We start from the raw sequence: 142,406 nt of genomic DNA, 5'->3' as shown, positions 1-142,406 counted from the left end.
GAGGTTAGTGCTCTCACTGCCACAGCTGTTTTTTCTCATGTCACTGTCGCTCGTGGGTTACCGTTGGGACTCCTGTTACCTCAGCTGTTACTGTTGTTCTGTTTCATATATATATATCAGCCGATAACGGGACCGGTAACAGAGATTTCCACCAGTGCTTAAGACAGATCATGGACATTTAAGACATTGAGATAGGAGGTTTTCCCCCAACACCCGACACCTCCAAATCCGAAGACTCCAACCTCAAAACCCTGCAGAATCCCTCCCCTCCAAAAAAAAAAAAAGACTCCCCACTCCAAAAGAGACTCCTCAAACCCCCCTAAAAAGACTTCCCCCCCCTGAAAAGACCCCCCCAACCCCTGAAAGACCATGTCCCTCCAAAAAATAATATACTCACGCCCTTTTAAAGGATTTCTCCCACCCCCTGAAACCTCCCCCCCTCCTCCTCCCTCCCGGCCTCTCCCCTCTCCCCTCCCCTCCCTCCCAACCTTGCCGTCCAGCTGAGTAAGCTAACCCGACCATCATCAGAGGCGTGTTAGCTCTCTGGCGACCGAACCCCCTCCCCCCAGAGAGAGAGAGAGAGAGAGAGAGCAGCGTCAGGCACGTCAGCGGCGTCCTACGTCAGCCGGTTACGAAGTATGAGTCACACAGAGAGAGAGAGAGAGAGAGAGAGAGAGAGAGAGAGAGAGAGAGAGAGAGAGAGAGCCGGACTCAAAGTGTGGTGCAGTGTGAGTCATGGGTTCTGTGAGTCGGACGAGGGTCCTCCGTGACCCGGAAGTGTGGCTTTCTGGATGTTGGGGAGGAGGGGGAGGGGGGGAGGGGAGGAGGGGGAGATGAGTGGGGGGTAGGGGTCGCCACGGTGGGGAGGGGAAGAGAAGAGTGGGTGGGGAGGGGGAGTGTGTGTGGCGACTGGACTTTAAACTCTCTCTCTCTCTCTCTCTCTCTCTCTCTCTCTCTCTCTCTCTCTCTCTCTCTCTCTCTCTCTCTCTCTGTGGAGTCTACTCCAGGGGTCGTTCTCTAGATACGAAGGAGGGGGGGGGAGGTCGTCGTCCGGCCCACCCCGGCGCCCACGTCACCCCGGCCCACACTACCTCGTGTGAGTGGCACGTCCGTGGGTTGCTGGAGTGGGCGTGGTGGGTTGTTGCTGGAGTGGGCGTGGTAGGTTGTTGCTGGAGTGGGCGTGGTGGGTTTGCTGGAGTGGGCGTGGTGGGTTGCTGGAGTGGGCGTGGTGGGTTGTTGCTGGAGTGGGCGTGGTGGGTTGTTGCTGGAGTGGGCGTGGTGGGTTTGCTGGACTGGGCGTGGTGGGTTGCTGGAGTGGGCGTGGTTGGTTGCTGGAGTGGGCGTGGTTGGTTGCTGGGGGGGGTGTAGGGGCGTGGGCTGAAGCTGGGGGTCGTCTGAGAGGAGGCGTGACTTAGCGTAGTCACGGAGTCGTCCACTTGGAGGTGCCAGCTGGTCGTGGCCATGTCGTTGGACTGGTCGTGGTCGTGGTGTGTGGTCGTCCCAGCAGGTCGTACTGAGTGTATGGTCGTTGTTCAGTCGCGCGGTTCGTTGACTGATGTGGGGGGGTCGTCGTCTTGACACAGGTCGTCGTGAGTGTATCTAGTCGTTCCTCCGCCATCGACGACTTATAGCTCATGGTTACTCTCCCGCCAACGACTGAATTGGTCGTTAACTGGCACGTCATTGACGTGGTCGTTCCCTACCAACCCCCCCCTTCTTCATCGTTGGGTGGTCGGTGGTCGTGTTGGTTGGTGGTCGTGTCGCCTGGTCGTCGCCAGCAGCACCAGGATCTTGCAACAGCCGGATGCGTCGTCGTCCACCTTGGCTGAGGGCAAGAGGGATTTAATAGCCTTTGCACGTGCGAATACCATGGGTCGGTCGGCCCACGTGACCCGCAAATCAATCGAAAAAAAAAAAAAATGCTTTAGTGTACCTCTCCCAGCAAGGTCACCCAGCCTCTCTTCCCCATCTTATTTACTTATTAATTAATTCTTCTATGTCATCTACTCACCTGGAGGCCGTGTGAGAGACGTGGATGATTTAGAGAGACATTTAAAGAGAAATTGGTTATCGTGAATTTCGATAGGGAGTGGATGGCTCAATTAAGCGTCGGCATCTGTGGTTGTTGTGCGCATCCCGGCGGCCGAAGGCTTACGACACTAGCAGGCGGGTGCCGGGAATCGTGGCAGGTAGTGACGATAATGCCCATTCCTGTGGTTTTGGGCGGAAGGTTGTAGATAGGAAAAAAAAAAAAAAAAGCCTCCTGGGTCACACCGACTAGTCCATTCATCGAAAACTGGGCTTGACTCATGCCCGAGTGCCCGACGCTTACTTTTACGGTCATGACCTTTTCTCGTTTCACGCTGCTCTCTGTTGCACTCCAGACCTAGAGTCAGATATCTCTATGTATTTTTTGTCATATATATTTCATTTGAAGGATTTTGTAGCACATTTTATAACTTAGAAGTGACCAATAGTTGAGGTGTATGTCGGTGTTTGGCAGGTGCGCGCACGGGGCAGCGGGCGACGTTGCCACGTCGTCGGGGTCGGATCCTGGCCGGGGTCGCACCTCAGGAACGAAGGTAACAATCGTGCCCAGACCCTTCCCCGTGGATTTGTAGCATTTTCACCAATTTTCCTCTAAGTGATGATCGTTCGTTTATCACTCCTTGTTCGCATCATATGTTTGTACCTCCTTATTGATATAAGAATGAGTATAGATAAATGAACAGTGTTCTATCTAACAGTTTCTGTTCAATCTTGTAAGTCATCATAGCTCTCTCGTATCCCAACTGAACGCTGGTTGTGGAGCTGAAGCCGTCCTGGCGTAGGTTCCTCACCCTCCACGCGCCAGGCAGGAGAGGCGGCACCAGCGCGGGCGACAGGTGAGGCGGCGGCGGCGGAGGCGGGCGGCGGTGGCGGCAGCCTTGGCTCGCCCCAACCGAACGCTCTAGGCAAGGAAAGTTATCATTATCTACGGCTGTGTATTATCTTTTTTCTCTCTCTCTCCACTACTCACTCACTCACTCACTCACTCACTCACTCCGTCTGCTGCTCTGTCGCCTTAGTCTGCCTGGCGGGTTGTCGACAACACAATGGCGCTGATCGGAATTAAAGTAAGTTTGTTTCCGTCATGTGCGATGTATTGGGTCAGTAATTTGTCTCTGATGTGTATTGATGACAACACACACACACACACACACACACACACACACACAATACACACAGACACACACACGTACCTGAGGACAAGGGCATGTGCACATTTTTACGTATATATATATATATATATATATATATATATATATATATATATATATATATATATATGTGTGTGTGTGTGTGTGTGTGTGTGTGTGTGTGTTACCGGACTCCGTTTCCTTGTGGTTCCATGGTCATTGAACGAAAAGAAGTCTTGTCGAGAGCCTACTTGTTTCCAAAGGAGTCCATGATTACCCTGCTCCTGCTTGGAGTGCAGCCTCGTAGCTGCAGAAGCTCCATATATGGCGTGTGTGGGGGAGGGGGGGACCTCCGTGGTCGCATATAAATCAACGACCCGTGGATACGTCTATGTCATATTTGGTACCGCGCCCTCTGTGTGACACGCCTTCCAAGACGGCCCGGCGCGCCCTCTGTGTGACACGCGTTACAAGACGGCCCGGCGCGCCCTCTGTGTGACACGCCTTCCAAGACGGCCCGGTGCGCCCTCTGTGTGACACGCGTTACAAGACGGCCTGGCGCGCCCTTTGTGTGACACGCCTTCCAAAACGGCCCGGCGCGCCCTCTGTATGACACGCCTTCCAAGACGGCCCGGCGAGCCCTTTGTGTGACACGCCTTCCAAAACGGCCCGGCGCGCCCTCTGTATGACACACCTTCCAAGACGGCCCGGCGCGCCCTTTGTGTGACACGTCTTCCAAGACGGCCCGGTGCGCCCTCTGTGTGACACGCCTTCCAAGACGGCCCGGCGCGCCCTCTGTGTGACACGCGTTCCAAGACGGCCCGGCGCGCCCTCTGTATGACACGCCTTCCAAGACGGCCCGGCGCGCCCTCTGTGTGACACGCGTTCCAAGATGGCCCGGCGCGCCGTCTGTATGACACGCCTTCCAAGACGGCCCGGCGCGCCCTCTGTGTGACATGCGTTCCAAGACGACCCGGCGTGCCCTCTGTATGACACGCCTTCCAAGACGGCCCGGCGCGCCCTCTGTGTGACACTCCTTCCAAGACGGCCCGGCGCGCCCTCTGTATGACACGCCTTCCAAGACGGCCCGGTGCGCCCTCTGTGTGACACTCCTTCCAAGACGGCCCGGCTCGCCCTCTGTGTGACACGCCTTCAAACATGGCTAGAGTCTAACAAGGCCTGTGTTGTATTAGAGAGAGAGAGAGAGAGAGAGGGGGGGGGGGGGATTTACCGGACTTTGCCTGCTTGAAGTTACACCGCGAGTGAAAAGTCGCACTCTTCTTATTCCAAAGGCGTATACCCTGTCCCTGCTCCTGAGCGTAGCGCAACCTTGGAGCTGCAGGACCTCCCGTGACTTATAGATATATATTCTGGGATTATATATATATATATATATATATATATATATATATATGATACGATGTTATGGTAATCTTGACCAGTCACCTACGGCAGTATTCTAAGCCAATCAGCAAGCAGATCAGCGAGGCCCTGGCGTCAACAGCCAATCACTATGCAGCCCGGGAGCTCCCCGTCGCCAGGAACCAGTCACCCTGCAAATCGGTAACGTCGTCGCGTCGGGAGCCAATCACCAATGCGCCCCGGCGACGTCCTGGCGTCAAGAGCCAATCAGGATGCAGATCAGGGTCGCCCGTGTCATGCATGGCGGAACTCACGTGTATGGTGGTGGCGGGAAGCTGGAGGAGGAGGAGGAGGAGGAGGAGGAGAGCTCCTGCGGCAGGCATTATCATGCACCGCCACTATTGGTCTGTCATGCATGACGTCACACTGTGCTCGGGGCCCCTGCAGCTGGGCAGCCACGCGTGACCCGAGACCTTGCGAGGTCGCCCCGCACGCACGCACGCACGCACGCTCCCCACCCCCCAACTCCTCCCCAACCCCCAACATCACTATCTCCCCCCTCGCCCTACCTCTTCCTCCTCCTCCACCTCCACCACTCCCACACAACGGCAGATCAAATCCCGCTTTAATTTTCTAATTTCTTTATGCAATGATATTATCAAAAAGCTACAAAATTAATTCTAATTTTCTTAACGATTTATATTCTATATTTGCGATATTTTGATATACTAAAATAAATGAAAGTTTATTAGTCTTCATCCTATCTAAAGATTAGAAAATAAAAAATCTCGTGTATGATCCCTCGCCCTTCGTAATGGCTTGGTGATGGCGCTGCGTTTGGGTTGGGGTTGTGCTTATAACAACCTAAACTCAGTGGCGTCCGGGTTGTAGTTGGTGTTGGCTGGCCCGACACAACCCCACTCCCTGCCTGCCAACAGGTCTTAGTGGTGATGACGTCAGCACCATCCTTTTTTCAGAACACACAAAAAATATTTTTTTTTGAATTGTGGTTTGATTTAAAGAAAACGGGAAGAATTATGGAGAAACTCTTCTCTTACAATTATTATTATTATTATTGGAGGTGGAAAGATGGAGTGAAAAAGATTTTGTGTGATCGGGGCCTGAACATGCAGGAGGGTGAAAGGAGGGCAAGGAATAGAGTGATTGGAGCGATGTGGTATACCGGGGTTGACGTGCTGTCAGTGGATTGAATCAAGGCATGTGAAGCGTCTGGGGTAAACCATGGAAAGCTGTGTAGGTGTGTATATTTGCGTGTGTGGACGTATGTATATACATGTGTATGGGGGGGGGGGGTGGGCATTTCTTTCGTCTGTTTCCTTGCGCTACCTCGCAAACGCGGGAGACAGCGACAAAGTATAATAAAAAAAAATTATTATTATTATTATTATTATTATTGTTGTTGTTATTACTATTATCATTATTATTATCATCATTATTATTAATATATATATATATATATATATATATATATATATATATTTGTGTGTGTGTGTGTTATACTTTATCGCTGTCTCCCGCGTTAGCGAGGTAGCTCAAGGAAACAGGCGAAAGAGTGGCCCAACCCACCCACATATACATATGAATACATACACGCCCATACATGCGCATATACATACCTATACATTTCAACGTATACATACATATACATACGCAGACATATACATATATACACATGTACATATTCATACATGCTGCCTTTATCCATTCCGTCGCCACCCCGCCACACATGAAATGGCACCCCCCTCCCCCGCACGCGCGCGAGGTGCTAGCGCTAGGAAAAGACAACAAAGGCCACATTCGTTCACACTCAGTCTCTAGCTGCCATGTGTAATGCACCGAAACCACAGCTCCCTTTCCACATCCAGGCCCCACAAAACTTTCCATGGTTTACCCCAGACGCTTCACGTGCCATTTAACGCCCTTTCTGTCTCATTCATCGTCCAGATAGATGACCTGTCTTCTGTCATCCCTCTCTGACGCTGCCGTCCGTCTTCCTGTTCTACAGCTATTGTTTTGATTCCCCATCCCCCCTTCCCCCCACCCTCTCTCTCTCTCTCTCTCTCTCTCTCTCTGCGACGCCCAAAGTTTGGATCCGTGACACGCGCCTGGCTTATTTTTTTTTTCTTTTTTTTATCGCTTCCTGTAGTTGCTATGTGGAGACCCGTCACACGAGGATTAGCCGTTTTGATGCTCTCTCTCTCTCTCTCTCTCTCTCTCTCTCTCTCTCTCTCTCTCTCTCTCTCTCTCTCTCTCTCTCTCTCTCTCTCCCACAACTTTCGCGCGCGCCTTTCAGAGCCAGGCACAAGCGCTCGAAGAGTTCTGTTCAGTGGCGTTGTATTTGTTCGCCAGCTTCCCTCGTTTGACCCGGTCTTGCCCGCGCCAACACTCCTGCCTGAACCTGTGGTGTCGAACCCTCCCTGACGTGAACTTCAGTCCTACGCCCACACGCCTACGAGGAGCAACCTCGATAATCCGGGAGTTTACGGATTACGTCGGTTAACGCCCAGTTACTTCGATAATCCGGGAGTTTACAGATTATATCGGTTAACGCCCAGTTACTTCGATAATCCGGGAGTTTACAGATTATATCGGTTAACGCCCGGTGACCTCGATAATCCGGTAGTTTCCGGATGATAATATCGGTTAACGCCCGGTGTGCGTCGTGGGATTCGTGAGGTAACGTTGTGGTGGAGGAAGAGCTGGAGGAGAGGCCCATTCGTCATGTACTGAAGGCCTTCTTCCCCAAAGATCTTTACGTCGCGCAGATTTGGTCGCTGGCATGGTTGGTCGCTGGTATGGTTGGTCGTCAGCCTCGGATGGCGGTGGTAGACGAGGTAGTAGTAACAGTTCATCTACCTGTCAATATACGTGTGGACTTATGTGACTATCTGGGATTTTGGAGGCGTGGCCTTAGATGTATACACATGTACGCTGGACGTACATAGGCGTCTGTGTGTGCGTGTATGTATGTGTGTGTGTGTGTGTGTCTATCGTATACCCTGGCTGGTATAGATATAGGCACGTGAGAGAGCTATCTGAGCGAGACGGACTTCCCAAACAGCCGACACCCGTCGTCTGTCTCCCTCCCTCTGACCCACCCACCCCGCCTCTCTCTCTCTCTCTCTCTCTCTCTCTCTCTCTCTCTCTCTCTCTCTCTCTCTCTCTCTCTCTCTCTCTCTCTCTCTCTCTCTCTCTCCCCCCACCCCGAGAGCCCCCACCAGTACACTGACGGGGACCCCCCCCCCCCCCCCCGCTTTATACGCCTTGCGTTCCCCTTTGGTTTTCGTTCGCGTCTGCCTGCGCTTCGACCCATCCTCGTCTACCTCGTCTACCTCGTCTACCTCGTCTACGTAAAGCTCCTCAAGACCCTAAGGGCAACAGGTCATCAGCTCATATAAACGACCACATCTCCCGTTAACACTGTATCTCGATTAGCTTTTTATTTCTCTTCCCTTCTCCTCCCCAGTTGGTGGTGGAGTGTGGTGGAGGTGGATTGGTGGAGCGAAAGCGAACGATGGGTATGGAAGACGTCGCTGGCTTGTGGGTTCCAAAGGCGTTGGGTTGGGAGATAGCAGGAAGGCTCGCTGTGTCGACCGGGGTGTGTGTGTGTGTGTGTGTGTGTGTGTGTGTGTGTGTGTGTGTGTGTGTGTGTGTGTGTGTGTGCCTCCCAGGCCTACAACTCCCCCCCCCGACTTCACAGCCGTCTGTGGTCTTCTCCTCCTCCACCTCGTCCACCTGGATAGGCTCTTGTGTGTGTGTGTGTGTGCGTGTGTGTGTGTGTGTGTGTGTGTGTGTGTGTGTGTGTGTGTGTGTGTGTGTGTGTCCCTTTCCCTGGAAGGTGATTGGGGATGGTGAAGAGACCGGGCGAAGGAAATGGGGACTGTGATGGTGTGTCTCGTGTGGTGTGGGTGATGGGGGGGAAGGGAGAGGGGGTGATGGGGGTGTTGATGGTGACTGTGGTGGTGTGTGGTGGTGATGGTGGTGATTGTGGTGGTGGTGATGATGGTGATGGTGGTGATGGTGGTAATGGTGGTGATGGTGGTAATGGTGGTGATGGTGGTAATGGTGGTGATGGTGGTAATGGTGGTGATGGTGGTGATGGTGGTGATGGTGGTAATGGTGGTGATGGTGGTGATGGTGGTGATGGTGGTGATGGAGGTGTGTGGTATCTGCGATGGTTTGAGATAGTATATTGTTGATGCTATTATCAACGTGGGTGTAAGGGGGTCTCTCTGGGGGGAATAGATACAGGAGGCGACTGTGGTGTCTGGGGAAGTTTTGGATGTCGTGGTTGTATGGGTGGTGGTAAGGGGGTCAGAGGTGGTGTGTGTAGTCAGGGGACGTGTCTGGGGTGATCTGGTTCTTAGGGGTGCTAATGGGTTGTACTCTGGGGGTTCTGGTGGTGTTGGTGGCTTTGTATTAGATGTGATGATTGTATCTGAAACGGCGTGAGTGAATGTAGTTATATTCGGGGGTTATATGGTTATGTCTGGGGTGAATATGGTTATATCTGGGGTAATATGGTTATATCTGGGGTGATATGGTTATATCTGGGGTAATAGGGTTATATCTGGAGGTTATACAGTCATGTCTGGCGGTGATATGGCAGTCTCTGGGGGTGAGAGGGTTTTCTCTGGGGTCATTTGGTGATATCTCTGGGTGATATGTTGTACCTGGGGGGAAATAATTCTCTTATCACTGTATTGCCTCTTGAGTACCCGAGTGGGCGTCATTCCCCATTCCTAGAGGGGTAAATTCATCCTTATGGCGTGTCTGGCCTTGGAGATTTCAACGCACTCCAAGGAAGTGATCTTGGTAGGGGGTCGTCTTGGGTGGGGGGTGGGGGGATGTGGTAGAGTGTGTGGAGGTATAGCGAGGAGTGTGTGGTGTAGAGTGCGGTGGGGGTGTTAGGATGGGACGTTAGCTCAGCATGGGAGGGGAGGCGTTAGCTGAGCATGGGAGGGGAGGCGTTAGCTGAGCATGGGAGGGGAGGCGTTAGCTGAGCATGGGAGGGGAGGCGTTAGCTGAGCATGGGAGGGGAGGCGTTAGCTTAGCATGGGAGGGGAGGCGTTAGCTGAGCATGGGAGGGGAGGCGTTAGCTGAGCATGGGAGGGGAGGCGTTAGCTCAGCATGGGAGGGGAGACGTTAGCTCAGCATGGGAGGGGAGGCGTTAGCTGAGCATGGGAGGGGAGGCGTTGTGTTTCAGCATGGGAAGGGGAGGGATGGGAAGGGATGGGTGGGTGTGGTGGGGACAAGATGGGCACGTTGCTGGTCAACATAAATCGTGGGCCACGTCAGATCTACCACCCAGCCACTTGTCCAGGTGTCACGCCCTCGCCAGCCATCTTCCCCTCCCGCCCACTCCCTCCGTCCCTCACACTCCCTCCATCCCTCACACTCCCTCCATCCCTCACACTCCTTCCATCCCTCACACTCCCTCCATCCCTCTTCCCTCACACTCCCTCCATTCCTCTTCCCTCACACTCCCTCCATCCCTCTTCCCTCACACTCCCTCCATCCCTCTTCCCTCACACTCCCTCCATCCCTCTTCCCTCACACTTACATGTGACTCTGGCCAGTAAACGCGCATCCTCCAGGTGCCAGTGTAAACACTTATTTACACTATTTACGCCAATAGTGACGTCATTTCAGACGGTGCCAGTAAAAAGAACTGTATTATTTGGTCATAATTCCACTCTTAAAGACACCTTGATGTCAATATAATGCTAGACTCCCGCTAATTAAGTACAAAGAGGTGAATTCTCGTAAGTGTTTTTACGTGTATTAAGCTTTAAGAGTCTTTTAAAATTCTATGAATTTTAAGTACTGCCCCTAAAGTACAGAAAGGACTTCAGAGTTTTAGGTCTAGTCCCTAAATAGTGTCATAACTTACCCTTTTTAAGGTCGAGCCTTCAAATATATGGCCAGTATGAGGGCTTTGAACAGCCAGGTCTCCAAAATATATCATTCCTTCATCTCTCGCCTCCAAAAACACAAAACTCTCAGCTCGTAAGCCAAGTGATTATACCTCCAAGGACCTGACGCCAAGAGGTCTGGCCTCCAAAAAGTTTTTACTCACCTCCTCGACTTTTGGAGTGTGGCTGTGTTATTGGAAGACACACGTAGTAGTGGCTGTGTTATTGGAAGACACACGTAGTAGTGGCTGTGTTATTGGAAGACCTACTAAGGGCATACAACGGGGTAGAGAATCCTATGTTAGGAGGGCGCAGTAGAGTTACAGATATCAACAGAAGCAAAAACTCATTTATAACATAGCACAACGTCCCAATATAGTCATGTAGCACAGGAGAGCACCTGGGCTGTGTTCAAAGTCATCCCAAAACCCTGTTTTATAACAGAGGAGAATAGAGTTCCTATTTCAAATTGTAGAAAAGTCCCTTTGTTATAATACAGTATTGCTAGAGTCGCCATGCTATAAGGCACTACAGAATATACCTATATTATAGTCTAAGTTCCTATATCATATGACAGAAAAATCCCCAGTTCCTATGTTATAAACTAGTGAAGTTAATTTTTAGCTCTGAATATGCCTACGATATATATAACAGAGCTAATAATCAAGATATATGATGAAAGAAATAACTTTCACCTTTCCGGCATCGTTACAGAAGGGTGATAATGGCACGGCGGAAAAAAACAAGTTAACAAAGAGAGGTTTCGTAAAATCGCCTCAATACAAGGGGGAACTTAGGGTCATAATCGTATGGAGAAGGAGACTTCTCATTTTTGACATTATCAAGTTCCGTTTTTATATAATTTCTAATTAGAATTAATGTTTTGTTAAATTACATATCATATGATGTAATAATTGACTTAAAATATACGTTTTGTTAAATCATACATCATATAATGTTATATTAACTGAAATGTATCAGACATTGTTATATTGATATTATATATTATATATCATACGATGTTATAAATCATAAAGTGTTAGATTAAATGAGTTATATATATCATACTTTCTTATATTAGCGTATATGTCAATAATGGTATATTATATACCATACAGTATTATATTAACTTACATAACTCTGTCAGATTATATAATATATAATTTAACTTAGATATCTTAAATGATAAAAGTGATAATCAAATGAGGATATATTATATAATTATGAATACGTAAATTACTATTTAAAACACGTCTCGTGGATTTCGTAGCGTCATATGTTTTTTCATAAAACTTACAAATATGTTTTTTCTTTCATTTTTTTTCATACTGCTCGCCATTTCCCGCGTTAGTGAGGTAGCGTTAGGAACAGAGGGCTGAGCCTTTGAGGGAACATCCTCACTTGGCCCCTTCACTGTTCCTTCTTTTGGAAAATTCAAAACGAGAGGGGAGGATTTCCAGCCCCCCGCTCCCTCCCCTTTTAGTCGCCTTCTACGACACGCAGGGAATACGTGGGAAGTATTCTTTCTCCCCTATCCCCAGGGATAATGTATATATATATATATATATATATATATATATATATATATATATATATATATATATATATATATTTATTTATTTATTTATTATGAAATTCTCCCCTGGTAACACACAAACAGTATTCATACTATTTAATTTCATCAGTACAGTACTCTGGATTCGTGACTTTATTTCACAATTTACAGCGTTTGTGAGTACGAGCCACATTAACCTTGCACCTGCTCCCTCAGTGTGATACAGTGTTTACTGTTCTGTGTAACATTCTCTTCTTAGTGTAAGCAAAACAGGAAATTGATGCACTTTTGCCCCTTAAGAACCGTCTTTTCCCTGCCTGGGTAGGACGAATTAGACGTAAATAAAAGCTTAAACCTACAATAAACAATTTGCTTACAAAGGAGGAATGTTAGTTCACTGTAAATTGTTCGTAGTAAATCGTGTATTGATATCTGCGACGCGAGGGGGGAAGACGTTGGTAGCCCTGCAAGAAGCATACACAGAGGGGCGTCAGCTGTGTGGTGGCGGCGGTGCCCCGGAAGGAGCATATACACACGTCGGCCACGATGTAAACAAAGCTGATGATTGCACTGCGCTGGGATCTGGCTACCAAGTGCTGACCCAAGCTGGCTCATTAAGTATACTGTTGACTAATTTGTGGTTCTTTTCGGTGGAAGATGTGGCTAAGAACGTTGTAAATCACTTGGAGAGAATGAATTTCCTCAGCCAATGTGAGTTTCACGACGCCAGTTAGTGGCGCTTCGTAGGCGTTTATAATCTTGGCTTTGGAATGAGATGAGGATAACATGTCATTCTTTTTTGTGTATGTTTATTGAGATAAGCGTTCCCCGACATCTAGGGAGCAAGATATGCATCCCACGACATTTTCATTTTTGCTTAAGAGGAATAGTGTTGTTTCACAATGTTTACAGCAAATAAACATACGTAGAGTGCATTGTTATCCGTGGCAGATGTTTGCTGTCGATTGAACTCACCTGAGTTGCTTACATACCCTCCTGGTGTCAGAAAATCGACACAGATGACATTGGGTTTTCACCTCTTGACCTCGAAGTCATATACCACACCTTGGTTCGGTTGTGGTCAGCCCTTACGCGGGGACTTGTCCAGCTGACACCATGCCTGGCAGAATTACCGTCCTGTTGATAAAGCAGTTGACTGCAGGAACCCAAGCACACACCTTGCCTTGGTTGAGCTGAGGCCTGCAAGAGTTGCTGGGAGTCGAAGGTGGAAGAAATTGGTGTCATTCGTTGACGAAAATCAGAGCTTGACCTTGAGAGTTTATATGTTATATTGTATTACGTAACACAGTCTTATACTTTCCTTAAACTTCATGTCAATTACTTTGTCTTATCTCCAAACTTCCTCATTTTTTTCGGCTTTCCTCCCTCACTCTGTCCTCTCATGTCTATCTCCTTCCCAGGCTAATGTATTTCCTTGATGATGAATCAACCTGTTCCTGCTTCCCTTATCACCAGCGGTGTCCCCCTAGGATTCTATCCTGTCTCCTACGTTCTTCTTCCGTTTCATCAATGATTACTTTTTTTTCCTCTCGTCAACAGGAATAGCCAGGTGCACTCATGACTCAGAACTACATTCCTCTACTCCCTTGCTCGATCTGCTTCCCTTCCCGTCATAACTTCCTCAATCAACTCAGACAAGATCTTCCAGTGGGGCAGACGCAACCCTCATACGTTTAATGCCACTAACACCCAGTTTCCGCCCTTTTGTATAGAATCCTCCCCAACTTTCCCATCTCTTCTGACGGATCTGTAATTCCACCATTCAACGTAATAGACCTGTTTTATATCACTGTATCCCCTAACCTGTCAGAGAAACCCCATGTGACACAGATCGTGATGTCTGTCTCTACGAAACTGGGAGTCCTGTTGTAACGCCGTAGATTCTTTTCTCAGATTATACAAAGGATTGATCCTTCCTTGTTTGGAGTGTTGATCCACACCAGGTGAGGTTCTGATTCTATATACCACTCGAAGTCGAGTCCAAAGCAATCCGACTTATATGCTTTCCCAACCTAACCTTGAAATTCATGCCACTTGCCCAAAGCCACAGTGTTAGTTCACTTTCTGTGTTTTCTGTGGGTATTAATTTGGTTTTTGAACCCGAGAACTGTCTGCTTGTGTTCCCCCCCCCCTCGCCGTTAGTTAGACCCAGTAGTCTACTGTGTCACTTAATTACCATGTGGACGTTGGTAAGTCGAGGATGGGCCGTTGTGACATCTGTTTCTCATGTAGGTCTTCCTCCACTCATGTTTTTCTTGACAAACTCTAGCCTGTTCCCCTTCGCGCAAGTTCCTCTTCTCCAAACGTCTTGGAATATTTCTCATTCTCCTTTTCTTTCTAACCCTTTTTATGCACTTAATGCCTGGCCATGATGTGGGGTTTTTCTCCGTAACGAGAGCCTCCAACTGCTGCCAAGGCGTAGGAAAGAAAAGACTCCCCTTACCTTTACCTGAAGGTTCCCTAACTCGACCCGTAAACAGAACCTCTGAAAGTGCCAGAGGTTAATGATTTATTTTCCAGCCTTAAATCGTGATCCTCTCTTTCTTGTTTTGTCTCACAGATGTGTATGAACTTATCCTTTCCTCACCAATGTGTTTTGTGGATACAGTTCTTGATTTGATTTCGTTGAAGTCTTCCTGATTCGTGCCTCTCCTTTTACAGTTCCTTATTCCTTTTCATCTGTTGGTCCTTCGTTTTAATGTGCTTCGTTATATTTCCATACTTGTTTCAGTCCCAGTTCTTGAGCGTTTCACCTCGTTTGTTTCATCTTTAGTTTCTCTCTTCTGTTTCAGCCAATTTTCATGTCTTTCTTTTTTCCCATCATCCTTACTTCCCAATTCTGTTGTAAACCCGTTCCGTTTTCATTCCACCAACTGGCCTCTGTATATCTATACTGACTCCTGTATCATGTATATGTCACTTCATTTCTCTTCCCAGTTTTTCACTTCCCCGCATTTCTTCTCAATTACACCAGGTAACCTTTCCCTATTTCATCTCCCCTATTTCGTCACCTTAACCCCTATTTGATTCCCAGTTTCATTTTCAGTTCGTCTTCCTTTTTTCTGCCCCCCCCCCCTGCCCCCTCCCCCCCCCACTTTTTCTTGTTTCACTTTCGTTGCATGTAATATCCCCCCCCACCCCCACCCCACCCCCGTGGGGCGTGACGTCAGGGGTTGTAAGCTAGGAATAGTTCAGGTATGGGAAGGGTGTGAGTCATACCAACCCTTGCCTCCTACCCAGCCACTTGCCCTCTCTGTGTATCTCTCGCCCTTCCTCCTGCCCCCTTTGCTCCCCCCCCCCCCCCTTGCACCTCTCTCCCATCCTTGTCCTTGTTTGGCTCTTCTTTCTCTTTCATTACTCACTCCCTCGTTCTTTTCCTACGTTTCTCGAGGTTTGCTGCCATCTCCTGCCCTTTCTCTGCTCTGTGCTTGCCCCGTTCACTCCTCTCTTGCCCTCTGATACCCATTCTTATCTTCTGATACATCAGCCTATCCACCATGTGTTCTATATCATCATTCCTATCAACATTTATCTTGGTATTTGAACTGTATTGCCAGTCGTCTTTGCCCCTCCCTTGTCACTCTTGCCCTTTTCCATATTCTGTACCTATTCTTTTTTCCTTCATGTCTTGACCTACTTAGCCATTTTCTTGTCTCCTTCATTCCCCTGTCCAAGGCTTTTCATATATATATATATATATATATATATATATATATATATATATATATATATATATATATATATATATATATATATATATACTAGAATTGAACCCCATCCTGCTTATTTTATATTCCCCTACACTCTAGACTTCTTTTTTCACTTGTGAAGGTTAATTAGGACATGATTCGTGTATATGTGCCGATACTTGTGAGGCTGGTAAACAAGGGAACAAGGGATCGTGTTGTTGATGGTTGAGGCATCGATCGCCACATTATTAATGTCTACCCTTAAAGATATTACTCGTGAGCTCGTTTTCTAAAAATATAGGAAGGGGTTACTTTCTTATTTCCATCCCCCCCTCCTTTCAAGGATTTCCATTTGAACACGGCAAACTGCCATAGCTGGCGTAGTCTCTTGATGTGGTAAATTATGGCTTGTCCGCATTCATTATTTCATTATTAGATTAATCCCATTGATCAACGAGCCTGATGCCACAAAAGTACTTTTTTAACGTTTTTAAGATTCTTGTTTAATTTCATGTTGTGGCCTCTGGTCGTTCTGTCCTTGCATCCCTCAAAGATTTCTTCACCTTTCGTCAGATTTAGTTTGAAAACTTAAAAGTTGTTCTTCTTTTTAACACGTCTGACGTGGTATACAATATCAAGGCCTCTAACTTTAACCTATTACTCAATTTATTTTAATATCATCTTTGTTGCCCATCTCTGGACCTCTCTATTCGTTATTTGTGTTTTCTTGAATGTGATGACCAAACGTGAGAAGCGTACTCTTGTTTTGGCTTAATTTAGAGTGTAAAGAGCTTTCTGAATATTTTGTAATCCATGTACTTGAATGCTACTTTGATATTTGCTTCCTTCATTAGTCTCCTAACGCCAGACTCTGGCAACAGGGTAGGGAAGATGTCTGTCCCCAAGTCCCTAGCATACAGATTCCTGCATCTTATTTCCCGCTAAATGATACATATTTAAAGACCTACTTTCACTGTATTCCAACCTAATACCTCTCTGTCCACTGGGGTTGAGTGTGATCAACCATCCAACGGATCAACTTTGAAGTTTGTCTAGGTCCCCTTGTAAGCTGAAGATGCAATCCATCTCGTTTTCCTATCCTCTCCCTCGTGACCCTGGCATCATCCGCAAACGTGGATAGTAGGAATCCAACCCTTTTTCAAGAAGACTAGTGGTCCCAGAACACAAACCTTGCAACACTCCATTGTTGACACTTAAAGAGATGGAAGTATATAGACTGTGATATGCGACTAATGTTCGCTTTACTGTAAGAAAAATGTCCGCATATCGAAGCAGCATGTGTGTGTGTGTGTGTGTGTGAGGAAAACAGTCTTGATAAGGGCGCCCTGGGCAAACTATAGACCGTCGTTAATTAGGCGGTTAAGAGAGAAAACTCTTGGTAATGTTTACGTGTGGAGCACGGGGTGCAGGCGATGACGGGCGAGCGGGAAGGGGAAGGGGGGCTGAGGAGGTAAGGTGAAGATGAAGCCAAGGATCCCCCCATACAATGGAGGGGGGCACGTAAAGAAAATGGAAGTATATAGGCTATCTAGAACATGGGAATTATATAGATAAGTTGAAAGAACAGAAGATTATAAGGTAACATGTAAGAATATGGAGTAGGTTAGGCGTAAGATTAGAGAAAAAAGGATTAACTTATAGGTGAGGGGAGAACACGAGATAAGGTGGAAGAACATGGAAGAATATTATTAGGAAAGGTGTTACAAAATAGGAGGGTTACGGGTTAGTTAAGAAGACATGCTATGGGAAAGATTAAAGATAAGTTGGAAATACACATGAAATACAAAAGGCTAAGGAAGGAAAACCACAAGGAAATACTTTGAGCAAGGTTGAAGAACACTGAAGAACATAAGGTATAACACGAAGGAAAAAAAAATCTGGTGTTATCATTCGTAGCAGAAATAATTCATAGACTAGGATACCGGCTAGGCTAAGGTAGGCGCTATATTAGGTTAGGATCGGCTAGGTTTCTCGCTTTAGATCTATTTTCTTCGTAAGATATGAAAGAGAAGCGACGATAACATCTCCAAGACACTTTCAACCTTATATGATTTAACATTCTGCAGTGTAATCACTGTCGGTAGATATATTTTTTCTTTGTCTTTTTTTGATATAACGAATCGATATGATAGTCATTGATATGGGAACTTAACTACTGCCTTTCTAATAGTTTTCTTCTCTCTCTTCTTATTCTTATTCTTTTTCCCACACAAAATCGTTTCGCCACATGTAAAGATTTTTTTTTTCTTTCACAAGACGTTAGAGTGGCGTACCCCATTATCATAACATCCACCCGCAACCAACCCAACCCTCAGCTTCTTGACGTCAGTAAGGCCTACAGCGACCTTGAGCCAAGATTCTCGAAAAAAAAACCCTGTCTGATTATATATATATATATATATATATATATATATATATATATATATATATATATATATATATATATATATATATATTCATACTATTCGCCATTTCCCGCGTTAGCGAGGTAGCTTTAGGAACAGAGGACTGAGCCTTTGAGGGAAATCCCCACTTGGCCCCCTTCTCTGTTCTTTCCTTTGGAAAATCAAAAATGAGAGGGGAGGATTTCCAGCCCCCCGCTCCCTCCCCTTTTAGTCGCCTTTTACGACACGCAGAGAATACGTGGGAAGTATTCTTTCTCCCCTATCCCCAGGGATATACTCCTGTAAGTCCACGGGGAATTATGAAACACAATAAGTTCCCAAGTGCACTTTCGTGTGATAATCACATCAGGGGAGATAAAAGAAAGAAATATAAGTCAGCTGATATACAACGAAGAGACGTAGCTAGGACGCCATTTGGTAAACACGTGATTGCCCAATATATATATATATATATATATATATATATATATATATATATATATATATATATATATATATATATATATATTCTTTTTTTTTTTTTTTTTTTTTTTTTTCATACTATTCGCCATTTCCCGCGATAGCGAGGTAGCGTTAAGAACAGAGGACTGGGCCTTTGAGGGAATATCCTCACCTGGCCCTCTTCTCTGTTCCTTCTTTTGGAAAAAAAAAAAAAAAAAAAAAAAAAACGAGAGGGGAGGATCTCCAGCCCCCCGCTCCCTTCCCTTTTAGTCGCCTTCTACGACACGCAGGGAATACGTGGGAAATATTCTTTCTCCCCTATCCCCAGGGAATATATATATATATATATATATATATATATATATATATATATATATATATATATATATATATATATATATATATAAGACGCCTAGTGCGTTGCCACGCGCGGCCACCACCTACGTAATAAAAATGGCCAACATTCCCCAGGACCCAGTGCGCGCGAGGGGCCTCCCTCCTCGTTTTCATCGTGGCCGCAGACTGCTTGATAAATTAGCGAGTGACGGGTTACAGCCAGGGGCCTGAGTCACCTTTACCTACCTACCTACCTGCCCCAGACGTGGGGCCTCCCTTACCTACCTGCCCCAGACGTGGGGCCTCCCTTACCCAGCTTCTTGCACCCGCAACTTGCCTCACCTCCATGCAATAATACTCGATTTAATGATCTAGTTTGATATACCGTTCCTTTTTATTGATAAAAGGAAGAAATAAAGGCTTTATTGCAAGCTTAACATATCTGATATCTACTGAGATGACGGCTAGAAAACTAATGTCTAATTTGAGGAAAATGTGTATCTCTAAGATGGCCGCTTGAGATGGAAGAAGTCTTGACGAAATAATTGTTGTGGAGTGACTGCGTCGCCGTCAGGAGCGGCGTTGCGAACCGACCACCATCGCTCCTCCAGCTACTGAAGGCGTAGTAGGGGAGCAAGTGTTTAAACGCGACCTGACTCTATTCCAAACATTTACCACAGCTGGGGCGAGGCAGGTACAGCCAGGAGTTTACCAGCCACCTCCATGGTGGCGAGAGATGATGCCGTCATTGCATTAATGGCAGGTTACAGCCTGTAACTTACAGGAAAAAATATATTTGTAACCCATAAACTAATGGAAGACGAAGTGTATGTCATCTGAAACAATATATGTACACGAAAATTTGGCTGGAAAGTGCGAATAATTTGTGGCAGAGATTTTTAATCAAATTAAATATAGGTGATTAAGTTTGTGATTTTTTTGCATGTATTTGATACAGAGTTGAATATCAAGATGAGAGTTTAGTCTTTTTCTATGTAAATCTTGCCAGAATATAAGACATGACATTTGACACTCGACAAAGGTAAAACATGTAACACTTAAAGGAATTCAGGACTAATAAGACGGCAAAGTATATGTAGAAAAAACTGAAATACTTGGATGGTCCTGATTGCCTGATTTGGAAAGGAGTTACACGTCTTATTATTATTATCATTATTATTATTATTATTATTATTATTATTATTATTATTTTTATTATTATTATTATTATTATTATTATTATTATTATTATTATTATTATTATTATTATCATTATTATTATTATCATTATCATTATTATTATTATTATTATTATTGTTATTATTATTATTATTATTATTACTATTATTATTATTATTACATTTATTATTATTATACTGCCAGCGAGAATGATCAGGTTCGTCAGTCGAACCACAAATATAATGCTCCCGTTCGTCGTAATTCCTCATGGACGTGAGAGATTCTTCAATAGCTATGAAAATATGATTTTTTTTCCCCCAAACATCTCGCAGAAGACTAGTGGACTGTGGGCCCTTGTGGTATGAAATCTCAGCACTGGGAACACATTAACAGACGCTGTTGGCAAAGCAAGATTGCTGGAAGGAAAAGACAGGTTTATGTACATAAAGTTGACCTTGAAATGGAATGGGAATCGTATTTCTGATTCTGATAATGATGGAGAACTTTTGTAATGGACCAAGATTCTGTATGCACAGTGTAACAGAAGAATGCGAAAGAAAAGAAAAAAGTGTACCTAATTGAATGTGTATACCTCTTTACAAGGCAGCTTGTTCATATATATATATATATATATATATATATATATATATATATATATATATATATATATATATATATATATATATATATATATATGCAAAATACTTGAATAGCCTCGTATTTGATCTAAAAAGCAGGAGTTACCCATGAAATGTATGAAAGAAGAAAAACGAGGCTTCATTTATAGGAGATACCTTATTATTAATCAACTTTTTACCAATGGGACTATAGACTACGCCTAGGGTCATATAAGTGAAAGATAGCAAATGGTATATAAAGCATTGTCTTTATATTCTCTTATATGATTCATTGCTGGAAGACTGCCATATAGTGGAGGAGAAAGTCAAATATCCGGAAGGGTCACAGGTACTTAATTTTTAAATTTTCCTGTTGAGATTTACAGAGACGTAGATAGACCTATGATTTAGGGAGCTGGAAAATAAAGGAATATGGCAACATATTGTGAAATTCAATATTATAACCACTGGTGTAGCCTGAGAAGAGAGATCGGAGCCAAGCATGAACTTCATTTGCTTTGGTTCAGTCCATTGGTACTTCGCTCCATGTATACCATATCGATCCAATTCGCTGTATTCTGTGGACGCTTTATACCTTCCTCCATATTGAGGCCCTGAATACTCGATCTAACTTCCACCTCCTTGGCTTACCTGTTCTTATCCCCTCCGACCTATCTGTATACCCTCTTCGTCATCTTCTCCCTATGTCCAAACCATTTCATTACACCCACTTCAGCTTTCTCACGCACACTTCTAACTAACTCACCTTTTCTCTTACTGTCATGCCTTAATTGATTAGCTCTCCTCACAGCCACATATCGTCCTCAAGCATTTCATTTCCAGTACATCCACCCTCTAATGTATTTTGTAATCTATGGCTTGCGCCTTGCAAATCACTGTTGGGACAACTGCACCATCAGACGTAGATATTTTTGGCCCTCGTAGACAGTGAACTTATCTACACACTCCTCAATGTGCCCAGGACCTTAGCCCCATCACCCACCATATGGTTTAATTTAAGCTCCCAACACTTAATCCCTTGCCATGTTCACTCTCATGTATCTAAGATACTCCACTTCTTCGAGGTTCTCCTCATTCATACTCACTCCTATTAGCCTCTGTCACTCCCTTTCTAAACTTCATAACCTTACTTTACGTAGGCTCTCAAAATCTTGGAGCTACCTTTGGCCTTATGCAGTGTAGAAACATTATCATCGGTGTACAAGGTGTTATTGCGATGTTGTAAAACTTGGGAACATCTTAGAAATAGTAGGTATTTTCTTGTGTTCTCTAATTGCATATGTATATCGTACTGTTATTGCTGCCAGCTGAAACATTATTGTTTTAATTAAAGATTTATAATCATTGAAGAAAATTTTGTTTGGGATCACTGTTAATCATATACAGAGGAAAAAGTTTGCTATAAGTAAGAGAAATATTGTTACCTATATCTGATATTGCAGAAAAAAAGTTTATGGTTAGGGTTACGCTGAAAAACGTTCAATGCAAGTGATAAGGCTTGATAACAACATATGGTACATGTCTTTATTTTATTCTTCTTGTTTCATTAGGTTCTAGTGACTTGTATTAGGTTTGGCATTCATGTTCTAAGTCCTTATCACTCTGACTTCCTATCCCTCTTCTCATTGGAAATTCTCATTATCATCCATGTAATACCCTCCTCCTTATCATTCAGTCCCAGTCTTAAAGGGAAAAGGAAAGGGGTGATCATATCACTCCTTTCCTTAAATATCTATTGGCTTATGCAGTGTATTTGCGAACAGAAAATTACATAAGCCGAGATCACAGAGAAGTTAATGGGGCTTGGCTTTGGTTTCCACAAATCATACATCTCTTCTGGACTCTTGTATGTATGCAAATGACACTTATGATCCTCCCACCCAACAAGCCTCCTCGCACAAAGTGGGGATATAAGCAAGTAAAAGGAAAACAGATATAATGGAAGAAACCTTAGAAAAAGGAGTGGTCACCCTCATCGTAACAGAAAACGGCGGTCCGTTCTCTGTGATGATGTCACCAGCCAATGGCCGAGATCCAGCGCGACGTAAACACAAGCGGGCCAGCTGATGTCTGTGTCTTAGTGGCGCCGGTGTGTGCATGTGAGACTCCCTCTCTGCTTCCAAGGGCGACATGAAGAGCGTTTTAGCCTTCTCTTTATTCTGTGTGGTGTCTGGGGCGGTGGTCAGGGCGGCCGAGGTGCTCAGACCACGAGGGGTGGTGCTATCCAGTGAGTTATGGCACCTTTTTCATTTTTTAAGGGTACACCTTCGTCTCAGGGTTTGACGGATGTCACCTGTCCCCATGATCTTCATGTGGGTTAGGCATCGTCTGTCATGTGCATGGTTCATTTAGAGACAGTCCTGGTTACAGTGGGATGATGACCTAGTCACTGAGAGTGATTCAGCGGCAGATTGTTGCCACGTGTAATTAGGACGAGGTAATTCTTGCCCGTTATCTTTCATGGAGGAGGAGGAGGAAGTGGTGAATTACATTACTGTCTTGTGAGACTTCGAATTACCTTTTATTTAAGTATTTTCTATAATAAGATTATGTGTCCTTGTCCTCTATGCAAGTGTAAATGCATGATTAACCCGTGCCAATTGTATCTAAACTATTGATAATGGTATTATACAAATTTACAGTTAGAACCATAATTTTAGACAGTCCTTTAGTATTATAGATTGATTTTTTCCATATTTCATTACGTAAATGGGCAGAGCTTTTAAGGAGTAATTACATAATGTTAAACAGAAGTAAAAGATATAGAGCACTTGTGTAAACCAAACGTTTTGTTCTCTGTAGGACATAATATACTCCTTTTTCAGTGTTTTAGTGCAGGTTTGTTTATGTTGTCATGGTCTCCTTAGTACAGTTAAACTTGTAAAGATGTGTTAGGTGGAACTTAGCACATTAAAGACTTTTCCCGACTTGTTAGGGGCATCTGATTTCTAGACATGTTTTACATTTGCATAATTGATCCCCACATTTTCCTTGATCTTCCTAGCCCTCCCCACTGCAGTATTTTTTTTTTTTTTTTGTAGGATTAGAATAACATGACATTCTTTGGGTTTAGCTATCTGTTGGAAGTTGATGATCTAATACAAGTTTGCCCCAACTCACCATAACCTTGATTGCTTAATATCATGAAGATGATTTACACATTAAACTGTAGGTGCTAATTAAGGTTGCCCATTTGTATTGAACACATGTCACGCTCATGAATCATAGATTTTTTTCCGATTTTCCTGCAATTATTTTTAGACAAATGGATGTCACATGAAGATTACCATTTCAGAGGCATCATTTTATGATCCAACACGAGACTTTAATTGCCTTGATGGTTCTGGGACTATTCCATTCTCCTATGTAAACGATGATTATTGTGACTGTCAAGATGGTAGTGATGAACCTGGAACTGCTGCATGCCCTAATGGTAAGATTTTGAAGGTGTTGTATTCCAATTTGATTTGCATATATGCATGCTTCTTTCTCCAGCATGTCCATGCAAAGTTTAATGAAGATTTTCAGGCAGTACATTTTTATACGATAAAAATTTTCATGATATCTAATTTGCTAAATTTTAATATGCTCTTCCTATTTTTCTTTAAGTATTATTTATGGTCTGGGCATTAAAGAAATATTTTAATGTCAGGGTTCTTCCACTGTACCAATGCTGGCCACGTTCCTCTGAACATTCCGTCCTCAAGAGTCAACGATGGTGTATGTGATTGTTGTGATGCTTCAGATGAATATGCTTCTAGCTCCAACTGTGTTGATACCTGTCGTGAGTTAGGTCGGGCAGCACGAGAAGAAGCAGCCAAACAGCGAGAAGAAAGAATGAAAGGATATCACCTGCGACAGTCAATGATTGAAGATGGGCGTAAAATAAAAAAGGAGGCTGAGGTTGGTGTTCATAAATAAACCTGCCACAATCAGATACAGTGATGTAGCTTAAGTAATTGTTAGTTTAGCTACCTGCTGTTTTCATTCGCACTCTTTAGGAACTCAGTTCTCGTGACTTTAGAAGTCGGGAAATTCATGTTTGTTAGCCAGTGTGATGGGATATCATGTAAGAAGAGATTTAAAAAGGTAGGAGAATTAAGTATGACCTATGAAGTTTCATTGTGGATCTTGAGGATTTTGGAGATGAATCCATTTAGAATAACCATGGCTTGGCAGACAGCAGTGAAGTTTGATAACAATTTTTTATTACTGAAAGATGGCCTCAGAAATCTGGTTTTGTGAGGATGGCGTCAGTTACTTTGATAATATTTATTGCTACCAGTACTGTGTTGGATTGGGGGTGTGATTGGTTGAGGCCATCTAGGAAGCGTTATGTAAGGTATGTGTGCACTGCTCTAGGGATTGACTGGGTCTATAGATTTGCTCTTTGGGTGAAAGTGGGTATTTTGGTTGATTTTGTTATGGATCAATTTTTCAGGGATTTTGCATTCTGATGACTGCAGCTATATAGGGTGATGGGAGATTGGGGAGTTGGGTGGTTTTGAGGATTTCAGGACAGTTACACCATTAGTTAGTGTCTACTTCTTTGAGATTTTATTCTGTAACCCAGATTGGTTAAGGTATCTGTAAGTGTTTGTAATCACATTTGGACCGGAGAGTTTATAATTATAGAGAATTTTGATATGTTATCAGTTCCAGTTGACAGATATTGTAAAGGTTTGAACTGAGGTTGTCATTGGGATTGAAAAAATGGGTGTGGAATGTTTTAGTGTTGATCTATAGGATTTTCATAGCTGTCCTGTGTAGGGATATGGTTTGTGGTGGCTTATTTTTCAGTGGCACTTCATGAGGAAGTTTAGGGTTATTTGGTAAAAGTACTGTATGTCATTATTTTGGGTTAGAAGTACTTCATGTGTTAGGGCTACTGTGGTAAATCAGCTCTGGCAGACAATGAAGAAACTGTACCCCTTAAGGTACAAAGTTTCTTCATTCTTTGCCAGAGATAGATATTTTCACATAATGCTTATGCATAATTAATGTAAATAACAGTGGCTGTTAAGTTGCACAGTATGATTTGAGCTTTGAAACAGATTGAGTGAAATTAAAGTTGAGGAAGAAGTGTGGCTTTATGAATTTGTACGGCTAGAATCACATGAAGAAGATAAGGGAATTAGGATTCATGACAAATGAAGATTTATAATAGTATGGTAGGGAGTATGAGAGATAGAGAGGGAGAGAACCCACTGTGGTGAGGATAGACTCAGCAATCAAGTTGCTGAGATTTGAGGGCATTTAGGAAAATGATGCTTGAAAAATTAGGCTTAATCTTGTACTACAGTGGAAGTTTATGCATCTGTGGTTAATCTTTGTATGCATAATTGGTACGTTTATTGTCAATCCTCATAGGAATATGTATTGATTTTTATGGAGCTGTAATGTGCTTCATCGGGTTATTTTATGGGAGTTGAATAGATAGTTTTACTAGTTTTACTCTGAAGGTTTGATGATTGTGAACAAAATGAGCAAAATATAGTTTGAAAAAGCATTAAAAAGATTAATATTTACATAATCACTTACTTGATGTTAAGACTTGAATCTGTTTTTAGGGTAAGATAGAAGAATTAAAGAAGGAGAAGGAGGAAGCAGAAGCTGTTCGCAATGAAAAAGAAGAGGTCAAGAAGACTGCAGAAGAACCAGAAAAAATAGCATTGGAGAAATACCAAGCCGTTGAAGAAGAGAGGAAGGCAAAAATTGATGCCGATAAGAAGGCAAAGGATGAGGCTGAGGCTAGGGAAGCTTTTGCTCACATTGATAATAATGGTGATGGAGTCCTAACAGTTGAAGAACTGCAGTCTCGCCAGACATTTGACACAAATAGGGATGGGCAGGTTTCTGAGGAAGAAGCAAGGGTAAGTTTATGAATCTTCCCCGTGTTGTATATAACTGGTCTTTACAATTTAATTTTTCTCCCACTCAACCAGAGCCCTAAGAGTACATGGGGAACACTTGCATGTGAGGGCTTAAAACATGTTTTACCCACTGAAATGGGTAAATCTTCAATTTACCTTCAATGAACATAAAGCATATTAGGTCAATGATTGCTTATTCACATTGACTAAATTAACATTAGAGGAGCCTGCCAAGCTCTGTTTTGTCACAGCATAAGTGACATAGCAGAAGACATCAAGGCCCCAGCCATTTCACTTATTTGACTGGCTGTGACCTGATGTATTGCTTGTTATCTCCGTGGTACCTGTTCCTCTCAGTGTTTGATCTGTCACATTTTTATTTCGTGTAAATATAAAAGATGCCTGTTTTACATACTTTATTCTGTTTATTCTTAGGAATGCTATGGATCTAGACATAGCTGACATCAGCTATCCATAGTGATGTTACTTGCCACAACAAAGCAGTGATGAGTCTTGTTTTGGTTTGCTAAGCCAATATGTTCTGTTTTGGGTGCGTTTTTCCTTTTGACATGATTTAGACATTTTGATGTTTAATGGAGGTATATCACCTTTAGTGGAAATATTACTCGAAAGTACCTGCAGTATTCCAGAGGAAATATATGAACCTTAAATGTGGAGGGATGATTAGCAAGCACAGGTGCTGCCATGGTTACATTTGTTGTTTTTCTTGGCTGAGGCTCACTGTTTTACTCTCATGGTGCTGTTGGCCTCTAGTGACCATGGCTGTTGATGCAGCAGATGACTTAAGATAGGCCAGTGGTGCTAACCCCTACTTTTACTATTTTTGTGATAAACTCACTGTACTTTCTTTTGGGGACTGCTTTCACTGTGTTCCTCCTTATGACATATAACTGTGGTTTGATATATTGTTCTTAAATGTGTGCAAGTGTTTTAAACGGTGACAGCTCTCAGGTATGCAGGTATGATGTTTGACCTGTGGCTGTTACTGCATTTTAGGCTCTCAAAGAATTGAGTAATTGTTATGAATTTGCTCAAATTAAAAAATAAAGAAGAATTAGATGCCTTGATATCAGGTACAAAGTACTCTGCTTAAATATATATGGTAAGCAGTTATTCAGCTGAACCTGCAGTTTTGTCATGTCTTGGGCAATATTCCCAGAGATGTTAAGTCTTAGGCCCCAAGTTCACAGGTTGGTGTAAAGAGCAGGGACACCTTCGTCCACTGGGTAGATATGCTACGCTGCTCAGGTTCTTGCTAAAGAAAGATATCTGTTATGTGATTTCCCATGAGACTTTTCCAAAGCTCTAGAGTGGAAGGCAATTCAGCAGTAAGGTTGAACTCTTTATTTTGTTTCTTGTCTCTCCTTTTATATGATGGTGCTCTTAGGGCTCTTGTCTGTATGTGCAGTATGTAGGTTTTGAAGATTAAAAATCAATTTGTCAACTGAAGGCTGAACCATTTGAGCATCCATTTACTTTTCCTTTCCGTCCTTCCCGTTTTTCTTTTTGAAGAGCCATTTCATGATTCTGAACAATGACAGTCCTGAAGCAGATGCCAGTGATCAGTAGATGATTTGTGTAGTCCACTACATCACCTGCAGTGTGATATCTTAGGCCTGAGAGATTTTCCGTATGGTTGCTTGAGCCACTGTAAACAAGCATTCAACTCATTTTTAGGCTTAAATTTACTATTTTAACCCCCACATGCAAGTGACCTTTCAAATGCTCATAAGGCTCAGCCTTCAGTTAGGAAATGGTTTTACATTCTTAAAAACCTACATTCTTTCATTCATACAGTTAATGAATTTGTTTTTTCAGGCTATATGGAAAGAGTTCCAAAGATCCCAGAAGGTATTAGAAAGAATGAGAAACTGTAATGTAGTAAGAGATTAAGAACTGAGATTTACATATAGACTTAAGGTAAGGTGGTAGGATAGAGTAAGGGGATACTGGAGACTTGATTGATGGAGAAGAATCTCCACACTCATGCCAAGATTGTGACATAAAGCAGAAGTCCAGCGTGAATCACTGTGCTGTAATATTGATGTGTTTGTTGGAAGTTAAAGTGGTGAGATTTATTAATGTCTTCCATTAAGAACTATTTGTAAAGGAAAAAAAGTATGTCCTAAGAAGCCATCCATAAAACAGGTTTTTACTTTCCCTCAACAGTTCTACCTGAAACAGGAAGATAGCATGTCATTGGAAACCTTCATTACATCAGGATGGCTAATGATGCGACCGGTGTATCTTATGGACAAAAGAATGTTCACCCCTCCTACAACTACCCCTGCCCCACTAGAGGAAGGTCTCACTCCACCTCCACCTGTATTTGATGATGAGGTAACTTTACAAAATGAATGTAACGGAGGATGTGGTTCTGCAAGGCTGTAGCTCTGTATATTTGGGATGTTCATAATATTTGATAGCATTTAAGCTATCACAGATATTGGCTGGAAAATTTTGGACCCTGAGTAGAAACTGTACAATAATAATCACTGGTATTTGTCAATCCATAGTCCATATCATTTCAGTAACTAAGTTTTGAAATTATGGATGAGGTTTGATGGGTCATTTGCAGATAGATTTTCTTAGTCTCGTGGTTTAGCATTAGATATTGCAAGGTCTTATGAGAACTCTCCAGCTTCATGTGGGCAAGACATATGGTCCTCGATGTCATAATTCCTCAAGCTCTAAGGGAGCACCTATGAGCTAGCGCTCATCACTGCTTGCCTCTTTCATCTCTTTGTAAAAACCTTGACTTCTCTTTGGAAGCTTGCCTAAGTGCAGCCCATCCTTGAGAAAGACAGTGATTTTAACCCTTACAACTATGGCTCTTTACTGATATTTCCAAAGATTTTGATACCCTCCTTATCTCCCACCTTCTCAGACACTCAGAATCTCATTTCCTTCTTTCTGGTCATCAATATGTCTTCAGCAGTGCAACATATTTTGGTGGTATCTCCAGTGGGACTCGCCTCTTTTCATCCTCTTTCATAGATTTTAGTAAATCTTTTAACAAGGCCCTTGACACATTCAAAATTTTTGACATGGCGTGTCATTAGGTTTTGCTTGCTGAACTTCATTTTCTTTGGCTCTTCGGCTTAGCTCAAGTCTTTGATACATTGCCTTTATCTTGTCAATCCTTGTCATTCCTCTCAGCAGTGGTGTCCTTTATCTTGTCAATCCTTGTCATTCCTCTCAGCAGTGGTGTCCCACAGCATTCTGTCCTATCACTTACTCTCTCTTCTTTTCTTGAATGACCCTTCATCAACTTTTAACCCTGGTCGCTCTTATACTGATGGTTCTACTCTAGACACTTCAGCTCACTTTTTCTCCCCTCTCCATTTCATTCTGATACACATTTACCCTCTTGCCCTTGGATAAACCTCATCTTGTAATTTGGACTTGTGCAGCATCTCTATTAGATTCATTTTGTGTTAAACAACATTCCAACTCATCACATACTAATTGTCACTTGCTTCCTTCAGTTCAGTTTTGAAACACTACAGTTCAACCCTGCAATTACATAAAACATGTTGGGCATAACCAAAGCATCCAGTCTTTCCGGAAACCCTACATAGTCAATATCCCAAAGTTTACTTCTCAACAGCTGGGGTTGTTGTATGGGTGATGTAATTATTTTTCTGTTAACAGTCATTTCATGTTTAGTTGCTTGGGTAAGGAGGTTCTTCTATTCCTTTCTTAGTAAGAGTTGAACTGAAAGCTTTGTTTTATTAATTCTCTAGGTGTCACTTTTCACCAACCATCCCTTTGAAGTTCACTGTGATGTTACTGCTCGCTCTCTGTTTTATGGGTATTATTTTGGACCCATGGCATGTGTTTGGAAGCTGCATTCCATAGTTTTTGTGTGGAGACTGGCTACTTCTTTCTTTTATCTTTCCTGCTTCATGTAACCTTTCTGCCTGTAAAAGTCATGTCTGCAGACACCAGAGAAACTCCAATTAATTTCTTCATTCATTTTCTCATACCCTATTTTCTTTTCACCAAAGATGGCCATGATTGGAGCATGGTTTGCCTGTGCTGTATCATTCAATATAAGAAAAATGGTGTGCTTTTTTTGTTGTGTACTATTAAACATTGTATACCTAATTAGTTATGATGAGCATATTTTATTTACTTCTGGTTCCTGTTACATTTTGTATCAAGCTGCATATAAAGCAAAAAAGATTGTTTTAAGGATAGAATCCAGTTTAACCTAGAGATTAGTATCAGATCTTAAGTAGAATCAACAAAACCTGACCTTTGATGTAGCACTGAATTAGAAAAGCTGCAAATTTTGGCTTTTATAGCTTTGCAAGATCAGGTACCATTAGACTAAGATATAGTTATCATGAACACCCCAATGTTGACAGCCATTGATAAGGTAGAGACAAGCATTTATAAATTTTGCTTCCATTAGGGGCATATCAGTATTTATATTCCACTTGTCATTTGTGCACTTGTTTGTGATCTCTGTGTATTTACAGAATTTTGCATTTAAAACATTAACTGTACTTGGGACACAATAGTTAGTTGTAGTTTTCTGCCATGATGACTGTTTTTCCCGAAAATTTTCATTTTTGTCAAGACTATATAAACTATTTCAACTTTTCATATCTGTACTAGATATTTTCATAAACAACCTGCAGTGAAGAGATTGAAGCACTTATGTTAGTAATCACATATCAGTAACTATGACGTTTGAAATTTAATTAGAAAACATTATTTACCTCTTTTTCCTTGTGTTGGTAGGGAATAATGCCTGAGCATCTTTCCCTGACATGAGATGGGTTGTTGCAGATGAATCGATGGTGCAGAGGGCTGCCACTTACAGTTTAGTCTTTTTGTTCACGCAGCACTAGCCTATGGTCTCATTTTTATATGGAATTAGCTACAGCTTAGCAGGTTGATGAGTGTGGCTTGGCAAGTTCAGAGGGTGAATTACATTTCAACAGCATTTGCAGTGTGACATATTCTCTCACTTTCTACATCTTATAGGCAGAACCCATTTTTAGAATTTGATGAATCCTATCTTGATAGATTACTCAGGGATTGCATAAACCTGTTATGCTTATTAAATGCACCAAAAAGAAATTCCTCACATGTAAATGCTGCATCATTTAGATTTTAGTAATGGTTGTTTGTAAGTTAAGGCTGTATGTACTGATCCATTTTGTTAATGGAATTGACAGTAAACATTATAGCTAAAGTTGGTTTTGATAATTTAATATTATTATTTAGAAACTCATTATTAATATAAGTGGATTCTTTTATTGTTTTTTCCTTTACAAAGAGCTGAAAGATGTGACAGTTTTAGTAAATGCAGTGCTGCAAGAAAATTAGAATTTTGAAGAATCATCATCCAGTTAGGCGACTTAGAAAAGAACAGAAAAAAGTTTAGGGGCATTGATGATACACCCAGAAGAAATTAGACTTGGAGTTTATTAATAAGAATAGTAAACATTTAGGCTGGGGTACAGAGAACAGATAAAGAATATTTCTCATATCAAGCCTTTCGTTGAATATAGCATCCCAGCCCTTTGATACCTCTGAGATCTGGCGTTATGGACCTAATTCTGCAAATGGTTTTATGGACTTGATAGTTGATCTTACAGATTGATAGATGGAGAATAAAATCATTGCTTTTGAATGTGACTTTCAAAATTGGGCACCAGGTACTCATGAGATTATTTCTGGATTGCAAAAAAATCCGACCATAATTATTTGCCAGTTACTCAAATAGACAATAGAAACTCTCACTTCATTCTCTCACTGTAAGTGGGAACAGGCTTGTATAAATAAGTATTTTAATGCTTTCAGATCAAAATGTTGAATTTTCTTCATTTTTAGTAAGTTAGTTTGTATTAACCCATGCATCTTCAGCATCTTACTTAGTTTATGCAGATTCATTATTAGTTTTGCACAAAACGTCCTGTTTCTTTGAGTTTTCATTTCAGAAAAGTTTGTCTTCTGCCTTTTTTTTTTTTTTTTTTGAATTATACTTTCCATAGCTATTTGTTTTATGTTTGATTTTTTCTAAAAAGTTATCATGCTTTTACTTCTGTTTGGTGTCCGTCTGTTTAGGAAGCTGTCACTCCTGGCTAAAATTCCCATTACAGAAAAGTAGTTTTGATAGAAAGAAACTTCCTTCTGTCATGGTATGCGTAAGGTAGAAAGATAAAGGTATTTAACTCACCTACTTTCTCATTTGTTTGCATTTTCCATTACTTAGAAGTAAAAGCAGTGAAATAACAATGTGGGTGAGCTTAGCTTGTTGATACTACCAGCAAGGGTTGAACTCTGCTTTTGACTGATCAGGGCCCAGTGGAAAGTAGTGGGTTGGATACTATGTGTTTAGTGAATATTTCAAATGGAATTACTGGTTAAGTGAACCTTATACAGTGAACTGAGCTTGATACTTTTTGACATTTGAATTTTATTTTTTGTTGCAGCTTATGGTGTATTTTCCCCATATTTCCTAGTTCTCTAGTAAAAACATTTGTACTTTAATTTTTATTATTATTATTATTATTATTATTATTATTATTATTATTATTATTATTATTACATTGTGATTGTATGATTATGTTTAAAGCCAATATTCTGATCTGAAAATATATTATTACCCAACAATGTGAGCCATCTTCCAAGACTTTTCTTCAGGGTATTGGCAATTAATCAATCAGAGGAATCCCTGTTCAAAGCACCATGTTCAAGAAACTTTGTGATTCATGTGGTATAGTACAATTCACAACAGTCGTATATTGGTTTGATATTGTAGTAGCACTTAATTGTCCTTTGTAACCTACTTGTAAGTCATTATCAATCAGCCTCAGAAGCCCTTTTTTAATGTAGTTCACTACATTGCATGGTAGATTGTCCTAGCCATATTGACTTGTTTTGTTATGATAGTAACCTGCTAAATCCATCTTGCTAGATTTGAACTGATACTACATGTTCCATTAATATCCTTGATATCACATTGAATAATGGCAAATTCCAATAGAATAATTTTTGATGAATGCCTGCATTCATTTGGCACTGTGTTTTGCCAAATGTAGCATCTGCTTGATGAGGTATTTCCTCACAGGACACCTATGAAGCAGAAGAGGAAGAGGAGCTAGAAGATTTTGACTCAAACTTGGACCCTGAGGTACATGTTTGATTGCATGGTTTATCTTTTCTTGCTTGATCATATCTCATTTCCTTGCTTTGCTTTGGGGTTCTATTATGCTTTGCTTGTACAGTACTGGCTTTCTGCACAAAATGTGTAGATTTCTGATATTTTGATTATCTTTGATTTGAATCTGCAAAGATGTGCTCTTGCAAAAGAAATATGCACAGTAACTTAAGATAAAGTAAGGAAGAGGTTATTCAGTAAAGTTTCAGGTATTTATTGATTTGAATTTGCATTTCTTTTCTTCCCAAGGAGTGGAAGGTAACTCATCCATATTTAATGTGCAATATTGTCCAACGTTATTGAAAGATTTTAGGATACAGAAATAAGGAGAAACTTTCTTCTGACTTAGAGTGGTAAACTAAGTGATGCTGTGGTTATTTTTGATGGTGAGCTTTGTATACTTTTTTTACTTGTCGAACTTTGGACTGTAACTTAAACATGGTAATTTTTATGCACACTTTTGTCATTTTATAGTGTTTTCTGACCAAGTAATGCAGTAGGAATGCTTTTATCTCATGGATTATATCATTTCAATTTTCTTTAGGCATGAAGTGTTTTCCAGGCATATGAAGGTACATGTGCATTTTTTGAGCATGTGATGTAGCGGTAGCATGGTTAATAGTTAATAATCTTCTTGGGCCTTACCTGAACATAATTTTTCTCATCTTACATCATTTTTACATTAAGAGTAATTTGAATGACTCTGTATCATCAGAAAAAAAATTAGAATGACCCAGAGAGGATTAACTCAAGTTTTTTTTATGGTACCAGGAATGGCATGGCCCACTGAATGCTGTAAGCATAAAAGAATTGGGGGGCATGGGTATTCAGTATTATGAATGGAAATGATGAACAGCTTTTGATGATGTTTGCTGAAAAAACTGTTGATTGGATATACCTACTTAAAAGGGAGGAACATAAGCAAGTATGCGTATGTCATTAGGAGAGATGGTCAGTGGGCATAATTGCATTACATATGAATTGATAGGCTTGTGAAGGAGAGACTTTTAGATACAAATGTGCTGAGGGGTGCAGTTAGTGGGATGTCTGATCACTGTCTGGTCGAGGTAAGGATAAAGATTAGAGTTTTTCGGGAAAGAGGAATCAATATTGGTGAGAGTAAGTGAGCTTGGAAAAGAGACTTGTATGAAGAAACACCTGGAGCGATTGAGATTAGACTGACAAATTGTGAGAGTAAATGAAGCAGGGAGAGTAGGTTAGGAATGGGAGGAATTTAAAGAAGCAGTGCTGGCATGTGTGAGAGATGCATGTGACATGCAGAATGTGGGAGATGAGCAGATTAGAAAGAGTAGTGAAAGGTGAGATGAAGAAGTAGAGTTGCTTGGGAAAGGAAATAGAGTGGTGTATGGGCTGTACTAAATGGGGAAGGAGTGCAAATGTTTGGAGAATGTATAAGAGAAAGCAGCAGGAGGTCAGAGGAAGGTACAGGGGTTAAAAAAGAGTGCAAATGAGATTTGGGGTGAGCGAGTATCAGTAAACTTTAGGAAGAGTAAGATATTTTGGAAGGAGGTAAAAATGTTTGGAAAACAACTTAACAAATAGGAGCATGGGTGAAGGGGGCAAAAGGGGAATTAGCACAGGTAGTGATGAAATGAGGAAGAGATGGAGTTAGTATTCTGAAGGACTATTGAATGTGTATAATGATAAGAGTGGCAGATGTAGGGCGTTTTGGTGAGGGTGGTATGCAATGTGAGTCATGGAAAGTGGTTTCGTAAAGACAGAAGAGGTGATGAAAGCCTTCCATAAAATGAAATGTGGCAAGGAGACTAGAATGGATGGTATTTCAGTTGAATTCCTTAAGAAAGGTGATGACTGTGTTGTTGATTAGTTAATTAGGATTTTCATTGTATGTATAGATCATGATGAGGTGCCTGAGGATTGGCAGAATCCAGGTTTAGTCCTATTGCTTCAAGTCAAGGGGGATAAAGGTGAGTGTTAAACTACAGAGGTATAAGTTCATTTAGTGTACCAGGTAGGTTGTTTGGGAGGGTATTGATTGTCAGGCTGAAGGCATTTACAGAGTATTAGACTGGGTTGGAGTAGTGTGGTTTCAATAGTGGTATAGGATATATGGATCAGGTGTTTATTTTAAAGAATATGTGTTAGAAATACTCAGAGAAACAGATGGATTTGTATGTGGCATTTATGGACCTGGAGAAAACATGATAGGGTTGACAGAGATTCCTTGTGGTGGACTTGAGAATATATAATTTGTGGGAAGAAAACTGCTAGAGCCAGTGAGATGTTTTTATCAGTGGTGTAGGGCATGTGTATGAGTAGGAAGAAATGAGAGTGAATATTTCCAAGAGAAGATTGGTCTGTGGCAGTTGCATGTGACATCACCATGGTTGTATAATTTGTTTATGGATGGGGTGGTTAGGGAGGTAAATGCAAAGGTTTTGGAGAGAGGGGTGAGTATGTGGTCTGTTGGGGATGAAAGGACCTGGGAAGTGAGTCAGTTGTTGTTTGCCAATGATACAGCACTGTTGGCTGATTCGAGTGAGAAACTGCAGAAGTTAGTTATTGAGTTTGGAAAAGTGTGTGAAAGGAGAAAGTTGTGAGTAATTGTGAATAAGAGCAATGTTATTAGGTTCAGCAGGGTTGAAGGACAAGTTAGTTAGGATGTGAGTTTGAATAGAGAAAAACTGGAGGAAGTGAAGTGGTTTAGATATCTGGGAGTGGACTTAGCAGCAAATGGAACCATGGAAGCAGAAGTAAATCTCAGAGAGCAAAAATGGATATGTTTGAAGGAATAGCAGTTCCAACAATATAATATGTTTGCTAGTCATGGGCAATAGATAGGGTTGTACAGAGGAGGGTAGATGTGTTGGAAATGAAGTGTTTAATGACAATATGTTGTGTAAGGTGGTTTGATCCAGTAAGTAATGAAAGAGTAAGAGATATGTATGATGATAAAAAGAGTGTGGTTGAGAGAGCAGAAGAGAGTGTGTTGAAATGATTTGGACACATGGAGAGAATGAGTGAGGAAAGGTTGACAAAAAGGATATGTGTGTTAGAGATGGAAGGAACAAGGAGAAGCAGGAGACCAAATTGGAGGTTGAAGGATGGAGTGAGAAAGATTTTGAGTGATGATTGGGGGCTGAACATACTGGAGGGTGAGAGGTATGCATGGAATAGGGTGAATTAGAACAATGTGGTATACCAGGGCCAATGTGCTGAAAATGAACTGAACCAGAGTATGTGAAACATTTGGAGTAAACCATGGAAAGGTCTGTGAGGCCTGAATGTGGATAGGGAGCTGTGGTTTTGGTGTATTACTCACAACAGCTAGAGACTGAGTGTGAACGAATGTGACCTTTGTTTGTGTTCCTGGTGCTGCTTTGCTGAAACAGGGGACAGTGATGCTGTTTCCTCGTGGGGCAGGGTGGCACAGGTAATGGATTGAAGGCAAGCAAGTATGAATATGTACATGTGTATGTAAGTATATGTCTGTATGTGTATGTATATGTTGATATGTATATGTGTGTGGATGAGCCAGTCTTCATCTGTATCCCTGGGGATAGGAGAGAAAGAATTCTTCCCACGTATTCCTTGCGTGTCGTAGAAGGCGACTAAAGGGATGGGAGGAGGGGGCTGGAAATCCATCCTTCCAGTTTTTTCTTTTCCAAAACAAGGAACAGATAGCCAAATGAGGATTTTTCCCTCAAAGGCTCAGTCTTCTGTTCTTAACACTACCTTGCTAACTTTGAAAATGGCAAATATGTATGAAAAAGAAAAGATATATATACAGGTACACCACTGATTTTCCGGCACTCTTGGTTCCAAAGCCTGGCCGGATTAACCATTTCACCGGACCAAACATGGTCGTGTTGTACCCTTTAACCCACTTATTATACATCTCCTATGTGTTTAAAGTATACCATGGACTGCTAGAAATTTAAATTAAACAAATGTTACATGTAAACTGAATGAATAAATGAAATACATTATACACCTGATTAGGACTGAGATGCTTGTCACCTACGAGTTTCGCAAGTTAATCCATGTACTTGGCAGGTCCTTCCTGGTTAGCAGACCGCTTTTCTCTGCACACTTTATTCATGGAAATTCCATGACGCTTCTTGTATCTGTGAAGTCGTCCTTCACTATAGTTACGCTCATGTTGTAATTTAAGTTCTTCATGGAACAGCTTATCCTGGTTCATTATCATGCTACCTGACAAGCCCACTCCATCACTCTGACACTCTCAAAATCATTCCATCATCACTCGATCGTGCTTAGTGCTCTTACCATCTTTCATAGTTTTTCTAATTGTCATTTGCTTCTTGGAATTGCTCTCAGCATAGAATTTCAATATTTTCTCCCTTTGCTTCTTTATATCATAAACAGTTGATGAACCAATACTGTAGATGTCACACAGCCTATGCACCAAAACACCACCGTCCATTTTTTTTTTCAACAGTTCTACTTTATCTTGGATTGATCTGGACTGGTGTTTACATTTGACAACACGACTGACACTTTCATATGTCTTAGAAGCCATAGCTAGGGTTAAATTTAAACAAAATAAGCTCACAGAATTGCAGCATCACCACCAACGAGTGCAGTGTAAAGAATGTAAATAAGCGCGCCCTACACACAACGCCGTCTGTGTTCGCCTAGTAAACTAGTCTGGTGGCTGCAGTAATTTCAAGTTCCCTCATGTAATTTTGTCCAGACTAAAGGAGTTACCAAACCATCAGTTGCCAGAAATTCGTTAGTGTACCTGTATATATATATATATAATCCCATTCTAAGTCAGGTACCCATTTATCAAATCTTCCCTGACGGGAGGATGACCATTTTGGCTGATATTGGGCTGTATGCCCTAGTATAAGTCAGGTACCCATTAAATGATTAGCCCAGAGTTGAAGATGAGCAGTTTGGTTGTAGTCTGACTAGCTTGCCCAGGATTCACATTTGGGTGGATTGGTGCATAAATCATAGGTGGCATCACTTACCACTTACACCATAGAAGCCCATGTTCTTTATTGTAGAATAATTCTGTAAAAATGCAAGAAACAGAATGTTAAACATGTCTCAAGGAATATTTTTGAAAAATTGCCTGGTCTCTTGAGAGTATTATCTTCAAATTAATTGGTTCCTCTAGGTGTTTTTCTGATATTTTGTTTTTAGATCATTCTATTTACCCTGGGTCAGCTAGAGGAACAGTTTCATGTGGTGTATGAATGAGGTTCCAAGGAAATGATTGTTATCTTCCTGTACCATTTGATTGCAAAGGCTCTGCTGCCCCATGACAGAGATTTACCATTGCATGTAGGCCCCTGACAGACAGTGACTGTTAGAGAAAAAGTTTTAATAGAAGATATGCCTGTGTGGTTCATCAGACTGAGGTATTGCTCCGAACCACCTCGGCTTTCTGTTATCTTAGTATTCAATAAATGAGATGGTGGCAAATGGATTTGATGTAGGACAGAGCTGCACATTTGTATTTGAGTTACTGACATGTTACATGCATTTTGGATGACCTTTTAGTCCTTAGCCATTAGGGTATGTATTTACCACAGAGTGCATTGGACATGCATAAGTTGTTGAATAATAGACTCACACACCGGAGTGTAAGTCTCTGCACACTGTTTTCTCTCTCAGGGTCTTAAAAGTTGATTTATGACCTTTTTTATGGAAGAATATAATACCATAATTTGTTCCTGTATGGTTACTGAGTAGAGAGATATATCATTTTTGTCACTAAAGTAAGCAGTATTTTATAAGGGTTGCATATTTATGCATTAAGAAAGTAAATTGAAAAATAAAAAACTAATCTGATGAAACTTTCTCATTGTCACTGCAAACCAGATATCACGCTACGTTAACTCCAGGGCTAACTGGGAGCTCATGTCGGTGAGGGGTGCTAATGCTTAGTGCATGATTGATGTCTTGAAAAATCTTAACTTTTTTACATATATATATATATATATATATATATATATATATATATATGTATTAAGATAAATTTTCATTTTGGGAAATATGGCTTTTTTGCATTTGCTATACATGCATGACTTCAAACAATCAAAGCACATTCACCTTGGTCTTACTGGTTCATAAAGCAAGGCTTCTTGTGCATGACATAAAAATATACATTTAAGCTGTGGAAAGCTGTGATGGTTATAAGAAATCATCACACTGTTGGAGCAACACTGTAGATCATGGTAATTGTTTGTCCTGTCACCTTTGACAAATATGATTGTATTCCTTTGAGAGCAAAAAAATTATGAAAGTGATGCCTTTTCACATTCCCAGCTGGAATGTGAGACACTATCTAATTGATATATGAGGACTTAATTTTCCTGCAAATGAATTGGCGTGTTAAAGTCCTTTCAAATCTAAGTATTACTTTCTGCTGTTAGGGAATCTTTTTAACAAGATTGCAAATCATGGGATTCAATTTTTGTTTGTATGTTTTAAGTGTCTTAAGTAAAAAATACCTTCAGGAAGCATTTAGAAGCACCAGCTTGTATAGTAAGACACACAGTTGTTTATACATTGATATGTCATTTCCTGTCACCCTTCAAATGTATTTCATTACGTTTTACTCAAATATTTTCTTTTGCTCTTCAGACATTTAATAAGCTTTTTGCATATATTGTTATTATTAATATTATTTTTTTGTATTTGTTTACTGTTTCCTGTGTTAGCAAGATAGCTCCAGGAACAGACACGGAAAGGCCATAATTGCTCACATTCATATTCTAGCTCTCATGTGTAGTACATCAAAACCACAGCCCCTTATTCTTAACCAGACCCCACAGACCTTTCCATGGTTTCCTCCAGCTGCTTCAAATGCCCTGGTTCATTCCCTTGACAGCATGTCCCCTGTCAACCTATCCTCACTCATTCTATCCATATGTCCAAACCATTTCAGCACACCCAATTCAGCTCTTTCAGTCATACTCTCCTTATTACCACACCTCTCTCTTACCCTTTTATTACTTACACAATCCTGTTTTTAATTTTCCAAAAGAAGGAGCAGAGAAGGTGGCCAAGTGAGGATATTCCCTATAAGGCTCAGTCCTCTGTTCTTAACGCTACCTTACTAATGTGGGAAATGGCAAATATGTGTCAAAAAATATTATTATAATTATATTTTGTCGCAGTCTCACGCGTTTGCAAGGAAGTGCAAGGAAACAGACGAAGAATGGCCCAACCCACCCACATACACATGTATATACATACACGTCCACACACGCGCATATACATACCTGTACATTTTAACGTATACATATATTGTATATACATACACACATACACAGACATATACATATATACGCATGTACATAATTCATACTTGCTGCCTTTATTCATTCCCGTCGCCACCCTGCCACACATGAAATGACAACCCCCTCCCCCGCACGTACGCGAGGTAGCGCTAGGAAAAGACAACAAAGGCCACATTCGTTCACACTCAGTCTCTAGCTGTCATGTGTAATGCACCGAAACCACAGCTCCCTTTCCACATCCAGGCTCCACAATACTTTTCGTGCTTTACCCTAGATGCTTCACATGGCCTGGTTCAATCCGTTGACAGCACCTCCAGTTGGGTCTCTCACTTCTTCTCGTTCCCTCCAACCCTGACACGTATATCCTCTTTCTCTTTGTCAATCTTTCCTCACTCATTCTCTCCATGTGACCATACCATTTCAATGCACCCTCTTCTGCTCTCTCAACCACACTCTTTTTATTACCACATATCTCTCTTACCCTTTCATTACTTACTCTATCAAACCACCTCACACCACATATTGTCCTCAAACATATCATTTCCAACACATCCACCCTCCTCCGCACAACCCTATCTATAGCCCATGCCTTGGAACCATATAACATCGTTGGAACTCTTCCTTCAAACATACCCATTTTTGCTCTCCTAGATAATGTTCTCGCCTTTCACACATTCTTCAATGCTCCCAGAACCTTCACCCCCTCCCCCACCCTGTGACTCACTTCCGCTTCTGTGGTTCCGTCTGCTGCTAAATCCACTCCCAGATATCTAAGACACTTCACTTCCTCCAGTTTTTCTCCATTCAAACTTACCTCCCAATTAACTTGTCCCTCAACCTTACTAAACCTAATAATCTTGCTCTTATTCACATTTACTCTTAGCTTTCTTCTTTCACACACTTTACCAGACTCAGTCACCAGCTTCTGCAGTTTCATACCCGAATCAGCCACCAGTGCTGCATCATCAGTGAACAACAGCTGACTCACTTCCCAAGCCCTCTCATCTACAACAGACTGCATACTTGCCCCTCTCTCCAAAACTCTTGCATTCACCTCCCTAACAACCCCATCCATAAACAAATTGAACAACCACGGAGACATCATGCACCTCTGCCGCAAACCAACATTCACTGGGAACCAATCACTTTCTTCTCTTGCTACTCGTACACATGCTTTACATCAATAAAAACTTTTCACTGCTTCTAGCAACTTACCTCCCACACCATATACTCTCAATACCTTCCACAGAGCATCTCTGTCAGCCATATCATATGCCTTCTCCAGATCCATAAATGCTACAAACAAATCCATCTGTTTTTTAGGTATTTCTCACATACATTCTTCAAAGCATACATCTGATCCTCTCATCCTCTATATATGGAGGCCCATAACACTTTGAACCTCTTTCACCTCCTCCTTTTACCTCCTTATTTTACACCTCTTCCTTTTTCCATCCATTCCCTCTTAATCATTCTTTCCATGTGTCTCAACCATTTCAGCACACCATGTCCAACCACCTCATATGTACTTTTACTAACCCTCCTCACATCACATGTTGTCTTCAACCATTTCATTTCCAGCATTTTCACCATCTTCCATACTTTGTCATTTATGGCCCTAGCCTGACATCCATACAACATAAATGGGACTACTGTACCCTCAGACATAGCCATCTTTGACCTCTCCACACATTCCTTAGTGCACTCAGAACCACACCCCTCAAACACCCCTCAACCACCTTATAGCTCACTTCAGCTTCTATGGTCCCATTTGCTTCCTTTTCAAATCTCAGCTATCCAAAACAGTCCATATCCTCCAACAGTCCACTTCCTCCTTGTTCTCTTCATTCAGACTCACACTTTAAATAACCTCTTTCTCTTCACCTTTCTTTTAGTCACATTTACTCTCAACTTTCTCCTTTCCCACTCTCTCCCAAACTCAAAAACCATCTGCTGCAGTTTCTCACCCAAAACTGCCGCTAGTGTAGTGTCATCTGCAAATAGTAAGTGACTCACTTCCCATGTATCCCAACCCCTTACAGATTGCAGACCTGGCCCTCCCTCTGAAACTCTTGCATCCACTTTCAGTACCTCAACCACAGACCTTGTTGATATCACCCACCCCTACCATAGACCTTATATACATATGATTCAGCATACTTATTTATTAGTGAATGATGTGTTTAACTTTAAATTATACTTTGTTCTTATGCTTAAATATATCAGGATGACACTGATGAGGATGAAGAGGACTATGAATTACATGATGAGGACCATGAGGATATTTTAAAGGAAGATGAGCAAAAGGAGGAGGAGGAAGAGCCAAAATATGATGAAGATACCCAAAAACTTGTTGATAGTAAGTCTGTTAGGTTTATACTTATGATAGTTCAGTAATTAATGTGAAAGATTGTATTAAATTTTTTTTCATGATTAGTGCTGCAGTATTGTGTAACATCACTTCTTAATTTTATCACATGTCTTTATACATTATGTCCTTATACATTATGCTTGAATATTACCGGAATTTCCATAATCAGAAATATCTTGTAAAATACATTCATGATATGTCTCTTTGTTTTTTACTTCTCTGTCTATTCAAACAAATAGTTGCCAATGAAGCTCGTGAACAGTTTGATGAAGCTGACAGGCGTGTTCGAGACTTGGTAAGGGAACTTCGATCTCTTGAAGAATCTCAAGAGAAGGATTATGGCCCAGAAGAAGAATTCAGGGTCTTAGAAGGAAACTGTTATGAGTATACAGATAGAGAATACACCTACCGCTTATGTCCGTTTGATAAGGTGGGTTCATTATTAGTTCATAACTTTGACAGCTATAATGAACATTCTTTAAAGATACTTTTTTTAGATAGATCATTCATAACTTACCAAAGGGCCAGAGGCATTAATTTCTTTTTTCTTTTTTACACCCAGCCCATAGCATTTTTCTGTTACCTAAGAAACATTGAAGATTTTAATGAATTATTTTTTTTTTCTCATTTCTTTTGAATGATTGAATATATATATTTTTTATGTATACAGAATGAATTTGTTTGAATACTTTATGTTTGGTATTCTGATTGATGGGAAACAAGGTTAAAAGCCCAGAATAAGGCATATTTATAATGAAACTGGTATGACAGAAGTTTTATTGTGATTCAAGATGTTTACTCCAGAATGAACCTATTGTACAGAACATGTAGTACATTTAACCATTCTAAAGCCAGTATGTTATACTTCCTATGCAAAATAGAGGACTTTATGCAGAATCCACTCAAAAACACCACAATTATTCGTTGTGTTTGGAAAATCATGCTTTCAGTTAATTGTCCATACATTGTTGCAGGCTATTCAGAAGCCCAAATCAGGTCATGGTGAAACACGACTGGGTCAGTGGGGTGAGTGGAGTGGACCTGAAGAAAACAGATACAGTAGAATGCTTTATTCCAATGGTCAAGCTTGTTGGAATGGGCCCACAAGATCAGCAGATGTAAGTTACTTGTAGTAGATTAACCACCTCTGACTGGTAGATGCTTTCTTAATATTAATGAACCATACTTCTGGTTGTAGTTAAATGTGCTCTTTAACCCAATGACTTTGGCTCTGTAGATATTTTGTGTGCCAATTTTGGTAGATTTGAGAATCTGCTATTTACTTGTCTTACCAAGTATGTTTAAGGAAAGAATCCTGGATATTCTGGCTCTGAGTGAAATGAAGCTCAAGGGTAAAGGGGAAGAATAATTTGGAAACATCTTGGGAGTAGTCAGGGTTTGATAAGAGGACAAGAGCTAAGGAAGGAGTAGCACTACTCCTGAAGCAGGGGTTGTGGGAGTGTGTGATACTGTGTAAGGAAGTAAATTCTAGATTAATGTGGGTAAAACTGAAAGTGGATGGTGAGAGATGGGTGATTATTGGTGCTTATGCTCCTGTTCGGGAGAAGAAAGACCTTGAGAGGGAAGTGTTTTGGGAGCAGCTGAGTGAGTGTGTCAGCAGTTTTGGTGCACAAGGCTGGGTATTAGTGATGGGTGATTTAAATGTGAAGGTGAGTAATGTGGCAGTTGAGGGTATGATTGGTGTACATGGGGTACTTACTGTTGTGAATAGAAATGGTGAAGAGCTTATGGATTTGTATGCTTGAAATAGACTGATGATTGGGAATACTTGGTTTAAAAAGAGAGCTATACACAAGTATATGTGTGAATAGGAGAGATGATCAAAGTGCATTATTAGATTACCTGTTAATTGATAGGCATGTAAAAGAGAGACTTTTGGATGTTTATGTGCTGAGAGGGGCAGCTGGTGGGATGTCTGATCACTGTCTTGTGAAGTTGAAGATTTGTAAGAGGTATTCATAAAAGAAGAGAGTGGTGAGAGTAAGTGAGCTTAGAAAAGAGACTTGTGTAAGGAAGTATCTGGAGAGATTGAGTGTAGAGTGGCAAAAGGTGAAAGCAAATGATGCTTGGGGAGTGGGTGAGGAATGGGATGTATTTAGGTTACATCCACAACCATTCACACACCCCAATATGAACCTTTGAGGGGGATGAGCACACCCTGCTTGACTCCTGTTTCCTCCTTTTGATATGTATTTTCATTTATTTATTCTTATTTATTATACTTTGTCGCTGTCTCCCGCATTAGCGGGTAGCGCAAGGAAACAGATGAAAGAATGGCCCAACCCACCCACATACACATGTATATACATACACGTTCACACACGCACATATACATACCTATACATCTCAACGTATACATATATATACACATACAGACATATACATATATACACATGTACATAATTCATACTGTCTACCCTTATTCATTCCTGTCGCCACCCCGCCACACATGAAATGACTACCCCCTCCCCCCGTATGTGCGCAAGGTAGCGCTAGGAAAAGACAACAAAGGCCTCATTCGTTCACACTCAATCTAGCTGTCATGTATAATGCACAGCTCCCTTTCCACATCCAGGCCACACAAAACTTTCCATGGTTTACCCCAGATGCTTCACATGCCCTGGTTCAATCCATTGACAGCACTTCAACCCCGGTAAACCACATCGTTCCAGTTCACTCTATTTCTTGCATGCCTTTCACCCTCCTGCATGTTCAGGCCCTGATCACTCAAAATCTTTTTCACTCCATCTTTCCACCTCTGATTTGGTCTCCTACTTCTCCTCGTTCCCTCCACTTCTGACACATATATCCTCTTGGTCAATCTTTCCTCACTCATTCTCTCCATGTGACCAAACCGTTTCAAAACACCCTCTTCTGCTCTCTCAACCACACACTTTTTATTACCACACATCTCTCTTACCCTTTCATTACTTACTTGATCAAACCACTTCACACCACATATTGTCCTCAAACATCTCATTTCCAGCACATCCACCCTCCTGCACACAACTATCTATAGCCCATGCCTTGCAACCATATAACATTGTTGGAACCACTATTCCTTCAAACATACCCATTTTTGCTTTCCAAGATAACGTTCTCGACTTCCACACATTTTTCGACGCTCCCAGAACTTTTGCCCCCTCTCCCACCCTATGATTCACTTCTGCTTCCATGGTTCCCTCTGCTGCCAAATCCACTACCAGATATCTAAAACAATTCACTTCCTCCAGTTTTTCTCCATTCAAACTTTTCTCCTGATTGACTTGTCCCTCAACCTTACTGTACCTAATAACCTTGCTCTTATTCACATTTACTCTCAGCTTTCTTCTTTCACACACTTTAGCAAGCTCAGTCACCAGCTTCTACAGTTTCTCACCCGAATCAGCCACCAGCGCTGTATCATCAGCGAACAACAACTGACTCACTTCCCAAGCTCTCTCATCCACAACAGACTGCATACTTGCCCCTCTTTTCAAGACTCTTGCATTCACCTCCCTAACGACCTCATCCATAAACAAATTAAACAACCATGGAGACATCACGCACCCCTGCCACAAACCAACATTCACTGAGAACCAATCACTTTCCTCTCTTCCTACACGTAGACATGTTTTAGTAGTTTTAGGAACTTATGAATTAGAACCATTTATGATTTTTTCCGTGTTACACGTATTTCTGTGGAAGACTCTAAGTCAGCTTAGAGACTGTGTTCATTGCAGTAATTACCCAATTAAGTAATGCTGAAGTTATTACTGTATTTTGACATTCAAACTTTAAATTTTTTAAACTATTTACATTCAGTTAATGATTCTTAGAAGTGGCTGTTCAGTGAATAGGTAACTTCAAATCCTATATTTAGTTTGTTTGAATTTTGTAAATAACTGTATTCAGACAGAAAATATTCCTGAAACTTTTGTCTGTTTATCCATCTATATCTCTGATGCCTGTTCCCTCCTAGAAAGCCCTTAAAGGGGTCTCCATAACTATTGAACTCCAATGCTGTTTCTAAGCCTTTAGTGCCTCATCATTTAAAGGCCAATGGCAGAGGGTAAATGTAGCTCAAGTGTTTGCAGAGGCTCCTGCCTAATGTTTCTACTGACTGCTACTACCTGATGTTCCTTTTTAGTGTTCCTTCCTACTATTTCTACCTAATACTCCTGCCTAAATATGTCTACCTACTACTTCTGTCTATTGCTCTTACCATTTTTCTAAAAGGCAGGGATAGTGCATACTGCTCACTGCAGGAAAATTTAGTTATAAAGAATGAGCTGTGTGAGATGAGTATTGTCAAGGGTTATATGTGACAAAGAGAGATTGCATGTTTGTGTGAGGCAGAAAGAAAAGATATCTACCTGGGTAAGAAGAGTGCAGCTTGATAACCACTGAAGTGCTGGTTCTCTACACAGCCATCACTAACCCTCCTGATACCCAGATGGGTAGTGCTGGTAATATACCTCCTTGGTCATTGGCTGCCCACTAGTTACTACCTACAAAGATGATTAGATATTTGCTAATAATGCTGTGGGACACTAGAAAATAAGTTTTACCATGAAAGTGATAGGTCACTTGTTTGAATAAAGTTTAAATGCTAAATGGTATTGGATGTAAGTGTTCATGGAAAAGTTTATCAATTTTACAACTTTTGGTTCAGTTGAATTTTTTCTATATACATAATTCATGCTTATTATTGCAGGTTAAGATATACTGTGGGACTGAAACAAAGCTTACAGGAGTCACAGAACCAAACAGATGTGAATATTTGTTCTTTTTAAGAACCCCAGCAGTATGTACCAAACCAGAAGAAATAAATGAAGATGAGAGCTCGGAATACACTCATACGGAATTGTAGGGACCCGTGTAATTTATCATAAACATTTTGTACAATATTATTCTTTTTGTAGAATAATGATTATTCATGAATTTTAAAAATTCATGTATTTTACTTTCTGATCATATTTGACATCAGTTTTGTTATCTTGTGTTATGACGTCCACCAAGACATCATATTGTGTGTCAGTTTTTTAACGCAAGGTCCATATTAGCTCAAGACCTATTTTGTTACAATTTTTTTGTCCTACATCTTTGGGATTGCGTTTTATCCTTCTGTAAGTTTAGCATTGTATTTTTTATACTTATTTACTTTGAATACATAAAAGGCTCAAAAACATATTACACCAATTTGGTAATGTCATAATTATGTTGATTTTACTAAGTAATCCTTAACATAATTTTTCTGATTTGTTTGAGTTGGCTTGATATACAAACACAGTCATGACACAGTATAGTTTCATAGTGCTCATAATTTATTTTATAATAAACAAATTGAAAGTATTATCTGTTGTGTGGCTCAGGTTGTATGTCAAAAATGTGATTTTAAAGAGAATGTTAGATTTCATTATAAGAAACTTCAGGTCACTTGTCCAAGCTCGTAAGTTTTTGTTCTTAAGATTAAAGCAAAAGAAAAAAGTAAGGGCTTAGTTGCATTTATTGTTTCACCTGGCACCTGTGATGATTACATTCCTTAAAGACCATCATGAATAATATTTGTGAAAGTTTATTAATAAACTTTAGTAGAAAAGTCAAATGTCTTCTTAGATTCTCCTTTTCTTAAATTACAAATCTTATTTGATTCAGTCTGGTGCAATCTGTTATGAGTCTTACATTTTTTATGTGCTTTTCTTGACCCTAATTTTGTGATGAGAACTACTAAAGGAATAGTTCAGAAATTGTTATAGGTTAATTTACCTCTGTGAACATGCACATATCAGTGTCTTGCTTTAGGTAATGCTGAAAGTACACCAAGAACAGATAAAAGATATCTTCTCAAGTGATGTAGCATCAAGAACAAATAAAAAATGGCTTCATTTTAACACATTCATACTTAATTGTCATTTATAATGTACTGAAACTAGATTCTAGCATTCAAGTCAAGCGCCTGAAATTGTTTCTTGGTTTACTTCTTACCTAAACTTCTCAAATGAGCCCATATATTATGAAAGTAATACACAGAAAAGCATAAACTTCTACCAAGTTATCTTGCACAGTAGCCATTAGTTCCTCATACAGCATTACTTTATAGGGAATGTCAAAGATGATCATAGATATTGATTGAGAATTTTTTAACAGAGTACTTGAATATCATATACTCTTACAGTAATCCAAGCTAGTAAGTACCCTGGGATACTGAGGTAACATTTTCCTGTGGGAATGAACTAGATCAGAAGAACCTTGTTATACTCATACAAAGTTAAGTGAATACGCTTACAGTTCACCTTGTTGATATGTACATATTATTTTGGATGAGCAGGTTGCCTGAGACCTAGAAATGCTTGAGAATGTTCCTTTCAGAAGTTTGTAAGTTACATATTCAACAATATAGATAATCTTTAGAGTCAAGACACATATAACGGAAAAGGAATGTTCCCTGGTTTGTGTGCATGTTACTGAGGTTGGAATGTGAAATGGTAATCAAAAGAGTTAGGGCTTTCATGTGTGGGTACTAATCACATTTTGACACATTGCTTCATAGTGGTTAAAAGATACGGAGTGTAAATACATGACTGCCACATTACCTAGGTAGTCCAGAAGGTGGCATTATTTCATTGTGTCTGTGCTTGTCCACAATTTAGTTTCTCTAAAGGTTCTGATGCTCAATGTGTAAGGTGTCTTCTTCAAGCAGCAATAACAGATTGTTATGGATTTTAACAGCAAATGAATGTCCCTAGTCTGTGCAGTAGTTGCATAATTAGGAATATAACACAAGCAAGTGTAGGGCCATTATGTATGGTTGCTGTCAATTTTAGTACTTTTTGCATCATAGTTCATTAAGTAAAAGAAGACATGTAAACAATGACCATTATAGACTAGGCTAGCTCTCAGATAGGACACGCTTGCATTGTGTCCAGCTATCCGTCATCTGACAACAGCTTGAATTGCATCCATGCTTAACAAACATTAGAATGCAGTATTAATTTTTTTTACACCATAGAGGGTTCCTTAGTCAAGCAATCAAAAAGAAAAATAGTATTACTTTAGTGCAGATTACAAACTTTCTTTCTTATTGACCCTGTAATGTTGGTTTCTTATTGTTTGGTAAAAATGTGTCTCCTGACTTCAGAAGAACATTATGTTAGTGTCATAAAACTGACAGGGTATTGACAGGAGACAAGAGCGAAGGAAAATTATATAACTCAGCCATGAACAATGCAGTATGACCAGTTTCAGCACTTGACTCCCAGCTAAGAAACTCATTACTGGAAGCTTATGCAGCTTTCAATAATGTATGAAGTCATTGTGTTATTGAATCTGATACAGGACATTGATAAGTTTGCTAGTGCTTAGTGCTTTATCACTTTTCTAGCCTTGGTGTAAATATGATGATTAACAAGGTAAGTACTTTTTTTTTTTCATACATATTCGCCATTTCCCGCATTAGCGAGGTAGCATCAAGAACAGAGGAAAGAGCCTTAGAGGTACTATGTACTATAAATTAGTGTTCTGCTGTTTTTCTAATTTAGGACCACCCCAGCTACAGCAGTTCCTTGTGGGTGTGTGTGTAAAGGTATGACGAGTTATTTGACAAAGTCTGATAGTCACTGATCCTTCATTGGTTGGTGCTGGCTGTTGTATGGGATTGATACTGTCAGTACTTGGTTGCTTAAGATTATTTCAGGAGGTAAGTTTTCTTGAGGTACTAACCCAAGTATCTGATACTGACAGCACTCTTATTGTTTATATACTTCTTTTTTGTTTATGTTAGGTAAGTTAACTGAAATGCTACCGGAATTGTAAAATTGTCAGAGGAGAGTTCATGTGTGTTCCATAGGTGGTTCTTGTGTGTATTACTGGTATGCTAAAGGAAATATTTAATGAGGATGGATGCAGGGGGCAGTGGGTTGGTAGTTTGGTTGATGGTTGAAGTTGAAGATTTTGAACTGAAATATTTGGTTTGGAAGAGGTTCACCATAGGGACCTTGGTTGTGTATGTTGAGCCGTCCAGTATGATGGTTAGTGAAATCACGAATGTAGGTGTTAGGTGTGTTGGTCAATTTCTTTGATTGGGCAGTGTACCAGCGAGGGGAGGTAAATGTTGATTATGTTGCAGTAAGTGTTGTGTATTTTTGTTTTTATGATAGGTTTACTCAGTGAGTGACGTCAGTGAATAGGATGTTGTGGATTATGTGTTATAAGTAATCTCCTTGTCATTACAGAATGAGAGAGTATGGATCCGAGTGCAAATCTGGTTTCTGGATGAGAGCTATGTGTATGTAGTGTTTGTGGAGTAAGCTGAGTACACGTGTGTTTGTTTTTATGCCTTTTGTGTAGAGTTTTACCATCTTTAATGTTGTATTAGTTGTATTAGCTTGTGGATAGAGGGCTCTAGTTTTAGTACACTAAACATGATGATTAGAGTGTGGATGTGAAAAAATGAAGTCATTCTTTGTCTGTTCCTGGTGTTAGCATGAGAAACGGTGAACATATGTGAAAAAAAGTCTTGACACAAAGCTAAAGCTGTAGGACTATATTTGCAAACAGACAAGCAGGACTTGGAAAGTTTGTAATGATCTTAGAGCTATACATCATTTAATGAACACCACAACACCTATGTTCTCTATTGCTGATTTCCAGTTAGTAACAGAAAGATGACATTCTTGACTTGAAACTAGCATTTTGACCACAGCCTTATGAACCATCATCTCTTGATTATCATGCAATCAAAGCTACTCTTATATACCTAATAATTAGTCACTTTGACATGCAAACCATCATTTAAAGAAATTGTGGTCTTTCTTAGTTGCAACCAAGCTTGGTAGCAGGTCTAGGTGGAATGCCACCTAAAATAATGACAAGTCAATAGAAAAGTTGATCCAACACTGGAAAGCCCTTTGCAACTTTCTGGGGATTAAGATCTATCAAATAACTTGAAACATACAAACATTTTACACATTATGTGATAACCAGAAAGATCTTATTTCTCAGCATCACATGGAATATACCAAGCTAACCCAAATCATCCAAAGTACATCTTAAATGACAACATGCTCAAAATACAGCTTGGTTTGCACAATAATTGAAACCCTAGACATCAGACTCAGGAACGATTCGGGGAAGAACTTTTGACTAAGGCACTTGTAGAATTAGAACAGGATCATGGGCAAATCTGTCTTATCTCATATACCCTGAAAAATATGGCAGCATTATCATCTTATGAGAATATATATGATGACTGCCGTCATTACCACTGCCATCCACACCAATCCCGTTCCAGTAACTAATGATGTGGTACAAGAGCGCTTTCTGGCACTACACTTGTAATTCTTTTCTAGGTAAAGCTTATGTAAATGTTGCAGTTTACCAATGAAGGCATCAGTATCAACTATTGTATTGATGGACATATATTTAACCCACAGCATTTCAAATTTAGGACCAAAGTTGTACAAATCTTGGTGTGTTACTTATCCTACTCGCTGACTGGCCACCAACACCAAGAAACACCACATGATTTCCCAAGTGCTTCACATGTCTCCAAAAAGTTTGGTCTCAAAATCAGTGTAAAAAGAGTTAAAGTTATATACCTAGAATCATTATATTGTCAATGTTAGAAGAGTTAAAGCCATGTACCTTGCAACATCTACTATTAGTGTTAGAAGAGTTAAAACCATGTACCTAGCAACATCTACAAAGCCGTACGTTAAACCAGACGTAATCAATAACATAACGTGTTTTGTATAGAAAAATATCCAGCTTCATTGCTGAAATAGAGCTTCATGTGGCTTGCTGGATACATGACTTTGGAATGATAGTCCTCGCCACCCTACAAAGATAGCTTTATGATGGTCTCTGGTGCTTCTATTCCCTCTTTATGGTTATCAGACATAAAATAAAAACTATGTATACAGTCTTTGACATAGATTATTCCCAGGGCATCTAATACCATTATATCTCATTTGAGATACCTCAGCAAAATCTTTGGCATAAAGTGGCAAGAAAGAGTACCCGCAGGCATGAGAGAGCACCTGCCCAAATCCTCCATACTGCTGATATATTCTAGGCTAGGAGGAAGACAATGGTTCACGAACATCATGAGAAAGGCTGACTGCCTCCTTAAACTGATTGGAGGTTTAGTAACGTTATGAAGACATTATCACACGAGTCGGCCGATAATCACGCTGCCACTTTCCCTAAACTATTACCAGCACTCAAACTGACACGTTTGCAATAGCGATTCCCCCTTGAACGGTAACTTAATTACTCAACCACTGATAACTGATAAAGTGGTAGAAGAATACAGGATATTATCACCTTTTGTATTTACATTATTAATCCTTTGTAGGCCTGTATTATTACATCTTTGTGGGTAGTAACTGTTAGGCAGTCAAGTTGCACTCTGACCTAGGTAGCTGTCTTTACCCTCTGCCTCACCCACATGTGGACTGCTGGCATTCTGTCCACAAACATACAATCTCTCTTTGTCACAACACAACAACACTTAACTCACACAGGTCATTCTTCGTAATGATAGATAGATAGCAGTAGTAAGATAGCAGTAGTAGAATGTAGGAACATTTAGACAGAAGCATTAGGCAGAAATAGAAGTTGTCAGTAGGAACATTGGAGCAGTGTTTGCAGAGGCACCTACCTAGAGTTGCCCTCTGCCAGTGGCCTGTTAAGGGTGAGGCACTAAAGGTTAAGAAGTTGCACTGGAGTTCAGCAGTTATGGAGACTTAGCGTGGCCACCCCTTTGAGGGATTGATAAATATAGATGAATATATAGATAAAGATATAGATAAATATATTTTTGTATAAACGGAGAGAACTGGAGTTCATCAGTATATTTTCGACTTTAGAACCGTATGTTTTGAAATGTGAGGAACTCCACTGGATGATGTTCAAACCCCACCATCAGTGAATGCTTTCGAGTGATATAGAGACATGCCAACTGGAACAACGACTCGTCTTGTGGCCTAATACTTTACAAGAATTTGATTAGAGTCGGTTAGATTATGATTGGTAATTACCGCGTCGGTGGAGTATACTGTGCACGAGAAAGTTGGACAATGTGCATGGTTAAAAGAAAGGCTTCAGAAGTTTTAATATTCATGATTCTACTGAGAAGGCGAGAGCAAACATTTTCCTCATATAGTTGTATGATACAATACTCAGAATAATGATGGGGAAACATCAAGGTATTGGCAAATGTTAGCATTCTCGTAGAACATACGTTCAATACCAGTGCGATTAACAAATATAAGGAATAATGTAGATCTTTTCACGACGGGACATTGAATCAAGAAAGTAGCGGTATGAGAAATCTATGAAGTCGGAGATATGACTTATTAAAAAAACTTCCATTTCGAAAAATAAGGAGTGTAAAGGCTTTACTTTTGTACATAAAACAATAAAAGCTGAAAGAATAACGAATTGTGTAATTAGATAAGGTCAGTTGATCAGCACAAACGATGGTGGATGATAACGGTGAGTTTTTCTCCGTTATACATTTCATGTTTGTGTATACAGATCCACTGAACAGGCAATGAAATATCATATAGTGCATAAACCACTAGAGATCTTTAAATATCGCGCCGTACATATATTGATCGAGAAATGACGTGCGTCTGGCAGCGATCCCGTAAATATATATGATGTATGACACTTTCAAGTTTTTCAAAGATGATTTCTCATAATGTATTCGTCGATCTATTACAGTGGAAATATGTGAGTTGTATTAGTTTCAAAAACACTTTTTAAGTTATGAAATAATGAACATCCCTTAATGAAAGCTGAAAATGTCTCTGGTAAATGTATTTAGTCTTCCCAAAATTTGTATTATCATACATCTGTCAGGTACACTCCAAGTCAAGCGAAAAGTAAACCTGTATAAAATCCTTTGTAATTCACTAAAAACTTTATGTATTTCCGATATATATTCTTCTTAATATGTAACTCTTTAAGACAATAAGATAAGATTTTGTATTTTCAGTTGATATTTTTTTCGTATTAGATTTTGTTTTGAGTTGGTAGTGGTATTTTGTTTACATGGACACAGGTCGTCTGCAGCATCCTGTACCTGACAACAGTCAAATTCTGTAGACGATCATACAGTAGAGGTATGACAGAATTTTGCGCTTATTAACATGGATGCTGTAGCTGATTCTTTGTGCGTTTGTCGAAGATTCTTTGTTTGAAAAAGATTATTACGCCATATACGCCCCAAGAGCGTATAAGAGAATCGCCTCTTCTTGATCAACAAGGATTCAATTGATATTTTACAAGAATTACATTTTAACGTTGGCAGATTTTCATTGGACTTGTGATAAGACTCGAGCATTTTCATTAACTTGTGGAAGGCTTTTGACCAGTGCAATGTGATGATCTTGTCTGTAGAGACGAAAGTAAACCTAACAAGCATTTGATGATTAACTCCCAGAAGGTCGGGTTGTCACCAGCCCTCTGACCATCGGTGCCCAATATCAGTGCTGGTCTGATGTAGAAGATGTAAGTATAACTACAGTTTTATAGTGCTCTTCTCATGTAGATGTAAGTAGAACTACAGGTTTATGGTGTAGACGTAAGTACAACTACAGGTTTTTATCGCTAGTCTACGTAATGTAGACGTAAGTATAACTACCTTTTTATAGTGATGTCCTAATGTAGATGTATTTATAACTACAGTTATGAATTTTAGGGAGAATAAAAAGATGTTTTGGAAGGAGGTAAATAAAGTGCGTAAGACAAGGGAACAAATGGGAACTTCAGTGAAGAGGGCTAATGGGGAGGTGATAACAAGTAGTGGTGATGTGAGAAGGAGATGGAGTGAGTATTTTGAAGGTTTGTTGAATGTGTTTGATGATAGAGTGGCAGATATAGGGTGTTTGGGTCGAGGTGGTGTGCAAAGTGAGAGGATTAGGGAAAATGATTTGGTAAACACAGAAGAGGTAGTAAAAGCTTTGCGGAAGATGAAAGCCGGCAAGGCAGCGGGTTTGGATGGTATTGCAGTGGAATTTATTAAAAAAGGGGATGACTGTATTGTTGACTGGTTGGTAAGGTTAATGTATGTATGATTCATGGTGAGGTGCCTGAGGATTGGCAAAATGCATGCATAGTGCCATTGTACAAAGGCAAAGGGGACAAAGGTGAGTGTTCAAATTACAGAGGTATAAGTTTGTTGAGTATTCCTGGGAAATTATATGGGAGGGTATTGATTGAGAGGGTGAAGGCATGTACAGAGCATCAGATTGGGGAAGAGCAGTGCGGTTTCAGAAGTGGTAGAGGATGTGTGGATCAGGTGTTTACTTTGAAGAATGTATGTGAGAAATACTTAGAAAAGCAAATGGATTTGTATGTAGCATTTATGGATCTGGAGAAGGCATATGATAGAGTTGATAGAGATGCTCTGTGAAAGGTATTAAGAATATATGGTGTGGGAGGCAAGTTGTTAGAAGCAGTGAAAAGTTTTTATCGAGGATGTAAGGCATGTGTACGTGTAGGAAGGGAGGGAAGTGATTGGTTCTCAGTGAATGTAGGTTTGCAGCAGGGGGGGGTGATGTCTCCATGGTTGTTTAATTTGTTTATGGATGGGGTTGTTAGGGAGGTGAATGCAAGAGTTTTGGAAAGAGGGGCAAGTATGCAGTCTGTTGTGGATGAGAGAGCTTGGGAAGTGAGTCAGTTGTTGTTTGCTGATGATACAGTGCTGGTGGCTGATTTAGTGAGAAACTGCAGAAGCTGGAGACTGAGTTTGGTAAAGTGTGTGAAAGAAGAAAGTTGAGAGTAATTGTGAATAAGAGCAAGGTTATTAGGTACAGTAGGGTTGAGGGTCAAGTCAATTGGGAGGTAAGTTTGAATGGAGAAAAACTGGAGGAAGTGAAGTGTTTTAGATATCTGGGAGTGGATTTGGCAGCGGATGGAACCATGGAAGCAGAAGTGAATCATAGGGTGGGGGAGGGTGCGAAAATTCTGGGAGCCTTGAAGAATGTGTGGAAGTCAAGAACATTATCTCGGAAAGCAAAAATGGGTATGTTTGAAGGAATAGTGGTTCCAACAATGTTATATTGTTGCGAGGCGTGGGCTATGGATAGAGTTGTGCGGAGGAGGGTGGATGTGTTGGAAATGAGATGTTTGAGGACAATATGTGGTGTGAGGTGGTTTGATTGAGTAATTGATAATAGGGTAAGAGAGATATGTGGTAATAAAAAGAGTGTGGTTGAGAGAGTAGAAGAGGGTGTTTTGAAATGGTTTGGTCACATGGAGAGAATGAGTGAGGAAAGATTGAGCAAGAGGATATATGTGTCAGAGGTGGAGGGAACGAGAAGTGGGAGACCAAATTGGAGGTGGAAAGATGGAGTGAAAAAGATTTTGAGTGATCGGGGCCTGAACATGCAGGAGGGTGAAAGGCGTGCAAGGAATAGAGTGAATTGGAACGATGTGGTATACCGGGGTCGACGTGCTGTCAATGGATTGAACCAGGGCATTTGAAGCGTCTGGGGTAAACCATGGAAAGTTGTGTGGGGCCTGGATGTGGAAATGGAGCTGTGGTTTTGATGCATTATTACATGACAGCTAGAGACTGAGTGTGAACGAATGGGGCCTTTGTTGTCTTCCTAGTGCTACCTCGCACACATGAGGGGGGAGGGGGTTGTTATTCCATGTGTGGCGAGGTGGTGATGGGAATGAATAAAGGCAGACTATGAATTATGTACATGTGTATATATGTATATGTCTGTGAGTGTATACATATGTATATGTTGAGATTTATAGGTATGTTTATTTGCGTGTTTGGACGTGTATGTATATACATGTGTATATGGGTGGGTTGGGCCATTCTTTCGTCTGTTTCCTTGCGCTACCTCGCTAATGCGGGAGACAGCGACAAAGCAAAATAAATAAATAAATAATAGTTTTATAGTGTAGACATTAGTATAACTACAGTTTTATAATTCTGGTCTAATGTAGATGCTGCAAGTATAACTACTGTTTTATAGTGTAGACATAAGTGTAACTGCAGTTTTATAGTGCTGGTCTGATTTAGATGTAAGTGTAACTAGAGTTTTGTAACACTGGTCTAATGTAGAAGATGTAAGTTTTACTACAGTTTTATAGTGCTGGTCTGATGTAGATGTAAGTATAACTACAGTTTTGTAGTGCTGGTCTAATGTAGAATATATAAGTATAACTATAGTTTTGTAGTGCTGGTCTAATATAGATGAAAGTATAACTACAGGTTTACTTGAATAATCATCTTTTATGTGAAATAGATTGTTGTTTTACATATGGAGAGTGTTGAGGTGTTGGGAAACAAGGTAAACAAGATGTTCACTATTTCATTTATTGAGAAAAAATTAATTTTATGTTTGTAGTTGCTGTGTAGAACAAAAGAGAGGGATTGCATAATTAAGTCATCATTAAGAGTAAGCCTGTAAGACCTTAGTGGGAGATGGTAGGAGTCAAAATTAGGATAAAGAACATTGTTTTATTGTATAGAAAAATTATAATGTTGTTGCTACATAAGAGAATGAATACAGGTTTTGTAATTACTCTTAAGTTATACATAATAATGTCCTAACATTAACCCAGACAGAGAAGGATTATGTTATTAAGGAAAATTATGTGTAAGAAATATATATATTATGTTTAAAACCCTATTAACATCCGAACATCCGGTTATATACAATAGAAAGTATTAGGAACCATAAGAGAATTCATACAAGGAAAGTACTAAAACTAGTTATATACCTGTTTTCTGTTCTAAGAACATCTATTCTCTGTTTTTCATAGGAAAATGTAAAAGGAAATGGTGTTGTGTAGCAAATGCAAAATGGTACATTTAGGTCTTCTTTTGCGATGACTTTCTTTTCAAGATTGAATTTTTATCATTGTCTCCATAACGTTATAAATGTTGAGACTGCACAAAAGCATACCAGTACATACATTTAGTGTGACATTCATTATGGAAGAAGGTAAATGTGATGTGATTTAAGTACAAGGACTTCTGTCAGTGTTTGATAACCCATACACTCAATTTAAAGTGTCTAGACTATGAATAAGTATAGAACTCTGTGGTGAACATGAATGATGACAAGTATCACATGTACTAAGTGTGTGCTTGAATAGACGCTGCCTGCACTTTATAAAGTACGGGCAGCCCAACGTAATCTTTAACAATGATTGCAGAGGTATATCCTCCCAGATAATGAAAAGTTATTCATTGTTGTAAAGACTCATTTATCTTTGACGTGACTTATGATTAGGTTTCGGTTAGTTTCTGTGGCTAACTCGAATTTGCTTAGTCTCTCCAAAGCTGGGCTGATTTTATATTCTTTGCATGTTCATTCCCAAAATTTCACTCATCTTCAAAGCCCGCTCCATCATATTTGGGTCTTCATATTTGACAAAACAGATATCAAATATTACAACAAATGTCCTGTGCATTATCTTTAATCCAATTACATGGCTTAAGAATTTAGGACATTTTTTTGCAATGGTAAAATGTGCCCATCTTAACCTTTACAGTTATTGTATTTTGATTAGTCTGTGTTTCATGAACATGTAATTCACAGTCCTAATGTCTTTCATAAGCAAGAGGAGTCATACATGTGGTGCAGATAGTTTTGGAAGAAATGAAATGAAATTAGTTTGTGATTAAGGAGTAACATATGAACATCGTATTAATTATATATATTACTGTACCATGGTGTAGTGGTTAGTGTTCCTGACCATGACGCATTCACAGGCCACCCAGGGTCGAGCATATAAGTTCAAATCCTGGTTGTGGCAGTTGGTTCACAGTCAACCCAGCAGTTCATCCACCTCTGGGGATTGGTACGCTGATGATACAGCGCTGATGGCTGATTCATATGAGAAACTGCAGAAGCTGGTGACTGAGTTTGGTAAAGTGTGTGAAAGAAGAAAGTTAAGAGTAAATGTGAATAAGAGCAAGGTTATTAGGTACAGTAGGGTTGAGGGTCAAGTCAGTTGGGAGGTAAGTTTGAATGGAGAAAAACTGGAGGAAGTAAAGTGTTTTAGATATCTGGGAGTGGATCTGGCAGCGGATGGAACCATGGAAGCGGAAGTGGATCATAGGGTGGGGGAGGGGGCGAAAATCCTGGGAGCCTTGAAGAATGTGTGGAAGTTGAGAACATTATCTCGGAAAGCAAAAATGGGTATGTTTGAAGGAATAGTGGTTCCAACAATGTTGTATGGTTGCGAGGCGTAGGCTATGGATAGAGGTGTGCGCAGGAGGGTGGATGTGCTGGAAATGAGATGTTTGAGGACAGTGTGTGGTGTGAGGTGGTTTGATCGAGTAGGTAAGGTGAGGGTAAGAGAGAGGTGTGGAAGTAAAAAGAGCGTGGTTGAGAGAGCAGAAGAGGGTGTTTTGAGGTGGTTTGGGCACATGGAGGGAATGAGTGGGGAGGGGTTGACCAAGAGGATGTGTGTGTCGGAGGTGGGGGGAACGAGGAGAAGTGGGAGACCAAATTGGAGGTGGAGAGATGGAGTGAAAAAGATTTTGTGTGATCGGGGCCTGAACATGCAGGAGGGTGAAAGGAGGGCAAGGAATAGAGTGAATTGGATCGATGTGGTATACCGGGGTTGACGTGCTGTCAGTGGATTGAATCAGAGCATGTGAAGCGTCTGGGGTAAACCATGGAAAGCTGTGTAGGTATGTATATTTGCGTGTGTGGATGTGTATGTATATACATGTGTATGGGGGTGGGTTGGGCCATTTCTTTCGTCTGTTTCCTTGCGCTACCTTGCAAACGCGGGAGACAGCGACAAAGCAAAAAAAAAATATATATATATATATTTATATATATATATATATATATATATATATATATATATATATATATATATATATATATATATATATATATACACAACCATACAACATTGTTGGAACCACTATTCCTTCAAACATACCCATTTTTGCTTTCCGAGATAATGTTCTCGACTTCCACACATTATTCAAGGCTCCCAGGATTTTCGCACCCTCCCCCACCCTATGATCCACTTCCGCTTCCATGGTTCCATCCGCTGCCAGATCCACTCCCAGATATCTAAAACACTTTACTTCCTCCAGTTTTTCTCCATTCAAACTTACCTCCCAATTGACTTGATCCTCAACCCTACTGTACCTAATAACCTTGCTCTTATTCACATTTACTCTTACCTTTCTTCTTTCACACACTTTACCAAACTCAGTCACCAGCTTCTGCAGTTTCTCACATGAATCAGCCACCAGCGCTGTATCATCAGCGAACAACAACTGACTCACTTCCCAAGCTCTCTCATCCCCAACAGACTCCATACTTGCCCCTCTTTCCAAAACTCTTGCATTTACCTCCCAAACAACCCCATCCATAAACAAATTAAACAACCATGGAGACATCACACACCTCTGCCGCAAACCTACGTTCAGGCGTGGGCTATGGATAGAGTTGTGCGCAGGAGGATGGATGTGCTGGAAATGAGATGTTTGAGGACAATGTGTGGTGTGAGGTGGTTTGATCGAGTAAGTAACGTAAGGGTAAGAGAGATGTGTGGAAATAAAAAGAGCGTGGTTGAGAGAGCAGAAGAGGGTGTTTTGAAATGGTTTGGGCACATGGAGAGAATGAGTGAGGAAAGATTGACCAAGAGGATATATGTGTCGGAGGTGGAGGGAACGAGGAGAAGTGGGAGACCAAATTGGAGGTGGAAAGATGGAGTGAAAAAGATTTTGTGTGATCTGGGCCTGAACATGCAGGAGGGTGAAAGGAGGGCAAGGAATAGAGTGAATTGGATCGATGTGGTATACCGGGGTTGACGTGCTGTCAGTGGATTGAATCAGGGCATGTGAAGCGTCTGGGGTAAACCATGGAAAGCTGTGTGGGTATTTATATTTGCGTGTGTGGACGTATGTATATACATGTGTATGGGGGTGGGTTGGGCCATTTCTTTCGTCTGTTTCCTTGCGCTACCTCGCAAACGCGGGAGACAGCGACAAAAAAAAAATATATCTATATATATATTTTTTTTTTTTATACTATTCGCCATTACCCGCGTTAGCAAGGTAGCGTTAAGAACAGAGGACTGAGCCTTTAAGGGAATATCCTCACTTGGCCCCCTTCTCTGTTCCTTCTTTTGGAAAATTAAAAATGAGAGGGGAGGATTTCCAGCCCCCCACTCCCATATATATATTATATTGTATTATATTATATTATATTATATTATATTATATTATATATTTTGCTTTGTCGCTGTTTCCCGTGTTAGTGAGGTAGCGCAAGGAAACAGACGAAAGAAATGGCCCAACCCACCCACATACACATGTATATACATACACGCCCACACACGCACATATACATACCTATACATCTCAAAGTATACATATATATACACACACAGACATATACATATATACACATGTACATAATTCATACTGTCTGCCTTCATTCATTCCCATCGTCACCCCACCACACATGAAATAACAACCCCCTCCCCCCCTCATGTGTGCGAGGTAGTGCTAGAAAAAGACAACAAAGGCCCCATTTGTTCACACTCAGTCTCTAGCTGTCATGTAATAATGCACCGAAACCACAGCTCCCTTTCCATATCCAGGCCCCACAGAACTTTCCATGGTTTACCCCAGACACTTCACATGCCCTGGTTCAATCCATTGCCAGCACGTCGACCCTGGTATACCATATCATTCCAATTCACTCTATTCCTTGCACGCCTTTCACCCTCCTGCATGTTCAGGCCCCGATCACTCAAAATCTTTTTCACTCCATCTTTCCACCTCCAATTTGGTCTCCTACTTCTCCTTGTTCCCTCCACCCCTGACACATATATCCTCTTGGTCAATCTTTCCTCACTCATTCTCTCCATGTGACCAAACCATTTCAAAACACCCTCTTCTGCTCTCTTCAACCACACTCTTTTTATTACCACACAACTCTCTTACCCTATTATTACTTATACTCGGTCAAACTATCTCACACTACATATTGTCCTCAAACATCTCATTTCCAGCACATCCACCCTCCTGCGCACAACTCTATCCATACCCCACACCTCGCAACCATATGACATTGTTGGAACCACTATTCCTTCAAACATACCCATTTTTGCTTTCCGAGATAATGTTCTTGACTTCCACACATTCTTCAAGGCTCCCAGAATTTTCGCCCCCTCCCCCACCCTATGGTTCACTTCTGCTTCCATGGTTCCATCCGCTGCCAAATCCACTCCCAGATATCTAAAACACTTCACTTCCTCCAGTTTTTCTCCATTCAAACTTACCTCCCAATTGACTTGTCCCTCAACCCTACTGTACCTAACAACCTTGCTCTTATTCACATTTACTCTCAGCTTTCTTCTTTCACACACTTTACCGAACTCAGTCACCAGCTTCTGCAGTTTCTCACACGAATCATCCACCAGCGCTGTATCATCAGCAAACAACAACTGACTCACTTCCCAAGCTCTCTCATCCACAACAGACTGCATACTTGCCCCTCTTTCCAAAACTCTTGCATTCACCTCCCTAACAACCCCATCCATAAACAAATTAAACAATCATGAAGACATTACACACCCCTGCCGCAAACCTACATTCACTGAGAACCAATCACTTTCCTCTCTTCCTACATGTACACATGCCTTACATCCTCGATGAAAACCTTTCACTGCTTCTAACAACTTGCCTCCCACACCATATATTCTTAATACCTTCCACAGAGCATCCCTATCAACTCTATCATATGCCTTCTCCAGATCCATAAATGCTACATACAAATCCATTTGCTTTTCTAAGTATTTCTCATACATTCTTCAAAGCAAACACCTGATCCACACATCCTCTACCACTTCTGAAACCACACTGCTCTTCCCCAGTCTGATGCTCTGTACCTGCCTTCACCCTCTCAATCAATACCCTCCCATATAATTTCCCAGGAATACTCAACAAACTTATACATCTGTAATTTGAACACTCACCTTTGTCCCCTTTGCCTTTGTACAGTGGCACTATGCAAGCATTCTGCCAATCCTCAGGCACCTCACCATGAATCATACATACATTAAATACCCTTACCAACCAGTCAACAGTACAGTCACCCCCTTTTTTAATGAATTCCACTGCAATACCATCCAAACCCGCTACCTTGCCGGCTTTCATCTTCCACAAAGCTTTTACTACCCTTCTCTGTTTACCAAATCATTTTCCCTAATCCTCTCACTTTGCACACCACCTCGACCAAAACACCCTTTATCTGACACTCTATCATCAAACACATTCAACAAACCTTCAAAACACTCACTCCATCTCCTTCTCACATCACCACTACTTGTTATCACCTCCCCATTAGCCTTCTTCACTGAAGTTCCCATTTGTTCCCTTGTCTTACACAACTTTTATTTACATCCTTCCAAAACATCTTTTTATTCTCCCTAAAATTTACTGATACTCTCTCACCCCAACTCTCATTTGCCCTCTTTTTCTCCTCTTGCACCTTTCTCTTGACCTCCTGCCTCTTTCTTTTATACATCTCCCACTCATTTGCATTATTTCCCTGCAAAAATCATCCAAATGCCTCTCTCTTCTCTTTCACTGATAATCTTACTTCTTCATCCCACCACTAACTACCCTTTCTAATCTGCCCATCTCCCACGCTTCTCATGCCAGAAGCATCTTTTGCGCAAGCCATCACTGCTTCCCTAAATACATCCCATACTTCCCCCACTCCCCTTACCTCCTTCGTTCTCACCTTTTTCCATTCTGTATTCAGTCTCTCCTGGTACTTCCTCACACAAGTCTCCAAGCTCACTTACTCTTACCACTCTCTTCACCCCAACATTCTCTCTTCTTTTCTGAAAACCTCTACAAATCTTCACCTTCGCCTCCAAAAGATAATGATCAGACATCCCTCCAGTTGCACCTCTCAGCACATTAACATCCAAAAGTCTCTCTTTCGCGTGCCTATCAATTAACACGTAATCCAATAACGCTCTCTGGCCATCTCTCCTACTTACATACGTATACTTATGTATATCTCTTTTTAAACCAGGTATTCCCAATCACCAGTCCTTTTTCAGTACATAAATCTACAAGCTCTTCACCATTTCCATTTACAACACTGAATACCCCTTGTATACCAATTATTCCCTCAACTGCCACGTTACTCACCTTTGCATTCAAATCACCCATCACAATAACCCGGTCTTGTGCATCAAAACCACTAACACACTCATTCAGCTGCTCCCAAAACACTTGCCTCTCATGATCTTTCTTCTCATGCCCAGGTGCAAATGCACCAATAATCACCCATCTCTCTCCATCCACTTTCAGTTTTACCCATATCAATGTAGAGTTTACTTTCATACACTCTCTCACATACTCCCACAACTCCTGATTCAGGAGTAGTGTTACTCCTTCCCTTGCTCTTGTCCTCTCACTAACCCCTGACTTTACTCCCTAGACATTCCCAAACCACTCTTCCCCTTTACCCTTGAGCTTCGTTTCACTCAGAGCCAAAACATCCAGGTTCCTTTCCTCAAACATACTACCTATCTCTCCTTTTTTCCCATCTTGGTTACATCCACACACATTAAGACACCCCAATCTGAGCCTTTGAGGAGGATGAGCACTCTCCACGTGACTCCTTCTTCTATTTCCCCTTTCAGAAAGTTATATATATATATATATATATATATATATATATATATATATATATATATATATATATATATATATATATATATATATATATATTTTATTCCTGGGGATAGGGGATTAAGAATACTTCCCACGTATTCCCTGCGTGCCGTAGAAGGTGACTAAAAGAGGAGGGAGCGGGTGGCTGGAAATCCTCCCCTGTCGTTTTTTTTTTTTAATTTTCCAAAAGAAGGAACAGAGGGAGCCAGGTGAGGATATTCCAAAAAAGGCCCAATCCTCTGTTCTTAACGCTACCTCGCTATCGCAGGAAATGGCAAATAGTTTAAAAGAAAAAGAAAGATACATATATATATATATATATATATATATATATATATATATATATATATATATATATATATATTTTTTTTTTTTTTTTTTATACTTTGTCGCTGTCTCCCGCGTTTGCGAGGTAGCGCAAGGAAACAGACGAAAGAAATGGCCCAACCCCCCCCCCCATACACATGTACATACACACGTCCACACACGCAAATATACATACCTACACAGCTTTCCATGGTTTTCCCCAGACGCTTCACATGCCTTGCTTCAATCCACTGACAGCACGTCAACCCCGGTATACCACATGACTCCAATTCACTCTATTTCTTGCCCTCCTTTCACCCTCCTGCATGTTCAGGCCCCGATCACACAAAATCTTTTTCACTCCATCTTTCCACCTCCAATTTGGTCTCCCTCTTCTCCTCGTTCCCTCCACCTCCGACACATATATCCTCTTGGTCAATCTCTCCTCACTCATTCTCTCCATGTGCCCAAACCATTTCAAAACACCCTCTTCTGCTCTCTCAACCACGCTCTTTTTATTTCCACACATCTCTCTTACCCTTACGTTACTTACTCGATCAAACCACCTCACACCACACATTGTCCTCAAACATCTCATTTCCAGCACATCCATCCTCCTGCGCACATCTCTATCCATAGCCCACGCCTCGCAACCATACAACATTGTTGGAACCACTATTCCCTCAAACATACCCATTTTTGCTTTCCGAGATAATGTTCTCGACTTCCACACATTTTTCAAGGCTCCCAAAATTTTCGCCCCCTCCCCCACCCTATGATCCACTTCCGCTTCCATGGTTCCATCCGCTGACAGATCCACTCCCAGATATCTAAAACACTTCACTTCCTCCAGTTTTTCTCCATTCAAACTCACCTCCCAATTGACTTGACCCTCACCCCTACTGTACCTAATAACCTTGCTCTTATTCACATTTACTCTCAACTTTCTTCTTCCACACACTTTACCAAACTCAGTCACCAGCTTCTGCAGTTTCTCACATGAATCAGCCACCAGCGCTGTATCATCAGCGAACAACAACTGACTCACTTCCCAAGCTCTCTCATCCCCAACAGACTTCATACTTGCCCCTCTTTCCAGGACTCTTGCATTTACCTCCCTTACAACCCCATCCATAAACAAATTAAACAACCATGGAGACATCACACATCCCTGCCGCAAACCTACATTCACTGACATATATATATATATATATATATATATATATATATATATATATATATATATATATATATATATATATATATATTTTTTTTTTTTTTTCATACTATTCGCCATTTCCCGCGATAGCGAGGTAGCGTTAAGAACAGAGGACTGGGCCTTTGAGGGAATATCCTCACCTGGCCCTCTTCTCTGTTCCTTCTTTTGGAAAATTAAAAAAAAAAAAAAACGAGAGGGGAGGATTTCCAGCCCCCCGCTCCCTTCCCTTTTAGTCGCCTTCTACGACACGCAGGGAATACGTGGGAAGTATTCTTTCTCCCCTATCCCCAGGGATAATATTTTTTTTTTTTTTTTTTTTTTTTCCTAAGTTTCCAAAAGAAGGAACAGAGAAGGGGGCCAGGTGAGGATATTCCCTGAAAGGCCCAGTCCTCTGTTCTTAACGCTACCTCGCTAATGCGGGAAATGGCGAATAGTATGAAAGAAAAGAAAAGAATATATATATATATATATATAAATATATATATATATATATATATATATATATATATAAATATATATATAAATAAAATAAATAAATATATATATATATATATATATATATATATATATATATATATATATATATGTATATATATATATATATATATATATATTATATATTAATTTTATTATACTTTGTCGCTGTCTCCCGCGTTTGCGAGGTAGCGCAAGGAAACAGACGAAAGAAATGGCCCAAACCCCCCCCCCCCATACACATGTATATACATACGTCCACACACGCAAATATACATACCTACACAGCTTTCCATGGTTTACCCCAGACGCTTGACATGCCTTGATTCAATCCACTGACAGCACGTCAACCCCGGTATACCACATCGCTCCAATTCACTCTATTCCTTGCCCTCCTTTCACCCTCCTGCATGTTCAGGCCCCGATCACACAAAATCTTTTTCACTCCATCTTTCCACCTCCAATTTGGTCACCCTCTTCTCCTTGTTCCCTCCACCTCCGACACATATATCCTCTTGGTCAATCTTTCCTCACTCATTCTCTCCATGTGCCCAAACCACTTCAAAACACCCTCTTCTGCTCTCTCAACCACGCTCTTTTTATTTCCACACATCTCTCTTACCCTTACGTTACTCACTCGATCAAACCACCTCACACCACACATTGTCCTCAAACATCTCATTTCCAGCACATCCATCCTCCTGCGCACAACTCTATCCATAGCCCACGCCTCGCAACCATACAACATTGTTGGAACCACTATTCCTTCAAACATACCCATTTTTGCTTTCCGAGATAATGTTCCCGACTTCCACACATTCTTCAAGGCTCCCAGGATTTTCGCCCCCTCCCCCACCCAGATCCATAAATGCTACATACAAATCCATTGGCTATTCTAAGTATTTCTCACATACATTCTTCAAAGCAAACACCTGATCCACACATCCTCTACCACTTCTGAAACCACACTGCTCTTCCCCAATCTGATGCTCTGTACATGCCTTCACCCTCTCAATCAATACCCTCCCATATAATTTACCAGGAATACTCAACAAACTTATACCTCTGTAATTTGAGCACTCACTCTTATCCCCTTTGCCTTTGTACAATGGCACTATGCACGCATTCCGCCAATCCTCAGGCACCTCATCATGAGTCATACATACATTAAATAACCTTACCAACCAGTCAATAATACAGTCACCCCCTTTTTTAATAAATTCCACTGCAATACCATCCAAACCTGCTGCCTTGCCGGCTTTCATCTTCCGCAAAGCTTTTACTACCTCTTCTCTGTTTACCAAATCATTTTCCCTAACCCTCTCACTTTGCACACCACCTCGACCAAAACACCCTATATCTGCCACTCTATCATCAAACACATTCAACAAACCTTCAAAATACTCACTCCATCTCCTTCTCACATCACCACTACTTGTTATCACCTCCCCATTTGTGCCCTTCACTGAAGTTCCCATTTGCTCCCTTGTCTTACGCACTTTATTTACCTCCTTCCAGAACATCTTTTTATTCTCCCTAAAATTTAATGATACTCTCTCACCCCAACTCTCATTTGCCCTTTTTTTCACCTCTTGCACCTTTCTCTTGACCTCCTGTCTCTTTCTTTTATACATCTCCCACTCAATTGCATTTTTTCCCTGCAAAAATCGTCCAAATGCCTCTCTCTTCTCTTTCACTAATAATCTTACTTCTTCATCCCACCACTCACTACCCTTTCTAATCAACCCACCTCCCACTCTTCTCATGCCACAAGCATCTTTTGCGCAATCCATCACTGATTCCCTAAATACATCCCATTCCTCCCCCACTCCCCTTACTTCATTGTTCTCACCTTTTTCCATTCTGTACTCAGTCTCTCCTGGTACTTCCTCACACAAGTCTCCTTCCCAAGCTCACTTACTCTCACCACCCTCTTCACCCCAACATTCACTCTTCTTTTCTGAAAACCCATACAAATCTTCACCTTAGCCTCCACAAGACAATGATCAGACATCCCTCCAGTTGCACCTCTCAGCACATTCACATCCAAAAGTCTCTCTTTCGCGCGCCTGTCAATTAACACGTAATCCAATAATGTTCTCTGGCCATCCCTCCTAGTTACATACGTATACTTATGTATATCTCGCTTTTTAAACCAGGTATTCCCAATCACCAGTCCTTTTTCAGCACATAAATATACAAGCTCTTCACCATTTCCATTTACAACACTGAACACCCCATGTATACCAATTATTCCCTCAACTGCCACATTACTCACCTTTGCATATATATATATATATATATATATATATATATATGTGTGTGTGTGTGTGTGTGTGTGGTTGGGCTATTCTTTGTCTGTTTCCTTGCACTACCTTGCTGATGTGGGAAACAGCGTTTAAGTATAGGTATGAAAGATGGCCAGAGAGTGTTGTTGGATTACATGTTAATTGATAGGTGCGTGAAAGAAAGACTTTTGGATGTTAATGTGCTGAGAGGGGCAATTGGAGGGATGTCTGATCATTATCATGTGGAGACGAAGCTGAAGATTTGTATACATTTTCAGGAAAGAATAATCTTGGGGTTAAGAGAGTGGTGAGAGTAAGTGAGCTTGGAAAGGAGACTTGTGTGAGGAAGTACCAGGAGACATTGAGTCCAGAATGGCCAAAGGTGAGAGCAAATATCATGAGGGGAGTGGGGGAGGAATTGGATGCATTTAGGGAAGCAGTGATGGCTTGTGCAAGAGATGCTAGTGGCATAAGAATGGTGGGAGGTGGGCAGATTAGAAAAGTAAGTGAAAGTGAATGGTGGGATGAAGAAGTAAGATTGTTAGTGAAAGAGAAGAGAGGGGCGCTTGGATGACTTTTTTAGGGAATTAGTGCAAATGAGTGGATGATGTATAAAAAAAAAAGCAGCAGGAGGTCAAGAGAAAGGTGCAAGAGGTGAAAAAGAAGGCAAATGAGCGTTGGGTTTAGAGAGTATCATTAAACTTTAGGGAGAATAAAAAGATGTTTTGGAAGGTGGTGAATAAAGCGCGTAAGACAAGAGAGCAAATGGGAACATTGGTGAAAAGCTTTTACCAAGGATGTAAGGCATGTGTATGAGTAGGAAGAGAGGGAAGTGATTGGTTCCCAGTGAATGTTGGTTTGCAGCAGGGGTGCGTGATGTCTCCATGGTTGTTTAATTTGTTTAAGGATGGGGTTGTTAGAGAGGTGAATGCAAGAGTTTTGGAGAGATGGGCAAGTATGCAGTCTGTTGTGGATGAGAGGGCTTGGGAAGTGAGTCAGTTGTTGTTTGCTGATGATCCAGTACAGGTGGCTGATTTGGGTGAGAAACTGCAAAAGTTGGTGACTGGCAAAGTGTGAAAGAAGAAAGTTGAGAGTAAATGTGAATAAGAGCAAGGTTAATAGGTTCAGTAGGATTGAGGGACAAGTTAATTGGGAGGTAAGTTTGAATGGAGAAAAACTGGAGGAAGTGAAAGTGTTTTAGATATCTGGGAATGGATTGAGCAGTGGATGGAACCATGGAAGCGGAAGTGAGTCACCGGGTGGATGAGGGGCGAAGGTTCTGGGAGCATTGAAGAATAAGTGGAAGGCGAGAACATTATCTTGGAGAGCAAAGATGGGTGTGTTTGAAGGAATAGTTCTAACAATGTTATATGGTTGCGAGGCGTGGGCTATAGATAGAGTTGTGCGGAGCGGAGGAGGGTGGATGTGCTGGAAATGAGACGTTTGAGGACAGTATGTGGTGTGAGGTGGTTTGATCGAGTAAGTAATGAAAGGGTAAGAGAGATGTGTGGTAATAAAAAGAGTGTGGTCGAGAGAGCAGAAGAGGGTGTTTTGAAATGGTTTCTTCACATGGAGAGAATGAGTGAGGAAAGATTGACAAAGAGGATATATGTGTCAGAGGTGGAGGGAACGAGGAGAAGTGGGAGACCAAATTGGAGGTGGAAAGATGGAGTGAAAAAGATTTTTAGTGATCTGGGCCTGAACATGCAGGAGGGTGAAAGGCATGCAAGGAATAGAGTGAATTGGAACGATGTGGTATACTGGGGTCGACGTGCTGTCAGTGGATTGAACCAGGGCATGTGAAACATCTGGGGTAAACCATGGAAAGTTGTGTGGGGCCTGGATGTGGAAAGGGGGTTGTGGTTTCGGTGCATTATACATGACAGCTAAAGACTGAGTGTGAACGAATGTGGCCTTTGTTGTCTTTTCCTAGTGCTACTTCACACATGCTGGGGAAGGGGGTTGTTATTTCTTGTGTGGCGGGGTGGCAACGGGAATGAATAAGGGCAGACAGTATGAATTATGTACATGTATATATATGTATATGTCTCTGTGTATATATATATATATATATATATATATATATATATATATATGTATACAATGAGATGTATAGGTATGTATATGTGTGTGTGTGTGGACATGCATGTATATACATGTGTATGTGGGTGAGTTAGGGCCATTCTTTCATCTGTTTCTTTGCGCTACCTCACTAATGTGGGAGACAGCGACAAAGTATAATAAAATGAAAATATACATGAATGCCCATACACACACATACATACATATACATATTTATACATATGCCACCCCACAGGAAACAGCTTCACTACCCCTCACTTCAGCAAGGTAGCACCAGAAAAAAGGCCACATTCTTTCACACTCAGTTTCTAGCTGTCATGTGTAATGTACCAAAACCTTAGTTCCCTATCCACATCAAGGCCCCACAGACCTTTCCTTAATTTACCCCAGACATTTCACATATTCTGGTTCAGTCCATTGACAGCACGTCAACTTCGGTATACCACATCGTTCCAGTTCACTCTATTCCTTGCACACATATTATATATATGTGTGTGTGTGTTGTATTTGGTGCCTTCGAATGGTTGATGTTTTGTTTTTGGGAATGACTGTCCATTCAACATAAGTGGACTCGTGTGTCAAGGGTTAAGGGAATGATTGAAGGCTTCTGTGGAGATGCATATATTCTGTTCTTAGTGAGCTTTTGTTCCAGTTGTGTAATGTAGTGCCATATGTTTGATTTGACTGTGTTGTCAGGGTGTTTTCATATTGTGAGGTTGTCTGCATATGAAAGGACCATCATGTTAGGGTTTGCCTGAGGTAATGGGTCATATAGGAAGAGATAGAAAGCAGTTGGATAAAGAACTGATCATGGGGAACTTCATTGTTGTAGAATTTGTTTTTTAAAGGTGAAGCCATTGTGAGAAACTCTGGCATGGCAGCCAGCCTTGAAATTAGCCAACCACTTTTTGTCAGAGATGTGGAGGTTGATGTCCATTATTTTTGTGCAAGTACATGTTGAGGACAGTGTCTAATGCTTTGTTGATATCTGCGGCATCTAATACTATGCAGAAGGGCAGTTGTGGTTGGTTGAATCCATCTAGGATATGTTGTGTGAGGTTAGTGTGTAGTGTGGCGGTGGAGTCTTTGGGTATGAAGCTATCCTGTGTGGGTGAGAGTGGGATGGTTTGTTTGATTCATTTGTGATTACTGCTTCACAGAATTTGGATAATGAGGATAGAAGTGATATAGGGCAGTAGGAGGAAGGGGAGTTGTGTAGTTTGCAGGGTTTTAGGATTGGTATTATGTTGGCAAATATCCAGATGTTAGGGATTCTGTTGTGTAGTCAGGAGTAGCTGAAGATATCTATAATTGCTTGTATTGCAAGTAGGTCATATTGTTTTATGAGAAAGTTCCATAAGTCGACAGGGCCTGTAATTTTAATTCCAGTGATTGCATCAGTGGTAGTAAAGAGGGTAGGAAGTTGTTTCTGGTTGAATTTTGTTTAGGTTTTCATAACTTTCCTGCTTTGGTTTAAAGTTGGCTTGTGGTTGATTTTTAGTATCTCTTGAGCATGTTTGTGTGTTCATTGAGTTATCTCATTAGAATGGGTAAGGAGTTCTTCAGAAGTAGGGGCTTGACTGGAGCAGAGAGTGGATTTTCACAAATGGCTGAAGAAGTTCCTCCTATCTTCTATGAGGCTTCCACAGTGCTTAGGAAGCTGATTACATCTACTGGGCAGAACATTAATTTGTAAAGTTGATATTATGTTTGTGTCTTTGTGGGGAGAGTGTAGGGTCAGTGAGCAATATGTATTCAGTGTCTTTATTATGGTAGATGTGTAATGGGTATGAGTGCTCTTGTGATATGTTGAAGTGATGTTTGTTGTTGGAGCAGTGGGTTGTGTCTAGAACAAGAGGGGAAAGACTAAATCATATATGTCATAGGAGTTTAATTTCTGATGGATATGTCTGGTGAGGTGGTGTTTAAGATTGGGTTGGAAGGGCAATTTTTTTAGTGCTTGTTAGGTCATTTTGGTGTGTGTGTTTTGTCATTTTTGAGTTTGTTGGGGAGAGGGATGTTCAAATTTAAGTTTCTGCAGTGTTAAGCAGGGATCATTTGTCATTTTCACTTTAGAGTTGGTTATAGAGAGGGTCTAGTTCAATTAAAAGAACTGAGTGCCAAAACATGTTGAGGTATGACTGTATTAGGAGAATCTGTGTTTCACTTTGTAGGTTTTGAGTGTTTATGGTCATTAGGCAGCCAGTGATTGTTCCAAGTCCTTTCTTTTGTGCGGTTTATATTGTTGTAGTATTTGTTTTTGACAAGGTGAATGATGATGCAGTTGAGACATCATTTAGGATGGAATGAATAATTGCTATTAGAAGGGATTTTTTTTTTTTTTTTTTCTTTAGATTTAGTGTTGTATCAGAAAGTTTTTTGAGGATGTTAAGTTTGGTAACATATGTGTTATTTGATTTTGAAGAAAAAGTTTTTGCTGCTCATTTAATTTGGAGATAAAGTTTATACTGCTCACCTTTATATATTTCTCCAATTAGATATGCCAAATTATAATATCACTCCAACTAGATTGAATATTGCCGATTTCTTTATTAAGGAAATATTAGAATAATATATGTTAGGCCTTATATTTATTTGCACATGTATATCATTGTTATTCCATTTTGAATTTCAGATTAAAGAAGTGCGATCAAAGATGGAAAATTCTCCCACTCCACCAACAAGTTGCTATGCTATAGTCAACATGCAAAATTGTGACCGAGAAAATGGAAATACCAGTCTTGTGTCTCCAAATGAAATAACAATGAAGATTGAAAATGGTGCTGAAGAAAATTTTATAGAAGAATGTTTGGCAATAAATGACTTAGAGAATGAGGATGAATTAGCTGACATAAAGAAAGATATTGAAGAAAGTGATAAAGACAGTAATGATGAAAACTTAGGAGAGGAATCAGGGAATAGAAGAGCCTTGAGAAGAAAAATAAGCAAGAGACCAAGGAAAAAGTATGAAAAAATCCAACGCCTCACCAGAATTTATACATGTGTTGACTGTCCAGAAACATTTTCTCGGCTCAGTCAGTTACGAGCCCATTCTAGAGTACATACAGAGGACCAAACTGAGGTTAGTTAATCAACAGGAATGGAATTTGTTGGGATACAGATTTTTTATTTTTTAATTTTGATCCGCAATTTTTTTCCTTGCAGATCTTGATAGCTGTTTTAACTTCTATAGTATGGTACAGTTCTGTGATTTGTAATGCTTCCAAGTCTGGCAAAATGAAGTGAACATTAAATAGATAAGGCAAGCATGAAAAAATATGAATTTCTTTCATTATTATTGCAGCTTATATGGCTTCTGTTATGATCTTAAGTTTAAATTGTATATTCTTTCTCTGTCATTGATTGAAGAATATATGCTTTGTTTCAGAAATATGAGTGTGACCTGTGTGAGGAAGTATTTGATCGACTAAAGCGTCTCATGTCACATCGTAAGAAACACCATCGTGCCAGTCTGTCCTGTAAAATGTGCACAAGCAAGTTTACACATTATGCTAGCTATCGAATACATATGCGAGTTCATAAAGGTGAGAAACCATATGTGTGTCAGGAATGTGGGGCAGCTTTTGTACAAAGTGGTCACCTCAATATCCACAAGAGAACCCATACTGGTGAGAAACCATACACTTGTGACATTTGTAACAGTAATTTTAAACAAATTTCACACTTAAAGACTCATGTACGGACTCATACTCGGGTGAAACCTTATCAGTGTGACCAGTGCGAGGCTTCATTTACACAGAATAGTAGTTTGAAAAGGCATCGACGATCCCATACTGGTGAGAAGCCATACAAGTGTGCATTCTGTGATATGACATTTGTAGTTAAGAGCAATATGCAAAGACATCTTTATACTCACACTGGAGAAAAACCATACCAGTGTGACTTGTGTCCAGCCTCTTTTGGTCAAGCTATTGACTTAAAAAGGCACAAAATTAGTCATACAGGCATTAAACCCTTTAAATGTGATAAGTGCGATGCAGCATTCAGTCGAAAGAATAATCTCAGATGGCACCAGATGACCCATAATGGCAATACTCCTTTTAGATGTGAAGTTTGCCAGGTTGGGTTTTCTTCTCCAGGTGATCTAAAAGTTCATAAACGAATCCATGCTCCTCCTAAGCCATTCCGTTGCGACTCATGTCCAGCTTCTTTCCAGCAATTTAGTTCCCTTACACGCCATAAAATGATACACACTGGAGAGAGGCCCCTGCGTAAGAAACCAGAAAATAAACCAGGGTCATTCAAGGAAACAGGAATTAAACCATTTGCTTGTGACATTTGTAATGCAACTTTCTGTGAGAAACGTAACCTAAAGAGACATATTATATCTCTTCATGATGATGTACGAAGAATAGTTGGGAGCACAGTTACTGGTGCAGAAATTAAGGAAGAAGGAGCACTTGAAAAGTTCATCAAGGTACAGCAACCAATTCAGATAAAAAAGAAACCCCCAGAACAAATCACATATACCATTAACTACCAAAATCCAGTTGTCATCACACAGCCACAGCAGCAGCAGATACAGCACCACCAGCAAGAAGGGCAGCAAGAGTTACAACAGCCAAGCATCACCTTGCAGCATGTAGTCATACAGCAACCTGTTAATACTGAAGAGGTCATAACTGGAAATCCACATACTATAACACAAATGCCACAACTGATGCTTGCTCAAGGTCCTGGACAGCCTCCTAAGCCAGCTAAACCTGCTAATAACTGCCAGAATCATCATGCACATGTTTTGACATTCATCGAAGGAAGTTATAACCAGTGGCAAACTTGGTGTTTCTGTGAACCCCCAAACCTTATAGATCAGCCTAGTCAAATCATTAGCACCGTCCCTACAGCTAATGCCATTATAACCGCACCACCATCCACGGTCATCCCTCCTGATGCTTCCTCCACTGCCACAGTTACGTCTGCAGTAGCTGTATCCACTGTTGCAGATTCTTCATGTGCAGCAGTTGAGCAGCTGGAGGGTCAAATAATTCCAGCACAAATACAGGTACAAATTCCCGTTAATAGCACACAGTCCACAGTTGTTAGGGAGGATCTACTAAGGGGATGGTTGGGTGGCTGGAATAAATGTTAATTGTATGTAGAAGTTTATGAATTCTATTTTGATGTATTTTGTTATATTGTGAGTATAGTTTATCATGTGTAGCTACCTAATTTTGGAAGCTTGAGAGGGCTTTAAATGATTGTGAATATAGAGCCAGTGCAGTTGTGAGATTAATATTTTCATGTGTACATATGCTTTGTTGGGTTTTTAGAATGTTTTACTTCAAAATATTTTCTGCCAGTTTTGTTAAGACACAATGATGCTTATAGTACTGTAGCTTATATAACATGAGAAAATATACAAAAACTATATCAAGACTAAGGGATATTGTGCCAAGGTTGTAAGAAATTATGATTATGTTGAATACTTTTGTTGACATACAAACAGTAAATTATTACATTTTATATTATTTAGTAATTAAACTGCTAGAATTGTAAAAAATTACTTTTCTAAATTTATAAGATTACATTCCAGCCAAAGTAAGAAGCATTGTTGATCAGTTTTTTGTTTTGAAAACAGAAAGAAGTTTTGTATGTCAAAATTTTTAATGCAAAAACTGATAGATTTTTACATTATCATATTGAAATCTACCACCCAATTTAATGAAATCCATCACATTTTTAAGATACTGTTACTAAAGTGTATGTTTATTTACTATTTTTAGTACATGGCAATCCCTTCCATTTTATGTAAAGATATTGAAATATTTTATATCAGTTTGTAAAAACCAGGAATTCAGCCTTACCAATGGAACAAGGGATATTACATCCATATATTTTATAATACTCTATTTTACATGGAGATGCTGATTATTGTATTCCACAAAGTAAAGTATGACTCGTTTGATAATTTGGAGATCTCAACAGATGATCAGAGATAAGCAGTTGTATCAGTTACTGGTGTTGCCACTATGGTAGTAGATTTCTCTGTGCTTGATAATATTTCAGATTATTACCAAACATACTTTTGTTTTCTATCTAAATGTGTAGTCCACTTAAAGTTATAAACAGTCTAGTACATTAACGTAGCAGGATTCTTTGAACATGAAGGCTTCCATATATTTTCAGCCAAATTTTTAAATACAGTATGAATGTATTTTAAAAAGTGCTAAACACAGTATATAAAAGGAGAGACATGAGAGTTAATGTGAATAAGAGCAAGGTTATTAGGTTCATTAGGGTTGAGGGACAAGTTAATTGGGATGTAAGTTTCAAAGGAGAAAAATTGGAGGAAGTGAAGTGTTTTAGATATCTGGGAGTGGACTTAGCAGCAAATGGAACCACGGAAGCTGAAGTGAGTCACAGGTTGGGGGAGGGGGCAAAGGTTCTAGGAGCGATGAAGAATGTGTGGAAGGAGAGAATGTTATCTTAGAGAGCAAAAATGGGTATGTTTGAAGGAATAGTAGTTCCAACAATATTATATGGTTGTGAGGCATGGGCTATAGTTATGGTTGTATGGAGGAGGGTGGATGTGTTGGAAATAGAATGTTTGAGGACAATATGTGATGTGAGGTGGTTTGATCGAGTAAGTAATGATTGGGTAAGAGAGATGTGTGGAATAAAGAGTGTGGTTGAGAGAGCAGAAGAGGGTGCGTTGAGATGGTTTGGACATATGGAGAGAATGAGTGAGTAAAGATTGACAAAGATGGTATATGTGTCAGAGGTGGAGGGAACAAGGAGAAGCAGGAGACCAAATTGGAAGTGGAAAGATAGAGTGAAAAAGATTTTGAGTGATCGGGGCCTTATCATACAGCAGGGTGAGAGATGTGCAAGGAATAGAGTGAATTGGAATGATGTGGTATACCAAGGTCGATGTGCTGTCAGTGGACTGTACCAGGGCATGTGAAATGTTTGGGGCAAACCATGGAAAGGTCTGTCGGTTCTGGATGTGGATAGGGAGCTGTGGTTTCTGTGCATTACACATAACAGCTGAATGTGAGCGAATGTGGCCATTTTTGTCAGTTTTCCTGGCACTACCTCGCTGAAGCAGGAGGTAGCAATGCTGTTTCCTGTGGAATGGGTTAGTACGAGGAATGGATGAGGGCAAGCAAGTATGAATATGTACATGTGTATATATGTATATATCTGTTTATGTATGTATATGTGCATATATGAGTGTTTATGTATATATATATGTGTATATGAGTGGATGGGCCATTCTTCGTCTGTTTCCTGACATTACTTCACAGACATACCACTTGGAAAAGGAAACACCAAGAATCCTGAGAGCTTTTGTATATTTCCACATCTTTAAAAGACAAGTTACACCTTCACAGGATTAGTCCACTGAAGATGTGGTAATTCACAAAAGCACTCATGAACTTGTGTTTCCTTTCCTAGTGGTGTTACTGTGCTTATTTAGTCACATGTTTTTTGTGATTTTCAGTATATATATATATATATATATATATATATATATATATATATATATATATATATATATATATATATCATACTTTGTCACTGTCACGTTAGCAAGGTAGCACAAGGAAACAGTTGAAAAAATGGCCCAACCCACCCACATACACATGTATATATATATATATATACACGTCCACGTATATATCTCAATATATTTATTATATTTATTATACTTTCACCCCACCACACATAAAATGACAGCCTCCTCCCCCCCCGCATGTGCGCAAGGTAGGGGTAGGAAAAGACAACAAAGGCCACATTTGTTCACACTCACTCTCTAGCTGTCATGTATAATGCACCGAAACCACAACTCCCTTTCCACATCCAGGCCCCACAAAACTTTCCATGGTTTACCCCAGACACTTCACATGCCCTGGTTCAATCCACTGACAGCACGTCGACCCCGGTATACCTCATCGTTCCAATTCACTCTATTCCTTGCATGCCTTTCACCCTCCTGCATGTTCAGGCCCTGATCACTCAAAATCTTTTTCACTCCATCTTTCCACCTCCAATTTAGTCTCCCACTTCTCCTTTTTCCCCCCACCTCTGACACATATATCCTCTTTGTCAATCTTTCCTCACTCATTCTCTCCATGTGACCATACCATTTCAAAATACCCTCTTCTGCTCTCTCAACCACACTCTTGTTATTACCACACATCTCTCTTACCCTTTCATTACTTACTCGATCAAACCACCTCACACCACGACATTGTCCTCAAACATCTCATTTCCAGCACATCCATCCTCCTGCGCACAACTCTATCCATAGTCCACGCCTCGCAACCATACAACATTGTTGGAACCACTATTCCTTCAAACATACCCATTTTTGCTTTCCGAGATAATGTTCTCGACTTCCACACATTCTTCAAGGCCCCCAGGATTTTCGCCCCCTCCCCCACCCTATGATCCACTTCCGCTTCCATGGTTCCATCCGCTGCCAAATCCATAAATCCATATATATATATATATATATATATATATATATATATATATATATATATATATATATATATATATATATATATGGATTTGGGAGTAAAGTCAGGGGTTAGTGAGAGGACAAGAGCAAGGGAAGGAGTAGCACTACTCCTGAAACAGGAGTGGTGGGAGTTTGTGATAGAGTGTAAGAAAGTAAACTCCAGATTGATATGGGTAAAACTGAAAGTGGATGGAGAGAGATGGGTGATTATTGGTGCATATGCACCTGGGCATGAGAAGAAAGATCGTGAGGCAAGTGTTTTGGGAGCAGCTGAATGAGTGTGTTAGTGGTTTTGATGCACGAGACCGGGTTATAGTGATGGGTGATTTGAATGGAAAGGTGAGTAATGTGGCAGTTGAGGGAATAATTGGTATATATGGGGTGTTCATTGTTGTAAATGGAAATGGTGAAGAGCTTGTAGATTTATGTGCTGAAAAAGGACTGGTGATTGGGAATACCTGGTTTAAAAAGAGAGATATACATAAGTATACCTATGTAAGTAGGAGAGATGGCCAGAGATCGTTATTGGATTACATGTTAATTGATCATTATCTTGTGGAGGCGAAGGTGAAGATTCTACTGTAGAGGTTTTCAGAAAAGAAGAGAGAATGTTGGGGTGAAGAGAGTGGTGAGAGTAAGTGAGCTTGGGAAGGAGACGTGTGAGGAAGTACCAGGAGAGATTGAATACAGAATGGAAAAAGGTGAGAACAAAGGAGGTAAGGGGAGTGGAAGAGGAATGGGATGTATTTAGGGAAGCAGTGATGGCTTGCGCAAAAGATGCTTGTGGCATGAGAAGCGTGGGAAGTGGGCAGATTAGAAAGGGTAGTGAGTGGTGGGATGAAGAAGTAAGATTATTAGTGAAAGAGAAGAGAGAGGCATTTAGATGGTTTTTGCAGGGAAATAATGCAAATGAGTGGGAGTGTAATGTATTAAAGAAAGAGGCAGGAAGTCAAAAAAAAGGTGCAAGAGGTGAAAAAGAGGGCAAATGAGAGTTGGGGTGAGAGAGTATCATTAAATTTTAGGGAGAATAAAAAGATGTTTTGGAAGGAGGTAAATAAAGTGCGTAAGACAAGGGAACAAATGGGAACTTCAGTGAAGGGGGCTAATGGGGAGGTGATAACAAGTAGTGGTGATGTGAAAAGGAGATGGAGTGAGTATTTTGAAGGCTTGTTGAATGTGTTTATGATAGAGTGGGAGATATAGGGTGTTTTGGTCGAGGTGGTGTGCAAAGTGAGAGGGTTAGGGAAAATGATTTGGTAAACAGAGAAGAGGTAGTAAAAGCTTTGCGGAAGATGAAAACCGGCAAGGCAGCGGGTTTGGATGGTATTGCAGTAGAATTTATTAAAAAAGGGGGTGACTGTATTGTTGACTGGTTGGAAAGGTTAATGTATGTATGATTCATGGTGAGGTGCCTGAGGATTGGCGGAATACTTGCACAGTGCCATTGTACAAAGGCAAAGGGGAAAAAGGTGAGTGCTCAAATTACAGAGGTATAAGTTTGTTGAGTATTCCTGGGAAATTATATGGGAGGGTATTGATTGAGAGGGTGAAGGCATGTACAGAGCATCAGACTGGGGAAGAGCGGTGTGGTTTCAGAAGTGGTAAAGGATGTGTGGATCAGGTGTTTGCTTTGAAGAATGTATGTGAGAAATACTTAGAAAAGCAAATGGATTTGTATGTAGCATTTATGGATCTGGAGAAGGCATATGATAGAGTTGATAGAGATGCTCTGTGAAAGGTATTAAGAATATATGGTGTGGGAGGCAAGTTGTTAGAAGCAGTGAAAGGTTTTTATCGAGGATGTAAGGCATGTGTACGTGTAGGAAGAGAGGAAAGTGATAGGTTCTCAGTGAATGTAGGTTTGCGGCAGGTGTGTGTGATGTCTCCATGGTTGTTTAATTTGTTTATGAATGGGGTTGTTAGAGAGGTGAATGCAAGAGGTTTGGAGAGAGGGGCAAGTATGCAGTCTGTTGTGGATGAGAGAGCTTGGGAAGTGAGTCAGTTGTTATTCGCTGATGATACAGCACTGGTGGCTGATTCATGTGAGAAACTGCAGAAGCTGGTGACTGAGTTTGGTAAAGTGTGTGAAAGAAGAAAGTTGAGAGTAAATGTGAATAAGAGCAAGGTTATTAGGTACTGTAGGGTTGAGGGTCAAGTCAACTGGGAGGTAAGTTTGAATGGAGAAAAACTGGAGGAAGTGAAGTGTTTTAGATATCTGGGAGTGGATTTGGCAGCGGATGGAACCATGGAAGTGGAAGTGAATCATAGGGTGGGGGAGGGGGCGAAAATTCTGGGGGCCTTGAAGAATGTGTGGAAGTCGAGAACATTATCTCGGAAAGCAAAAATGGGTATGTTTGAAGGAATAGTGGTTCCATCAATGTTGTGTGGTTGCAAGGCGTGGGTTGTGCGGAGGAGGGTGGCTGTGCTGGAAATGAGATGTTTGAGGACAATATGTGGTGTGAGGTGGTTTGATCAAGTAATAATAGGGTAAGAGAGATGTGTGGTAATAAAAAGAGTGTGGTGGAGAGAGCAGAAGAGGGTGTTTTGAAATGGTTTGGTCACATGGAGAGAATGAGTGAGGAAAGATTGACCAAGAGGATATATGTGTCAGAGGTGGAGGGAACGAGGAGAAGTGGGAGAGCAAATTGGAGGTGGAAAGATTTTTTTTTTTTTTTTTTTTTTTTTTTTTTTTTATACTTTGTCGCTGTCTCCCGCGTTTGCGAGGTAGCGCAAGGAAACAGACAAAAGAAATGGCCCAACCCCCCCCCATACACATGTACATACACACGTCCACACACGCAAAATATACATACCTACACAGCTTTCCATGGTTTACCCCAGACGCTTCACATGCCTTGATTCAATCCACTGACAGCACGTCAACCCCTGTATACCACATCGCTCCAATTCACTCTATTCCTTGCCCTCCTTTCACCCTCCTGCATGTTCAGGCCCCGATCACACAAAATCTTTTTCACTCCATCTTTCCACCTCCAATTTGGTCTCCCTCTTCTCCTCGTTCCCTCCACCTCCGACACATATATCCTCTTGGTCAATCTTTCCTCACTCATTCTCTCCATGTGCCCAAACCATTTCAAAACACCCTCTTCTGCTCTCTCAACCATAAGATAAGAGTGAAAAAGATTTTGAGTGATCGGGGCGTGAACATGCAGGAGGGTGAAAGGCGTGCAAGGAATAGAGTGACGTGGAACGATGTGGTATACCGGGGTCGACGTGCTGTCAATGGATTGAACCAGGGCATGTGAAGCATCTGGGGTAAACCATGGAAAGTTCTGTGGGGCCTGGATGTGGAAAGGGAGCTGTGGTTTCGGTGCATTATTACATGACAGCTAGAGACTGAGTGTGAACAAATGGGGCCTTTGTTGTCTTTTCCTAGTGCTACCTCGCACACATGGGGGGGAGGGGGTTGTTATTTCATGTGTGGCGAGGTGGCGATGGGAATGAATAAAGGCAGACAGTATGAATTATGTACATGTGTATATATGTATATGTCTGTGTGTGTATATATATGTATACATTGAGATGTATAGGTATGTATATTTGCGTGTGTGGTCGTGTATGTATATACATGTGTATGTGGGTGGGTTGGGCCATTCTTTCATCTGTTTCCTTGCGCTACCTCGCTAACGCGGGAGACAGCGACAAAGCAAAATAAATAATGAATATATATATATACTATATTAGTTCCTCTCATTGTATTTCAATTTCTAAAAGTGGGAAGTGGAAACAGGAGGAGTCTTAATCCTTTTCGAAGGCTAAGGCTGGGGTGTCTGAATGTAACCAGAATGAGAAGGAGTGGTAGATAAGTGATACGACTATGGAGAGGATCTAGGAAGGTCTGACTCTTAATGAAAATAAGCTTAAGGGGAAGAGAGAAGAGTGGTTTGGGGATGTCCAAGAGATAGAGTTTGGGGTTAGTGTGAAGGTGAGAGCAAAGGATGGGATGAGATTCCTGCTGTAGAAATTATATTGTGTGAATGTTTGAAAGAATGCAAGGAAGTCGTGTCCCATCTGTCCAGAAATTAAATGTCCTCCATCCTTCCCTGTGAAAGGCAGTGTAACAGGTATATATAAACTCTGTGTACTATTTCATACTCATATACCATTATGTTTGACAGAGTTGATCTCTAATATGTTACTCCTAGTTACTGTGTACCGAACATGAATTGCCTAGGAGGTCCAGTAGGAGATAAAGGACATTTTATTACTTGCAATTGAATAGCTGTTTCTCATAATGTTATAGTTACTAGTAGGTGAATGGATGATTAATTCTCCGGTTTGCCATACAAAGTGGTAAAGGTCCAAATCCTTCATGCATTATTTCATATACCTCCATGTTTGACTGGGTTCAATGGTAAAATGTTCCCACTGGTAACTGTACTCCATGGGAAATAGTAGGAGGTCCCATTGCTCATGTATATAGGAAAAAGGAATTCTTATTACTTGTAAATGAATAGCTGTTTCTCTGTTATGGGTACTGGTGGCCAAGTGGTTAATAACTGTCACACAAAGTGATGAAGGTTTGAATTCTTCTGTGTGGAGGGCACTGTATGTATCATGTAAATGTTGCACATCATGCACTATTTCATGTTCGTATACCTCAATGTATGACAGGGTTGATTGGTGAAACAATTCTGCTGGTTAGTGTGTGCCTAACAGGAAATGGCAGGGAGGTTCCATTCCCTATATATAAAGGATAAAGGACATTTGATTACTTGTAATAACATAGCCATGTCTTTATGATAGGTACTGGTCCATTCTGTCACACAAAGTGGCAGGAGTTCAAATCATTTCCTATGGAGGATATATATATATATATGATTTATTTAAAATTACCCAAGGAATAATTTCTATGAAAGAGTCCTGGGTAATACCAAGACCTTTCTGAAGGTTCATACGGACCAAGCTGCACTACTTTCAGTAGCAGGGAAATGTAGACTCCTTTGGAGCAAAATTTCTTAGTTAAGACTATACTCCCAATATAACAGCCTTGCCAAAAGTGACTTTTTGCATGCATGTAACTTCTTGCAGACAAAGGCCAGAAACACCATACATATATAGTGAAAAAGATTTTGAGTGATCGGGGCCTGAACATACAGGAGGGTGAAATGTGTGCAAGGAATAGAGTGAATTGGAATGATGTGGTATATAGTGGTATATATATGTGCTGTCAGTGGATTGAACCAGGGCATGTGAAGCGTCTGAGGTAAACCATGGAAAGTTTTGTGGGGCGTGAATGTGCAAAGGAAGCTGTGGTTTCAGTGCATTACACATGATAGCTAGAGACTAAGTGTGAATGAATGTGGCCTTTTTTGTCTTTTCCTAGTGCTACCTCATGTGTGGGCGTGTGAGGGGGGGATGCTAATTCATGTGTGGTGGGGTGGCGACGGGAATGGATGAAGGTAGCAAGTATGAATATGTATATGTGTATACATGTATATGTCTGTATATGTATATGTATGTATACATTGAAATGTATAGGTATGTTTATGAGCATGTGTGGGCGTTTATGTATATACATGTGTATGTGGGTGGGTTGAGCCATTTCTTTCATCTGTTTCCTTGTGCTACCTCGCTAATGCGGGAGACAGCGATTAAGTATAATAAAAAGGACGTAAGGGAGTGGGGAGGAATGGAATGTAATTAGAGAGCAGTGATGGCTTGCGGAAAAGATGCTTGTGGTGTGAGAAGCATGGGAGATGGGCAGATTAGAAAGGGTAGTGAGTGGTGGGATCAAGAAGTAAGATTATTAGCGAAAGAGAAGAGAGAGAGGCATTTGGACGATTTTTGGAGGGAAATAGTGCAAATGACTGGAGATGTATAAAAGAAAGAGGTCAAGAGAAAGGTGCAAGAGGTAAAAAAGAGGGCAAATGAGAGAGTATCATTAAATTATAGGCAGAATAAAAAGGTGTTTTGGAAGGAGGTAAATAAAGTGCGTAAGACAAGAGAACAAATGGGAACATTGGTGAAGGGGGTTAATGGGGAGGTAATAACAAATAGTGGTGATGTAAGGATATGGAGTGAGTATTTTGAAGGTTTGTTGAATGTGTTAGATGATAGAGTGGCAGATATAGAGCGTTTTGGTCGAGGTGGTGTGCATAGTGAGAGGGTCAGGGAGAATGGTTTGGTAAACAGAGGAGAGGTAGTGAAAGCTTTGCGGAAGACGAAAGCCGGCAAGGCAGCAGGTTTGGATGATTTTGCAGTGGAATTTATTAAAAAGGGGGTGACTGTATTGTTGACTGGTTGGTGAGGATATTCAATGCATGTATGGCTGATGGTGAAGTGCCTGAGGATTAGCGTAATGCATGCATAATGCCATTGTACAAAGGCAAAGGGGATGAAGGTGAGTGCTCAAATTACAGAGGTATAAGTTTGCTGAGTATTCCCAGGAAATTTTATGGGAGGGTATTGATTGAGAGGGTGAAGGCATGTACAGAGCATCAGATTGGGGAAGAGCAGTGTGGTTTCAGAAGTGGTAGAGGATGTGTGGATCAGGTGTTTGCTTTGAAGAATGTACGTGAGAAATACTTAGAAAAACAAATGGATTTGTATGTAGCATTTATGGACCTGGAGAAGGCATATGATAGAATTGATAGAGATGCTCTGTGGAAGGTATTAAGAATATACGGTGTGGGAGGCAAGTTGCTAGAAGCAGCGAAAAGTTTTTATCGAGGATGTAAGGCATGTGTACAAGTAGGAAGAGAGGAAAGTGATTGGTTCCCAGTGAATGTCAGTTTGCGGCAAGGGTGTGTGATGTCTCCGTGGTTGTTTGTTTATGGATGGGGCTGTTAGGGAGGTGAATGCAAGAGTTTTGGAGAGAGGGGCAAGTATGCAGTCTGTTGTGGATGAGAGGGCTTGGGAAGTGAGTCAGTTGTTCGCTGATGATCCAGTGCTGGTGGCTGATTCGTATGAGAAACTGCAGAAGCTGGTGACTGAGTTTGGTAAAGTGTGTGAAAGAGAGCTGAGAGTAAATGTGAATAAGAACAAGGTTATTAGGTACAGTAGGGTTGAGGGACAAGCCAATTGGGAGGTAAGTTTGAATGGAGAAAAACTGGAGGAAGTGAAGAGTTTTTGATATCTGGGAGTGGATTTGGCAGCGGATGGAACCATGGAAGTAGAAGTGAGTCACAGGGTGGGGGAGGGGGCAAAGGTTCTGGGAGCATTGAAGAATGTGTGGAAGGCGAGAACATTATCTCGGAGCAAAAATGGGTATGTTTGAAGGAATAGTCGTTCCAACAATGTTATATGGGTGCAAGGCGTGGGCTATAGATAGGGTTGTGCGGAGGAGGGTGGATGTGTTGGAAATGAGATGTTTGAGGACAATATGTGGTGTGAGGTGGTTTGATTGAGTAAATAATGAAAGGGTTAGAGAGATTTGTGGTAATAAATAGAGTGTGGTTGAGAGAGGAGAAGAGGGTGTATTGAAATGGTTTGGTCACATGGAGAGAATGCATGAGGAAAGATTGACAAAGAGGATATATGTCAGAGGTGGAGGGAACGAGAAGTGGGAGACCAAATTGGAGGTGGAAGGATGGAGTGAAAAAGATTTTGGGTGATCAAGGCCTGAACATGCAGGAGGGTGAAAGGCGTGCAAGGAATAGAGTGAATTGGAACGATGAGGTATCCTGGGGTTGACATGCTGTCAATGGATTGAACCAGGGCATGTGAAGTATCTGGGGTAAACCATGTAAAGTTTTGTGGGGCCTGGATGTGGAAAGGGAGGTGTGGTTTTGGTGCATTATACACGACAGCTAGAGACACTCAAGTGTGAACGAATGTGGCCTTTGTTGTCTTTTCCTAGCGCTACCTTGCACGCATGCGGGGGAAGGGGGTGGTGAAGGGAATGAATAAAGGCTGCAAGTATGAATTATGTAAATGTTTATATGTCTATGTATGTATATATATGTATACATTGAAATGTATAGGTATATATATGTGCATGTGTGGACGTGTATGTATATTCATATGTATGAGGGTGGGTTGGGCCATACTTTCGTCAGTTTCCTTGTGCTACCTCGCTAACTCAGGAGACAGTGACAAAGTATGATAAATATATATCTTTTCTTTTTCTTTCAAACTATTCGCCATTTCCCGCATTAGCGAGGTAGCGTTAAGAACATATATATATATATATATATATATATATATATATATATATATATATATATATATTTATTTTGCTTTGTCGCTGTCTCCCGCGTTTGCGAGGCAGCGCAAGGAAACAGACGAAAGAAATGGCACAACCCACCCCCATACACAATGTACACACGCACACGCAAATATACATACCTATACATCTCAATGTACACATATATATACACACACAGACACATACATATATACCCATGCACACAATTCACACTGCCTGCCCCTATTCATTCCCATCGCCACCTCGCCACACATGGAATACCATCCCCCTCCCCCCTCATGTGTGCGAGGTAGCACTAGGGAAAGACAACAAAGGCCCCATTCGTTCACACTCAGTCTCTAGCTGCATGCAATAATGCCCAAAACCACAGCTCCCTTTCCCACAGAACTTTCCATGGTTTACCCCAGACGCTTCGCATGCCTTGATTCATATATATATATATATATATATATATATATATATATATACTCCCTGGGGATAGGGGAGAAAGAATACTTCCCACGTATTCCCTGCATGTCGTAGAAGGTGACTAAAAGGGGAGGGAGCAGGGGGCTGGAAATCCTCCCCTCTCATTTTTTTAATTTTCCAAAAGAAGGAACAGAGAAGGGGGCCAGGTGACGATAATGCCTCAAAGGCTCAGTCCTCTGTTCTTAACGCTACCTCGCTAATGCGGGAAATGGCGAATAATATAATATAATATATTTATAAATATATTCCTCTTTTGTCAATCTCTTCAAGAATGAGTGAGGAAAGATTGACTTAGAGGATATATGTGTCAGAGGTGGAGGGAACGAGGAGAAGTGGGAGACCAAACTGGAGTTAGAAAGATGGAGTGAAAAAGATTTTGAGGGATCGGGGCCTGAACATGCAGGAGGGTGAAAGGCATGCAAGGAATATAATGAATTGGAACGATGTGGTATATCGGTGTCGAACGTGCTGTCAGTGGATGAAGTGTCTGGGTGAACCATGGAAAGTTTTGTGAGGCCTGAATGTGGAAAGGGAGCTGTGGTTTCGGTGCATTATACATGACAGCTAGAGACCGAGTGTGAATGAATGTGGCCTATGTTGTCTTTTCCTAGCGCTACCTCGCGCGCATGCTGGGGGAGGAGGTTGTCATTTCATGTGTGATAGGGTGGCGATGGGAATGAATAAAGGCAGCAAATATGAATTATGTACATGTGTATATATGTATGTCTATGTATGTATGTATATGTATACATTGAAATGTATAGGTTTGTATATGTGCATGTGGGTTGGTTGGGCCATTCTTTCGTCTGTTTCCTTGCGCTACCTCACTAACGCGGGAGACAGCAACAAAGTATAATAAAATAATAATAAATATAAATATATGGCGATGGGAATGAATAAAGGCAGACAGTATGAATTGTGTGCATGTGTATATATGTATATGTCTGTGTGTGTATATATATGTGTACATTGAGATGTATGGGTATGTATATTTGCGTGTGGGGACATGTATGTATATACATGTGTATGGGGGTGGGTTGGGCCATTTCTTTTGTCTGTTTCCTTGCGCTACCTTACAAACGCGGGAGACAGCGACAAAGCATGTATGAAGTCTGTTGGGGATGAGAGAGCTTGGGAAGTGAGTCAGTTGTTGTTCGCTGATGATACAGCGCTGGTGGCTGATTCATGTGAGAAACTGCAGAAGCTGGTGACTGAGTTTGGTAAAGTGTGTGGAAGAAGAAAGTTAAGAGTAAATGTGAATAAGAGCAAGGTTATTAGGTACAGTAGGGTTGAGGGTCAAGTCAATTGGGAGGTGAGTTTGAATGGAGAAAAACTGGAGGAAGTGAAGTGTTTTAGATATCTGGGAGTGGATCTGGCAGCGGATGGAACCATGGAAGCGGAAGTGGATCATAGGGTGGGGGAGGGGGCGAAAATTCTGGGGGCCTTGAAGAATGTGTGGAAGTCGAGAACATTATCTCGGAAAGCAAAAATGGGTATGTTTGAAGGAATAGTGGTTCCAACAATGTTGTATGGTTGCGAGGCGTGGGCCATGGATAGAGTTGTGCGCAGGAGGATGGATGTGCTGGAAATGAGATGTTTGAGGACAATGTGTGGTGTGAGGTGGTTTGATCGAGTGAGTAACGTAAGGGTAAGAGAGATGTGTGGAAATAAAAAGAGCGTGGTTGAGAGAGCAGAAGAGGGTGTTTTGAAGTGGTTTGGGCACATGGAGAGAATGAGTGAGGAAAGATTGACCAAGAGGATATATGTGTCGGAGGTGGAGGGAACGAGGAGAAGAGGGAGACCAAATTGGAGGTGGAAAGATGGAGTGAAAAAGATTTTGTGTGATCGGGGCCTGAACATGCAGGAGGATGAAAGGAGGGCAAGGAATAGAGTGAATTGGAGCAATGTGGTATACCGGGGTTGACGTGCTGTCAGTGGATTGAATCAAGGCATGTGAAGCGTCTGGGGTAAACCATGGAAAGCTGTGTAGGTATGTATATTTGCGTGTGTGGATGTATGTATATACATGTGTATGGGGGGGGGTTGGGCCATTTCTTTCGTCTGTTTCCTTGCGCTACCTCGCAAACGCGGGAGACAGCGACAAAGTATATAATAAAAAAAAAAAAAAAAAATATATATATATATTATGCTGCAGATGAAAAATCACCTGTGGTAAGGCTGTATCATTGAAAGTACAGTCTCTTCAAAGAACTCACTCCAAAGAAGTCTCCATTTTCCTGCTACTGGATATAATGCAGCCTTTAGAACTAAAGTCCTGGGTAATATCTGGACTCTTTCATAGAAATTTTTTCCTGGGGTATTTATAAATAATAATATATTGTAGCATATAAATCTAAGTGCTGATGTTTCCTCCATAGCTGTTTTTTCTGTGTTGCTGTTATTGTTTCAGTGGACTTCTAAACCTACCAGAAAATTACCAACAGTATGAAAATGGGCATCAAGTCAAAGCAGGCTCTGGTCTTGCAGGATTTTATATTTAGGTGACACACACATCAGTGAATATATCCTTAAGATACAGTTCAACAGTACATGGTAGAACAGTCACATCATTGCTATACCTAGAATGAGGTTCCTTTACTGCAAGATCAGAGTAATCATTCTAAAGTACTGTGAAGGTGGCCAGGTAAGCTGGTTGAACATATTCTCAAGGAGGGGAATGTTTGGTGACTGATAGATGTGTCACCTAGAAAGAATCCTACAGGACCTAAACCTTTGATGCAATGCCAGTAACATTTTCCTTTTTGGTGGGAACAAGGATTACCTGAAGCAAACCATGAATCAGTACATAAATTCACTAATGAGTGCGAGTAGCAAGATCCCTCTCCTAGACACTGACATATAAGTTTGTAGTGGTGAATGCTAATGCATGGATGTGTTTGTGTGTGAAAATGGGAGATGCTCCTTGCAGTTTCCACAAGTACTGAAGACAATTATAAGTGGTGGACTGATTGCTGGTTAGTTAAGAACATTACTTATGGTGGAATTTAGAAATGTCTCACCTTATACCTTCTGTGGTCTTTGATTCAATTTAATGAGGATAGCTATATGTTTACCTCTGTTGACACATGTAGCAGCTCATAAACACTTTGTGTGTACATTTTATCTTGATCTCAAGGTTTTATTCATTACTGCTTTCATCTTTTACTTCTCAGTGGTTCCTTTGTGTTACTCTTTTCAGTTTCCAAATGCTTCATTCTTTGTCTTGCTTTTGTTATTCCCACACTGATGATGTCTTAGTCTTTCTACCTTCCCCACAATTACCCGTGCATCTCTAACGCCTTCCACATACACCACTATTCCCCAATTATTCCTTCAGCTTCTCATTTCCATCTATTTAAATTCTTTGACTTTCCCTGGTAATGATTTCCATAGTCTGCACCTTTCTTCTGTAGTGTTGCATGTTTTGTGATTATTAAGGATGGAAGGAGCACATCACGAACAGTATTTAGGTAGACAGGTTCAAATGTAAGAAGTGACATCAGCCTACCCAAGATGGCTGACGTCACTTCTTACATTTGAACCCTGTCTACCTAAATACTGTTCATGATGTGCTCCTTACATCCTTAATAATCACAAAATATTTAATTTTCAGTTTTCCTATTTTGCCATTAGTGCTTTGGTTTCATTGACCATTTCCATATTGTTCCTTATTATTGTTATTCTACACATCTGTCCTTTTTTTGATGCAGATATTTATTGTACTTAACTTGCCTTTTCAGCTGTTACTCCCCCAGTTCATAGCAACAATTACCCACGTAATTATTATTAGTGAGCAATGAGGTGTCAAAGCTGCTTCATTTGTACTTTATATTGTAGTTTTTTTAAGGTCATCCATCTGTACCCACAGTAGGTAAAGATCCTATCATGTTCACCTTATATTTTATACACAAGGGTAAAAATAATCCTGCCAAGAGTTTTGTACATATTTTACTGTTTAGAGGGATGATAGATGTGTAGCTGCATTTGTATTGTTGTTGTTCATGACCTGTTGTTTGCTGCAAGAGATTTGTCAGAAAGTGTTGTACATTTAAGTGATAATGAAACCAGAGCATAAACAAAGTTTTTGTAAGGATTAATATCATGTTCAGTGTATGTATGGGGTGACAGCATTTACACGTGATGGGTGGTCTACGTCAGCACAACCTTTATTTTCATGTCACCTTTTTAACTTACAGCAAGCAACCAAACTTGAAAATTTTTCATGAGTGTTCTGTAATATTCTTGAATAAAAGATTAATTAGTATGGCCATCCATACCCTAATGATTTGCTTTGTACATAAGTGAAGAACATGCTCATGAATAGTTTCCATGCATGTACATCAAACTGACATTATACAAAGTTTGAAATATGTATGTGTATAGCCATACAACTCCTGGTTATATGCCTCTGCACTGTGATATTTTTAGCATATGTATGCTTACTGCTTGCATCACATTTTATTTAGGGCTGCTTAAGTATGCTAAAGTATTTAAGCTTTAACAAAGATATGAATGGAGGGTTTATTAGTCAAACCCCTAACTGTAGTACTGGTGTATGTAACCAAAGAAAAAAATATTAAAATTTATTGGTAACTATGTGTCTTTAGCATATTGCCTTCAGCAGTATGCTTCTGTTAGGGCCAAAGTAGTATACTCAGCAGTGTGTTCCAAGTATTGCTTTGTGCACTCTTGGTATATATATATATATAAAAAAAAAAAGACAAAAAATTATAAATAAAGAGGTGTGAATCAGCTCTTACTGGATTTTATAAATATATATATATATGTATGTTTCTTTTTCCTTATGAATCCTTTTTCTTTAAAGTTTCACTGCCATTATATGTTTCTGTTTTGATTTATACTAATATGAACTATGTGCTGTAGATAATTTTAGTGTCAGATGCTTTTGCATTTCCTTTTTAAAATTTCCAGAGCAAGTTTATTGTTCTTGGACATCTAATATTGCAAGAAAATATGGGACTCCTTTGTTGTGAGAAGTTCCTTGACAAGACTGTACTTCATTGTGTCCAATGACAATGATACAGCAGCACTGAAGGTGATGTTTCACTCACAGTGTAATCACACTGGTAATGCCCATATATAATGTTTATTACAATTGATCGCCATTTCCTGTGTCAGCACCAGGAAAGAGACAAAGAATAGCCCATGCACTCGTATATACATAAACATCCATACACGTACATATACACATTAACATATATCCACATCCTGGCCCCACAGTTTACCCCAGATGTTTCACATGCCCTGGTTCAGTCCTTTGACGGCATGTCAACCCCGATATACCACAACATTCCGATTCATTCCATTCCTTGTACGCCTCTCACCCTTCTGCATGTTCAGTTCCCGATGGCTCAAAATCCTTTTCACTCCAATTTGGTCTCCTATTTCTCTTTGTCAACCTTTCCTCACATTTGTGACTTGTCCAAACCATTTCAACACACCCTCTTCTGCTCTCTTGCACTGTTTATTACCTTACATATGAGGGTGTGTTGAAATGGTTTGGAAATATGAGTGAGGAAAGATTGACAAATAGGATATACATGTCAGAAGTGAGGGAAGAAGATCAGGGAGACTAAATTGGAGATGCAAGGATGTAGTAAAAAAGATTTTGAGCAACTGGAGCCAGAACACAGAGGAAAGGGAAAGGCATGAATGAGATAGAGTGAAATGGATCAGTGTGGTATACTGGGGTCACCATGCTGTCAATGGACTGAACCAGGGCATGTGAAATGTTCAAAGTAAACTATGGAAAGGTCTGTGGGACCTAGATGTGGAAAGGAAGCTGTGGTTTCGGTGCATTACACATGTATGTTTTCTTGGCGCTAACTCGCTGAAGCAGGGGGTAGCGATACTGTTTCCTGTGGAGCGGGGAAGCGCCAGGAATGGATGAAGGCAAGGAACTATAAATATGTACATGTATGGGTGTTTATGTATGTATATTTATGTGTATATGAATGGATGCGCCATTCTTCATCTGTTTCCTGGCACTACCTCACTGACACAGAAAGCAGCGATCAAGTATAATATATATATATATATATATATATGTATAGTTACAAGTATCCTTATCCGAAATGCCTGGGACCAGAGGTGTTTCGGACTTTGGAATATTTACAAATACATAATGAGATATCTTGGGGATGGGTAAACACAAAATCCATTCTTTTTCACATACACATTATACACATTAACCTGAAGATAATTTATACAATATTCTTAAGAATTTTGCACATGAAACAAAGTCTAACACAACCATCAGAGAGCTAAGGTGTCACAACCTCAGCCACCCATGTGGACAATCTTGTGGTTGTTTGTCATCACCTTCATTCCTGACTCTGAATTTACATGCTTCTGATAAGCAATCATTTTACACTTATTCACACATAAATAATTAACAGTAAAAAAAATATGAAATACTATTAATACAATGAAAATATGTGTTTAGGTGTGGAATTTCCCACTTGTAACATCATGTTGCCACTCAAAACATTTCGCACTTTGGTGCATTTTGGATTTCGGATTAGGGATGCATAACCTGTGTATATATATATATATATATATATATATATATATATATATATATATGAAATTTTCATACATATTCGCCATTTCCCACATTAGCGAGGTAGCATTAAGAACAGAGGACTGTGCATAATAGGGAAAATCCTCACTTGGGCCCCTTCTTTTGGATAAATAAAAACTAGAAGGGAGGATTTCCAGCCCTCTGCTCCATCCCATTTTAGTCACCTTTCATGACATGCAGGGAATACGTGGAAAGTATTCTCTCTACCCTATTGAGCTGTCTGTAACAGGTTTCATGTAAGGGAAAAGTCACTTTTTGGCAAGGTTGTATCATTGGGAATACAGTTTTGAAGCTCTCATCGAGTCTTATGCCAATAACTTGTCCCTGCTCTACACAGTCTTTGGTTTCTAGTTATTTCTTGCATCACTGGTGGGTCTTTGTTAAACTGCATTTGTGATGCACTTTAACTAAAACAAACTCTGGGTCTTCCAGTTTTAAGGGTTTAGCAAGTAAAGAATTGTTAGCATGTGGCATTCATTATATACATTTCAATTTTGGATGATTTTTCAGTTGGTGGATGTTAATGGCCTTAAGTAGTTATACCATGGCAACTATTGGGCATTAAATCCCAAACAACCAGCCAACCATCCATAGGTCGGTCACAAAATAAAAGGTTGGTTGGATAATACAGGAACTGCCTGTATTTTTCTATGTCTGTCTATCATCATAAACTATTCTGAATTATCAAGGGGTGGATCATAGGATGTACATACAGCCTCTGAAATCACAAAACAACCTCAACCCCAGCCTAATGAGCTAATGTGAAACATGGAGTTCCACACTTACATAAACACTTCTTTAAACCTAATTCATCTCCATACACAAAATAATTCTACAATAACTGGACCCAGTCATTCATTGTTTTTGCATCATCTGATAATTTACAAATTCTATAAATTCCCTTACTGTCGTCTAACTTCTGATGTGTTTCTAACTAGTAATTTTCTTTTTATCCTGTCATCTGTCTTATGCTTTACAATCCTAAAAGATTTATCCTTATGCTTTTCTACACCACATATTCTATTTAGCCTCCTAATTTCACCTACACTACACAGGTTATCCAATTAAGTTATTCCTACAGAAATGACATCTACTTCAAAACAAGCACTATGGAAGATAAATAGTAAAAAATTTAGTAACACCATAACTGTATTAATTTTCCAGATCAGTTGCACAAGCATACCTGTGTCAATGATATAATATCCTTCATTACTTTCAAGAAGCTTCAAGTCACAAGTGATTGTTTTGTCACCTTTTTATTCCATTTTGTCAGGAATTTTTTCATTACATGATTTACATAACATACAAGTACTACTGACTATTCACTGTACCATACTAATAATATTTCTATCCAGTTTCACAATTCTTTTTATGGTACATCTGGTTACTTGTAACTTTTCTCTCTACAGTTCATCTATACATACTATAGTTTGTTTACAATATTTGTATTCATGATAGCTCTCAGGTTTCAAGAGATGATCGTATGCCAGCTCACCCATTCATTACAATTTACTATTCTCTAATGTACAGACACAGTATTGGATAAATTTTCTGAGGCAGTAAACACAAACTAAATTATTTATGACAATGTGATTCCTATTTTGAAGCAGTCATTGATAATTTTACAAGAAAACAACTTTAAAATCAGTATTAAATAAATCAAAATTTTGAAATATTATTTCTGTGATAAGTAATCCTTGAGAAGTTTAAAAATTTAATGTATAATGCCAGTTTACTGGAAGAATCCTAAAAGACTTATTTAATAATTTCCAGAATGATTCCTTCTAGTATCTGCCTTAGATCTTATTCCTCACTCAGAAAAACAAATCAACATGTATATAATGGATAAATATCGCTACAGCACCCTTACTAGCCAGGCCATGCTTCCAATGTAGTTTTATTTCATACATGTATTAAGAAGTGTAAGATAAATATATTCAAAGATTTTTTTGAAGCAAGGATCATAAGATAATTACATCATTTGCTATGAAAGCCAAAAAATCATTCCATTCTCTGCAGTTTAGGAAATGGCCATGTATGTAAGATGCTGTACCTGGTTTTCATTAATTCTAGCCTTGTTAGACAGTTCACATCCAATACAAGTAAAAAAATTATGAAAGCATGTAGAATATTTCTGAAGAAAAAGTCAAAAACTAAATAAATATAGTTATCCAAGCTAACCTTTTCTGCTGTAGCAAGGAAGCAACAAGATTGAGCCTTCAAGGAAAAAATTCTTTACTTTTTGAGTTATAATTAGGAATCTAATAATTCTGCCTGAGGATAAATGTTGTGCAGGTTAGTGTGAGTAGTGTATGTGTGTGTGTGTGTGTGTGTGCAAAATGTGTGGTAATACACCCTTCTCCATCAGAAATGGGATACAACTTTTGAGCAATATGACATAAATTTCATCAATCAGAGCTATGAGCAATATTTTGATTTCTGCTTTTGTGGCTTACATGCAGGTTACCAATATACCAAAGCAATCAAGGACAAAAAAAGGCAAACTAAGCTAAAACTAGTTATCGTACAAATAAATGTACGGAACATATCTGGCTAAAGGTACAACTGTATAATCTGCCAATCTCTGGACTAATAAAAAGTAATTTCACAAAGTCTAATTAAAATTCCTTGACATAATAAAACCACCAATTTGGAAAACAATCCAATGTGTATACTTAAAATACATTATAATGATTCAGCTATATCTTAACCCTTCCACTGCAGAAGTCCTTATATTCACTTCACAATCCCTGTGCAGGATGTTATTTAATATTCCAAAACAAGGAAGTATTTCCACAAATTAGAATGAATTTTTCAATAAAATCATATATAACAAACTAGGAAAACAGATTACAAGTAATGAGCATCTTCTCAGTAATTAAGCTGCTCCACTAACAGACATATGGGATACTCCAGTAGTATCTGCAGGTATACGTAGTGTGAGGTGCAATATTTCCAGAAGGGATTTTATTGAACAAATATGATTACTGGGGGTTTTTAACACTAAAATCTATTATCTTGTAGGTGTGACACAGCTTTCCTAAAAATTACATCTCCACATACACAGTCCTATGTATAGAAAATTTAGGCTGTTGTATCTGATAACACTGCATGGGATGCCACTACAAGCATTAAAGGCTGTGCATTTTGCCTTCAAGCCAAAGTTGGCAATTCAAAATTTTTTATCCATGTGCCCCAGGCACACACAAAGAGAAAATATTACCGAGGCATATATGCCCTAGCCACGGTGAATGGGTTAAACTTAGCTGAGGATGAACATTACTAATATCATTAATCTGATCAAATCCTATATGAGTTACAATGCACTGGAAAATTTTTACTCCATCTTCAATTTTCAGCAGAGAATTACAAACATGAATATCACCTACATGATCAAAACCCTTGATATCCTGCAAGTGTGCTAATCATACAGAAAAGTCTATGACAGAGTATGGCACATATATTTAGATTCAATTTCACCACTTCCATGATAAGATATAAAACTACTTATAATTTAACATGATTTAGCAATGCTAATGACTAGAACTAAAGTTCAGGACAAAACAAAGATATGCTATTCATTTCTGTTTTTAACATAAATTCAAGAACAATAAAATGTTTCAAAAGGCCAGTAAAATGTCAGCAGGAGTTAGCAAAACTAATTATCTAACAGTAAATCCTGGGATGTAAAATGTACAAATAGTCGGATGTAAAATGAGGCTCTCTTTCTCCCCTAACTTAATGGATTGGGGAAAAAATTTTCAATACTTCATCTCTACTGCGTTAGCAAGATAAAGTCAGGAACAAGTGAAGAAATGGCCTTGTTTGCTCACATTTTGAAAAATATATGAAGTTAGTGTAAAATACATGATACTGGGTATAACAGAGAGGTTACAATACAGATACCTATCATGAAAGGTGGGACTTAAAATATAATACATAAAAAAAAAATGAGTGGACCAGATGATCAATTTTATTTTAAGCATCCTGTACACATATTATTGGAGTGTACTGGCCATTTTTACATTAAGTACAACTTATTTCATACATATAATTACACAATTATTAATATGTTCATGTATATACGGTGTATTATCAGATAACCTCAGGACCCTTTTCATGGGACTCTTGCACCAGTGAGACTGCACTCCACAAAGGAGCAAGGATTTGATGGAATCCTCTGGATAGAGATCATCAACTAGATTGGACTCTTTTTCCATCCATTCACAATAACACAGATGCTGTTTCCTGTGGGGTGGGTTAGTGCTGGGAAATGGATGAAGGCAAGCAAGTATGAATATGTACATGTGTATATATATGTCTGTGTATGAGTATGTATATGTGTGTGTATGGAGGTGGAAGGATGAAGTGAAAAAGATTTCGAGCGATTGGGGCCTGAACATACAGGAGGGTGAAAGGCTTGCAAGGAATAGAGTGAATCGGAACAATGTGGTATACTGGGGTCGACGTGCTTACAATGGATTGAACCAGGGCATGTGAAGCGTCTTGGGTAAACCATGGAAAGTTTTGTGGGGCCTGGATGTGGAAAGGGAGCTGTGGTTTCGGTGCATTATACATGACAGCTAGAGACTGAGTGTGAACGAATGTGGCCTTTGTTGTCTTTTCCTAGTGCTACCTTGCGCACATGCGGGGGGAGGGGGTTTTCATTTCATGTGTGGTGGGGTGGGGACGGGAATGAATAAGGGCAGACAGTATGAATTATGTACATATATATATATATATATATATATATATATATATATATATATGCGGCCTGGCCAGTGTGTTTCGACCCCTGGTCAAACACTCGGCCCGCTCGGATCATTAACACTCGAGAGCAAGTCGAGTCATTACATTGATTTTAAGTTAATTGCCCCACTGATGCAGGTTGTGTGTTGTTAAGCATTGAACCTCTCTGAAGACACGCTTAACCCACTCATTGTTCACTCATGGTTGTTTAATTTGTTTATGGATGGGGTTGTTAGGGAGGTGAATGCAAGAGTTTTGGAAAGAGGGGCAAGTATGAAGTCTGTTGTGGATGAGATAGCTTGGGAAGCGAGTCAGTTGTTGTTCGCTGATGATACAGCGCTGGTGGCTGATTCATGTGAGAATCTGCAGAAGCTGGTGACTGAGTTTGGTAAAGTGTGTGAAAGAAGAAAGTTAAGAGTAAATGTGAATAAGAGCAAGGTTATTAGGTACAGTAGGGTTGAGGGTCAAGTCAATTGGGAGGTAAGTTTAAATGGAGAAAAACTGGAGGAAGTAAAGTGTTTTAGATATCGGGGAGTGGATCTGGCAGCGGATGGAACCATGGAAGCGGAAGTGGATCATAGGGTGGGGGAGGGGGCAAAAATTCTGGGAGCCTTGAAAAATGTGTGGAAGTTGAGAACATTATCTCGGAAAGCAAAAATGGGTATGCTTGAAGGAATAGTGGTTCCAACAATGTTGTATGGTTGCGAGGCGTGGGCTATGGATAGAGTTGTGCGCAGGAAGATGGATGTGCTGGAAATGAGATGTTTGAGGACAATGTGTGGTGTGAGGTGGTTTGATCGAGTAAGTAACGTAAGGGTAAGAGAGATGTGTGGAAATAAAAAGAGCGTGGTTGAGAGAGCAGAAGAGGGTGTTTTGAAATGGTTTGGGCACATGGAGAGAATGAGTGAGGAAAGATTGACCAAGAGGATATATGTGTCGGAGGTGGAGGGAACGAGAAGGAGTGGGAGACCAAATTGGAGGTGGAAAGATGGAGTGAAAAAGATTTTGTGTGATCGGGGCCTAAACATGCAGGAGGGTGAAAGGAGGGCAAGGAATAGAGTGAATTGGATCAATGTGGTATACCGGGGTTGACGTGCTGTCAATGGATTGAATCAGGGCATGTAAAGCGTCTGGGGTAAACCATGGAAAGTTCTGTGGGGCCTGGATGTGGAAAGGGAGCTGTGGTTTCGGGCATTATTACATGACAGCTAGAGACTGAGTGTGAACGAATGGGGCCTTTGTTGTCTTTTCCTAGCACTACCTCGCACACTTGAGGGGGGAGGGGGATGTTATTCCATGTGTGGCGCGGTGACAATGGGAATAAATAAAGGCAGACAGTATGAATTATGTACATGTGTATATATGTATATGTCTGTGTGTGTATATACATGTGTACATTGAGATGTATAGGTATGTATATTTGAGTGTGTGGACAAGTATGTATATACATGTGTATGGGGGTGGGTTGGGCCATTTCTTTCGTCTGTTTCCTTGTGTTACCTCGCAAACGCAAGAGACAGCGACAAAAAAAAAATTATATATATATATATATATATATATATATATATATATATATATATATATATTTTTTTTTCTTTCAAACTATTCGCCATTTCCCACGTTAGCAAGGTAGCGTTAAGAACAGAGAACTGGGCCTTTGAGGGAATATCCTCACTTGGCCCCATTCTCTGTTCCTTCTTTTGGAAAAAAAAAAAAAAAAAAAATAATGAGAGGGGAGGATTTCCAGCCCCCTGCTCCCTCCCCTTTTAGTCGCCTCCTATGACACGCAGGGAATGCGTGGGAAGTATTCTTTATCCTCTATCCCCAGAAATATATATACCCTCACCTGGCCCCCTTCTCTGTTCCTTCTTTTGGAAAATTAAAAAAAAAAGAAAAAAAAAAAAAAACTTCGCCATTTCCCGCATTAGCGAGGTAGCGTTAAGAACAGAGAACTGGGCCATTGAGGGAATATCCTCACCTGGCCCCCTTCCCTGTTCCTTCTTTTGGAAAATTAAAAAAAAATTGAGAGGGGAGGATTTCCAGCCCCCCGCTCCCTTCCCTTTTAGTCACCTTCTACGACACGCAGGGAATACGTGGGAAGTATTCTTTCTCCCCTATCCCCAGGGATATATATATATATATATATATATATATATATATTTTTTTTTTTTTTCATACTATTCGCCATCTCCCACGTTAGCAAGGTAGCGTTAAGACCAGAGGACTGAGCCTTTTAGGGAATATCCTCACTTGGCCCCCTCCTCTGTTCCTTCATTAGGAAAACTAAAAAAGAGAGGGGAGGATTTCCAGCCCCGCGCTCCCTTCCCTTTTAGTCGCCTTCTACGACACGCAGGGAATACGTGGGAAGCATTCTTTCTCCCCTATCCCCAGGGATATATATATATATATATATATATATATATATATATATATATATATATATATATATATATATATATATATATATATCTTTCTTTTCTTTCATACTATTCGCCATTTCCCGCATTAGCGAGGTAGCGTTAAGAACAGAGGACTGGGCCTTTGAGGGAATATCCTTACCTGGCCCCCTTCTCTGTTCCTTCTTTTGGAAAATTGAAAAAAAAATGAGAGGGGGAGGATTTCCAGCCCCCCGCTCCCTTCCCTTTTAGTCGCCTTCTATGACACGCAGGGAATACGTGGGAAGTATTCTTTCTCCTCTATCCCCAGGGATAATATATATATATATATATATATATATATATATATATATATATATATATATATATATATATATATGATAGAGTTGATAGTAATGCTCTGTGGAAGGCACCAAGAATATATGGTGTGGGAGGCAAGCTGCTAGAAGCAGTGAAAAGTTTCCATCGAGGATGCAAGGCATGTGCACGTGCAGGAAGAGAGGAAAGTGATTGGCCCCCAGCGAATGCAGGTCTGCGGCAGGGGTGCGTGATGTCTCCATGGTTGCTCAATTTGTCCATGGATGGGGCCGCTAGGGAGGCGAATGCAAGAGCTTTGGAAAGAGGGGCAAGCACGAAGTCTGTTGGGGATGAGAGAGCCTGGGAAGCGAGTCAGCCGCTGTTCGCCGACGACACAGCGCCGGCGGCTGATTCATGTGAGAAACTGCAGAAGCCGGTGACTGAGCCTGGCAAAGTGTGTGAAAGAAGAAAGCCAAGAGTAAATGTGAATAAGAGCAAGGTCACTAGGTACAGCAGGGCTGAGGGTCAAGTCAATTGGGAGGCAAGCCTGAATGGAGAAAAACTGGAGGAAGCAAAGTGCTCTAGACGTCTGGGAGCGGATCCGGCAGCGGACGGAACCACGGAAGCAGAAGTGGATCACAGGGCGAGGGAGGGGGCAAAAATCCCGGGAGCCCCAAAGAATGTGTGGAAGTTGAGAACACCATCTCGGAAAGCAAAAATGGGTATATTTGAAGGAACAGCGGTTCTAACAACGTTGCATGGCTGCGAGGCGCGGGCCATGGATAGAGCTGCGCGCAGGAGGACGGATGCGCTGGAAATGAGATGCTTGAGGACAACACGTGGTGCGAGGTGGTTCGATCGAGCAAGCAACGCAAGGGTAAGAGAGATGTGTGGAAATAAAAAGAGCGTGGTTGAGAGAGCAGAGGAGGGTGCCTTGAAATGGCCTGGGCACATGGAGAGAATGAGTGAGGAAAGATTGACCAAGAGGACACATGTGTCGGAGGTGGAGGGAACGAGAAGAAGCAGGAGACCAAATTGGAGGCGGAAAGATGGAGCGAAAAAGACCCTGTGTGATCGGGGCCCGAACACACAGGAGGGCGAAAGGAGGGCAAGGAATAGAGTGAATTGGACCGATGTGGCACACCGGGGTTGACGCGCTGTCAGTGGACCGAACCAGGGCACGTGAAGCACCCGGGGCAAACCACAGAAAGCTGTGCAGGCATGTACACTTGCGTGTGTGAACGCACGTATACACATGTGTATGGGGGTGGGCTGGGCCACCCCCCCCCACCCGCTTCCCCGCGCCACCTCGCAAATGCGGGAGACAGCAGCAGCAAAAAAAAAAAAAAAAAAAAAATATATATATATATATATATATATATATATATATATATATATATATATATATATATATATATATAAAATGAGAGTTGGGGTGAGAGAGTATCATTAAATTCTAAGGAAAATAAAAAGACGTTATTAGGTACAGTAGGGTTGAGGGTCAAGTCAATTGGGAGGTGAGTTTGAATGGAGAAAAACTGGAGGAAGTGAAGTGTTTTAGATATCTGGGAGTGGATCTGGCAGCGGATGGAACCATGGAAGCGGAAGTGGATCATAGGGTGGGGGAGGTGGCGAAAATTCTGGGGGCCTTGAAGAATGTGTGGAAGTCGAGAACATTATCTCGGAAAGCAAAAATGGGTATGTTTGAAGGAATAGTGGTTCCAACAATGTTGTATGGTTGCGAGGCGTGGGCTATGGATAGAGTTGTGCGCAGGAGGATGGATGTGCTGGAAATGAGATGTTTGAGGACAATGTGTGGTTTGAGGTGGTCTGATCGAGTGAGTAACGTAAGGGTAAGAGAGATGTGTGGAAATAAAAAGAGCGTGGTTGAGAGAGCAGAAGAGGGTGTTTTGAAGTGGTTTGGGCACATGGAGAGAATGAGTGAGGAAAGATTGACCAAGAGGATATATGTGTCGGAGGTGGAGGGAACGAGGAGAAGAGGGAGACCAAATTGGAGGTGGAAAGATGGAGTGAAAAAGATTTTGTGTGATCGGGGCCTGAACATGCAGGAGGGTGAAAGGAGGGCAAGGAATAGAGTGAATTGGAGCGATGTGGTATACCGGGGTTGACGTGCTGTCAGTGGACTGAATCAAGGCATGTGAAGCGTCTGGGGTAAACCATGGAAAGCTGTGTAGGTACGTATATTTGCGTGTGTGGACGTATGTATATGCATGTGTATGGGGGGGGTTGGGCCATTTCTTTCGTCTGTTTCCTTGCGCTACCTCGCAAACGTGGGAGACAGCGACAAAGTATAATAAAAAAAAAAAAAAAGACGTTTTGGAAGGAGGCAAATAAAGTGCGTATGACGAGAACAATATGGGAACATCAGTGAAGGGGGCAAATGGGGAGGTAATAACTAGTAGTGGTGATGTGAGGAGATGGAGTGAGTATTTTGAAGGTTTGCTGAATGTGTTTGATGATACAGTGGGAGACATAGGGTGTTTTGGTTAAGGTGGAGTGCGAGGTGACAGGGTCAGGGAAAATGGCTTGGTAACCAGAGAAGAGGTAGTGAAAGCTTTACGGAAGATAAAAGCTGGCAAGGTGGCAGGTTTGGACGGTATTGCAGTGGAATTTATTAAAAAAGGGGGCGACTGTGTTGTTGACTGGCTGGTGAGGATATTCAAAGTATGTATGGTGCACGGTGAAGTGCCTGAGGATTGGCAGAATGCATGCATAGTGCCTTTGTATGCAACATAGGCAAAGGTGATAAAAGGTGATTGTTCAAATTACAGAGGTGTAAGTTTGTTGAGTATTCCTGGGAAATTATATGGGAGGGTATTGATTGAGAGGGTGAAGGCATGTTTAGAGCATCAGATTAGGGAAGAGCAGTGTGGTTTCAGAAGTGGTAGAGGATGTGTAGATCAGGTGTTTGCTTTGAAGAATGTATGTGACAAATACTTAGAAAAATAAATGGATTTGTATGTGGTATTTATGGATCTGGAGAAGGCATATGATAAGAGTTAACAGAGATGCTCTGTGGAAGGTATTAAGAGTATATGGTGTGGAAGGTATTAAGAGTATATGGTGTGGGAGGTAAGTTGCTAGAAGCAGTGAAAAGTTTTTATTGAGGATATATGGCATGTGTACGAATAGGAAGAGAGGAAAGTGATTGGTTCCCAGTGAAAGTTGGTTTGCTGCAGGGGTGCGTGATGTCTCCATGGCTTTTTAATTTGTTAATGGATGGAGTTGTTAGGGAGGTGAATGCAAGAGTTTTGGAGAGAGGGGCAAGTAATGATGGAACATTAACAGCTTTCACCTAATCCTCAGGCACAACTTTCTGCTTCAGTACTAAATTACAAATCAAATGCATCCACTCATACTTTCTCCTCCATACTTCAGCATTTCAGCTCTTGCCATTTCCTGCATTAGCAACATGGTGCCAGGAACTGATGATGAAAGTGCTTGTCCACCCATATCCATTATCTAGCTATCATGTGTAATACACCAAAATGAGCCCCTTATCCTACAACCAGGTCTGACGGACCTTTCATGGTCTTCCCTGGCTGCTTCATATGCCATGGTTCAGTCCACTGACAGCAAGTTACCCCTTACTCCAATTCACTCTATCCCATGCATACATTTCATCTTCCATAAAGAAAACATCTGGCAGAAAGGTTTGTGTGGTCTGGTTGTGGATTGGGGATGCTGGTTTCAGTGCATTATACATGACAAAGGGTGGATGTAAGCAAATGAGGCCATTTTTTGATCAACCTTAATCAGCCACTGCTCTAACACAGTGTTTCCAGAGGCTCCTACTTAATGTTCCAACTGACTACTTCAACCTAATGTTCCAACCTACTACTTCCTAGTGTTCCAACCCACTACTTCTATCTATTGCTCCTATCATTTTGCCAAAAGGCAGGGCAAGCACATGGATAGACAGGTAAATAGATTATCATGGCACTATTACCATTCATCTTTTATGTTAGTTGAAATGGTATGAGTGACTGAATACCCTAATCAAGACCATATAATTTACACAAAAAAGTCCCAGCAACAACAGGACTCTTTCATAGATAATTATCACTCAAGCAATTATACATATAGACAGATAGGTAAATAGATTGATAGACAGACAGACTGACAGACAGACAGACAGACAGATATATATTCAAATGTGTGAGTTATTCTACCCCAGGTCCCTTTTTATGGGGTTTCTGGAGCTTCAAAGCTGAGCTCCATACTGCAGCAGGGTAAGGTGAGCACCTATGGGAAGAAACTGGCTAACTAAGCACTGCATGAGCCCCAAAGAAAGGGATCCTGGGGCTGGAATGGAATGTAAGATTTGGTATATCATTAATGGTTACAAGAAAAGTATAATCATTTACTCTAACTGTCAAAGTGTTGTCACTCCACCAGCTCTGTCTACTGCATGAAAGTACGTATCAAAATCATTATAAAAAAAACCTGTCTGCTTATGCATTCACTTTTGTACAGAGATTAAAATTTATATGTAATGAAAAGTATAAATGAGAACTATTAATTCAATTTTCAAGAATAACTATGAGCACTGTACCATCCTTAAATTACAAAAGGAAAATGAAATTTTGTCGCAATTTGGATTAATCTGCCTTAAGTTGAACCAATTACACAAAAACATTGAATTCATCCATTATCCTGTTACATCCTCCTTTTCAGTATCTTAAAATGTTTATATATATGGAATAAATAAGGAAAGTAACCCTACAAAAGAGCAAATGAATACAACATACCACAATTGTATAATTCTCATGAATTTTTGAAAACAAAATTATCACAAATTTAGGTTTACTACCCATACAGAGCAAATTTTATAACTATTTCATGTCAGTATTTTCACAAGCATACTTCCTATTAATTTACGGCATTTTTCCAACCAAAAAAAGTCCAAAAATACACAAAGAGCAATTTCTATGCAACATTCTTATCTTATCAGCTATTATGCAGTAATGAGGAATAAAAAAATATCCTTACCAGTATCCAGTACAACCTACTTCTAAAATATCCTACAAAACCTTAATCCCTGAAGAACATATTATGTGACAAACACATCTGGCATACTGTACACTGAGTATTAATGTAAAACTAACTTTTAAATAACTGCTGTGTGAGGTTGTAAGTAATCTAAGAAAGTACAGCATTGTAATACTTAACTGAATAGATCTCTCAATCAAGATATAATTTGTACAAAACCAAGCCATACTTTTAAAAAGTTAAAGAGACTATATACATATATAAATATCCAGCAGCAGAAACCCTATGTTCTGGTATGTCTGGCTAGGAAAATGGATACACAAGGAATACAATTACATCAAGTCATCATCAGCATAATTAAACATTATCAACATATGCTGCAATTTTTTTTGGCACTTTTAAACGAATTCAAAATTTATCATACTTTTCGCATGATGGACTCATATTATGCACTGCACTTATCAGAAATATACACGGTATACATGATTTTCATGCAAAGAAAACAAAATCTAAACTTTTCACTATAGGTTAGAAAATAAATGGAATGCTATTCAAGCTACATAGTTGTTATAATCATCAAAAAGTGATAAGTATATCAAGTTATGATATTGCATAAATATTTGGTAATCATAAATAAATATGCTGTCAAAAATCATCTAATACTTTTAATTACTGATAATCATATTTCACAACTTGTCACTCTATACAGCAACATGGCTAATGAAGAATCATCTTCATGCAAACCACAAAAAATCCCTCATTTTTGCTAATTCCTCCTCTAACACACTCACATAATAGCTTCCATGTCAGTCTGCACTGGCACTCCTTACATACACTTTTTCACAATCTTTCCATATGTTCATCTTATGCTGATACTTCAACTTTTACTTCGTCCATGACTCCCTCTGATTTTGTCATTCCTCTTGAACTTGATCCTAAAAAATCAATGTCATTCCACAGGGTTACAACAATATCAGATGCATACTTAACGACTTATATTTTTCTCTCTACTTTCTTTAGAAAGTTTCAGCACTTCTGCAAATTTAGCTAATATAACAGATGCAAATCCAGCAAAACAGAGCACTCAGAACAATCAGCAGCAGCCTAACTACCACCAAGTATTCAACACCTACAAAATGAAAATACTCTCAGTATAATTTCTCAACATTCTTAGCACTTTGTTCTTTGCAACAGCATTAGACCCTTCTCAATAAAACTACTTCATAATCAAACACCAATCCTTCAGTTGATATAAAAACCTTAATCGTGTCTCACATTTCAGAAACCCATCCATATAAATTTCCTCTCCCCCCACCAATCAACATTCATGTAATCTTCGTTAACTACATAAACCTAAGACCCCTGTCAATGGGCTCCTGCTGCTCCAAGGCTGTGCTAGAATCAGGAGCAGAGAAATGATGAACTCCTTCAGAGTAAAAAGTTTCTACATGAGACTGTTCTCTTTTGTCAACTAACAATGATACACCCTTGTGGAAGGTGAGGACATCAGTAACACCAACAAGCACACATGCCCACCATAATGTCTACTTAAACCCTACTTCACCTATGTACACCCATCTGAAGCCATGGGCACCATGAAATATATCACTGTCTGTCTATCTACCTATCTCTGATACCTGTTCCCTCCTGTAACTCTCACAAGGAACAGCCATGGCCAATAGTCTCCATAACTCATGGTCTCATAATTAGTACTGGTTACTTAAAGAGTTTGAGAGTGTGATATCCTCCATCAATTTATATCCTGCAATATTAAATATGCAATAATGGGCATGAGTTTTATAGAAAATGTGGGTTTAAAGAAATAAAAAATACCTGTTTACACTCTATTATACCTATTGATGCCAAAAGTTTTATATCTCTATTCTGTTTAACAGTTTGATTATGTCATCCAATATATGTCAATACTATGCAAATCTTTAAAACAAACAGCGGCATTAAAAATGACAAACAAAAATAATACACATTTCATCGATCGTTTCTTGGGTCAAAGATCTATTTTTGCTTGGAAAAAATAAGATAAGGGGATTCTTTACCTTTATATACCTAACTCAATCTCCACAGGACTGACAAGTCATGACTAATTAATCAAATAATTAAGATACCTGCCCTAACTACCCTCCAAATTAATGACATAACTAATCAGTTGCAGCACAAAAACAAGACCCCATCATCATTCAGCATAATGAAACAAGTTTTAAACAAAATCTAAACATAACAAAAACTTGGTTTTTCAAAGTTTTCTACTTTCTCATCTGAAAATATATCATATCTAAGACTTACAATACTTTAATTCTTTGCCTAATCTGAAAAAAATACCTGAAACTAAGATGTGACTAAATTAAGCAATTCCTTAACAGCACTCTTATGTGACCCTTGACCCAATCACTCATGCTTATTACAGTTACTTTTTAGCCAAATAACTTCTGATCCCAAGATCCTTCAACATAATGAACAGCATCTATGACAGTTTCAAACAAAACAAGGTCTGAAACAAGTACTGCCTCTGGTAGATGACCGCCCCCACTGAAGGTTAAAAATAATTCTTTCCTTTATGGATAATAACCTTTTAAATTCTTAAAGTACCCATGAACAAAATGTTATAACCAATTCAGATAAAGACTGATTCACTACAACAGAGCTTAATGAGATGAGCCAAGATACAATTTGTACTCCCTAAATTCTCGTGCAGCATGATAAACAGCACCTCAGATAAAAATAAAATGTTCACAATTTAAAAAGAAAAAAAAAAGTGGGAAAGAAAATGAATGCCTTCAACTAATAACTTTTAAAACTACCCAAAAATGATTGGTCTGAAACAGTTAAGATATCGACTAAAATGTAATCAATTCAAGGTTCAGTAACACAACTAATTACCCAAAATACACCTTTTATGACCCACATCCTTATTCAACATGACAAACAGCACTATGGTTCGATTAAAGAAAATCTAAAATAAAACAAGAAGGTTAAAGAAATATTTTTGGAATACAACTTTTTTCAAAGTTGAAGAATACCATACATAATTACTTCAACGTTTCCACTTACACTGTAAAACTAAATTCAAAGGATGATCCCAAAGCAACAAATGGATTACGAAAATACTTAAGATTCTTTTGTTGTTCTTTTATTCTACTTTCCCATGTCAATTTAGTTTTAATTTACAGCCATGCCTAGAGAAATGTGCTAATATCAAACCATGTACACTACTAATGTTAGCAAATTTTAAGAAAACAAATAGCTTAAAATCTTACAAACCCTGATTAAAAATGAAGTAATACAAAGTATAAACCATCAGCAAGAAGTTGATATTAACATTTAGAACTGAATCCTTTTTCAACATTAACACATATAATAACAATATCAACAAGATGAATTTCTGTTTCAAGTCTAGAAACAGTGGTGAGGTCCTTAAATACCTTCAATTTTACCCTATTATTGAATGACATGTCAAGACCCTTTTCAATATTCATTACCATAAGCAATAAATCTTATCCCTGGGGATAGGGGAGAAAGAATACTTCCCATGTATTCCCTGCGTGTCGTAGAAGGCGACGAAAAGGAGAGGAAACGGGGGGCTGGAAATCCTCCCCTCTCATTTTTAGTTTCCCAAAAGAAAGAACAGAGAAGGGGGCCAAGTGAGGATATTCCCTCAAAGGCTCAGTCCTCTGTTCTCGACGCTACCTCACTAACGCGGGAAATGACGATTAGTATGAAAAAAAAGTAATAAATCTATGGATGATTATCATGACTATTTAGCTGATGGTAAATTGTTACACCCAAGATCCTCAATCCTCATTTAGTTTGATGAACTGCAACTATCATGAATCACAATCACTAAAAGAATTAATAAGACGACTGACTACTACGCTAAAGTAAACCTTAAATAACTCAAGACCCCTATTTAGTAAGATGAACCCCATTTTGAATACTGTGTTCAGTTTTGGTCACCCTACCTAAAAAAAGACAAACAGAATGGAGAGAGGGCAGCACTGAGCTCCAAAAATAATTCCCAGGCAGAGAAACAAATACTGCAAGAGCTGATTAAACGACTTGAATCTGATTAGCTTTAAAAAGAGAAGGCTAAGAGGTGATCTAATACAAGTATTAAAAATCATCAAAAGCTTGTTAATCTTGATTTATCAAGTTACCTGATTCATCTGATTTCACTCACAATAATGGATACAAAATCATGGGTGAACGTTTTACCTTGAATGAGGCGAGACACTTTTTCTTCAACAGGATTGTTAACATATGGAACAGTGTGCCAATTAGAGTATTTGAAATCAGAACTATAGCTATATTTAAGAACTGCCTTGCTTCAAGTCCATGACTTACATTATTTGTACCTCATTAGTCACAATGACAATTTGCAGGTTATTCTCTTTGAATTATCTGTACATCTTCCACCTCTCACCATATTAATCTGTGTTTCTGATACCTTCCAGTATAACAAACAGCCTCAAAAGGATCCAGTGGTTTGTTGCTGTTTGAATCCTTTGTATTAATTTAATACTGTTTCTGTGCACCTGAATAACCGGAATGGCAAAAATGTCACTCAAGGTGAAAAAATGAGACAATACTTCTTGAATAGCTTCATACTTTCTCAAATATTTCCTTATACACTCCAAATTTTAAAACATCTCATCATTTGTTCCACAAAGCAGCTTAAAAATATATCTGTAAGACTTAAAAAAAACCTCACTTTGACAATTCCCCTAAGAAACTGACAATTGTCAAATGTCTACAAAATTTATATGGTTGTGAGGCATGCAAGGAATATAGTGAATTGGAACGATGTGGTATACCAGGGTCGGCGTGCTGTCAATGGATTGAACTAGGGCATGTGAAGCGTCTGGGGTAAACCATGGAAAGTTCTGTGGGGCCTTGATGTGAAAAGGGAGCTGTGGTTTTGGTGCATTATTACATGACAGCTAGAGACTGAGTGTGAACGAATGTGGCCTTTGTTGTCTTTTCCTAGCGCTACCTCACACACACGAGGAGGGAAGGGGTTGTTATTCCATGTGTGGTGAGGTGGCGATGGGAATGAATAAGGGCAGATAGTATGAATTATGTATATGTCTGTGTGTGTATATATGTGTATACATTGAGATGTACAGGTATGTATATTTGCGTGTGTGGACGTGTATGTATATACATGTGTATGGGAGTGGGTTGGGCCATTTCTTTCGTCTGTTTCCTTGCGCTACCTCACAAACGCGGGAGACAGTGACAAAGCAAAATAAAAAAAGAATATATATATATATATATATATATATATATATATATATATATATATGAGTCCAAGAGGAAAATGAAACACGATAAGTTCCCAAGTGCACTTTCGTGTAATAATCACATCATCAGGGGAGACACAAGAGAGAAATATAAGTCAGTTGATATACATCGAAGAGAAGAAGCTAGGACACCATTTGGCACCCTTGGTGAGGCTGTATCATTAGGAGTACAGTCTTATCAAAGAACTCCTCATTCCAAAGGAGTTTACAATTCCCTGCTACTGGAAGTACCTCAGCCTTGAGCTGCAGAAGCTTTTAGAAAGGCCCTTGGTAATACCAGGACTCTTTCATAGAAACTGATCCTGGGCTTATCATCAATAAATAAATAAACATATATGTACTAAAAAGGTGTTGCCAATTCCACTTGCTTGATTTTGAACCAGGAGCAAAAAGTCATCTTAGGTGAAGCTGTATCACTGTCACTTGACATAACAAGGTACAGAGAGTCCCAGACTTACAACTGTCTGACCTATGAAAACCCATACTTACGAACAAGTAAAGAACAATATTCAATTCCTAGTCCAACATACAATCAATCATTCAAACTTATGAACTGCAGAACTACTTAAATGTGCATATTTTTTCATTGTGTTGCTTAATATAATGTTTTATTAACTATATCTACTTCAAAATATTCTATTTAATTCATTATTGCATTCAGGCAAAGGTATTTACTCTTAAATTTATGAGGATTACCTCTACATATTCTCCAACTTATAAACAACTCAACTCATGATCAGGGTCCAGGAGCGTAACCCACTCTTAAGTCTGGGATCCCTTGTACAGTCTCATCAAAGAACTCACTTCATGGGAGTCCATTTTGTCCCTGTTACTGAGTGTAGCACAGTCTAAAGGCTGCTAGTGCCCTGCAGAGGAAGGTTCTGTAGTTGTATGATAATGACAATATATGTTAAAGTTGTTGCCAGAATCAAGGAGGTTACACGAGTAAGAAGTCACCTTTGGACAAGCTATACCATCGCCAACACACAAAAAGGAGAAAAGTCTCATCGCACAGACATTCACAAATTTTAATGAAGAAACTGAGCAAAATACTAAGTTTTTTAGTATGTCAGAGAAAAATGTGCAAGCCAACAGAAAGAGATTAACCAACATTAATTTTATAAAAAAATATTTGAGCTCATGGATATAAGATCAGAATAAATAAAGAGTGGGATATTCAAAAGAGGATATGGAGTAAGGAGAAAACTCCGAGTGGAATGAAAACATCAAGGGTGATATCAAATATACTGGGAAAAAATCATTTTATAAAGTAAGTGGGGTACTGAGGAGGTTCAGATGTGATGAGAATGGAAGAAGGCATATACCTCACAAAGACAACTACAAAATGGAAACAATGGAAAACAAAATTAGGTTCAGTATAAGAACATCAGAGAAGCTTTTCAGCTGATAAAGCTATGAAAATACATAACATTCTAGGTATATAAAGGAGATTCTGCATCAGCCACCTTGCCATAAATCATAAAAGGCTACTAGGCATATAGTCAGATTAAAAACTCAAAAGCTCATATAAAACATGTGAAAAGTATGACTAAGTGGTATTCCTTGTGGTGTCTGTAAATCCCTCCAGTTGAAAAGACTGAGGATACTTTCTTGGGAAAATGAATTTCATGATGAATCTTAAATAATGAATACCATCAACTGAATGTGAGTCATTACAATCAAGTTGTTTTAATAATAAAGGGTGATTTCCAAGAAAACCTCCCATCATTATCATTGTAAAAAAATGCCTTCATTCCCTATTCTGATATCATTCAGAATTTTCATTAAGGAGAGACACATCTAAAGAAATCATGGACTTCTACTTCCCCCAGCCTGAAACCCACTGAGCATGACTTGTAGCAGCCTGAGTGTCTCCGAAGGGAAACTGCAACTGTATATGAGTAGGCATTGTGGGAGCTTTCACAGACATTGTAAATGGTGCTGCCTGCTGCTGCTGTTGCTGTTGCTGCTGTTGTTGTTGTTGTTGTTGCTGTTGCTGCTGCTGCTGTGGCTGCTGTTGTGGTGGTTGTGCCTGTTGCACCTGTTGTTGATGGGTTGTCACGGGTAGGGTGACAGGTGCTGCAGTGGTGGCTACCATCACCTGTTGTGGAGCTTCAGGGATAGCTGGAGTCTCACAGAAGCACCATGACTGCCATTGGTTGTTACCCCCAAAAGTAAGGACATGAGCAGTGTGATTCTGGCAATTATTAGCTGGCCTGGCAGCTCGAGCAGGCTGTCCTGGTCCACCTGACAGCATCAATGTGGGAACTTGTGCCATCTGTTGGGGAGTTTGTTGAGGAGCTGGTTGAGCATACTGGGTAAGATGAGAAGCATCCTGAGCAGTAATAATAGCTCCTGCTGGTATTGTTGTAATTTGCTGCTGCTGAGGCTGCTGTTGTACCTGTTGCTGCTGAGGTTGCTGTTGCATGTGAGTCTGTCTGTGATCAGGTTCTTCACCATGAACCTGAACACAATGTCTCTTAAGGCTGCGGAATTCCCGGAATGTTGTCTCACATCTCTTACAAGCAAAGGGTTTTGCACCAACATGCTTGTACATATGTCTTTTCAAAGCAGTTTTGTCTACAAATGTGGCACAGCACTTTTCACACACAAAAGGTTTTTCACCCGTATGAGTCATCATGTGACGCTTAAGGGCACTAGACTGAGGAAACTGTTGGTGACATACCTGACATATATGAGGCTTTGCAGGACCATGGCTTAACTTGTGTTTCTTTAAGTCACGTGGACGTGTATATTCTGCCATGCATTCATCACACTTGAAAGGTGTTTCACCAGTATGGCTATATTTGTGCCATTTCAAGTTATTTTTACGGCTAAATAAAGCATCACATACATCACACTGAAATGGTTTTATTCCAGTATGAGCTATCTTGTGACGTTTTAAATCTATAGCCTGACCAAAAGCAGAAGTACAAAGATCACATTTGTATGGCTGCTCACCAGTATGAGTAATCATGTGACGATTAAGATTATTCTTTACACAAAATGCTGCCTGGCAAATTACACACACATACGGTTTCTCCCCCGTATGAATTCTCCTATGTCGGTTTAAACTACTTTTTTGTATGAATGCTGCTCCACACATTGGACAAGCATATGGTTTCATCTGAGTATGAATTCTTTCATGTGTTCTAAGATGAGATATTTGCTTAAAGGATTGTTTACAGACATCACATTGATATGGTTTTTCACCAGTATGTGATCGCTTATGGATATTAAGATGGCTACTCTGAACAAACCGTGCGCCACACTCATTGCATTCATAAGGCTTTTCACCACTATGAAGACGCATGTGCAATTTATAGCTGTTGATGTGTGTGAATTGGGAATTACATTGGTTACATGAGAGAGCTTCTTGATGAGCACGTTGTCGGTGTTTCATAAGCTTATTCATCCGAGAGAAGACGACATGACACTGATCACACTCAAATTTCTGTAAATCAAATTATCAGTAAACACCAAGAGTTAAACAAGAATAATCAATTTCATGCATAAAAAAGCAAAATGCCTTCTTGATCAACTTGCTACTTTACATTAGTGCTTCTCTTCGTTAATTAGACTTTTTCTTGTGCTGTAAAACAATAATTACAAATGAAGAGTTGTAGATCTCCAATACTTTGAATGGGGCTTAAAAGCTACTTGAAAAGCATACATTCCAATACATATTTCAAACACATTAAACTCACTCTATTTCCTCCATAAGTTAAAGGGTTCTTAATGAACAAAGAAAAGTTTGAACAAGGGAATTGCTGAGATACAACTATCAAACCAAGAAACCTGTGACAAATTAATCATGAATAAATCAACAGTGGAAACACTCCTAACTTACCTCTGTTTGGTCATCAATGTGAACCTTGGAATGGTACTTGAGTTGGGTGTCTCGAGCAAATCTAGCAGGACAATGTTCACACTGGTAAATTTTATTCAACTTTCTAGGTGTAAAAGTGAGACGGCGTTTTCTTCTTTTCCTTCCTTTTGTCTTTCTTCCTTTCTCCTGCTTTACTTGGATTTCATCTTCATCCTCCTCATCATCATCAAGGAGGGTGGTGTCTGGGTCAGCATCAAGACCCTCTTCTTCAGCCTATAATAAGATAAACCAAAAGAGAATAAGGCAAATATATATACACTTGTCTTGTACTGTATGTCAAATAATGCAATATTTCTAATACCTTTATTCACTCACAGCATATCTACATAACAGCTTTGTATCGATCTATCTTCTCCCAATCTCTGCTGTAGCAATGACAATGGATAACAGAATACCTTTCAACAGAAAGTCTAGTGTGGTTTACAACATTTCCAAGACACTGAATCTACATTGCTAACTGTGGCAATCCACTGGCAACTGTACAAAGTACAACAGTACATCTGGGTGACAGCTTGAATTTCTGTATTCTTTTTCATGATGAAAAAGTCCTCTCAACCATGAATTTTAGCATTCAGAGACAGAAAAATTTACTTTCATTCATTCATCTTTACTAGCAATGAGGAAAGGAAATAGATCATTACGAACAAACTTTTGACTTACCTCATTTTCAACGTCCTCTTCTTTCTTGATAATATTTGTCACCCCATTAGTTATCTGTCCAATAACTCCCCCAATTCCTGGTGTTATCTCTCTTTCTACCAACTGACTAATGGTTCCACTAACCATCTGCCCCATCCCATTATCCACAATATTCTCCACTGGAGCACCTACAATCTGTACCATTGATCCATCCACATCATGTTCTATTAGTCCATCTGAAACTGTAACATGATTCATCTCTTCTGTGGTTACAGGCTCCATTCCTCCCTGATGGACTATATGGTCATTATTGCCTTTACCATCCAGACCTATTGGCATCATTCCCTGGGTGTCTGTCAGCACAGAAGTGCACAGGTTCAGTGGAGGAGCAGCAGTGAGTTCAAAGACTGGCGTTTGGGGTCCTTCCCCTGAAAGCAAAAAAAGTTAATCTATTCAAGTTCAAATACTGAAGAAACATAGAACATCTGAAACATATGACTATTTGGGAATGAACGACATCTTCCTCAAGAGAAAGAATCATCTGGTTCTGCCTTCTTTAATATTCAGCTACCATGTAAACAATTCTTTTATACCTAAAACCTTCCACATCCTATAGGGATAAACTGAAATGCTTGTCAAAACTCTCTACCAACATGCATGCAAGAGTAGTTATCTTTAAACATTTGGAATTACAGTAAATACTTTTGAAAAACATCTTCCAGCTGGTTTACAAGGAAAATGAAGCTTCTTACTAAAGGACATAAAATCTGCCCATCTAATGTATTCTAAGTAGGCATCAGCATCTAAACCTGGGTGAGGGGTAGCAACACTATTTCCTGTGCGGCGAGTAGCGACAGGAATGGATGAAGGCAACCAAGTATAAATATGTACATGTGTATATACGTTTATGTCTGTGTATGTGTATGTTGATATGTATATGTATGTATATGTGCTGGTGACTGAGTTTGGTAAAGTGTGTGGAAGAAGAAAGTTAAGAGTAAATGTGAATAAGAGCAAGGTTATTAGGTACAGTAGGGGTGAGGGTCAAGTCAATTGGGAGGTGAGTTTGAATGGAGAAAAACTGGAGGAAGTGAAGTGTTTTAGATATCTGGGAGTGGATCTGTCAGCGGATGGAACCATGGAAGCGGAAGTGGATCATAGGGTGGGGGAGGGGGCGAAAATTTTGGGAGCCTTGAAAAATGTGTGGAAGTCGAGAACATTATCTCGGAAAGCAAAAATGGGTATGTTTGAAGGAATAGTGGTACCAACAATGTTGTATGGTTGCGAGGCGTGGGCTATGGATAGAGATGTGCGCAGGAGGATGGATGTGCTGGAAATGAGATGTTTGAGGAAAATGTGTGGTGTGAGGTGGTTTGATCGAGTAAGTAACGTAAGGGTAAGAGAGATGTGTGGAAATAAAAAGAGCGTGGTTGAGAGAGCAGAAGAGGGTGTTTTGAAATGGTTTGGGCACATGGAGAGAATGAGTGAGGAAAGATTGACCAAGAGGATATATGTGTCGGAGGTGGAGGGAACGAGGAGAAGAGGGAGACCAAATTGGAGGTGGAAAGATGGAGTGAAAAAGATTTTGTGTGATCGGGGCCTGAACATGCAGGAGGGTGAAAGGAGGGCAAGGAATAGAGTGAATTGGAGCGATGTGGTATACAGGGGTTGACGTGCTGTCAGTGGATTGAATCAAGGCATGTGAAGCGTCTGGGGTAAACCATGGAAAGCTGTGTAGGTATGTATATTTGCGTGTGTGGACGTGTGTATGTACATGTGTATGGGGGGGGGGGGGTTGGGCCATTTCTTTCGTCTGTTTCCTTGCGCTACCTCGCAAACGCGGGAGACAGCGACAAAGTATAAAAAAAAAAAAAAAAAAAATGGGGATTTATTCACATATATTGTGTGTGTATATGAGTGGATGGATCATTCTTCATCTGTTTCCTGCCACTGCCTCGCTCAAGCCAGAAACAGCGATTAAGTATAATAAATAAATAAATCTTTCTTTCTTTCAAAATATTCGCCATTTCCCGAATTAGCAAGGTAGCATTTACAACAGAGGACTGGGCCTCTGAGGGAACATCCTCACCTGGCCCCCTTCTCTGTTCCTTCTTTTGGAAAATTAAAAAAAAAAACGAAGGGAGGATTTCCAGCCCCCCCCGCTCCCTCCCCTTTTAGTCACCTTCTACGACATGCAGAGAATACGTGGGAAGTATTCTTTCTCCCCTATAAATTCATTAATACACACACACACACACACACACACACACACACATATATATATATATATATATATATATATATATATATATATATATATATATATATATATATATATATATATATATTTTTTGCTTTGTCGCTGTCTCCCGCGTTTGCGAGGTAGCGCAAGGAAACAGACGAAAGAAATGGCCCAATCCACCCCCATACACATGTATATACATACGTCCACACACGCAAAATATACATACCTACACAGCTTTCCATGGTTTACCCCAGATGCTTCACATGCCCCGATTCAATCCACTGACAGCACGTCAACCCCGGTATACCACATCGCTCCAATTCACTCTATTCCTTGCCCTCCTTTCACCCTCCTGCATGTTCAGGCCCCGATCACACAAAATCTTTTTCACTCCATCTTTCCACCTCCAATTTGGTCTCCCTCTTCTCCTCGTTCCCTCCACCTCCGACACATATATCCTCTTGGTCAATCTTTCCTCACTCATTCTCTCTATGTGCCCAAACCATTTCAAAACACCCTCTTCTGCTCTCTCAACCACGCTCTTTTTATTTCCACACATCTCTCTTACCCTTACGTTACTTACTCGATCAAACCACCTCACACCACACATTGTCCTCAAACATCTCATTTCCAGCACATCCATCCTCCTGCGCACAACTCTATCCATAGCCCATGCCTTGCAACCATACAACATTGTTGGAACCACTATTCCTTCAAACATACTCATTTTTGCTTTCCGAGATAATGTTCTCGACTTCCACACATTCTTCAAGGTTCCCAGAATTTTCGCCACCTCCCCCACCCTATGATCCACTTCCGCTTCCATGGTTCCATCCGCTGCCAGATCCACTCCCAGATATCTAAAACACTTCACTTCCTCCAGTTTTTCTCCATTCAAACTCACCTCCCAATTGACTTGACCCTCAACCCTACTGTACCTAATAACCTTGCTCTTATTCACATTTCCTCTTAACTTTCTTCTTTTTTTTTCGCTGTCTCCCGCGTTTGCGAGGTAGCGCAAGGAAACAGACGAAAGAAATGGCCCAACCCACCCCCATACACATGTATATACATACGTCCACACACGCAAATATATATACCTACACAGCTTTCCATGGTTTACCCCAGATGCTTCACATGCCTTGATTCAATCCACTGACAGCACGTCAACCCCGGTATACCACATCGCTCCAATTCATTCTATTCCTTGCCCTCCTTTCACCCTCCTGCATGTTCAGGCCCCAATCACACAAAATCTTTTTCACTCCATCTTTCCACCTCCAATTTGGTCTCCCTCTTCTCCTCGTTCCCTCCACCTCCGACACGTATATCCTCTTGGTCAATCTTTCCTCACTCATTCTCTCCATGTGACCAAACCATTTCAAAACACCCTCTTCTGCTCTTACAACCACGCTCTTTTTATTTCCACACATCTCTCTTACCCTTACGTTACTTACTCGATCAAACCACCTCACACCACACATTGTCCTCAAACATCTCATTTCCAGCACATCCATCCTCCTGCGCACAACTCTATCCATAGTCCACGCCTCGCAACCATACAACATTGTTGGAACCACTATTCCTTCAAACATACCCATTTTTGCTTTCCGAGATAATGTTCTCGACTTCCACACATTCTTCAAGGCTCCCAGAATTTTCGCCCCCTCCCCACCCTATGATCCACTTCCGCTTCCATGGTTCCATCCGCTGCCAGATCCACTCCCAGATATCTAAAACACTTCACTTCCTCCAGTTTTTCTTCATTCAAACTCACCTCCCAATATATCAAACCACCTCACACCACATATTGTCCTCAAACATCTCATTTCCAACACATCCACCCTCCCCTGCACAAGTCTATCTATAGCCCATGCCTTGCAACCATATAACATTGTTGGAACCATTATTCCTTCAAACATACCCACTTTTGCTTTCTGAGATAATGCTCTTGCCTTCCATAAATTTTTCAACACCCCCAGAACTTTCACCCCCTCCCCCACCCTGTGACTCACTTCTGATTCCATGGTTCCATCCACTGCCAAATCCACCCCCAGATATCTAAATATTTTTATTTATTTATTTTGCTTTGTCGCTGTCTCTCACGTTAGCAAGGCAGCGCAAGGAAACAGACGAAAGAATGGCCAAACCCACCCACATACACATGTATATACATACACATCCACACACGCAAATATACATACCTATACATCTCAATGTATACATATATATACACACACAGACATATACATATATATACATGTATATAATTCATACTGTCTGCCTTTATTCACTCCCATCGCTACCTCACCACACATGGAATAACAACACCCTCCCCCCTCATGTGTGCGAGGTAGCGCTAGGAAAAGACAACAAAGGCCCCATTCATTCACACTCAGTCTCTAGCTGTCATGTAATAATGCACCGAAACCACAGCTCCCTTTCCACATCCAGGCCCCACACAACTTTCCATGGTTTACCCCAGACACTTCACATGCCCTGGTTCACTCCACTGACAGCACGTTGACCCCGGTATACCACATTGTTCCAATTCACTCTATTCCTTGCACGCCTTTCACCCTCCTGCATGTTCAGGCCCCAATCACTCAAAATCTTTTCACTCCATCTTTCCACCTCCAATTTGGTCTCCCACTTCTCCTCGTTCCCTCCACCTCCGACACATATATCCTCTTGGTCAATCTTTCCACACTCATTCTCTCCATATGACCAAACCATTTCAAAACACTCTCTTCTGCTCTCTCAACCACACTCTTTTTATTACCACACAACTCTCTTACCCTATTATTACTTACTCAATCAAACCATCTCACACCACATATTGTCCTCAAACATCTCATTTTCAGCACATCCACCCTCCTGCACACAACTCTATTCATAGCCCACGCCTTGCAACCATACAACATTGTTGGAACCACTATTCCTTCATAAATAAATAAATAAATAAATTCCTTCATAAATAAATAAATAAATAAATAAAGAAATAAATAAATTCCTTCATAAATAAATAAAATACATATATGTATATATATCCCTGGGGATAGGGGAGAAAGAATACTTCCCACGTTTTCCCTGCATTTCGCAGAAGGCGGCTAAAAGGGGAGAGAGCAGGGGACTGGAAATCCTTCATTCTCGTTTTCTTTTAATTTTCCAAAAGGGGAGCAGAGTAGGGGGCTAAGTGAGGATATTTCCTCAAAGGCTCATTCCTCTGTTCTTAGCGCTACCTCACTAATGCAGGAGTGGGGTGCCTAAATGTGTGTGGATGTAACCAAGATGTGAAAAAAGGAGAGATAGGTAGTATGTTTGAGGAAAGGAACCTGGATGTTTTGGCTCTGAGTGAAACGAAGCTCAAGGGTAAAGGGGAAGAGTGGTTTGGGAATGTCTGGGGAGTAAAGTCAGGGGTTAGTGAGAGGACAAGAGCAAGGGAAGGAGTAGCAATACTCCTGAAACAGGAGTTGTGGGAGTATGTGATAGAGTGTAAGAAAGTAAATTCTCGATTAATATGGGTAAAACTGAAAGTTGATGGAGAGAGGTGGGTGATTATTGGTGCACATGCACCTGGGCATGAGAAGAAAGATCATGAGAGGCAAGTGTTTTGGGAGCAGCTGAATGAGTGTGTTAGTGGTTTTGATGCACGAGACCGGGTTATAGTGATGGGTGATTTGAATGCAAAGGTGAGTAATGTGGCAGTTGAGGGAATAATTGGTATACATGGGGTGTTCAGTGTTGTAAATGGAAATGGTGAAGAGCTTGTAGATTTATGTGCTGAAAAAGGACTGATGATTGGGAATACCTGGTTTAAAAAGCGAGATATACATAAGTATACTTATGTAAGTAGGAGAGATGGCCAGAGAGCTTTATTGGATTACGTGATAATTGACAGGCGTGCGAAAGAGAGACTTTTGGATGTTAATGTGCTGAGAGGTGCAACTGGAGGGATGTCTGATCATTATCTTGTGGAGGCTAAGGTGAAGATTTGTATGGGTTTTCAGAAAAGAAGAGTGAATGTTGGGGTGAAGAGGGTGGTGAGAGTAAGTGAGCTTGGGAAGGAGACCTGTGTGAGGAAGTACCAGGAGAGACTGAGTACAGAATGGAAAAAGGTGAAAACAATGGAAGTAAGGGGAGTGGGGGAGGAATGGGATGTATTTAGGGAATCAGTGATGGATTGCGCAAAAGATGCTTGTGGCATGAGAAGAGTGGGAGGTGGGTTGATTAGAAAGGGTAGTGAGTGGTGGGATGAAGAAGTAAGAGTATTAGTGAAAAAGAAGAGAGAGGCATTTGGACGATTTTTGCAGGGAAAAAATGCAATTGAGTGGGAGATGTATAAAAGAGACAGGAGGTCAAGAGAAAGGTGCAAGAGGTGAAAAAAAGGGCAAATGAGAGTTGGGGTGAGAGAGTATCATTAAATTTTAGGGAGAATAAAAAGATGTTCTGGAAGGAGGTAAATAAAGTGCGTAAGACAAGAGAGCAAATGGGAACTTCAGTGAAGGGCGCAAATGGGGAGGTGATAACAAGTAGTGGTGGTGTGAGAAGGAGATGGAGTGAGTATTTTGAAGGTTTGTTGAATGTGTTTGATGATAGAGTGGCAGATATAGGGTGTTTTGGTCGAGGTGGTGTGCAAAGTGAGAGGGTTAGGGAAAATGATTTGGTAAACAGAGAAGAGGTAGTGAAAGCTTTGCGAAAGATGAAAGCCAGCAAGGCAGCAGGTTTGGATGGTATTGCAGTGGAATTTATTAAAAAAGGGGGTGACTGTATTGTTGACTGGTTGGTAAGGTTATTTAATGTATGTATGACTCATGGTGAGGTGCCTGAGGATTGGCGGAATGCATGCATAGTGCCATTGTACAAAGGCAAAGGGGATAAGAGTGAGTGCTCTTACAAGGAGGGGAGGGTTTCTAGCCCCCCGCTCCCATCCCCTTTAGTCGCCTTCTACGACACATGAGGAATGCGTGGGAGGTATTCTTTCTCCCCTATCCCCTATACATTTGTATGTGGGTGGGTTGGGCCATTCTTTCGTCTGTTTCTTTGCGCTACCTCGCTAACGCGGGAGACAGCGACAAAGCAAAATAAAAAAAAGAATATAATATATATATTTTTTTTCATACATAATCGTCAATTCCCGCATTAGCGAGGTAGCGTTAAGAACAGAGGACTGAGCCTCAGAGGTAATAACGTCACTTGGCCCCATTGTGGGAGGGGAGGATTTCCAGCCCCCCGCTCCCTCCCCTTTTAGTCACCTTCTACGACACGCAGGGAATACGTGAGAAGTATTCTTTCTTCCCTATCCCCAGGGATATATATATATATATATATATATATATATATATATATATATATATATATATATATATATATATATATATTTCCCGCGTTAGCGAGGTAGCGTTAGGAACAGAGGACTGGGCCTTTTTTGGAATATCTTCACCTGGCCCCCTCTGTTCCTTCTTTTGGAAAATTAATAAAAAAACGAGAGGGGAGGATTTCCAGCCCCCCGCTCCCTTCCCTTTTAGTTGCCTTCTACGACACGCAGGGAATACGTGGAAAGTATTCTTAATCCCCTATCCCCAGGGATAAAATATATATATATATATATATATATATATATATATATATATATATATATATATATATATATATATATATATATATATTATTTATTTATATTTATTTTATTATACTTTGTCGCTGTCTCCCGCGTTTGCGAGGTAGCGCAAGGAAACAGACGAAAGAAATGGCCCAATCCCCCCCCATACACATGTATATACATACGTCCACACACGCAAATATACATACCTACACAGCTTTCCATGGTTTACCCCAGACGCTTCACATGCCTTGATTCAATCCACTGACAGCACGTCAACCCCGGTATACCACATCGCTCCAATCCACTCTATTCCTTGCCCTCCTTTCACCCTCCTGCATGTTCAGGCCCCGATCACACAAAATCTTTTTCACTCCATCTTTCCACCTCCAATTTGGTCTCCCTCTTCTCCTCGTTCCCTCCACCTCTGACATATATATTCTCTTGGTCAATCTTTCCTCACTCATTCTCTCCATGTGCCCGAACCATTTCAAAACACCCTCTTCTGCTCTCTCAACCACGCTCTTTTTATTTCCACACATCTCTCTTACCCTTACGTTACTTACTCGATCAAACCACCTCACACCACACATTGTCCTCAAACATCTCATTTCCAGCACATCCATCCTCCTGCGCACAACTCTATCCATAGTCCACGCCTCGCAACCATACAACATTGTTGGAACCACTATTCCTTCAAACATACCCACTTTTGCTTTCCGAGATAATGTTCTCGACTTCCACACATTCTTCAAGGCTCCCAGAATTTTCGCCCCCTCCCCCACCCTATGATCCACTTCCGCTTCCATGGTTCTATCCGCTGACAGATCCACTCCCAGATATCTAAAACACTTCACTTCCTCCAGTTTTTCTCCATTCAAACTCACCTCCCAATTGACTTGACCCTCAACCCTACTGTACCTAATAACCTTGCTCTTATTCACATTTACTCTTAACTTTCTTCTTTCACACACTTTACCAAACTCAGTCACCAGCTTCTGCAGTTTCTCACATGAATCAGCCACCAGCGCTGTATCATCAGCGAACAACAACTGACTCACTTCCCAAGCTCTCTCATCCCCAACAGACTTCATACTTGCCCCTCTTTCCAAAACTCTTGCATTTACCTCCCTAACAACTCCATCCATAAACAAATTAAACAACCATGGAGACATCACACACCCCTGCCGCAAACCTACATTCACTGAGAACCAATCACTTTCCTCTCTTCCTACACGTACACATGCCTTACATCCCCGATAAAAACTTTTCACTGCTTCTAACAACTTTCCTCCCACACCATATATTCTTAATACCTTCCACAGAGCATCTCTATCAACTCTATCATATGTCTTCTCCAGATCCATAAATGCTACATACAAATCCATTTGCTTTTCTAAGTATTTCTCACATACATTCTTCAAAGCAAACACCTGATCCACACATCCTCTACCACTTCTGAAACCACACTGCTCTTCCCCAATCTGATGCTCTGTACATGCCTTCACCCTCTCAATCAATATCCTCCCATATAATTTACCAGGAATACTCAACAAACTTATACCACTGTAATTTGAGCACTCACTCTTATCCTCTTTGCCTTTGTACAATGGCACTATGCACGCATTCCGCCAATCCTCAGGCACCTCACCATGAGTTATACATACATTAAATAACCTTACCAACCAGTCAACAATACAATATATATATATATATATATATATATATATATATATATATATATATATATATATATATATTTTTTTTTTCTTTTAAACTAATCACCATTTCCCGCATTAGCGAGGTAGCGTTAAGAACAGAGGACTGGGCCTTTTTTGGAATATCCTCACCTGGCCCCCTCTGTTCCTTCTTTTGGGGAAAAAAAAAAAAAAAACGAGAGGGGAGGCTTTCCAGCCCCCCGCTCCTTCCCCTTTTAGTCGCCTTCTACGACACGCAGGGAATACGTAGGAAGTATTCTTAATCCCCTATCCCCAGGGATAATATATATATATATATATATATATATATATATATATATATATATATATATTTTTTTTTTTTTTTTTTTTTATACTTTGTCGCTGTCTCCTGCGTTTGCGAGGTAGCGCAAGGAAACAGACGAAATAAATGGCCCAACCCCCCCCCCATACACATGTACATACACACGTCCACACACGCAAATATCCATACCTACACAGTTTTCCATGGTTTACCCCAGACGCTTCACATGCCTTGATTCACTCCAATGACAGCACGTCAACCCCTGTATACCACATCGCTCCAATTCACTCTATTCCTTGCCCTCCTTTCACCCTCCTGCATGTTCAGGCCCCGATCACACAAAATCTTTTTCACTCCATCTTTCCACCTCCAATTTGGTCTCCCTCTTCTCCTTGTTCCCTCCACCTCCGACACATATATCCTCTTGGTCAATCTTTCCTCACTCATTCTCTCCATGTGCCCAAACCATTTCAAAACACCCTTTTCTGCTCTCTCAACCACGCTCTTTTTATTTCCACACATCTCTCTTACCCTTACGTTACTTACTCGATCAAACCACCTCACACCACACATTGTCCTCAAACATCTCATTTCCAGCACATCCATCCTCCTGCGCACAACTCTATCCATAGCCCACGCCTCGCAACCATACAACATTGTTGGAACCACTATTCCTTCAAACATACTCATTTTTGCTTTCCGAGATAATGTTCTCGACTTCCACACATTTTTCAAGGCTCCCAAAATTTTCGCCCCCTCCCCACCCTATGATCCACTTCCGCTTCCATGGTTCCATCCGCTGACAGATCCACTCCCAGATATCTAAAACACTTCACTTCCTCCAGTTTTTCTCCATTCAAACTCACCTCCCAATTGACTTGACCCTCAACCCTACTGTACCTAATAACCTTGCTCTTATTCACATTTACTCTTAACTTTCTTCTTCCACACACTTTACCAAACTCAGTCACCAGCTTCTGCAGTTTCTCACATGAATCAGCCACCAGCGCTGTATCATCAGCGAACAACAACTGACTCACTTCCCAAGCTCTCTCATCCCCAACAGACTTCATACTTGCCCCTCTTTCCAGGACTCTTGCATTTACCTCCCTAACAACCCCATCCATAAACAAATTAAACAACCATGGAGACATCACACACCCCTGCCGCAAACCTACATTCACTGAGAACCAATCACTTTCCTCTCTTCCTACACGTACACATGCCTTACATCCTCGATATATATATATATATATATATATATATGGGTATGTTTGAAGGAATAGTGGTTCCAACAATGTTGTATGGTTGCGAGGCGTGGGCTATGGATAGAGTTGTGTGCAGGAGGATGGATGTGTTGGAAATGAGATGTTTGAAGACAATGTGTGGTGTGAGGTGGTTTGATCGAGTAAGTAACGTAAGGGTAAGAGAGATGTGTGGAAATAAAAAGAGCATGGTTGAGAGAGCAGAAGAGGGTGTTTTGAAGTGGTTTGGGCACATGGAGAGAATGAGTGAGGAAAGATTGACCAAGAGGATATACGTGTCGGAGGTGGAGGGAACGAGGAGAAGAGGGAGACCAAATTGGAGGTGGAAAGATGGAGTGAAAAAGATTTTGTGTGATCGGGGCCTGAACATGCAGGAGGGTGAAAGGAGGGCAAGGAATAGAGTGAATTGGAGCAATGTGGTATACCGGGGTTGACGTGCTGTCAGTGGATTGAATCAAGGCATGTGAAGCGTCTGGGGTAAACCATGGAAAGCTGTGTAGGTATGTATATTTGCGTGTGTGGACGTATGTATATACATGTGTATGGGGGTGGGTTGGGCCATTTCTTTCGTCTGTTTCCTTGCGCTACCTCGCAAACGCGGGAGACAGCGACAAAGTATAAAAAAAAAAAAAAAAAAAAAATATATATATATATATATATATATATATATATATATATATATATATATATATATATATATATATGAAGTCTGATGGGGATGAGAGAGCTTGGGAAGTGAGTCAGTTGTTGTTCGCTGATGATACAGCGCTGGTGGCTGATTCATGTGAGAAACTGCAGAAGCTGGTGACTGAGTTTGGTAAAGTGTGTGAAAGAAGAAAGTTAAGAGTAAATGTGAATAAGAGCAAGGTAATTAGGTACAGTAGGGTTGAGGGTCAAGTCAATTGGGAGGTAAGTTTGAATGGAGAAAACTGGAGGAAGTAAAGTGTTTTAGATATCTGGGAGTGGATCTGGCAGCGGATGGAACCATGGAAGCGGAAGAGGATCATAGGGTGGGGGAGGGGGCGAAAATACTGGGAGCCTTGAATAATGTGTGGAAGTCGAGAACATTATCTCGGAAAGCAAAAATGAGTATGTTTGAAGGAATAGTGGTTCCAACAATGTTGTATGGTTGCGAGGCGTGGGCTATGGATAGAGTTGTGCGCAGGAGGATGGATGTGCTGGAAATGAGATGTTTGAGGACAATGTGTGGTGTGAGGTGGTTTGATCGAGTAAGTAACGTAAGGGTAAGAGAGATGTGTGGAAATAAAAAGAGCATGGTTGAGAGAGCAGAAGAGGGTGTTTTGAAATGGTTTGGGCACATGGAGAGAATGAATGAGGAAAGATTGACCAAGAGGATATATGTGTCGGAGGTGGAGGGAACGAGGAGAAGAGGGAGACCAAATTGGAGGTGGAAAGATGGAGTGAAAAAGATTTTGTGTGATCGGGGCCTGAACATGCAGGAGGGTGAAAGGAGGGCAAGGAATAGAGTGAATTGGATCGATGTGGTATACCGGGGTTGACGTGCTGTCAGTTGATTGAATCAGGGCATGTGAAGCGTCTTGTGTGAACCATGGAAAGCTGTGTAGGTATGTATATTTGCGTGTGTGGACGTATGTATATACATGTGTATGGGGGGGGTTGGGCCATTTCTTTCGTCTGTTTCCTTGCGCTACCTCGCAAACGTGGGAGACAGCGACAAAGCAAAAAAAAAAAAAATATATATATATATATACTGCAACATACAATTAATTTTCATTTACGAAAATACTTTGCCACTCATTTCACAACATATGCTCTATATCAATTCTATAACAAAATACAATGCAACCAGCCTTTTATGATGTAACCTACCTGCCATGCTTAATCAGTTTCCAATCAGTATTCATGCACTCCATCTGTTGAGAGGTAAAAACCATAACTGATGAAGAGGTTAAACATTAAAAAAATTAGGCATAATTCTTAAAAGAGAATTATGAAACTAAATAAAAGAAGTAAATTTCCAAAACTGCAATGATATCGAACACGTACAGCACATTTTATAAAACAGAAGACAAACAGACTGTAATCCTGCTATAAAATGAGTAAATGCCATTCAGAACCTGCATGCCACTTACTTATACAGTAACCTATAATATACACAACTAAGTCAATCTAGTAAATGCAATATACAAGCCAAACTTTCAAAACAGGAACATATTGATGGCAACCCCTGATAAAAATCATATTTCAATTTGAAATTCTAATTCAAACTACAGTATATAATAGCAGGCATAGCATCCTTTCCTTTTCTTATGTAACAGAGGATTCACATAAACTATCAACTATCTAAATACAATGCAATTTTTGCTTTTCACTGTGCAATTACTAACATCATCTAATGTTTTATAGAAATAACATAAACATTTTGTCATTACAGGAGCAAGAAACAATCAATACTACATTTAACTGCAAACACCTTATGCAACTAAAGTACATATATCCTTGATAGAAAAGAATCAGACCTCTTCAGTAAATGAAAAAGGGTGAAACCTTTCTTCTGTCAGATGGCGAGGTAAACTAAATTTGAAAGGTGGAATTACAGATATGAACATAACATGATGATGCTCAATTTAAGACTCCTTTTGAAAAACTATGAGATGTTAAAAATAATGAGACTGGGGTAGGAGAAAAGACTGGTATAGAGTGTGCCCTAGAGATCCCAGCGCTGGATGATTCTTTCACTCCTTAAGAAATAAGGAAAGTGGTTATGAATATCAATACGATCTATGGTAGAACTTGTCTAGGCTTGGTGGATGTGTCTGGATATCTCTTGGTTAATATATCTTTCGACTGTAATATATCTTTTGACTGTGTTTAAAATGGTCTTTATAAGTATGTGCTACCCAGTGTCATGATGTCGAGTAAACTGGTAATATTATTCAAATCAGGTGATAAAACAGAGGGTGGATATATGTGTCGGAGGTGAAGGGAACGTGGGGAAGTGGGAGACCAAACTGGAGGTGGAAAGATGGAGTGAAAAAGATTTTGAGTGATTGGGGCTTGATCATGCAGGAGGGTGAAAGGCATGCAAGGAATAGAGTGAATTGGAACGATGTGGTATATCGGGGTCGACATGCTGTCAATGGATTGAACCAGGGCATGTGAAGCGTCTGGAGTAAACCATGGAAAGTTCTGTTGGGCCAGGATGTGGAAAGGGAGCTGTGGTTTCGGTGCATTATACATGACAGCTAGAGACTGAGTGTGAATGAATGTGGCCCTTGTTGTCTTTCCTAGCGCTACCTCACACACATGCGGGGGAGGAGCTTTCCATTTCATGTGTGGCAGGGTGGCGATGGGAATGGATAAGGGCAGACAGTATGAATAATGTACATGTGTATATTTGTATATGTCTGTGTGTGTATATACATGTATACGTTCAGATATATAGATATGTATATGCATGTGTGGACGTGTATGTATATACATGTGTATGTGGGTGAGTTGGGCCATTCTTTCGTCTGTTTCCTTGTGCTACCTCGCTAATGTGGGAGACAGCGACAAAGTATAATAAATAGATATAAATAATAATCTATTATGTGGACAAGAAGGGGAACTGTTTACAAATTTTATCAACAATAAAGCTATCCAATTTGTATAGACCTTCACTAATATTAAGGTTATAATTCTTTTTTTAATAACAGAAGATTCAATGATATTTCTTGTGGTAGTGAAGTTACTGTAAAGTTAATAACTGAGATGGCATTACTCCAGTCAATACAATGATCATAGTTTTTAACATGATTAAACATTAGGCATTTGATTCTTGTCCTGTTCTTATATACTATATTTATGCCTAATGCCTATCTATATATATATATATATATATATATATATATATATATATATATATTTATTTATTTATTTATTTATTATACTTTGTCGCTGTCTCCCGCAAGGTATGGGCTGTAATAGTGGCAGCCTTCCTCATTTTCACAGCTATATCGGCTTATTCACTCTTGCTATCTAAAGGATTGGATCCTTTATGGGCTATACCATTAGCCCTTAAATACTGTATGCGCTCAGAGTATGTGAAGATTGATACTCAACCTTTCTATTTGATGATAAGGTTTACAGGGGCAGCTCTAGGACTAGGTTTGGGATTATCATCAGACCAAAGGCAAGTAGTCCTGCATACCCCAAGAAATTTTATCCGCACAATCCTCACCATCAAGGGAGGGATTCTTATTGGAAGATTAGCATCAATGATTCAGGCAAGTTTACCGGCAGATGATCTGGTGCTGTTCCTGATGTTGTCCCTGGGCCTCAATATTGCCCTTCCCTTCATCATCATTGCTCTGCTGCCACATTTCCTCCTTACTGTCTACTATACAAACTAATGAATTAAAAGATATATATATATATATATATATATATATATATATATATATATATATATATATATATATATATATAGGCATATTCCTGGGGATATATGTATAGGCATATCCCTGGGGACAGGGGAGAAAGAATACTTCCCACGCATTCCTCATGTGTCGTAGAAGGCGACTAAAGGGGACGGGAGCGGGGGGCCAGAAACCCTCCCCTCCTTGTATTTTAACTTTCTAAAAGGGGAAACAGAAGGAGTCAACTGAGGAGTGCTCATCCTCCTCGAAGGCTCAGATTGGGGTGTCTAAATGTGTGCGGATGTAACCAAGATGAGAAAAAAGGAGAGATAGGTAGTATGTCTGAGGAAAGGAACCTGGATGTTTTGGCTCTGAGTGAAACGAAGCTCAAGGGTAAAGGGGAAGAGTGGTTTGGGAATGTCTTGGGAGTAAAGTCAGGGGTTAGTGAGAGGACAAGAGCAAGGGAAGGAGTAACACTACTCCTGAATCAGGAGTTGTGGGAGTATGTGATAGAGTGTAAGAAAGTAAATTCTAGATTGATATGGGTAAAACTGAAAGATGATGGATAGAGATGGGTGATTATTGGTGCATATGCACCTGGGCATGAGAAGAAAGATCATGAGAGGCAAGTGTTTTGGGAGCAGCTGAATGAGTGTGTTAGTGGTTTTGATGCAAGGGACCGGGTTATAGTGATGGGGGATTTGAATGCAAAGGTGAGTAATGTGGCAGTTGAGGGAATAATTGGTATACATGGACTGTTCAGTGTTGTAAATGGAAATGGTGAAGAGCTTGTAGATTTATGTGCTGAAAAAGGACTGGTGATTGGGAATACCTGGTTTAAAAAGAGAGATATACATAAGTATACGTATGTAAGTAGGAGAGATGGCCAGAGAGCGTTATTGGATTACATGTTAATTGATAGATGCATGAAAGAGAGACTTTTGGATGTTAATGTCCTGAGAGGTGCAACTGGAGGGATGTCTGATCATTATCTTGTGGAGGCGAAGGTGAAGATTTGTGGGGGTTTTCAGAAAAGAAGAGAGAATGTTGGGGTGAAGAGAGTGGTGAGAGTAAGTGAGCTTGGGAAGGAGACTTGTGTGAGGAAGTACCAGGAGAGACTGAGTACAGAATGGAAAAAGGTGAGAACAAAGGAGGTAAGGGGAGTGGGGGAGGAATGGGATGTATTTAGGGAAGCAGTGATGGATTGCGCAAAAGATGCTTGTGGCATGAGAAGCGTGGGAGGTGGGTTGAGTAGAAAAGGTAGTGAGTGGTGGGATGAAGGATGAAGAAGTAAGATTATTAGTGAAAGAGAAGAGAGAGACATTTGGACGATTTTTGCAGGGAAAAAATGCAAATGAGTGGGAGAGGTATAAAAGAAAGAGGCAGGAGGTCAAGAGAAAGGTGCAAGAGGTGAAAAAGAGGGCAAATGAGAGTTAGGGTGAGAGAGTATCATTAAATTTCAGGGAGAATAAAAAGATGTTTTGGAAGGAGGTAAATAAAGTGCATAAGACAAGGGAGCAAATGGGAACTTCAGTGAAGGGGGCTAATGGGGAGATGATAACAAGTAGTGGTGATGTGAGGAGATGGAGTGAGTATTTTGAAGGTTTGTTGAATGTGTTTGATGATAGAGTGGCAGATATAGGGTGTTTTGGTCGAGGTGGTGTGCAAAGTGAAAGGGTTAGGGAAAATGATTTGGTAAATAGAGAAGAGGTAGTAAAAGCTTTACAGAAGATGAAAGCCAGCAAGGCAGCAGGTTTGGATGGTAATGCAGTGGAATTTATCAAAAAGGGGGTGACTGTATTGTTGACTGGTTGGTAAGGTTATTTAATGTATGTATGACTCATGGTGAGGTGCCTGAGGATTGGCAGAATGCTTGCATAGTGCCATTGTACAAAGGCAAAGGGGATAAGAGTGAGTGCTCAAATTATAGAGGTATAAGTTTGTTGAGTATTCCCTGCGTGTCGTAGAAGGCGACTAAAAGGGAAGGGAGCGGGGGGCTGGAAATCCTCCCCTCTCGTTTTTTTTTTTTTTTTTTTAATTTTCCAAAAGAAGGAACAGAGAAGGGGGCCAGGTGAGGATATTCCCTCAAAGGCCCAGTCCTCTGTTCTTAACGCTACCTCGCTATCGCGGGAAATGGCGAATAGTATGAAAAAAAAAAAAAAAAAAAAAATGAAAGTTTGTTGAGTATTCCTGGTAAATCATATGGGAGGGTATTGACTGAGAGGGTGAAGGCATGTACAGAGCATCAGATTGGGGAAGAGCAGTGTGGTTTCAGAAGTGGTAGAGGATGTGTGGATCAGGTGTTTGCTTTGAAGAATGTATGTGAGAAATACTTAGAAAAACAAATGGATTTGTATGTAGCATTTATGGATCTGGAGAAGGCATATGATAGAGTTGATAGAAATGCTCTGTGGAAGGTTTTAAGAATATATGGTGTGGGAGGCAAGTTGTTAGAAGCAGTGAAAAGTTTTTATCGAGGATGTAAGGCATGTGTACGTGTAGGAAGAGAGGAAAGTGATTGGTTCTCAGTGAATGTAGGTTTGCGGCAGGGGTGTGTGATGTCTCCATGGTTGTTTAATTCTTTTATGGATGGGGTTGTTAGGGAGGTGAATGCAAGAGTTTTGGAAAGAGGGGCGAGTATGCAGTCTGTTCTGGATGAGAGATCTTGGGAAGTGAGTCAGTTGTTGTTCGCTGATGATACAGCGCTGGTGGCTGATTCATGTAAGAAACTGCAGAAGCTGGTGACTGAGTTTGGTAAAGTGTGTGAAAGAAGAAAGTTAAGAGTAAATGTGAATAAGAGTAAGATTATTAGGTACAGTAGGGTTGAGGGTCAAGTCAATTGGGAGGTAAGTTTGAATGGAGAAAAACTGGAGGAAGTAAAGAGTTTTAGATATCTGGGAGTGGATCTGGCAGCGGATGGAACCATGGATGTGGAAGTGAATCATAGGGTGGGGGAGGGGGCAAAAATTCTGGGAGCCTTGAAGAATGTTTGGAAGTCGTGAACATTATCTCGGAAAGCAAAAATGGGTATGTTTGAAGGAATAGTGGTTCCAACAATGTTGTATGGTTGCGAGGCGTGGGCTATGGATAGAGTTGTGCGCAGGAGGGTGGATGTGCTGGAAATGAGATGTTTGAGGACAATATGTGGTGTGAGGTGGTTTGATCGAGTAAGCACTGTAAGGGTAAGAGAGATGTGTGGAAATAAAAAGAATGTGGTTGAGAGAGCAGAAGAGGGTGTTTTGAAATGGTCTGGTCACATGGAGAGAATGAGTGAGGAAAGATTGACCAAGAGGATATATGTGTCAGAGGTGGAGGGAACGAGGAGAAGTGGGAGACCAAATTGGAGATGGAAAGATGGAGTGAAAAAGATTTTGAGTGATCGGGGCCTGAACATGCAGGAGGGTGAAAGGCGTGCAAGGAATAGAGTGAATTGGAACGATGTGGCATACCGGGGTCGACGTGCTGTCAATGGATTGAACCAGGGCATGTGAAGCGTCTGGGGTAAACCATGGAAAGTTGTGTGGGGCCTGGATGTGGAAAGGGAGCTGTAGTTTCGATGCATTATTACATGACAGCTAGAGACTGAGTGTGAACGAATGGGGCCTTTGGTGTCTTTTACTAGCGCTACCTTGCACACATGAGGGGGGAGGGGGTTGTTATTCCATGTGTGGCGAGGTGGCGATGGGAACAAATAAAGGCAGACAGTATGAATTATGTACATGTGTATATATGTATATGTCTGTGTGTGTATATATATGTGTACATTGGGATGTATAGGTATGTATATTTGCGTGTGTGGACGTGTATGTATATACATGTGTATGTGGGCGGGTTGGGCCATTCTTTCGTCTGTTTCCTTGCGCTACCTCGCTAACGCGGTAGACAGCAACAAAGCAAAATAAATAAAATAAATAAATAGGCATACGAGAAGTGGGAGACCAAATTGGAGGTGGAAAGATGGAGTGAAAAAGATTTTGAGTGATCAGGGCCTAAGCATGCAGGAGGGTGAAAGACGGGCAAGGAATAGAGTGAACTGGATCGATGTGGTATACTGGGGTCGACGTGCTGTTAATGGATTGAATCAGGGCATGTGAAGCATCTGGGGTAAACCATGGAAAGTTCTGTGGGGCCTGGATGTGGAAAGGGAGCTGTGGTTTCGGGCATTATTGCATGACAGCTAGAGACTGAGTGTGAACGAATGGGGCCTTTGTTGTCTTTTCCTAGCGCTACCTTGCACACATGAGGGGGGAGGGGGATGTTATTCCATGTGTGGCGAGGTGGCGAGGGGAATGAATAAAGGCAGACAGCGTGAATTGTGTGCATGTGTATATATGTATGTGTCTGTGTGTGTATATATCTGTGTACATTGAGATGTATGGGTATGTATATTTGCGTGTGTGGTTGTGTATGTATATACATGTGTATGGGGATGGGTTGGGCCATTTCTTTTGTCTGTTTCCTTGCGCTACCTTGCAAACGCGGGACAGCAGCGACAAAGCATAATATAAAATATAATATATATATATATATATATATATATATATATATATATATATATATATATATATATATATATATATTATTCAATGTGGAGTGTTTAATATTAAACAGCTCAGAAACATGGTTAACCACACAACCAGTTAGGATAATCAGACAGTATAATAAGCTGATCAAATGTGTAATGGGAGCTTGAAGTAATATGTGTATGAATTTGCATTTTGTTGAATCATGGAAACCTACTAGTGCAATATGTAATCTCTATGAGGAGCAAACGATTCCTAGAATCTTAGCTTCAATACAATAATGCTGAATAGCCTTTCTACAATATATACAATGCATGTAAAAGAAAATATTCCAGCATTTAAATTTAGGTGAAAAGCTCTAGATTTTGACAGTACAAATGATCCAATGAGTAATATAAGGAAGACAACTGTCAACAAGCCAGACTCTACAATTAAATATGTAGAGCACAGATCTAAGTTAAACCTTAAATTAGCAATTCATAACAAAAATTCTAGTAAGAACTTTATACCTGACTACATTCATACATCATTCACAAGACTGATGTCACATGACCTGAGAATTGAAACAGGTAGAAGTTGGGCAATGGTAGAATTAAGGTCGTGCTTGAGTGATGGGGAAAAAGTATAGGAGTGTCATGTGTTGTCTGACTGTCCTTTATCCAATGGCCATCAGTCATTTTGGAAGGTTGAACTTTTTCCTCTCCTAATGACCTTTAATCCATGGTGCTTTGTGTAAATATACTTATGAAGTATTACATATGTAAAAGTTATTATGTTAGAAGTGATATAACCCTAAACGTTATTTCCATTTTTTCTGAAGATAGATGAGCACTGCATATCAATAACATCAAGAAATAATAAGTCAACTTGTGAGCTTTTACTGACTACTGATAAATGCAATGTATATATTGCAACCCCTAATATTTTACAACTGCATATTTTCTGGACAAAAACAATGTGTTGATTTACCTAGGCATCTTGTGCAATTTTGTATGTCAATAAACTTACTATCACTGAAATTTAAGAAAAAAGAGATAAGTGGTACAACTGATGAAATCAATAAAGTCATATCTTTCATTAATTTGTATTGGTACATTAAGAAATTACCTCATTAAAATTGTTTTATTAGTTAAATTACCCTTTGCTGTGTATGGTCTGGCAGAGTTAGGTTAGCTTTGGTGTCATCAAATGCAATGGCCTAACCTAAATTAGAATGTTTATAACTACCTTGGATCTGTGATTTATTCTAATGCATTACATATATTTCTACCCAACTATTTCCCTTTGCTTCTCAGCTCTACCTATGTTGTTGGGAACTCGTTGGTTGTTTAGAGTTGTAGTTTTTTAAGTGTCATTCCATTCTATCTCACGTTTTAGAGATGTATATCAGAGAGACGAAATCGATAAATTACCCCTTAACACTTCAAATGGGCTAAACAATGACCAATCAACGCACATCATTAAGCCTTACGATCCTAATTACTAAAATTAAAGCTTTAATGTATGCATTTAAGTGAACAATAGGCAGAGGAACACACTTAAGTCATCTAGAGACCATAATATCTTACTGACTCACAAGTCACGATTAAAATACGTGAATAAATAACCTTGGCACACGACCTAAGGTGACACAGGCCGACAAGACCAAAAGTTTTTTTACCCCACCTCCAAAGACAATACACCTCCGCCTGCAACACTCCCCACAGGAGCATCTGCTTACATAAAAATTGAGGCAACATCTAGTTTCTATTCATTCCCACGGAACAGTAATTCCGACTCGGTGACTAGGAGAATCCCTGGTAAGAAGAAGACAAATCTCGGAAGCCTACAAGGTCGCACACACACGATGTAAACAAAACTACCATTAGACCTCAGTCAAATGAGCTCTACTTGTCATTATCAAATACATTAATTAAATAATTCAACCACAAATTCTAAAAACAACCTGAAATATAACAATCTTGAAAATACTAGGGATATTCTCAATTAAAAGTTATATTTAATTCTAATGTACTTCTTATTTTCAAATACTCGTTAGGAGGTAGGACGCCATGCCAGATGAAAATTTTTTACTTCTTAGACATAGCAAGAATGGCCAGAATCCCATCATGACTAACTTTAGCGATTACAACATAATATCTGAATCCACTTGAAATATAATATCGACTATGCATATTCGCTGGACATTACGAAGATATTCTGGCACAAATGAGATATTCTGTATTGATTTGTACACTTGGCAACGCGGGTCGGCTGTGTGTATGGCTGGCCTGAGAACACCTTACCACCATCCATGAAATAAATCAATATAATTAATTTACACGGATTTTCTCCAGAGTTTGGCTACTCTAATGAGGCTATCAGTTTTGACTAGAGAAAATATGCCGAGGAAAGATGCCCATGGTTGCGGGCAATCATTTTATCAAATGATAAATTATCGCACTACTTCACGGCGCACACCAGAACGGGCGCAAATTATAAATATATATTTGGGCGTTTGACGATCCACGGCTTCTCTAATATGAATTAGTATGGTGATCTACACAGTAAGTAATCATACAAATCTAACTGATAACGAATGATTAGGATTCTTAAGGGATGTTACTGCAATAATATCTAATTAATTTTTTTTTCATCTGCCTTGTGGTGTGTTCAACAGTATCGTGGCATTATTGAAGAGCACGAAAATAACATTTATTCTTACGTATATATATATATATATATATATATATATATATATATATATATATATATATATATATATATATATATATATATATATATATGGAGATGGAAAGACGAAACGAAATATTTTTAAGTGATTTGGGCTTGAACATGCAAGAGGGTGAGAGGCATGCACAGGACAGGGTAAATTGGAACAATACTGTTTAGAAGAGACAACGTGCTGTCAATGGACCGAACCTGGGCATGTGAAACTGTCAGAAGAAACCATGGAAACGTCTGTATGGCCTGGTTACAGATATGGGGCTGCAGTTTCGCTTCACTGCACATGAAAGCTTGAGAATGGATGTGTGCGAATAAAGCCTTTCTTCGTCTGGTCTTGGCGCTACCTCGTTAATGTAGGAAACGGCAAACAAGATTGAAAAAGATAAATCTATATGAACATTACTCTTTGGTTGAAATTCCAACTACGAGAAAATGATAATAGCAAGCCCCAGGAGTGAAAACTCCTTATAAGATGGCCTTATATACTATAGTATTCTGGTATATTTTCGTCATTTCGCCATAGGAGCAATTGCAGCCAAGCGGTATATAATCTAAGGGGTGGTAACTTCGCTGACATGACATTGTCCTGTTTTCAGCACTTTACCTCGGTCTTACAAACACGACCCCCTACACATATTCATTATCATTCTTTGGTAAACTCATGTCCTTATCACTTTTTTTGGGAGGGTTGTTTTATTACTGTAGTATGTTCTTTCATTTCACAGCAGAGAAAGAGTATATTGCGTAAATACAAAGCAGATCTATGTTTGGGAGGTCGAAATGGTAGTAGGAGTGCTAAGGATAAATCATTTTTACATTGGTGGTTACGTCTCTTTTCTTTTCATATCAATTTTTGTTATAACAGCTAATGTGAACACAACCAATTTACATGGCAAAAACTCTATAATTTCCTATATTTTGGCATAAGTCGAAGATTTTCTTAAATCCTAGGCTATGGTGCTGAGCGTACTCAGTCCCTGTGACTATGAGCTATGTTGAAATAATTTCCCTTGCCTTTTCTGAAACAAATTGATTGCCATAATTTGAGTGTTGAGCAAATATGTCGACTAGTTGATAAATGGTT

The 142,406-nt window shown here is 40.2% G+C and overlaps 3 protein-coding genes across 5 annotated transcripts; 2 read left to right on the top strand and 1 right to left on the bottom strand.

Annotated features, from left to right (window-relative positions):
- Nucleotides 1-22,780: 22,780 nt before the first annotated feature.
- GCS2beta (glucosidase 2 subunit beta) lies at nt 22,781-49,071 on the top strand. Of its 3 annotated transcripts, XM_071676450.1 has the most exons (10): nt 22,781-22,989; nt 24,058-24,195; nt 24,415-24,665; nt 26,333-26,635; nt 28,826-28,996; nt 33,747-33,809; nt 43,325-43,457; nt 43,709-43,899; nt 44,444-44,587; nt 48,187-49,071. In XM_071676450.1, exons 1-10 carry the CDS (start codon nt 22,893-22,895, stop codon nt 48,340-48,342), a joined length of 1,647 nt encoding a protein of 548 aa, XP_071532551.1. In that variant the 5' UTR covers nt 22,781-22,892; the 3' UTR covers nt 48,343-49,071. The 3 variants fall into 3 exon arrangements, with proteins under 3 accessions (XP_071532551.1, XP_071532553.1, XP_071532552.1); XM_071676451.1 differs by lacking the exon at nt 33,747-33,809 and having other exon boundaries at nt 22,782-22,989; XM_071676452.1 differs by lacking the exons at nt 28,826-28,996; nt 33,747-33,809.
- A 6,471-nt stretch (nt 49,072-55,542) lies between these two features.
- On the top strand, nt 55,543-78,578 carry LOC139756733 (uncharacterized). The gene is made up of 3 exons (XM_071676445.1): nt 55,543-55,988; nt 75,185-75,631; nt 75,938-78,578. Exons 2-3 carry the CDS (start codon nt 75,206-75,208, stop codon nt 77,657-77,659), a joined length of 2,148 nt encoding a protein of 715 aa, XP_071532546.1. The 5' UTR covers nt 55,543-55,988; nt 75,185-75,205; the 3' UTR covers nt 77,660-78,578.
- A 29,759-nt stretch (nt 78,579-108,337) lies between these two features.
- LOC139756732 (uncharacterized) lies at nt 108,338-140,472 on the bottom strand. Its single transcript, XM_071676443.1, has 5 exons — nt 140,316-140,472; nt 131,542-131,585; nt 118,599-119,005; nt 117,900-118,151; nt 108,338-117,503 (listed from the first exon to the last, which is right to left on the bottom strand). The coding sequence occupies exons 2-5, from the start codon at nt 131,546-131,548 to the stop codon at nt 115,869-115,871; spliced, it is 2,301 nt and encodes a 766-aa protein (XP_071532544.1). The 5' UTR covers nt 131,549-131,585; nt 140,316-140,472; the 3' UTR covers nt 108,338-115,868.
- Between the last annotated feature and the right edge of the window lie 1,934 nt (nt 140,473-142,406).

Source organism: Panulirus ornatus, chromosome 23 (assembly GCF_036320965.1).
Source record: "Panulirus ornatus isolate Po-2019 chromosome 23, ASM3632096v1, whole genome shotgun sequence".
In the NCBI taxonomy this organism is placed as follows: Eukaryota; Metazoa; Arthropoda; class Malacostraca; order Decapoda; family Palinuridae; genus Panulirus; species Panulirus ornatus.
The sequence above is the reverse complement of the archived record's forward strand: the minus strand, read 5'-3'. Positions and strand labels throughout refer to the sequence as shown.

Coding starts and splice junctions, on each gene's coding strand:
- LOC139756733 (XM_071676445.1), top strand. CDS start 75,206: ATGGAAAATTCTCCCACTCCACCAACAAGTTGCTATGCTATAGTCAAC. Junction 75,632..75,937: donor ATACAGAGGACCAAACTGAG/GTTAGTTAATCA, acceptor GCTTTGTTTCAG/AAATATGAGTGTGACCTGTG.
- GCS2beta (XM_071676450.1), top strand. CDS start 22,893: ATGAAGAGCGTTTTAGCCTTCTCTTTATTCTGTGTGGTGTCTGGGGCG. Junction 22,990..24,057: donor ACGAGGGGTGGTGCTATCCA/GTGAGTTATGGC, acceptor TTACCATTTCAG/AGGCATCATTTTATGATCCA. Junction 24,196..24,414: donor AACTGCTGCATGCCCTAATG/GTAAGATTTTGA, acceptor TTTTAATGTCAG/GGTTCTTCCACTGTACCAAT.
- LOC139756732 (XM_071676443.1), bottom strand. Junction 118,152..118,598: donor AAGAGGACGTTGAAAATGAG/GTAAGTCAAAAG, acceptor ATCTTATTATAG/GCTGAAGAAGAGGGTCTTGA. Junction 117,504..117,899: donor ACATTGATGACCAAACAGAG/GTAAGTTAGGAG, acceptor TTTGATTTACAG/AAATTTGAGTGTGATCAGTG.